This window comes from Balaenoptera ricei, chromosome 5, assembly GCF_028023285.1.
Source record: "Balaenoptera ricei isolate mBalRic1 chromosome 5, mBalRic1.hap2, whole genome shotgun sequence".
In the NCBI taxonomy this organism is placed as follows: Eukaryota; Metazoa; Chordata; class Mammalia; order Artiodactyla; family Balaenopteridae; genus Balaenoptera; species Balaenoptera ricei.
This window is the reverse complement of record NC_082643.1, coordinates 101,955,343-102,099,521: the sequence shown is the minus strand read 5'-3', so window position 1 is coordinate 102,099,521 and position 144,179 is coordinate 101,955,343. Positions and strand designations below refer to the sequence as shown.

Sequence of the window (144,179 nt, the reverse complement as noted above, 5' to 3'; positions counted from 1 at the left end):
CTTCTGGGAAAATGGCAATTGCTCTGTTCCCTAATCTCTAGTCAAACCAAATATCTGGCTTGTGTCTCTTTTATTGGACAGCTGCAAAAGGCACCATCATTGCTCTGGCATTCGGACAGCTGAGCAAAACCTGAGCCCAACTGTCACCTGTGCGTGGAGAGAACCGGCTTCCGCTCACTTAGTTCATCCAGAATGGGACTTGGTTGCTCCCGGTCTGGAGTCTGGAGAGTCTCTGTGAACAACAAAGTGTTCCTTTGTAGACAAGATCCCAGTAGAAACAAGCAACTTTTGCCAAATCTCCACAAGACAATAATAGTGCTCAACAAGAAAACTCAGGAGGGAATTTCATTTTAAACATGTGCTCCATAAAATGGAAGCCAAAAGCCCAGAGGATGCAGCTTTGGGGGAATTTCCCAAGTTCATATCTTCCTGCTTAAGAAGAGCCCTTTGACTTCAGCACTAGTGGGTCAAGCCACGTTTCCTGTCCTTCATCAGGCTGCTTCGAGGCCAGCTGTGGTGCCAGGTAGCACAGAGGAAAAATGCTGTCTTTGGGAACTAGAGTCCTGAACTCAAGGCCAAGTGCCCCATTTTAGCTGTGTGAGCAGCAAAGAGTGTCTCAGTTTACTCATGTGTAAAATAAGGATGAAAATACTGCTCGTGCAAAGTTGAATTAGATAAAATGAGACATAGTGAAACACCTAGAATGGTGTCTGGCTTAAAATGACACTTCAATCTGTTGTGCCGGTCTTCTTAGTTACGTGAATACCGTTAACCTTTGAAAGGAAAGTCAAAGACAGTGCTGATGAGGTGACATCAGAGGGTACCCAAAAAGTTGGTGGCCCTCAGTGGGGCATCCTTTGGGAATGCATCAGGTCCAGGGTCTGGTCCTTAGTCTCTGAGGTTGAGAAACTGGTTCAGCACATTCAGAGGATCAGTCTCTTACTGATGGGTGGATATAAGAAGTCTACCCTTTCCTGGGAACCCTTTCTAAATATCAAGTGTTAGTCATCAAAATCATCACAGGATGAGCAAAATGAAAGAAAAGGCACAGAAGGGCTGCATCCAGATGCCATCTAGACCGCTGTTCTCCAAAGTTTAATTTTCATTTAAATGTTTTGTTTTCTTTTAGATGGCAGTCTAAAAAGAGCACGTAACCACATTCTGGATCTGAACTACCATATGTGGTTACCAAAATTTTAAATTCAAATTAATAAAAATTAAATAAATTTTAAAATTCAGTTCTTCAGTCACACCGGCCACATTCCAAGTGCTCGTGGCTACATATTGGACAGCACAGAAAGTTCTATTAGACATTGCTGTTCTAGATCACTATTTCATCCATGAGTATTGCCGTAAGATTTAAGACCTCCAATTATGATTTGCCTTTACCACTGAATAAGAGCCAAACAATACCACTTTGTTGAAGGCTGATACTAAAAAGGACCAAGAACATAATTGGTATGACACAGTCCCAGTAGTAGCAGTAGCAGTACTCAAAGTTGTCATATTAACAGAGAGGAGAACAGGTGGGTGACAGCAGGAGGGGTCACTCTACTGGTACATGCAATCGCAGGAGTCCAAGCAGCAGAGGTTTAATCTGTGGCTTAAAGTCCACGGTCATAGTGAGAAAACAGAATTGTCAGGCTCTAAAGGAGCCCCTGCCTCCTAATTCCTCCCAACCCATTCAGAAAGTCTCCACGGGGTGTCCCCTGTGTGCCTGCGAACACACAGACTGTTGTTTGGAAACGCAGTCCTCTGGGCCATGGGACACAGCCTGCCATTTTGTCTTTTCCTGCCAGTCCTGGCCAGGTGATACGTCTGCCACTTCCTGCTCCAGAGACAGGAGACCCCTGTGGCCTCCTCCCAACCTGGGGAAGCTTCATGCAGAAGAAATATCTACCACCTGTATGCCTTTGTCTTACTAAGTGGCATCTTTCAGACATTTCAGTGATGTTGCAGCCTTGGTTAGTTTTTTATTGGTGCATCTTCCTCTTTTCAGGCACCGGCCTGAGTCCCAAGCAGGAGGCAGGGCCAGAAGGCTAGCCAAGTGCTACATACCATGCTTTACTCACCCATCCCTCCATACCTAAAGGTTTGGGGTTGGGGGGGGAAATGTGCATCTTCATTTTCTTTCCCATTGAAGCGCCCTCCTCCGGGCTAAGTGGAAATTTTTTTTAATTTAAAATTAAAATTTTTTCACACTGCTATATTTAAAATAAATAGCTAACCAGAACCTACTGTATAGCACAGGGAATGCTGCTCAATATTCTGTACTAACCTAAATGGGAAAAGAATTTGAAAAAGATTAGGTACATGTATAAGTGAATCACTTTGCTGTACACCTGAATCTAATACAACATCGTTAATCAACTATGCTCCAATATAAAATAATTTTTTTAATAAATAAATAAAATTCATGTACTATACATAGAGAATCCTAAAACTGCCACCAGAAAACTGCTAGAGCTAATTAATGAATATGGTAAAGTTGCAGGATACAAAATTAATGCACAGAAATCTCTTGCATTCCTATACACTAATGATGAAAAATCTGAAAGAGAAATTATGGAAACACTCCCATTTACCATTGCAACAAAAAGAATAAAATACCTAGGAATAAACCTACCTAGGGAGACAAAAGACCTGTATGCAGAAAACTATAAGACACTGATGAAAGAAATTAAAGATGATACCAACAGATGGAGAGATATACCATGTTCTTGGATTGGAAGAATCAACATTGTGAAAATGAGTATACTACCCAAAGCAATCTACAGATTCAATGCAATCCCTATCAAATTACCAATGGCATTTTTTACGGAGCTAGAACAAATCATCTTAAAATTTGTATGGAGACACAAAAGACCCCGAATAGCCAAAGCAGTCTTGAGGCAAAAAAATGGAGCTGGAGGAATCAGACTCCCTGACTTCAGACTATACTACAAAGCTACAGTAATCAAGACAATATGGTACTGGCACAAAAACAGAAACATAGATCAATGGAACAAGATAGAAAGCCCAGAGATTAACCCACGCACCTATGGTCAACTAATCTATGACAAAGGAGGCAAAGATATACAATGGAGAAAAGACAGTCTCTTCAATAAGTGGTGCTGGGAAAACTGGACAGCTACATGTAAAAGAATGAAATTAGAATACTCCCTAACACCATACACAAAAATAAACTCAAAATGGATTAGAGACCTAAATATAAGACTGGACACTATACAACTCTTAGAGGAAAACATAGGAAGAACACTCTTTGACATAAATCACAGCAAGATCTTTTTTGATCCACCTCCTAGAGTAATGGAAATAAAAACAAAAATAAACAAGTGGGACCTAATGAAACTTCAAAGCTTTTGCACAGCAAAGGAAACCATAAACAAGACGAAAAGACAACCCTCAGAATGGGAGAAAATATTTGCAAATGAATCAACGGACAAAGGATTAATCTCCAAAATATATAAACAGCTCATTCAGCTCAATATCAAAGAAACAAACACCCCAATCCAAAAATGGGCAGAAGACCTAAATAGACATTTCTCCAAAGAAGACATACAGACGGCCACGAAGCACATGAAAAGATGCTCAACATCACTAATTATTAGAGAAATGCAAATCAAAACTACAATGAGGTATCACCTCACTCCTGTTAGAATGGGCATCATCAGAAAATCTACAAACAACAAATGCTGGAGAGGGTGTGGTGAAAAGGGAAACCTCTTGCACTGTTGGTGGGAATGTAAATTGATACAGCCACTATGGAGAACAATATGGAGGTTCCTTAAAAAACTAAAAATAGAATTACCATATGACCCAGCAATCCCACTACTGGGCATATACCCAGAGAAAACCGTAATTCAAAAAGACACTTGCACCCGAATGTTCATTGCAGCACTATTTACAATAGCCAGGTCATGGAAGCAACCTAAATGCCCATCAACAGACGAACGGATAAAGAAGTTGTGGTACATATATACAATGGAATATTACTCAGCCATAAAAAGGAACGAAATTGAGTCATTTGTTGAGACGTGGATTGATCTAGAGACTGTCATACAGAGTGAAGTAAGTCAGAAAGAGAAAAACAAATATCGTATATTAATGCATGTATGCGGAACCTAGAAAAATGGTACAGATGAGCCAGTTTGCAGGGCAGAAGTTGAGACACAGATGTAGAGAATGGACATATGGACACCAAGGGGGGAAAACTGCGGTGGGGTGGGGATGGTGGTGTGCTGAATTGGGCGATTGGGATTGACATGTATACACTGATGTGTATAAAACTGATGCCTAATAAGAACCTGCAGTATAAAAAAACAAACAAAACAACTAATACTAAACTTTCATTGGGTTATTTGTATGGAAATATGTTAATATAAATGTTTCAGACATTACATGAAATTTCTAAAAATCTTATATTTGTATTTGTATGGAAATATGTATGGAAATATGGCAATATAAATGTTTCAGACATTACATGAAATTTCTAAAAATCTTATATGTTCTGGTATAATGTTATAAGTAATAATCCTAGTTATTAATTTAAAATGTATATCTCAGAAATAACTAATTTTCTTGTCAACTGCATTATCATGAACTTTCATCAAATCTTTAACCGTGGTCATTTTTAAGTCTTTTGTCATTTACAGACAGTTCTGGGTGTACTCTGATGATTTTGCAAATATGTTCCTATAAAAGGGTTTCATCTTCAAGAAATTCATGGAAAAGACTCTGACAAGTACAGGTTTCTGGTAACGGACTGTACTGCTGAACTGAATGAAGAAGCATTTTCAGAACTCTAATGAAAAACTGATGAACTCATAAAAGTGCTAACAAAAGATCAAGATGAAAAAAAAAAATTAATTACATGGGACTGAGTGAACTGATGAGGATGAGTATAATTTTTGTGACTTTCTGTCTGAATTTAAAAAAAAAAAATCCCACAAGGACTCAGAGGCAAAGAATATACAAATCAATTTTCACTGCAAAGTAAAGGAGCTGTTACAGTGGAGGATTACTGGACTGAATGTCAATATTATGACATAGTATGAGTGTGTTTCATGTTTGGTAATTGCAATCATTGTTGCTTTTGTTGTGGTCATCCATGTACAATGCTTGGTGTCAGTCTATTTATCTCTTGTAAAAATAAAATACAGTGTGTGTGTGTGTGAAAAAATAAATAAATAAATAAATAAATAAATAAATAAATAAAATTCATGATGACAAAAGTAAAAAAAATTAAAAATTTTTTAATTAAAAAATTTAAAGGTCCTCCATGTAGAACTATGTTAAATAAATTTGTAAAAAGAAGGAAAGAAAAAGTATTTCCTGTGGTCAGGTCTGGGTAGTGGGACTCACTTGTTCCACAACTACCTATTGGATGCCTTCTAGGTGCCAAGCACAGTTCAGGCACTAAGGATATAGCAGTGAACACAACAAATATCTACCTTCATGGACTCTAGTGGAGAGACAAACAGTAAAAGCAAAACAAGTGAGATATAGTCTATCAGATGGTGATGAGTGCCATGAAGAAAAGTGAAGCAGAGGTGAGAGACAGGTAAGGCTCGGAAGGTGGAGGTAAGTGCTGTTTGACAGTGTTCATTCAACAAGGGGTCCACAGACAAGGTACCATTTAAGCATAGAAAAAGGGAAGGAAGTAACCCAAGCCCAGTGCAGATTCTGAAATTCCTCCTTGTGGGGCCTCAGCCCTCTCTCCTTCAAATCCTCATGAATCACTTCTGTCTTCCAAGTACCACCAACCCAGTTTTGTTGAACTTCCAGGAATTTGCATTAACAAAACAATACCCTGGGTTGTTTGGGGTTTTTTTTAAGCACTCCAAATATAAAATTAGGTTCTAATATTAAATATGTTCTTTTAAATGAAACAGCCATTGCCCAGAAATTCTGATGGACGCTCTGTCCCCAGATAACTGCCTTATGGAAAGCAATACTTACAGCAGGTGGCGTTCTTCCAAAACCCACTTTGGGCTTTCGTCTTTCTGAAAAATCTGATTTTTCACATTTTCTCTTACTTGGAGACATTTGTGCATATTATACCTTATTAGTAGCAGTTAAGAATTAGTCAGAAAAATACACTGTAGGTATTTCAAACAGGAAGGGAAATAGGTTCTAACAAAATCATTGGAAGAGCTGAAGAATAGAGAGTTAGGGAAAGCTTCCACCAGATCTCAGATTCACCACTAGTTTTTAGAGGATTAGCAAGTTGCAGTCACAGAACAACCACTGATGACAACCACAGGCAGCAAAGAGACAGGTAATCCGAGGATAACATCTGGAGGCCATCGCAAAGCCTCCCATTTGCCAAAACTCATGCATCTGCCCACCACTGCCGGAGAAGGAATAATATTGATTTGGCCTCTGTTCACCTGGTGAATCACATCTTAGTGCCTGTGGTCATTGATGAAATCTAATCTGGAAACTTGCTGCAAGGAATTCTGGGAAATGTCATTCCCAGGCTCCAGCCTCTGTGATTTACGGGAGAGCATGATATCTTCACCCTAGATGGGTGAGAATGGTGCCTACGTTGACAGCAGACTCTCCTGCCCAGTCAACTCATTGTGATTTTCAACTGATAAATGTAACTTGTGCAACAGTGGTATCCCTCCCCCACTATCCCAGCTAAGCACTCCGAGAGGCTCACTTTAGCATCTCAAGTAGAGTGACAGAGCTTTTATCTCCTAGGTCTCCTGAGTCTTTCAGTTGTCCTGAGGGAAGACAACAGATAGAATTCTCCCAGTGGCAGAACTTAGCTCCCTGCGGGAGTGGTCAGCTGGTGGGCTATTGACCCAGCACTGTTCCCACTCAGACAGGAGAATTGACCAGCACCAGAAACAGGACACCCTACATTCAGGTTCTCTCCCTCTTTTTCCCCTCCTCCTTGTAGCTCCATCACCCCATCCCATCCCACTTGACATCCCACACAGAAAACCCTGGAGTTTAAGATACCTCTCCATGGACCCTGATGGGCCATCAGAAAGAGGTTCAATGGAGCATTAAAACAGATCCTCTAATTAGTAGAAATTAAAGCTCATTCCCTTCTCCTCAAGGGCCCCATCTACACAAAACATGGTCTATTTCCATTCTCCTGGGGAGGTGTTTTCTATCAATCCCGGGAGAGATTACCCGCCTCTGTAGAATGACCTAAAATATCACTTCTTTCAGTTCCAAAAAGGAAGACAAAACAAGTTGAGTGTCCATGTAATTTTGTAAAGGTGTTGAGCCCCTGGTATGTGCACTACAATAGGGTTCCCAGGCACTGAGAGTGAGGGATGCAACAATTGTGCATTTGAGAACTCCCCAGATTAGGACTCTCCTGGGTTCTGACTGTTGGAAATTATGGCGAATTTTCAGAGATGCACAGTCAAAGACAGTCAGACCGTGATAAAATCATATGGTGTGAAATTTACATTTTACAGAGCACAGAATTGTTTTTATTTGTTCCAAGTAACTTGGAATGATTCTATCAGTAGACTGTGCAGATAAAGTAAATCCAAACGCAATATGTCTCCTAAAAAGAAACTGAAATCGCAAACACACTTAGTTTGCAGAACAAGTACTCAAAGCACACTTGTGTGGCTGAAGCAAAAATGTATTCCTGTATAAAAACCAAATGTTCCATCTTCTTAAGTTAGGCCAGGAGAGTGTTTAATGTGACCTAGTACGAAGTCCATGATATGGCCTTTGGCCCTAAGAATACCTAAGTTTCTTAATCTTTTTGATCACAGACCCTTTTAAAGTCTGGTGAATGGTGGCCTATGTTTGCTATAGTTTTACCTGCTCCGTGTGCTTTCTCATCTCCCTTCTTCTGGGGCCTGTGCAGGACTCCTCCCCCACTCCACGTGGTTCTGTAAGACTGTCAGTGTCACTGTGGGGCCACAGGGCACAGATGTGACCCAGGTGGATCAACAAGAGTGGCTCAGTGCTCTAAACTCAGTGAATGGTGAAGGCATGTCTGAGTGGCCCAGGCAGGGGACTGAGGGTCATTCTCTTTCTACTCGGTAGTATTAATCTGGGAGGTGTGAGTGCAGGGTTGCTGGCAGCCTTTTTGTTCACCAAGTGCAAAGAACCTTGAATCAGAATGAAGTGAGAGGCAAGCTGAGTTGAGGGGTGGAGTAAGTGAGAAACAGAACAACCATATTCAGCCATTCTGGAAGCTATTATTGTCCTGGGTATGAGCCCATGGAAAATAAGCCAATAAATTACCTTGACGCTCAAAATTTCTCTCTTATCCAGCTAAGAGTTCAGGATAAACAAATCCTCTGCCTAAAGAAAACACACATACCTACAACCTGTGTGCATAAAATAATTCATATAATATCAGAGGCTGAAGTCCTTCCAAGGATCCTAGGTAAAGAGGCCTTGCCCATCCAGTTTTCTAGATGGTCTTAGAGTAGAGCTGATTTTACAGTCAAAACCATCTTCTTCCTACGCATCAATGTTCTGTTACACATTAAAATGTTAGCCCCTGGAAAGGTAAATACCACGAGCCATTACCAGTTGTAACAACCATTAGCAAACAGTCCAAGGGTCATAACTATAATTCAGAACTACCTGCATAGACTTATTTGGCCACAGATGACAGACAAGTGACATTTTACTCTTAGGATTTGAGTTCAAGCAACTCATTTTCCCCATTTGTACAGTTTTCCTATTTGTATAATGAAAAATTTGGACATGTTTCCAAAGGTCCTTTCACTACCGGATCTGTTAAATTAACCACCAGTGCTTCTTCCATTTTCAATTATAATATCATCTAAAGCCAAGTCAAAAAAGGAAATATTTCTTCAGTGAGCACAGCACTTTGCTTTCCCCCATCTGTGAGTCCTGATGTTATACAGACTAGCTTTGGTTTCCTCTCTACCAGAGTTGTTTATCAGAATAATATGCAGAGGAGGCTACAGATTAATAAAGACATCCCATTACCCTTTTATGTCTGTTCTTTTAGTTATTCCAGAAAGACTCCAAACTCAATTAAATTCTCTATGTTCGCAATCCCCTTGGGAAGGCTGGGAAATGAATGTGTTAATAGTTATATTTATTCATAATATTTTAAAACAGATATATATGTATAATTAATATATATTGTAATTATATACATATTATATATAAATATATATTTAAAAATAAGTTCATATATATATATACATACATATATGAACAGAGGAAAACATTTTAAGATACAATGCCCAAATACATGGGACTATTCTCATTGGAGGAATAAAATTTAGATCTTGCAAGTTGAAACATGGAAACACCTTTGTGCTAGAATCATCTCCAGAGGAGAATGTGTGAACGAATAACTATAGCCGAAATATAGTGTTTTTCTCTTTGAAATAATGTAATGGGGGTCCCAGTCTGAGCCTCATCTGTGCCCACCCTGAGGTTTATTCACAGCCTGCAATAATGGATGCACAGTGAGGCCCCAATGAGATTTATTTCAATAAGGGAGAGAGAGAAGAGTACCCTGGTAAGGAAAAGCTTATGAGTGCCTTTATACAGGTTTGACCAGAGAGCAATGTGTCTGCACCTGTGGGGTGAGTCTGGGTACAGCTCACACTGTCAGTTAGAGATCCCTGAGGTCCTCTACACAGGATCCGAGCCTGACTTGTGATAAGGGGACTGCCATACAAAAGCAAATACAGGTTAGAAGAATGGGACAAGTTACGTGTAAGGTACCCACAACCTTGAAGCCAGCAGCTGAGGCACCAGTTGGACAAGGTGTGTTTGAGGCCAGTTTCAGTGGCCTTGAGCAGGCACTGGTAGACACCAGCAATCCTGCTGAAAGCTTTGACAATCATTGTCCAGAAAACATATTGCGCTAGAAATCAAGACTGGGAGAGGAACGAAGCTAAAGCCACACAACTCGAAAAGGACAGGTTCCTAGAGGAGAGAAGATGGACCCACTTCTTGGGATTCTCAGAACCATATGGAAGGCTTTGGAGGATACTTGGAGGCTGGAGTTTCTCCTCATTCCACTCCCACCCTCCCCCCTGACCCCTGCAGTAAGGCAGAGTTTCTTTATTTTTTATGTTCTGCATTCTATGCAGAAAACCACCCTATCTCCCCTCAAGATGATATGGCCTGGGCAGCAGAAGTACCAATGAGGTAGGCCAAATGGAGCTTTGCCCTACAGTGGTCAGAAGATAATTAGAACATGGAAATTCTGGGCTGGGTTCTACCATTTCAGGCCCTCTGCCCAAGTCGACATTATAGGTTCAAACTGAGACCAGCTGCCAGATTTCCAGTTCTCCTTTCTCTGGATTCCCTATTTGTAAAACAATGCTACACCATTTGGATACCTTTGAACGGAAATATCCAGTGATTGTCAAGGTGATGAAATGAGATTGGAATATTCCAGAAACAAATCTGTATAAATGACACTTGGAAATCTAGGGCCTGAAATGAGGAAAGAGTGGGCAGACCTGTTTAATGGTGACTGACTCTAAAAGTCACAGTTCACTGTTCCCTGGTCTTTATCCAAGAATCTATACTGTATACAACTCAACAACAAAATCCAAACAACATGGTTTAAAAAGGGGCAAAGATATGAATTGATATTTCTCCAAAGAAGACACACAAATGGCCAAAAAGCACATGAAAAGATGTTTAACATCATTAATCATTATGGAAATGCAAATCAAAACTGCAATGAGATACCACTTTATAACAGATGGATGGATAAACAAAATAGGGTATATCAAGGGAATATCATTTGGCCAGAAAAAGGAATGAAATTCTGACACGTAACAGGATGAACCTTGAAGACATTATGCTTAGTGAAATAAATCAGATACAGAAGGACAAATATTGCATGATTCCACTTCTATGAGGTCCCTAGAGTAGTCAAATTCATAAAGAGCAAAGTAGAGAGGTGGTTGCCAGAGGCTAGGAGGGCAGGAAAATGGAGAACTATTGTTTAATGGGAACAGAGTTTGCATTTGGGAAGCTGGGAAAGCTCTGAAGATGGATGGTGGTGATGGCTGAACAACAATATGAATATACTCAATGCCAATGAACTGTACACTTAAAAAATGATTAAAATGGTCAATTTTATGTTATGTATGTTTTACCACAATTTTTAAAAAAGAATCTGTACTTGCCACCCTTTCCACGTGCCTTTGAGCAATGATCACGTGTTCAGGTTGAGTGTCTCTGGCTCTTGCTGGCACCACACCATTTGCTAAGTTGGATGCCCTGTCACCAAGAGGTGGCTTCAAGTACTCTGATGAACAAAGTTACACTCCGAACACTCCCATTTGCTGATGTGACTAAGTGATTTCACAAGATCCTGTGCAACCCAGGCTACCACCGTGTGGCAGAGAACAGGAAGGGACAAAGAAAAATTGGACATCAGTGTCAGAATGTCAAGCTCCTGCTGTCTCAAGTGTCTGGAGGAGCCCTTAGAGGCACCAAGCCCACTGCAGGGGGGCCGTGTGTCCTCAGTCCGCTCAGCCCCATCTCAGAGAGGCTGGCTTCATTTATGCAGCGCATGTGGTTTACAGAAAAGAGAAGCAGCAGCACCAAAACCACACCACTCCATATGCATATGAAGCCCTTGTTTAGAGAGGCTCAAAAGGGAAGTTCTTAGTCTATAATATCTCTTCCCTGAAAATTCCTTCCGGGCCTCCTCCGACCTCAGCACTATATAGAGATGTCAAGTGTTTATCCAAGTTGCCTCCTGCTTTCTGTGGCTCAGCCTATTCAGAAAGAATGTGGCTTCTCTGTTCCCTGCCCCTCTGAATATTCTGGCTCCCCTTGGATTCCCGTAGCTGATTTTCTAGCTTTCCTCTTGCTCACCCATTCTTCTGGTTTTCAAATTGATTTTTACTTCACTTGCTTGTGCAAAGGACTGGTGAAGCACATATATACATAAAGATTAGCAAAATGACACAATCAGGATTGAAGAAGAAAAGGAGAAAGAAAATACTTAAGCTGTAAAATTTAGCGTAGCTACTGTAGCTTCAGAGAGATGCATTGTTACACCAGCTCTCCATGCCAAAATGAAGACGCCTAGAAGTTTCTAAGGGAAACAGTGCTTTTGAGGATAGTAAATTCTGAAATTTCTTACTTTATAAAAGGGACATTGACAGGGAGACATTGTCAACACTTTCATGGGATATGAAAAATTTCATATGGCTTTGTCGTGTTCCCATTTTTACTGCTTCCGGATTGGTTAGACCGTTTTCTCTTGGGTTCTATTCTCTTTTCAGTGGCCAACTTGGAGATCAAGAGTTCTTCAAGTTACAAACTTTTCTATGCCATATTTCCTATTATGTGGGAAAACTCAGGTCCTATGGCAAAGCCAATGCGGAGCTATGGTGTCAGCCTGCACCAGGAAGTCCTTCCTCCCCTATAGCTTACTCTCTAAGTCAGCATATCTGACCATCAGATGCCTTTGACTACCTAACCCCTTACCCACCGCCCCGTCCCATTACTGTGTCTAAACAGTTGAAAAGTGGACAGAAGAGCTTTGTGGTGTAGATTTTCCAACATGATTAATGGTGGATCAGTGACAGCAACTGGTCACAATGCTGCATCTTATCCCCTCCTCCTTGATGTGAAGGGAATAGAGGTCAACCTCTCATCCACCCTGTGTAAGACAAAAAAGCAAGCATCCAAACTCATCTCCTTTACTTACTACAGGCCAGAAAACAGGCCAGGACACCTGAGATTAACCCACAGAGGAAAAGAGAGAGGATAGGAGAGGGCAAGCAAGAAGCATGCTTGAACAATGACCTTTAATATGATAAACGCACCAATTACTAATTTAGGACAGTAGTCTATTTTTAAAAAAGTAATTCCATTGAGTCAAGTGAGACTGTAAGGTGTATTACCCACTGGACAGACCTGCTTGGCAATTTGTTAATTATTTCCCAGTGTGGCAGACACTGTTGGTTGGCTGTCATGTCTCAGTGGCCATTTCCAGACCCTACTACATTATCCATATTTTTTATATTGTTCTAAAAGCTAAAATTGATCTCCTGGCCTGCCCTGAACTAGGGATGGCCTTGTGAGAGTCCAGTGGTGGCCAGTGAGAGACAGGAAATAGCCCCTTGGGGAAGGTGTCTGTGGTAGGCAAAATAATGGTCCCCAAAGTTGTTCGTGTCCTAAACACTGGAATGTTTCCTTCTCTGGCAAAAAAAAAAAAGACTTTGCAGATGGGATTAAGACAAGGATCTTGAGATGGGGAGATTATTCTGGATTATTCAGGTGGGCCTAATGTTACCCCAAGGGTCCTTATGAGTGAAAGAGGGAGACAGGAGAGTCAAAGGAGATGTGACACAGAGCAGAGTGAGAGTGATATGATGAGAGAGTCAACTGGCCACCTCTGGCTTTGAAGCTAGGAGGGGTTCACAAGCCAAGGAATGCGGGTAGCCTCTGGAAGCTGGAAAAATCCAGGAAACGGATTCTCTCCTGAGAGTTTCCAGAAACAAACAAACAAGCAAACAACAACAACAAAAAAACGCAGCCCTGCCCACACTTTAACCTCAGCCCACTTCGAATCCTTTTGGACTTTTGACCTCTAAACTTGTGTTGTTTTTAGCCACTGCTGCTTTGGTGTGAAGTTGGTGGCAGTTTGTTACAGCAGTAATTAGGAACTATACAGTGTCTCTTCCCAAATAAACGTGCTTCACTCTTTTTCTCCTTCCCCCTTCTTGCTGAGTGGGATGTAGATACAGGGTCTGGAGGGAGAGCAGCTTTCTTGCAATCTTGCAGCAATACCCATGAGGATGAAGGACTCATGCTCAGGATAGCAGAGCAGAGTCTGGGTCTCCAAAGCCTTCACCAAGCCACCAGCCCTGGGCTGCCCATCCCTGAACTTCATGTCACATGAGACAAATAAAATGTGATATATTTAAGTCACTATTGTAGGACTTTGTACAGTGGTGTGCTGGAGCTGACTCAACAAGCCTCTGAGAGGGAATTATTAAATTTTCAGGAATTTTGTGAGCCAGTTATTAAGTACAAACGTTATTAAAACTTGTTATATAGTCTTACAATCAAATAAATTATGTCAAAAATAAAGGTAATAGATACTCATACTCTTTGATTTCTAAAATATTTTACAGATTTTACTATTACCTATTCTCTTGAGACTATGTACCTCTATTGTATCTGAATGATGTTTTTTATTTCCCAATTCTATATTATGTACATAGTATATACTATACTAGATACTATATATCTTCACAATTCCATATCCAGTTCCATCACACTCATAGCTTAAAACCAGCCATGGTGGGAGTATTTCCACTATGGAAATCAGCAAACACTACAAGTCAGGGTTTTATTTTTTCCCAGCGTCAACTGTTAATCATTTACTTATCCGACATTGGTTTTGTATTTCTGTAGCCAAATACATTTGTAATTGATGCATCTCTAATAGTTTTTAATGCTACTTATAGTAAGAGAAGAGCCACAACTTGTCAGTTCAAATTATATTTGTAGGGAACTGGATTCTCCTTGTTTCTCTTAAATAAAGATTTAGGTACCAGGCACTGTGCTAGGCAGGCTCTTTCATATTCTACCTTATATAATCCTTCCCGTATCCCCAAAAGGTAGATATTATAACCCCATTTCACACACAAGGAGACCAAACCTCAAGGGAAGAAGGGATTTGCCAATGATCTGTGGCCCGTTAGAGGCCAAGAGAGGATTTGAACACCCTTTCGACTGAATCTGTGCTCATTCTTCCACAGCACAATGGGCTTTGAACATAGCAGGCACTGAATAGATATTTGTTGAGTTATTGAAACAAATATTAACTCTTCCTTCCAGATAGTTGGGGACCCAAGATGCTGGACTCATGTGCAAGGCGGCTTTCACACCATATGTGCAAAAGACATTGGCACCAAGCAACTTTTCCTGAACATCAAAGAGAGCCCTGAAACACTTATGGTTAGAAGATTGAGTTTCATGAAAGTATTAAATTTATGTTTTTTTGAAAAGCATCACTGGGGGAGGCACCGTGGTTACAACTCTCTCATCTTGAAATAGACACAGAGTAATTTCCTCCTTTGCTGGTTGTCAGCCTGGCTCCCAATCATTCCCCCCAGAGCTGGCAGAATTTCAATGACTCTAAAATTAATCTGTGGGGCAGAGAGTTTGTCCAGTGCCTTGAAACTCTGGGAGCTTTGCTGTGGTCTCAAAGTCAGTGCCTGGGATGGAAAGTCAGGAGGTCAAAGGTGAAATCCCAATTCTTGGCCCAACTGGGGACTTCGGACAATCCTGTGGACACACTTCTCCCCTGGTTTTATGACAGAAAACCCCACAAATTATTCTGAACTAGAGTGATCTAGCAACTAATAGAATTGCTAGGCACATACATGGAATTTTTAACTTAATTTTTTCAACATTTGTTTGCATTCCTAAGGAAGACAGGCGTGTGAACAGTTAACGTGATGTGTGTAGTGAAAAAGACATGGACAGGCTGCTATGATTGCACAGAACTTCAGGGTGACTAAGTCCAGTGAGGTGGGGAGGGAGAGATCAGGAAAGGCTTTTTGAGATGATGATGCCTGTGGTTAGGTTTAAAGAAAAAATGGAACTAGATAAGTGAGAAATTGGGGTGGGGATTACAAGCAAAGGGAGTCATGAACCTACGAAGCAATTAAGACGGCTAAAGCACAAGCAGCTCAGTGTTATAAAGTAACACACAGAATGGCAGAGAAATAGTTACAGGAGTAAGCAAAGGTACGGACACATAGGGAACATGGATGTCACAGTAGAGTACCTGCGGTTTATCTGTTATGCAATGAGAAGCCATCAGAAGTTTTAACCAGGGGTTGACACAGCCCTGTTTCTGTTTAGAAACTATCCTGAAGGCCCCGAGATCCATGAAAAAGTTCTTGCAAAAGAATAGGTAGGAGATGAGCATCAAGGATGGAACTGTGGTTAGAAGGTAGAAGGTCAACATACACATTCAGAAATATTCATTGGAAGAATCATAAGACGTAGAGATTGAGGTTAGAGCTAACCTAGGGTAATGCTGAGTTTCTGACTGGAGCAACTAGCCGGATGGTAATACCATGAACTAAGCATGGGCACTGGAACAGGTCTGGGTGAGAGAGAGCTATAGAATGAGTTCAATATGAGTGGTGCATGTGCCATCCAAGTGGGGATGTCCAACAGCAAATGGACATATGAGTCTTCAGAGAACAGCGTGCTTTATTCATGTCTGAATCCAATCTAGAGCAAATCCTGGCACACACAAAGCTCTTGACATGTATTTGTAAATTGGAAAGATGGAAGCCTGAATAAAACTTAGGAGAAGGGTTCAAGGTAGGAACAGAGGTTTGATGGAGTGAAGTTAGCAACTTACTGAGTGTGGTTTAAACTGAGAAAGAATGAAACTCCAGAGAAAGAGAGAGTCTCTAAAGTGAGAAGAGGGCCAAGAATGAGATCCTTGGGAGCACCAACAAGCAAGGGATGGGCAAGACAGACCATGCAAGGAGATGGAGACTGGGGGCACAGAGAGATTGGAGGGGGACAGAGACAGATATCCCAGAAGCCAAAGGAGTCATGTGGAGAAGCAAGATACACCCTGAGAAAGGTCCATGGGAGTTCTGTGGGAGCCTTTGCAAGAGCAATTCCAGTGGAATGGAGGAGGTGGAAGCCAGAATACCCTGAGATGTAACACAGGGGTGAGGAAAGGAATATTAGATAGGGTAATAGCAGGACTCAAGGTCAAGGGGGTGATGTTTTAGGACAGGAGAGCCTTACACATGCTGGAAGTGTTAAAGTGTTGAAAATATAAAAAAGAGATGGGATTTTCTACACTATAAGATCCTATAGGAAGTGCCCAGGTAGGAGACTGGCAATAAAAGTGGAGAGAAAGGGAGATGTGGATTTGTCTGAGACTGAGAAGATACAGGCTAGGCATGGAGATTCCTTTGAAAGAGCATCATTGACTTACATCATTTACAGAGGATGCAAAGTGCATCATTTACTGTAGCTAAAACGTTGGGGAAACCCTCTGTGCCCAAAAAAAGGGAAATGGTTGTATAATTATGATATACCTACCCAATGAAATATTTTACATTTATCAAAAGCGATAGTTATGAAACCATGTGGTCATATGAAAAAAGGAGTCATAAATGATGCTAAATGAAAAGGATGGAAGATTGCCAATTCAAGTTACAATTATTTTTAAAAGAAACTTCAGAAAAACTTCTGGAATATTAACACCAACTATGATCATGTTATAAAGATTTTGAGGGTGCTTCTTAGTACTTTGTGTTTGATTTTCTACAAATTTATTTAATATATTTTGAAAATTAAAAAAATAGAGTTAAAGTAGGACTTACTTGATGATAGCCAAGTTTTTCCATTAGCAATAATTCTCATTCTTCTGCATTAATCCAAGAATCAGAGCTCCAGATAGCATTTCCCTCTGCTAGAAATCTTTCCTCCATCTCAGCTGCCTCATAATTTATTCTTCATCTTTTCCTTCACAGCCCTTCCCCTGGAGAATCTGAAGAATACCACTGTCATGGGCATAGGTTTTCAGTTGGAATGTCCAAAGAGCTATGTCCAATCCACAGGACAGCATCTGTCCTCACCGTAGGGCAGGTGGCCAGGGTGCCAGCCAGCCCTGAAGTTAGCATATGTTTCATTTGACACTTTGCTTAAGGTCTCACCTAATTCTGAAAATGTAATTGAGACGGAATTTAGGGGGAGAACTCAGGGGTTGGAATGAGACAGAACTGGGTTAGAATCTCCATGCCTTCTTCCTATTAGGGCAAAACAATTATGGAAATGGAGTTTCAGTCTCTGCATTTGTAAAATGGGGGTAATGAAACCTACTTCACAGACTTTTGAGAATCATAAAAAAAGCATCACATATGTGTGTGTATGTATATGTCTTATTATATCTATATAGGACAATATCTATATCTATGTATCTATATTTAAATCTATATTAACTTTAGAATTTCTTAGCTTGGGTTTGTATTTCAGTGTGGTCACTTACAAACTATGTGAGCAGGTTACTTAATTACCAGTGATTGAGAATAAGACAGGATAATGGAGGACGAGGATGGTAGTAAAGGTCAAATGGATCAGCCTCTAAAAAGCTTACAGAATTTGCTCATGACCCTGGGGAACGATGGGACAGACCACTCAAGAGTAAATGGGACTTGAGACAAAAATCAAGTTCATTGTAGAAAAACAAAGGTATATTTCCTGCAGCCGTGAGTTTGTGCAGTGAACATTACTTGGTAATTTGGGTGAAAAGGTAGTAGTGGAGATAGCTGGCAAATGTGGAAGGAGATAACAAGACAAACCTTCTGTTCCATTCCTGGTCTAATAATCTCATTTTACAAACCAGTCAACGGAGGCCCAGAGAGATGAAACAAATTGTTCATAGCAAACTAGAACTCATGTCTTCTGGTTCTCAGACCCCATGCTGCCTCCCAAAATAGTTTTGTTATGGTTTTACCAAAAAAAAAAAAAAAAAAAACCAACACAGAATAGGAAGGCCATGAGACCATGCTCTGGGTTAGAATGAACCAAAGCACTGAAGCTGAGCCATTTTCCCAAAGTGCAATTGCTCGAGGGAAGAGTCTTCATGGAAAAGGCAAAACCAAGTCTCTACATTTCATCTGATTCCTGAGTTATGTCTGATGACACATAACCAGTGCATCCTAACTGGTTGGCTTGAGAGATTTTCATCTATAGAGTATACTTATATCAGGTTTGGCTCAAGCCGTGATGGCCCAGGCTGATGACTATCAACTAATTGCTTCAGCTCTGTGGCCACTCCAAAATCTTTCAACAGGGTACATTCTTAAGTTCAGATTGCCTGTGAGAATCTCTGTCAATGAGCCTATCTTGAACTGATCCAAGTGACATGGGGTCATTTTCTAATCTAAATTATTGTGTTGCATAAGACTCCTTTGGCTGCAGGTGACTGAAACCTGCTTTGAACTAACTTAGATAAGTGTGTAAGTTTCTTATAAGGATGCTGGGTCTCACTCAAGGACAGTATTTGGACTCCAGGACATATTGGAACCAGGGGTTTGAATGCCATCAAAAAATCTGTCTCCATCTTTCATTCCTGAGCCACTGTGTCCTTCCTAAATTGAGGAATCCTAAAGAAGGAACTCATTGGCCTGTTTGGGTCAGGAACTCACCACTGATCAGATCAACTTGGCTAGAGAAGGTGAATCACAATAGTGTCTCTGTCTCAGCTTCCATGTAAGAATGAGGTGGGAATAGATAGGCACCAAGTGTTAATTTTAGTATTTACTAAGTGTAGGGTTCTATACTAGGTTCTAGGAAACAGGAAGCAAGGGCAACCAAAAGTTGGAGAAGAATCAGATTCCCCCTCAAGGACCTTCCCACCCTGGAAGAGAAAATGATGTAATACAGCCTAGGCACTGCCCCCACCATGTTGGGTAGACAGAATGGAATTCCATCTTATACAGGACTTGGATTCTGAAATTAACAAGCAAAACAAAAGAGGTCTATAGTCAAACACATTTGCCCTAAATACTTGAATCACACCCCACACAAGATGTTCGTGGCACGAGAGACAAGCAGAACCAACACTGACTTAGACAACTCAGGTCCACATCTCCCACCTCTCACTCCAGGGTACGTGCTCACTGAATAGATGGGCAGGCAAAATCACCCACACTGTCAATAATCACCTCTCTTCTTATCATGCTCTTTTACCAAGCTTGCGGAGTTAAATCTATGGAAGTTAAACACACATAGGATGTGACTCATTAACTTACCAAAGCCACACAGCACCAAGTTTGAGAACCAGGATCCAAGTCCAGGGTTGCCTGACTTTTCAGTCCATGATCACACCCTTACACTGGGAAGGCTGCTAGAATTACTTCATGCCCCATTCTCTGAGCCTTTTAAAGATGGAGGTCCCCACCTTCTCCTCCTTGGAAATCCCTGGCCCCGAAGATGGAGCAGCACAGAGCTCTGCTTAGGTGGGTTCACATGTGTAGGATTGGGTTGGGCTAGGCTGGGCTGGGCTGGGCCAAGCTGAATTGGGAGGTCATCTGGACAAGCACAGGGGCACAGTGATTCTAGGGAGGCTGGTGGGAAGCCATTCATTTTCCTACATTGTATATGCTATAAAGAGCTTATCAAGGAGATGTTTACAAATGGGGAGCCTCACTGTTTTTAACAGATTAACTGTAACATATTGATTCAGTGACCTGACAACCCATTTCCATGAACTGCTGGTTTACATTTGACTTTTTTCCTGGCCGGTAGGCGGGATAAAGAGGCCACCAGGTTGACAGGGAAGAGGTTGGCCATGCCCAGAGCTTCCATTAAGCAATTAAGCATGGGCTCTGCAGGCTCTGATACACCCTAGGATCCAGCCAGAACTCACACCTCACTCTTTCCTACATGGTCACTGGAACCTTCCACCCAGCCCTGCCTAGGGCAACGTTCTGACCAACTCTGTGCCAAGTCTCTGCTCCGAACAACACAGAGGAACGTTGCTGTTGTTGTTTTAGTCAATTAATCAGGTTGTAACCACGTTGGACAGGCCAAAAGGCCTCCAGGACAGGTCCAATTATATTTTCTGGTCTGGAACAGGAAAATCTGACCTCTAGGGACATTAACTTGCATGTACTGAGCCCTAATCCGTGTCAGCTGTTGTCACTGCCTTGATCTCATTTAACCTCAACACTACTCCAAGAGGTAGGTAGTATTCTCTTCATTGTTTGGGTAAGAAAACTAAGACTCAGAGAGATTAGGTTAACCAAACTGATGCAATTTACAGGTGGTAGAACTGGAGTTCTCACTCAGCTCTGTCAGATTTTAACGTATTTTTTTTCATAATACCATGTGGCCTAATCCAGATACCCTTCCTGTACCTGTATTGGCAGATGCATTTGGATAACTACTACACTGCCCTTTCTAGAAGTTCAATTGACTCAGATGTCCTATGGCCATGTTTCGCACTGAAGACTAAGTTGCTCCCCACCCCAAGGAGGGAAACTTGGAGAGTCTAAGCCAATGATTCTCAACCTTAGAGGCTCATCAGAGCTCTTTGGAGTGTACACACACACACACACACACACACGTGTGTGTGTGTGTGCACAACAGGGCCCCAACTGAGCCCAGTTAAGTCAATCTCTAAGGGTAGAACCTAGACATCTGTATGTATTTTAAAGACTCCCCAGTTCAATCTCAGCCAGAGTTGAGAATCGCTGGGCCTAATCATTTCCCTTACCACTGGTCTGGGATGAGCATCTGATAAAAATTCGGGCCAACAAAAGGAGTGAGAAGTCTTCTGGAACCCTGGGCTTTGAGGAAATTATTCTTCTTTATTTAAAAGAGGCATGAGGATGGAATGGGCCCCCTTTTCTCTTTCTGACCTTTGGATTTCGTGCTGTAAAGATGTGACGCCTGGTGTTATTGCAGCCATCTTGAAACCACGAGAGAGCCAACCTAACAGCCAATAGGCTGAGGATGGCAAAGAAGAAAGGTAAGAATCTGGGAACTTGGTGGCATTTTTGAGCAGCTTAACCCCAGAATCACCTTACCCTGAGAATACCTGTTGTGAGAGGTGACCAATATTAATTTTTAAGACACTTTAAGTTGGATATTCTGTTGCTTGCAGCCAAAGAGATCTCAACAGATAACACCCACTAATGAGCTTCACCTGTCCACTGCCTGGGCTATTTCTAACAGGGGCAGAAGTACATCAGCAGCTAGGGCCCACCAGACAGTAAGTCCTAAACTCAGTCTTGCTGCCCAAAGGACTAATAACTAAAGTGAGCCCTGGGCGTGTCATTAAACAACTAGTTACCATGAGAGCCATTCCAATAATAACCATGACATTTATTATGCACTTACTTCATGCCAGGAACTGTGTGAAGCAAAGTGCTATAAGTATGTCATCTCATTCCATCCTTATAATTACCCAGTGAGATAAGTATTGTTATCTATGTTTTACACATTAGGAAACAAGAGACCCAGAGAAGCTAAGGAATTTGACCAAGTTTGCATAGCTAGAGAGTGGCAGAGACAGGATACTAACCCCAATCTGTCAAACTCTCAAGATTTTTCTTAGTTCCAGGAGACCATGTTGTTTCACTTCCCTGTGACTTATGATGTTCTGTGTGCTCACACATTCACTGAAGTGCTTAACGATGCGAATAAAAGGCATTCATCATTGTAATCCCTAATGGAGATAACAGAAATATTAGCAAAGGCTGAAGTGAAAACAGTTCAAGTGAGGCCTAATTTTTCCAAGGCCAAGTAATAATTTACTTTATCACAGAAAAGAATTTTATTTGACAAATGTACACTTTATCATCTCTGGTCTGCTGAAAACGTAAGTTTACATTTTTCCTAGCCATAAAATTAAAATAATTTTGGCTCTAAAAACGTAGAAGAAATCCCATTCTAGGTTCAAGCATTTGCCTGGAAATTTAAATGCTAAATATGGAGCGTGAATAAACACCATTCCCGTCAGGCAGGGCAGACTCCTGAGTCAATCAGAGGAGGGTTCAAATCCCAGTCCTGCCTCCTGCTGACCAGGTGACATTGCACAAGACGTTTCACTTCTCCGTCTCAGCGTCCTGATCTGGAAGATGAGAATCACAACTGCCACTGCAGGCAGGCCTGGGATGAGGGTTAAACTAGGTGCCCTACGTAAACTGCGTGGCAAAGGAGATGTGCTATAAAGCTTGGCTATTATGAAAAATATGTACAAAGTGCCTAGAATGGGACCTGGTGCAGAGTAGCTCCTCAAGAAATCTTTGATGCCTTCCGTCTCTCTTCCCTCTCTTGTTCCTCATCATCAACAGTCTTCAGGGGTGGGCCTTCAAAGAGAGCACCGAAAACAAACTAGACCAGGTCCCCTCTGTTCCTGGTTGTGGGAGGAGTCATGAGACAGCACCCACATCTTGGTTCACTCAGCTTCTTGTCAGCTTTTCCAGCATCATCCCTACACCTCACCCAAACACAGGGCAGCCAGCCAATCTGCGTGTGGGCCACCTGCCAACTTGGAAGACAAATTTGAGAAAGTGTCAGAGGATTGGGATAAGGGACAGAACAGGAGGTAGAGGTGGGGTGAGAGGGAATGGTTAAGTTGGCTCAAGAGCCAAGGGTTTTGGGGAAGCTGGAAAGAGACCGTCCCCCACTCTCAAGTTAGAAACAAATAAGGGGATTTCAAGAGAATCTGGACTGCTAGTGGGACAAGCAAAACATGCGGCCTCAGCAGGGCATTACCTAACATGGGGGGCTCTATTGCTGCTCTGTAAGGGTTGGTTAGCCAAAACTGGACTCCAAATCACACTGAGAAAAGCAGACAGAAAAGGCCAATAGTTCATGTACATGTTTAGAATTGTTATAAGTTTTTAAGGTCCTCCCCAATCGTGATTAGAGTCTCAGTTCAGCCCCATGGAGTTCTCAGGGCAGTCTCCATGGTTATCATCCCCATTTTACAGATTTGTAAACTGAAGCTTCAAAGCTGGCAATATGTTCTTTGTCATATAAGGGAGAAGTAGATACACAGAGAAATGAGCTTGTCCGGTGGTTCCCAAACAGAATCCAGGACCGTACATCTGGGGTGGAGCCCCAGAATCAGTATTTTTTTAAGCTTCCCAGGTGATTCTTATCATAACCAGGTTTGGGAACCACTGATAGCATCTAACAAACTCACTGCAGGTAAAGAAATGGAGCCTGACAGAAGTGGAGGGATTTGCCCACATTCACATAGCTGGTTAGTGGCTAAGACAAGGTCAGTCTCTTAGCCAGCAGGCTCCAGGACAGAGCTCCTCCCAGCTCACCCACTGGGCTGTTTAGTTGCTCATGACAACCTACAATACAGATAGGTTTCATTCATTCAATAAACCTTTATTGAGTGCTTCTTCAGTTCCAGGCGCCAGGGAGATACAAACAATAGGGTTGTTGGCCTTAGAACACTGGGTGGCCTGGTGGTGCCATAAGCTCAGGGCTAGTGCTTCTAGCTCAGGGCCTCTGGTGAGGCTGTGGTGAGATGAAAAGCTGGAGGATTCACTTCCTTGTACAAGCAAAGGGCACAAGAAAGCTTGGTAACTTCTGTTTGGGGTGGGGTGGAGGGTGGGCAGGGGAACTTATAGGGAGGACTGAGGCTTCAGAGGAAGGAAGAGAAAAATAAGGAAAACAAAGGCTCCTTATATGGAAGGTGGGTAACTTTTGTTTTAATAAGCCACTTGTGTGCTGTGACTTTCTACAATTCAAGTTAGAATAAACAATTCTGAACTAAAGCTTTCTAAGGATATTTACTGGGTATAAGAAACAATTTGACATTACTGAAATACGTTAAGACCAAAATAGAGGCACCAGGAAAACATCCCTGTAGGCACGAGTCTTCACTACCACAGAGAGATCGTATCTGCCTTTGCTCACGGTTGCTGGTGAAAGTCAGTCCACACCAGTGCCATGTAGAGGACTATACAGGTCAGGGAACCCCCTACATTTGCATGAGGAATTTATCATCTCTAATGCTGCCAAGGTCATGGGGAGGTGGACACTTTCATTTGCCATGAGCAGGATAAGCTGTACAACATTTCTGAAGTGCAGTTTGGCAAATTTTATAAAAATATAAAACATTTTCAAAATACCCTTTGAACCCAGCAATTCTACTTTTAGGAATTTATCTCAAGGATAAATATATAAAGGAAAACATAGAAAGAGATACATAGGATGTTCAACAAAGCATACTTTATAATAATAGTGAAAACTTGAGGGGAAAACAAATGTCCATAGATTGCAGAATGACTAAATTATCCTGTTACACACTTGAAAACCATGAAACCATTAAAAATGATGATGTGTATTTATGTTTATGGATTTGGAAAATGTCTATAACATCACTTTTATTGACAAAAGCAAATTTCAAAATGAGTTATTTAATATAATGCAATTTATTATAAGTATAGCTTCTGGAAATATGCATTTATGCATATGTGGAAGATGGTTTTTCACCAAAATGCCAACAATAATGAGCAGGGGAGGGGTGATTTTAATGTCTTTACTTTTCTCTGTATTAAGTATTTTACAGTACTTCTACAGTCAGAACAAATGATAGAGTTATTTTCATTTGGAGATTAAAATGTTTAAAGAAACTAGGCTAATTCCAACCTGATTTAATAGAGATTGCAAATATTCATTCATTCTTTATTTTTACAGGCTCCCCTTGTAAATATATATTCATGTAATTCATTTATATATTCAGTCATTAAAACAGTTGTTCATTCATTTGAAATTGTTTAATAAGCACCTACTGTGAATGAGTCACAGGAATGGTAATAAGTAAGTATAACATGATAGCTAAGAGGTCAGGCTTCTGAGCCAGGCAGACCTGGGTTTGGATCCCTGTTCCATCACTCTCCAATTATACAACCTCAGACAGGTTATCAAACTGCCCTGAGCCTCAGTTTCCCTATCAGAGATAATACAAGTACCCACTGTATTAGTCACCTATTGCTATGAAGCTAATTACCCCAAGATTTAGTGGCTTAAAACGATAATAATGATTTATTATCTCTCATCGTTTCTGTGGATCAGGAATTTGGGGGCACCTCGCCTGGGTTCTTCTACCTGGAGGTCTCTGGTGAAGTTGCAGTCAGATGAAAAGCCAGAGGGTTCGCTTCCAAGCTGGCTGCATCAGAGGGCTGGCAAATTGATGGCAAGGATCATAGGGGCCATCTTAAAGGCTAACACATATATCAAATGAGAAGAGGTTTATAAAGGGCTCAGTATATCTGCACTGCATCCATTGTAAGCCATGGTGATGATAAAGAGCACGTATAACCTTACTCACAAATGAGCCTCAGGAAACAGCCCAGAGACGTTAAGTAGTTTGACCAGTCATACAGTCAATTGATTTTTGAGCCAGGAGAAGAAGCACATTTTCTAACTTGTCTCTACAGGGTCCCTCTTTCCCTACGGGAAATCCCAGTGGAGACACAGAGGTGAGGGACCACTTGCTAGAACAAAGTAGTCACCAGAGTTGAAGATAAACAGATGTTTCAGAAGGAAGGATGGGGAAGCTGTCAGAGGATTCTGAATGTCAGGCTGAGGAAGTCATTTTCCTTTGAAGGAAAAGGGCATGAGGAGCCATGGGGGGTTTGGAACAAGAGTGACTTAATTCAAACCTGTGCGTCAAATTCAGCAGGCTGTTGGAGCAACCCAGGCATCAGGGGATGAGGGCAGCAGCAGTGGAAAAGGAGGAGGGGCCCGTGAGACACGGTGGCTAGGAGTCCTATCCGTGTGCCACCTGCGGATCTAGGTTAACTAAGGATTAAGGAGGCCGGGTCACAAGGCTTACATGAGAATGGCTAGCTGAGCTGGTACGTGTACAGCGCTGACGATACTTGCCTCCCTCGGCCCGAACACCAGCTCTGAGTCTCTTTCAATGTACAGTGTAAGAGACCTAAGAACATTCAATACGACTTGGAAGCAGGGCTTTAAAACAAATAGTCTGCCTTTCCTCTCACTTCCAGCTCTCCAGTGTGGAAAACTGATGAAATGAAGGGTGAGACAGAATGGAATGTATGTGGTCTGAGTTCAGCCCAAAGGCCCTGCTCTACTGAAAGGCTCACTTCCTGGGGATGAAGGTGCTGGGAGGGTTGTCTCACTCAAGGCTGTCAGGCCAAGCCTCACTTCCCCTGTCAAATCGGTTCTGACCACTCCTTCACCCCTGTCTGGAGGCACTGAGCTGCTCTCAGCACCCTGCCCACCATCTTACCAGGATGGATTCTCTCCTGATACCTAGGATGCCAGGATGCCCTGCTAACTTGAGGGCAGAGACTGTGTCCCTAGGCACAGCATGTCCCGAGGGCTTAGCCTGAACACTATGATTCCGCTCTCCAGAAGAGTTTGACAAATAATTTTCTCTCCTAATTTCATCAGCTTTACATCCAGACACTGAGATTGTGATCCAAAGGGCTGAATTCATCCCATCAATAGGGTTGCCATTCATATCACAGGTCTTGTAGATTTAATCACCCATTTTCCAGGATAATTAAGTGACCGGCTCTAACAAAACAGTGTGACAATTTTCTAGAAGAGGGAAATAAAGCAATGTGAGAAAGGAACTTTTTTCTTCTAATTGGCACAATGATTCTAATATATGGCTTAGCAGTAGCCTTATCCATACGGATTTTATTTGGCCAATATAACTTTAAAGATTGGATTGGAATGACTTTAGACAGGCACATGCTCTCCAAACCACTGCCCACTCCCTACTGTCTTATGCTCTTTAACTGCTTTGTATCCATTCATTTACCTACCTAGCCCCTGATGCCATAGGAGTTTGCAACCCTGCAACATGACCCAACACTTCATAAAGCATAAAGCAGGGATTTGCAAGGTTCTTTCTTGGGCTGGATCAAAATCTTCTTTCTATAGCTTCTATCCACTCCTCCTATTTCTGGAGTCCTATAGGTTCTATATTGGAAGTTTAACCTTTTTCTAAAGCGTGGTCTTTCACCTACTTGGAGATGACCATCAGAGTATCTCTCAGGCCTTCCCTTTTCCATATTAAGCATACTGTCTTCCTTCAACTATTTCTTATGACGCTGGATCCCCTCACCATAATCAGAACGTGCCCTCTTAAAGAGGGGCACCCATAAGAGGAAAAATAATGCAGGCATGGTCTAATCTCTTCTAATTCAAAGTGTAATCCAAAAGCCAGCAGCATTAGTATCACTTGGTAGCTTGTTATAAATGCAGAGCCTCAAACCCCATCCTAGATCTACTAAATCAAGATTCTCCAGGTGATTCGTATACACAAACCAACTCAGAGAACAGAGACTCTTTTGGTATTAACATAGCCTAAGATTACATGAGTCAGTCTTTTAAGAGGCAATTATATTGTTGACCCTGATTCCTGTTATCTGAAATCCCTGTTTTTTCACTCACTGCTAAGCCACATCTTCCTATACGATATTAGGGTTTTATTGAAGCATTTAACAGTCTGATTACAGAGTCTGGTAACTCTGTTTGATGAGTTATACATGTACCTAGACTAAGATTTTAAGGATAAAACACAGATCACGTTCATCTCTTTGATGCCAAGCAAAGGCCCTGATACATGACAGTTGCTTATGTAAGAAGTAACAAAAAAATAAACTAACAAACACTTGCCAAAATGATAAAGGAAACTGAGTCACGCTGTTAAACGATTCGTGGCATGGCGTGATCTGGGGCTCAGTGTCGGAGACTGGGATTCTCCCCACTTCTCACCTCTGCTCCCTCGGGGTCAGCTCTGTACTTGGGCAGGGCCGCCCTTTGTGTCCTCAAGACGGCTGCCGGTGCTGCTCAGAGCTACAGCTTTCTCATCCTAGTTCAGCGGGCAAAGAGTCATTTGGAAACTTGAGAGGGTGGGAGCTTTCTTCTTTCCTCTTTTCTTTTTCAGAAACCTCAGCAAATGTACCCTCCAGCTTCATTAGCTCGGATGGAATTAACCACTCATTTCTGAGCCAATCACTGAGGCCAAGAGGAATTAATATCCTAATAGGTTTAAGCCAATGAGAATCTACCCCTAGAGCTGTGAGTGGCTGAAAATGGAGGAGGGCTCCATCAGGAAATCAGGAAACTGTTGTTGGGAGAAGTGGTGACATGATGTTGGAGAGGAGGCCGACAGATGTCTGCCACAATGCTCAATAGGTCTGCATTTCCATTTCCTCTGAATCTTGCGACTGTTTTTCAGGATGTCCAACATTATAGCAATCACCAGAATGGGTTATGGCCAGAAAACTTTTCTATTTTTAAACGGCACACAAATTATTATGCCCCATCACATTGTTTCAGTGATCGACTTTAAAGCGCCCTGGCTTACCTCCTCCTGGAATAATAAAGCAGTCACAGGAGGAGTTCTTTGGGCCACTCCAAAAACCACTCCAGAGTGGTTTGCCACACATAATAGAGGGTGCATTTGAAAGGCAGCATCCAATGACCAGTTCTGGCTGAAAACTTTTGTGTTTTCAAAAGTTCAATAAGCAGAAGTGACCACAATGTGTTTGAAACTTTATAGCATGCGTCTTCAGGAGACAAAGTGCCTAAAACTAGATGGAAAGACTTGTAATTTTTTAAATTAAAAACTGTAGACAGGAGAGGTAACAGTCAAAGTAAAATAAGCATGAATCCTACGTTTTTGTTTCAAAAATAAAACCCGAGGTATGGGGAAAATTGTAATATGGAATTCAGAAATCTGCTTTGGCCATATGCTCTATTGCATGTTCACTGTGCTTGCTTTCCTTGAGCCAAAAGGCTCTCCATGACTGGTCAAGCTTAGAGGGGAGAGACATAAAACCAATGAGACCAAAGGCAGGGGAGGCATTTTTCTGTCCTTACCTCAGTGATCAGAGGGCAAATTTACAACCACTAGCCTCTCTGGACACCCAGCTTGCTGGTCTAGGTGGTCGGTGTGAGAAAGTGGTGATGGCCAGCGCTGGCCATCACCACTTCTCAAAAGAACAACATAACACCCAGGCCTGGTCAACCCCCAGGAAGGTCAATGGTGATCTTCACAAATGGAAGGTAACCTAATTCGGTACCCAGCCTAGTCCATCCCATCTCAGAAATGGTTTGTGTGGATCCTGGCTTTACCACTTACTCGAAGAGGGACTTGGTGTAATCACTCACTTCCCACTTCAGTGTCCTCATGTGCATGACAGGAACAGTGATAACCGTCTCATAGATCGGTGTGAAAATATAATAGCTCATGTGATAAGTGCCTGGAAATGTCCCGGACAGAGCAAGCCCACAAAGGCCATTCTCTTGCCTGCCCCGTTCAGGCCCATTCGGTGCTCTGACTTTATAAACACATAACTAAAGTATTTTGGCCTGATCATAGATCTTATATAATTTCTCTCAGCCTTCTCCAGATGCCTGTGCAATCATATATATGTGTTAAGTTATACCTTTTAGTACTGCAATAATTGGGACTGAAAAAAAAGAACTTTTGAAAACTCTTCAAATTTTCACATACATATATAAATGACATGAAATGATCAAAAGGGGCATGGCCTCACCCCTTACTGAATGTAAAGCCTTGGGTAAGTTTAGTTCAGTAGTAGACCTCAATCAGTCACAGCTTTAAAACAGCAGCAACAATAACAAACATCTCTCCCACTAGACTGTAGGGCCCTTGAGGGTTGAAATCTTTTACTCAACTTTATATTCTGCTAAAGGCCCTAGCAGACTAACCAGCATATATTAGAAAGATGTTGAAAGGAAGGATAAACTGAACTATCTTGAAGGGCATGCCACCTTGAAAGGCTTAAAAAGGCTGCTTAGTTGCTATAAAATGAAAATACAGAAATCAAAGTAATGAAAGACTGGACTCAATGTCTAACAAGTACAGCAGTCACAATTTTTAAATTTCTTAAATTTCAAACCACTCTTGAAAAAGTGTCACCCTGGCCGAGAGACAGAAGATCTCCTATGGGGTCTACCTCTGTGATTCCATGACCTCTTGCAAGTTCCTTTTTTTTTTTTTTTTTTTTTTAATATGATTATACCAGAGCAGCTCATGGCCCCGCCTGCCCCTGCCCAGGTCCTGGGACAGCAGGGAGCGCCAGAACCACCAGGGGCTTCCCCACCTCTGGCAAGTTCCTTTTTCTCTCCAGACTTCGGTTTCCTTAGCCGCACAAGATGTGAAATAACAAGTTTTCTAAAATCCCTTACAGCTGTAAAATTAAATGTCCAAAATTTCTACACACACCTCTGGCAAGTCTCCTATGAGGAACGCACTCTGACAGGCACTCCTGAAGGACGTGAGAAAAAAGAGACCCAGGACTGTCCTTCAATAAGCTCATGGTCTATGAACAATATAACACAAGGACACAAATAACTGTGATCCAAGGCTGGAAGGTGTAATGGCCATCCAAGAGGTGCTCACGTGGCATCTGCAGCTGTGGAGACAGGAGGGGTTTTGCAGAGGAGCAGCATTCATCCCGTCTCGATGTGGCCAATACACAACACCCATATGCCAGCCAGGAGCTGTGCCTGCGCACAAACAACGCAACACAACTGTTACCAAGACAGAGAGAGCCCTGCCCTCATGGTGTCTAAAGGCTGACTGACAGAAGGCAGACATTTGGAGAGGGGGAAGGAATTCCAGGCAGAGGGACCTGTGCAGCAAAGACAGGAAGGCAGAGCATCAGAAAGCATCAGTCACACAGGAGTGAGCCGTGGCTCCACCGGCACAGAGGCAGGCAGTACACAGAAGAGCAGCACGAGAAAAGGTAGGGGGTAGGATGCAGCTGATATGGAGCTCCTGAAATGCCAGGCTATGGGGTCTGGATTTTAACCAGTCCAACAAATACCCTAACAACTCTAAGTGACTGAATGTTTATTAAACTTCACACGATCGCTGATTTGTATCCAAAAACACCTTGTGTTTCTGTAACTAAAGGGAAGATGGCTGAAAGAAAATTCTCCCCCCAAAGTAATTTAAATAAATTTATTTGCAGGAGAAAAACATCTGAACATCAGGTACAGTCTGATCCACAATGATCCAACAATCGTCATAATTCATTCTGGAAGTACTCTTACACAGCTGGCAGGAGAAAGTCCACATGGAGCATCAGCTGAACGTTCATCAGAATTCACAAAGCCATCTAACCTGAGTATTACACAACACGTAATGATCATGATACAATAATAAAAATACAATATCCAATACTCACTACTTTGTGAGCTACAGCTAAAATATAAAGAATTTAGGCTCTTTTTTAAAAAATGAAAAAAATATTTCTATTATAGCTTTATTTAAAGCATTTTCAGTTAGATACAGCTTTATATATTTTCACTCACAATAGACAGCAGAAGAATGCCTTCTTAAGTATCTGTAGATAAAATATATTACTCGTTTAAATGTTTGCACTCTGAAGCATACTTTGCCAGGTATGAGTTCAGATAAGAGTATGAAACTGTGCTGTGGCAAAATCCTGGCTGATGACCAAGACTTAGATAGTTTTCATATTTGTTTAAAACAACTTACATCAGGGAAAAAAGAAGTGAGGACATAAAGAGAACCAACATTATTCTTTTTCAATGAAGCAGTCTCATTCCAGAGAACGGGCTTTCCATTTTGAATTCAAAGTGTGTGGTCCCAAAGTTGAATTCTTTCCAGTCCAAGGAGCTGCCTGCGGCTGAGGCAACACGCAATGATGAAGCGAGTTGAGAGGAAAGCGTTAACTGAACTACAGAGATGGTCACTGATAAAACAAGTTCCTAGAGGTCCTCGAGCCCACACAGAGGCGAAGGGCAGCCAGAACTATCAATACAGAAGAAAAATGCGCTCACTGAACTGCACACATAGAGCTTCTAGGAGGGTTAACAGTTCTTGACATAGGTTCCTGGTTGTAGTTTACAATATCTGCCTTCACCACCCTCTGTCATAAAAGAAAACAAAGTTATTATCAGGACATCAGAACATTTAGAAAGAGCTCCTTAAAGTATATTTTTATTTTCTGAACTTTGGTGAACTCCTGATGATAGACATCATAAATGAAGCAGGAGCTGATATTAAAAGAACCAGCCAGGACCAACTAAGGTCAAGATGGGATATACTTTGCTGGAGGGTGAGGGAGTAGCGGGGCAGGGGTAATTCTGTTAAGGATGTAATAGCATTTCTTTTACTGAGTCTTCTCTGGTTTTATGACAATAATAACTTGAGGTTACCACAAGTCTAATAAAAAATTGGCAAATCAATATGAAAAATTAAGCCCTGGTTATAATTTAAAGCAAAGGAATTAAAATTAATCATTTATATATCTTAATTCATAGATAAGACCTCACCATTTCAAAGAATATCATTATTTATTAATATTTCCATAAATCATTATATCCACTCATAACTTTTTAAAGAATGTTTATCAATTTGTGAGCTGGTAAAAAGAGATATAAATGTCAAAGAGAAGTTACATATAAAGAAGAAATGTTTTAAGCAACCCAATTTTTAAAACTGTTCTCCCAAATCCCTAACTTACTTCCAAATAGCTCACTATTGGTTATGAATAATGACTCTAACAAAATATAGAATAATGAGAAAGTTAGAAAATTACCTCATATTCATGTTTTTAAAATAATTTAAACCAAAAGACACTTTCAACTCTTCCTTCCTTCCCTCTAACACACACTTCAAGGAATATCTTAAACAATGAATTTAGCAATATGCCCTAGCATTCATCTCTAAGTAATTATTTAAAGTAAAACAAATCCTTTGCTGTTTTCAACTCTTTTACTAACTGCACACACAAGCAGACAAAGAAGGGTAACTCAAGGCAAATTTTAAAAATACTCTTTCAATTACCAGGCTAGTTCAGGAAAAAATGGTAAGGAATGAATAATAAAATAACTGCCTCAATTCTCCACTTCACTGCACATGTAATAAACACAACCATAAAGACAAATACGTTTGAAAGTAACTGAAATATTACTTTAATTTTTTCCCAATTCCTTGTGTAAGTCATAAGTCTCCCAGCAAAGGGTCAATTTTTCAAAGTTCTAAACCAGGACTTATGCAATATTAATTCCCAATAATGTACAATAATCATTTGAACTTCTCTATTCATAAAGAATAAAGAACAAGACAGCATTCACTAGTTCGCCCCACCCTCCTCCCCCAAATTGCAACAGTTTATCAATTAATACCTGCACTACTGTACTGAACAGATTCTACTCTGAGCAGAGTTGGTATGTTGATTATCTTCTTCCGGGTACTTCACTATTTCTGCCCTGACAATATGCTGTCAATTCCGTACAACATAAACAAGATGCAGAAGAAAGAGGAAAAAAAGAAACAAAAAATAGAAAGTTTGTTCAATGACTGAAAATAGAAGGGAACAAACACCAAAGTAGAAAAAGAAATACACACATAAATTTAAACATGTCGCAAAAGAAATAGCAAAATATATGCATATAAAAGTAAAGAAAATGAACAAAGATCCAAGAAACATTATTCTCTACAATTCTATTTAATTACTGAAACAGACATGTCTACTGAACCTCTCAGAGAAGCTGTGGGTTCTATTTTTGATATCACAATTACACATAATATATATAATGCCCAATATTTCAGAGGGCAACAAAGCATTTGGGGGCTTTTCTATGCTAAAGTGCAGCCAAGGTCCCAATTCAATTTCTTTTTACAAACATTACTGAGGATCTACTATGTGCCAGTTGCCCTATACTAGGAACAAATGATGAATTACACAGGATTTGTTCATAAGTTGCTATGGACCTAATGGAAAGAGAACATGTACACAGCTAATTGTCATACCAGATAAGTGCTTTACTAGTGGACTTAAAAATATGTTGTGGGAACAAAGAAGAAGGAGTGATTCATTTTCTTTGAAGGTGGGAGAGGATGCATAAATCAGAGGAAGCTATATGTTATTTACAATTTTTACATTTAATAATATTTATTACTTTTCAAAGACTTTCTTTTGAAGCTCATTCCCCCACCCCTCACACAACCCTAACCTACATGTTTCCAAATTCCATACAGAAATAAGTTCAAAACACACTTTTCTATCATTAAAAAAAAAATTCTGACATACAATATTTAAGCACAACAGCTGTTGTTTTCAAATATCTAAGAGTTTTGCTAAATAAAGAATCAAAACTAGTTAGGTTTTTTGATTGCTATAACCCTTAAGATGAAAAGACCAGGGGCTTCCCTGGTGGCGCAGTGGTTGAGAATCTGCCTGCCAATGCAGGGGACACGGGTTCGAGCCCTGGTCTGGGAAGATCCCACATGCCGCGGAGCAACTGGGCCCGTGAGCCACAACTACTGAGCCTGAGAGTCTGGAGCCTGTGCTGCGCAACAAGAGAGGCCGCGATAGTGAGAGGCCCGCGCACCGCGATGAAGAGTGGCCCCCACTCGCCGCAACTGGAGAAAGCCCTCACACAGAAACGAAGACCCAACACAGCCAAAAATAAAAATAATAAATAAATAATAAATAAAAAATTAAAAAAAAAAAAAGATGAAAAGACCACATATGACAAATATGATAGAGAAAACACCCTCCCCCAATTTTTTGGACTTGAAACTATCCTCACTTTTAATGAGTTCAAATATTTTATTTCAGAAATATCTTCCTTCATAATAGCATCTATTAATTAGCACATACAGAAAAAAACATGTTAATCAGGTTGCTGCTTGTGATAATGTTTATAAAGGTAGGATAAACAACTGAGAGTGAATGAACAGGACACTACGGTATATTAGCCTTGGATGGGCTCTGCTTCAGTTCTCTAGCAGGCAGTATTAACTTCTGGATAAGACTCATGATTTACTAGGCACTCAGCCTGATGCTATCAACAGAAGCATTACCAACTGCCACATGACGTATGAGGGGGGTACATCAGTGAACGTTGAACACCATCATCTGGCCTCCCTAAAACTAATTGTTTCACACCAAACTATGGGTTACAATAAAGAGAAGGGATTTTCATAATCAGTAAGCAACTCATTAATCCTCCAAAATGATGGTTTAAACCCTATCCTATAAACACAACCAGGTTACTGACCTGTGGTCAAGACATTCTGGTCAAAGTTATTGACTAACATAAATGACTTGGATTTTCACCATTAATTCTCATCAAATTAATACAGAACTAACAAGGCAACATCTTTCTTGGGGGCCTTGGCTGTTTGACATAAAGCTTTGCACAAAGTTCCTGAACTGGAAGCCAGAACCAAAGCTCTGCATATTCAGAGCTTTGCTTTCTATGAGTAAAAAAAGCATAATTTCCATGTCATAAACTTCATGATAGGTGATTTCACAGTAGTCGGCTTGTTTACAAGTCATTCATTCATTGACATTTTCAAAGAAAATGTTTCCTACAAAACACCCACCTTTATTTTTGGAGCCACAAAGTACACTCAATTACTCTCTGCTATTAGTCAGTTGAGTGAAAATAATGCAGTGGCCCTAAGAGGAAGGGAGCTGTGTGGTTGAACACCAGCTTGACCCTTGTTTTGTCAAAGAGTTGTGAGCAGATACTGGAAATGGTAGCTCTCCATAAGGGTAAGAAAGAAAGCAACCTAGGAGTTGAGGTAAGGTATAAGCAGTAGAGACTGACTCTTTGGAAGACACTAAAGATAAATTTGGTCAATTCTACAACTGTGTTTTAGTCCAGATAGTAGTAACAAATTTACCTTTGCAAAAGTCATAGTTTATCATGCTCAGGATATGGAGTAAACATACTTTGACAGCTGAAACACCTGTCACTATCACTCATTCAAAGCAAACCACTATTCTAGGTATTGGAAACATTCATATAAATAATACATGATCTCTGTTTTTTGAGACGCATAAGAGTCTAGCATGGACTATACTACAAAGCTACAGTAATCAAGACAGTATGGTACTGGCACAAAAACAGATATGTAGATCAATGGAACAGGATAGAAAGCCCAGAGATAAACCAATGCACACATGGTCACCTTATCTTTGATAAAGGAGGCAAAAATATACAATGGAGAAAAGACAGCCTCTTCAATAAGTGGTGCTGGGAAAACTGGACAGGTACATGTAAAAGTATGAAATTAGAACACTCCCTAACACCATACACAAAAATAAACTCAAAATGATTTAAAGACCTAAATGTAAGGCCAGACACTATCAAACTCTTAGAGGAAAACATAGGCAGAACACTCTATGACATAAATCACAGTAAGATCCTTTTTGACCCAGCTCCTAGAGAAATGGAAATAAAAACAAAAATAAACAAATGGGACCTAATGAAACTGAAAAGCTTTTGCACAGCAAAGGAAACCATAAACAAGACCAAAAGACAACCCTCAGAATGGGAGAAAATATTTGCACATGAAGCAACTGACAAAGGATTAATCTCCAAAATTTACAAGCAGCTCATGCAGCTCAATAACAAAAAAACAAACAACCTAATCCAAAAATGGGCAGAAGACCTAAATAGACATTTCTCCAAAGAAGATATACAGATTGCCAACAGACACATGAAAGAATGCTCAACATCATTAATCATTAGAGAAATGCAAATCAAAACTACACTGAGATATCATCTCATACCGGTCAGAATGGCCATCATCAAAAAATCTAGAAACAATAAATGCTGGAGAGGGTGTGGAGAAAAGGGAACACTCTTGCACTGTTGGTGGGAATGTAAATTGATACAGTCACTATGGAGAACAGTATGGAGGTTCCTTAAAAAACTAAAAATAGAACTACCATACGACCCAGCAATCCCACTACTGGGCATATACCCTGAGAAAACCATAATTCAAAAAGAGTCATGTACCAAAATGTCCATTGCAGCTCTATTTACAATAGCCAGGACATGGAAGCAACCTAAGTGTCCATCATCGGATGAATGGAAAAAGAAGATGTGGCACATATATACAATGGAATATTACTCAGCCATAAAAAGAAACGAAATTGGGTTATTTGTAGTGAAGTGGATGGAGTTAGAGTCTGTCATACAGAGTGAAGTAAGGCAGAAAGAGAAAAACAAATACAGTATGCTAACACATATATATGGAATCTAAGGGAAAAAAAAGTGTCATGAAGAACCTAGGGGCAAGACGGGAATAAAGACACAGACCTACTAGAGAATGGACTTGAGGATATGGGGAGGGGGAAGGGTAAGCTGTGACAAAGTGAAAGAGTGGCATGGACATATATACACTACCAAACGTAAAAGAGATAGCTAGTGCGAAGCAGCTGCATAGAACAGGGAGATCAGCTCGGTGCTTTGTGACCACCTCGAGGGGTGATATAGTGAGGGTGGGAGGGAGGGAGATGCAAGAGGGAAGAGATATGGGAACATATGTATATGTATAACTAATTCACTTTGTTATAAAGCAGAAACTAACACACCATTGTAAAGCAATTATACTCCAATAAAGATGTTAAAAAAAAGAAAAAAAAAGAGTCTAGCATGGAAAACAGATGTGTTAACTATTAAAGAATATTAAATAAATTAAAGAATACTATGCTTGATACAAATTCAAAGTGCAAAGATTATAGGTTACCATTTAAAGCATGGATATAACATTTTGAAAAGCATGACACTTTACACACAGTGGGAGCCTTTTCTTCTGTATAATGTGCCATTATAGGCTGCCAGTAACATTCACAACTTTGGGCAAGTTACTTCACCTCTTTGGTCTTCACCATCTCCTAATCTATAAAACGCAAGGTTTATCTACATGGTTTTATCCCATCTGGTTTTGAAACTATATGAAAGAAATAAATTTTAAAATGAATAGAAAAAGAAAAAAATGGAATATGATCTGTAGGTCTTAGCAATATTTTTTTGGAACTGTCTCCTCAGGCAAGGGAAGTAAAAGCAAAATAAATAAATGGAACCTAATCAAACTTAAAAGCTTATGCAGAGAAGCACAGGGAGATCAGCTCGGTGCTTTGTGACCACCTAGAGGGGTGGGATAGGGAGGATGGGAGGGAGACGCAAGAGGGAGGGGATATGCAGATATATGTATACATATAGCTGATTCACTTTGTTGTACAGCAGAAACTAACACTACATTGTAAAGCAATTATACTCCAATAAAGATGTTAAAAAAAGAAAAAAAAAAGCTTATGCAGAGAGAAGGAAAGCATCAACAAAAGGCCACATTAAATAAGCGTTAAATAATGAAAAGGCCCCCTAATGAATGGGAGAAAATATTTGCAAATGATATATCTGATAAAGAGTTGATATCCAAAATACAGAAAAAAACTCATACAACTCAATATAAAAAAACAAAAAAACAAAAACAAAACAAAACAAAAAACAGATTTAAAAATGTTAAGAGGACCTGAATAGGCATTCTTCTACACAAAACATACAGATGGCCAAGACACATGAAAATATGCTCAACAATGCTAATCATCAAGAAAATGCAAATCAGAACCTCAATGAGATTATCATCTCACACCTGTCAGAATGACTACTGTCAAAAGGACAAGAAATAACAAGTTGGCAAGAATGTGTAAAAAAGAGAACCCTAGTATACTGTTGGTGGGAATGTAAATTGGTGCAGCCACGATGGAAAACACTATGGAGGTTCCCCAAAAAACTAAAAATAGAAATACCATATGATCCAGTAATTCCATTCTTGGGTATATATCTGTAGAAAATGAAGACACTATTTGAAAAGATATATGCACCCCAATGTTCATAGCAGCATTATTTACAATAAGCAAGATATGGATGTCATGTAAGTGCCCATCAACACATGAATGGATAAAGAAGATGTGCCATACACAAACACACACACATACAGACACACAATGGAATATTACTCAGCCATAAAAAGAATGAAATTTTGCCATCTGCAACAACATGGATGGACTTGGAGGTTATTATGTTTGGTGAAATAAGTCAGATAGAGAAAAACAAACATTATGTGCTTTCACTTATTTGTGGAATCTAAAAAATAAAACAAACAAACTAATATAACAAAATGGAAATAGACTCACAGATATGGAGAACAAACTAGTGGTTACCAGTGGGGAGAGAGAAGAGGGAAGGGGCAGGATAGGGGAAGGGGACTAAGAGGTACAAACTCCTAGGTATAAAATAAATAAAATACAAGGATGTAATGTACAGCACAGGGAATATAGCCAATATTTTTAAATAACTTTATATGGAGTGTAATCTGTAAAAATATCAAATCACTATGTTGTACACCTGAAATCAATATAATATTTTAAGTCAACTATAATTCAATAAAAAAGAAAAGAAACTAATGCATACCTAGTTCAAACCAAACAAAGTCATAGTTTATTAACTGGCCAGTGAAAATGTCACTAATTGGGAATTGTAAAAAATGTATCTAGAGCATACTTAACATATTTGTCTGCCTTCATGTATTCTGGGAGTCCTTGAGGACAAGAACTTTAACTTATTCATCTTTGTATCCCAGATTCTAGTGTTCTGGCACAAAGTAGACTCTCAAAAAATGTTTGCTGTATTAATAAGCTGCATTCCCTTTCTTTTCTCCCTCTTCCCTTCCTTGAAAAGCTTGTAAAGTGTGTTGATAACTCATTTTATATGACTCCCAAACAGGAATAATCTCAGTTAGAATTAAAATAGCAGAATCTCTTTAAATAATCAGTGAATAGAACTAAGACTAAAACCTTATTATAAATATTTGTCACAAATGAAATTACTATAGCGTTAACTTGCGTGTAACTGGTGAGTCTATAGTCTAGCTCCTTCTGTATAAAATAATACAAAACACTTTATCACTTTGTGACACCGAATTCCCTCAGGAATCTTTCAAATGACATAAAAACTACAGAAAACAGGTGCATAAGCTCTCTCTCTCTCCCCCTCCCTTTCCTCCCTACTCCCCCACTCTCTATAGATATAAAATCTGAACTTCTTTGGTTTTAAATGAACTTTCAGAAGACATCAAATGGCCAACAGGTACATGAAAAGATGCTCAATATCACTAATCATCAAATTAAAACTACAATGAGATAGCACCTCACACCTGTTAGAATGGCTGTCATCAAGAATATAAGAGAGAAGTGCTAGTGAGGATGTGGAGAAAAGGAAACCCTTATGCACTGTGGGTGGGAATGTAAATTGGTGCAGCCACTGGAAAACAATATGGAGCTTCCTCAAAAAGTTAAGAATAGAACTACCATACCATCCAGCAGTTCCACCTCTGGGTATTTATCCGAAGAAAATGAAACAATAACTCAAAAAGGTATATGCACCCCCATGTTCATTATAGTGTTATTTATAATAAGCAAAATATGGAAACAACCTAAGTGTCCATTGATAGGTGAATAAAGAAAATGTGGTATATATATATATATATATATATATATATACATACACACACAATGTAATATTATTCAGCCAGGAGAAAGGAGGACATCCTCTCATTTGTGAAAACATGAAGAGACTTTGAGCATACTGTGCAAAATGAGGTAAGTCAGACAGAGAAAGACAAGTACTGTATGATATTACTCATATGTGGAATTTTAAAAAGCCAAACTTGTAAAAACAAAGAATAAAATGGTGGTTTCCAGGAGATGGGGGGGACAAGAAAGATGTTGTCCTGTCAAATGTTGTGTCAAATACATTTCAATAAAAAAAAACACTGTGCTTAACACAGCTTGCAAGTATGCTCTTAGAAACATCTTTTAAAAATAATGAACTTTCAAAAATGTTTCCACTGTGAAATAAGTAATTTAACTGGCAAAGGCACCAAATTCATTGATCTCAGGAATGGAGAATGAGGTTTCCCTATACAAAGGATTCTGACAAACACAATAATGGAGGGCTCTAGCAGCTTGAATGCATCTTCAAATGAATGAATTCAAGGTCAACACCAACAAACTAAAGATAGAATTAAACTTCATAGCATAATAAAGAAGATGGGGTACAGTAACAAACAAGGTGGGGTGTATAGGGAGGCTGGGGAACTATGTAGTTAACACATCTGATGCTGCTTTAGTTAAAATATGCCTAGATGTTAAGTCCATCTCTAAAGTCCAAACAGTAACTCTTTGGCTCTTGTGACTAAGAGTGAGCTACAAATATTAATAAAGCTTCCCTAGAACGCTGTCTTTCAAAAGTATCCCAGTTACTCCATCTCCCTGGAGTTGTCACTGAACCTGAGCACTGCTCTGGGGCTCAAGCGATGTACACTCCCTTCTCAGTGCAGCCTCCTGTGCCACACCAGTACACCTTCTCCTCTTGGGGGGGGCTCATCACTGGGTCTCCCCTTTTCTCCATTCCTCAGGTGAGAAACCTCAACGTGATCTTGGACTTCTTCTCCCTTTTATCCAGTCATTCCACAAGTCCTATTGATTCTTCTGTGAAATGTCTCTTACATCCATTCTTTCCCTTCCACCCCGATTCTGGTCCTTATCACATGAGGACAGTAACCCAGTCTCCTTGCTTTCAATCACTTTCACATCCATACACACACACACAAATCCCATTAGATTAATCCTATCTAAAAACTGCTTTCATTTATTTCCCTGCTTAAAATTATTTTCCACTGTCAATACATGAGATAAAATTTATCAACTTGGCATTCATAAATCTCCATAATCTCTTTCTCAAATTCCCTTCACACTCCAACACAAATGGTCATTTATTTTAACCAAACTAATCTTCTGTTTCCAAAATACAACCTAAGCTTTTCAACTTGTTCATGCCAGCTTCTTTTTCAACTCCCTACTCCAAACTACCCAGTAAATCTTCCCCCAATATGGCAGAATGGAAACATTAGGGGCACTGCTATCAGACAGGCCTGAGTTCAAATCCTGGCTCCACCACTGCCTAGCTGTAGATTAGTAGATCAAGTTACTTAACCTCTCCACAGTCTCAGTTTTCTACCCATAAAATGATGAAGTGCCACCTGTCCCACAGAGTTATTATAAGGGTAAAATGAGATAACACAGTGCCTAGCACATAATATATTAATTTTCTTCACTGAAAGCAAGGACTGCATCTTAAACTCCTTTAAATCTCCTCTGAATCCACCACTAAACCACACTTATAATATATGACCAATAAATCATTTATGATTGGTTGATAATCATTCATAGACTATCTAACCAGGGAGAAACATCATTTAGGAAGTGAAGCTAAAAAGCAGAGGAATCACTTGACCTCTGGGGTCTGCCAAGGTCAGTACTATCAAGCAAATCATAGTAATTTCTCTTTCTTGTATCCATCCTCCTAGGCCAAAACGAAGTAGCTATTTTTGTGTCTGGGAGCAATTTATATGGCACAAATATCGGAACACTGTGCCTGGCCACAGTAAGTGCTGAAATGTCTTTTGAATAATGAGAAATAAAAGTAGCAGATTTCCAGAGTTCCAAATATTTTAATGAAATTCTAGAAACAGCCATATCAGCATAACAATTTTCAACTGATATCTGCTCAAATTGTTTAAACACACACACACATGCACACACAAAGAGTGACCATGACAGAACTAACTCTAAAAGAATTAAAGAAAAATTTAACGATGGGGAAAGACTGTTATACCTTTTTAGCTTCACAGAGCAGGGACACAGTGGAGCGGATTGAGGGAAAATGCAATTTATATGTTGCTTCTAAGCAAATCACTTCCGAAGCCTGACTTTAAACTACAGACTGTTGCTCTGATTTTTCATTCAATCAAACATGTGAATTGGTATGCTATTGTAGTGGTATTTTTAAATGCTTGACTATTGGTATTCATGTTTATTTCTTAGTCTAAGAGAACAGTCTACGAACAGTGAAAGAATTCAGAAATCCTCAATAATTAATACCATTATTAAATTAACAATAAAATAACATGAAGAATTAATATCATTACAAGGCAGGACCTTTTAGAGAAGAACAGAGAGCAAGACTTTAGAAAAAATAATGTTTTACCAAAGCAAACATGGAAGATGCCAAATGGGGTAAACTCTTACTAGTTAAGACTAAACTTTGATAAATATTATAGTTGGAATTTTGTATAAAATATAAGAAGGATATTGTACAGTAATCATGGAAGAAGGACTTGAATAAAGAAGTACAAAATAATACAGTTCCTTAACCCATTATTTAACCACTGATGAAATTTTTATTGTATTAATCTCATTTTTCCAACAAAAAGGACAAAATGAGGTTTCAATGAGGTTCCATCATTTGGCAAAAAGTTAACAACCTCCACCTTCTGCAATAAACACTGATTCATACACACAATCTATTTTTAAGGCTTTTAGGGATATGTACATAGAATGCATGAATGTAAAAGGATTCAGGGTGAAAATTAATGTCTTTTAAGAAATAAATTATTTTTTAAAATATACAGTTCAATATAATCACCTGTGACTGTTCTATTTCTGCTTTGTTTAACTTGATTCCAAGGATTTCAGCAGCAACTTTCTGAAAACACAGGAAGACCTACATAACAAAAACAGGTTTAAATGATTTAAAACAGGCGTGCTTAAGTTACCTTCAAATAAATTGAACTTTCTAAAAAGTGATAAACAGCAAAAACTGCAAAAACTATGATGAACCAGGTTATCCCAAAAATAGCTTTATTTGTCAAATACACAACATTTTAAGTATAATAATTTTTTAAATGATTAAACCATAATTTGAAAAGCCATACACTTCACTGAACTGGTCTAAATATGCGTTTATCCTTAAAAACTTATGCTTTTAAAGATTTAACATAAGACAATTAATTACAGCTACCAAATTAAAAAAAAAAAAAAAACTACTAGCGTAATAACAAACTCCTGTAAGTCCTGAAGAAAATGAAAATAAATTAGTCTATACTTTACTACCTGGGTAAAGTTTCTCGCTGCCAGTTCTACAATGGTCTTTTGATCTGGCGTTAGCCTATCTTCAAAGGTCTTACTTTACAACTCTTTAATAATCTTTGTGGTTCTCATCAATTTTAATAAATTCTCTATATCTCTTGAGCAAAAAACTTATAATCTTTACTGTGTTTTATCAAACAGAAAATGAGCTGTATACTCCATTATCATTAAACAAAAATCTACAGACACGAATCCAGTCACTGACTTTAATGCATAACTTGTCTTTGTTCTGTAAGTGTCCTATCATATTCTTATCCCTACTTATCTCATGATTACTTACTGAATATTTATCACAACTTTACTAATTTAACTTCGATCCCTAATCAAAAAGAGATACATATCCCCAAAAGGTTTATGTCATTTGTACCCCAAAGATCATTATATATTATAGTTCACTGATGGTCAATGTTCAAGGAGAAATAAGAAAGCTAGTGTGGTGGAATGGAGAGAAAAAGGGGATTGTAAAAGAAAACTAGCAGAGAGATTAAGAGTGTACAAATCATGTAAAATCTGGTAAACTATGGGAAGAACTTTGGCTTTCACTCTGAGTGAAATGGAGGGTGGACTGATGTGACTTCTATTTAACAAGGTCAACCTGGTTGTTGTATTGAGTATTCACTATAGAAGAAGATCAAGGGTAAAAAAGAGAAATCATCAAGGACACTAACGTAAGAGATGATGGAGGCTTGAAACTAAGTGGTAGCAGTGGAGATGGTAAGAAGCAGTCACCAGATTATGGATATATTTTGAAAGTAGAACCAACAAGACTTGGTGATAGATGTGGTATGTCAAAGAAAGACAGGAGTCAAAGATGACTCCAAAATTTTCTTGGTTTTAGCAACTGGTAGAAGATCTGCCATTTATTTAAGTGGGGTAGACTGTGAGAGATCTGAAGAGTGAATATCAAGAGCTCAGTTCTGGACCTGAATTAAATTGGGACTGGCTGTTAGACACCTAAGCAGGAGTGCTGGGGTATATGAGTCTGGAGTTCAGGGAAGAGGTCTGGCCAAAGCCATGAGACTAGATGAGGTCACTAAGAGAATAAGTTTAAAAAAGAGAGATATCCAAGGATTGAGCCTAGGGCACTTCAATATTTAGAAGTTGGAGAGAAAAGAAATTAGCAAAGGCAACTAAGAGAGTAGTTAGCAAGGTAGGAGGGAAACCAGGAGGTGTAGTACTCTAGAAGCTAAGTGAAGAAGGTATTTCAAAGAGCAGAGAGTGATCAACTATTTTATATGCTGCAACTAAATCAAGTAAGATAAGGACTAAGAACTGACCACTGAATTTAGCAAAAAGGAGGTCACTGGTAGACTTTAATAAGAGCATTTTGGGGTGAAATATTGGGGGCAAAAGTCTGACTGGAACTGCTCAAGACAAACTGGGAGGAGAGAACTGGAGACAACTCTTTCAAAACATTCCACTGGTAACTGGGGGGAAGTAAGCAATAGCTAAAGATGTGGGATCAAGAGTTTTCTTGTATTTAAGATAAGTCATAATATTCTGTGTGCTGATAGAATAATCCAGTAGATAGAAAAAAAAATGATGCAGGAGTGAGAACTGCTAAGCAATGTTTGTTACTAGGCAAAGAGAAATGGGAATAATGCACAGTGGAGGAGTTGACCCTAGCTAGGAGCATAGATTATTCATCCATAGTAACCTTGGAGGAGACAGAAGATATGGGAAGGGATACGGGGTGGGAAGGAGAGTTGGGGTAGATGTGGTGGCAGGAGTTATGTGAAAGTTGTCTTCTGTTTGTTTCAAATATTTTATAAAATAAGGAACAAGGGCATCAGCTGAGAGAATGGACAAGGAAGTTTTGAAGATTTGAGGAGAGAAGAGAAGCTATGAAACAGTGGTATAGGTGAGGGGGAGAGATAATGGCCTAAGGACATGCATAATTACTGAGCAGCATTAAGGGCCCACTTGAGGTTAGCTATTGTGAAATGTAAGTGAAACCTCCAGCATGCCTCTGGGTTTTTTTCTCTGACCACGTTCAAATACAAGAGTGTAACCATATAAAGGCAGGGGCTTGGTTAAGGTTTATCCAAATGAGTCAGATAAAGTGAATGAGCAGAAAGGGACTTGACAGTATATGCATGGTAATGATTTGATTGGCCATGAGATTAAGTTACAAAGAAAGGAAAATGAGGACATGAAAGGAGGACGTTGAAACAGTGTTAGGATCAATGTCTTGTAGGTCCTGCTGGGGTTGCAGACTGATTGGGTTAGGGCATTCAAGGGTGTTGAGCCAGAAAGACAAGATGGTCAGTGATTAGGATGCCTGATATTGCAATATGAGATAACAGAAGGGCTGCAGTAATTTGTAATGACAATGCATGGGAGTTTGTGGCTGAGGTGGGGTGGAAAACAAAGATACTGAAATCACTAAGAATTATGACAAAGGTAGTATTAGAGAAAGTACAGTAAGCCAGGAGCTCAACTCCCTAAGCAATGAAGGGAAGTAACCTGGGATTGGAGATGACTGCAAGTCTTAAAGTGACTTCACAAGAACAAACTATTTCAAAGTTGCATTTAAAAAGAAAACAATGAGGATTTTTACAGGTGGTTCAACATAAGTACACAAAAGATACTAAGTGGTTAAACACAAGCTAAAATACTGGAAGTTAAAATAATTCTAAAATGACAAAAGACCCCCAGGAAGATACATGAGGGTAAAAGCCTAATCCTTGGATGGATTTATCAAGGAATATTGATATTATATATTTTTTAAATGACACATGTGGGTATGTGCCCATGTTTGCGTTATCCTGGGGAAAGGGTTCCAAAAGGTCACATTTTTAGATGAGTCTGACCCCCCCAAAAGATTAAATACCCTTTATAATATTTAATATTTACCCTAAGCATAAAAACCATCAGTGAAATCATACAGGAAGAACATCAAAAAGATTAAACCACAGAAAAAAATTCAAACTTCCTTTGGTTGAAAATGTCAAGAAAATTAACGGTCAAACAAAAATCTGGGCAGTGGAAAATATTTGCAAAAATTATGACAAATGGCTGTTATCCCTAACATAAAAGTGGTCATAGGAAATTTTAAAAAGCAATAGAAAATTATAAACAGTTAATAAGCAGAAAGTTAATAAGTAATGAAATTTTTAAAATTTCAACCTCAACAGCAAAGAAATTCAAATTTAAATAGCAAAATACCTTTTTTTCCTTGTCTACCAAATTGACAAAGATTTAAAAATAAATAAATAAATTCTGAATGTTAAAAAAGAGTACAGTGATATGGCACTCATACAATGCTGGTGGTAGTATAAATTAACGTAGTCTTCCCGGTGGTAATTTGGCACTAGGTCTCAATTCCCTTCCAAGGAAATAATCAAAACATCACACTTTATGGACAAAATTTTACATTAGAAATTTTGCAAAATTTTACAATGTACTGAACTTAGAAATAATCTATATGCCCAACAATAGGGACGTGGTTGGATAAATTTTTGAACATTTATTTAATGGATTATTAACTCTAATGGATTATTAAATCTATTTAGTAATATTAAGTGACATAAAATTTTCTACAGATAAATATATTAAATTAAAAAAAACAAAATTATTTCTATATAATGATCTCAATTTTCTTTTTAATAAACATTTAGCATGATTAATATGGTGAACCCTGGAATGTCAATCCTTAGGTTTGCAAATCCTATCTCCACCACTTATTCTGTGTACCCTGGACCCCCACTACATAACCTCTCTAAGACTACTCTATAAAATAGAGATAATCACTTAGGATTGCTGGAAAATAAATCTGAATTATATGTGAAGATATTTTGGACTATTTCAAAAATATTTTAACATCATTCTAAGTTTCTTGTTTAAATGCTTATGGTGATTTACACAATAAACATCCAGTCAAATATGAAAAAATAAATTAATTTAATTAAATAGAGATAATCAGAGTAGTACAGTGCCCATCACAAAGTAGGCACTCAGTAAATGCAATCCACTAGCACTAGTGGCAGAAGCACTAATATTTGTGAGCATCAGAAAAATAAGACTAGAAGGAATCATATGAGGTTATGAATGGTCATCTCTGGATGCTGAGATTATGAGTGATTTATATTCTTTTTAACTTTTGTATTCTTTAATTCCCTAAAATAACCATGAAATTATGTTAAATGAATTATAAGAGGAACATAAATAGAATAAACATGTTATATCTAACCTGATATTTTATGTCTTCAACAGGAATTAATTTGTTCCAAAAGTTAAGTAATGGAAGTATACTTCCTATGAAAATAAAAGTAAAACATCACTTGTAATGTTCAGTATTCATTATTTTACTTACAGAGTCTCCTGTCTTTGCTGAGACAAAGTGGCTACTAAAACCATTTTCCTGGCAAAACCTTAAGTGTTTTTCAGGTTTTACTGTTCGCATATGCTCCAAATCAACTAGAAAAGTGAACAAAAACAGAGAACAAAATTCAATATTAGTTAATCAATACATTTTTAACACGTTTAAATTTGACTTATTTTCCAGTACTGTACCCCAGCTTAGATATGAGCTGTGTAATTTGGGGCAACTTATTCAACCTCTTTACACCTCAGTCTCTAAATCTAAAAGCTGGGAATAACAAATGTATCTATCATATATAGAGTTCTCTGAGAGTTAATCCATGTTTACTGCATAAGGACCAGCACATGATAAGTGCTCAAAAAACTGAAGGCTATCATTCCTATTATCTATGTAGCTTCAGGCACATTGATGATACTCAAAAAAGATCTACTTAGTATAATGTGTTTAAACATAGTGATTAATTGCAACATGCACTTACTCAAGCATATCTGGTTTGATGGTTTAATTACTTTAATAATTACAATAGTTCTGTAATCTCTACAAACGTTAATGTTAACACAAATGCATTACTAATTTTCTGCTAAAAGATACCAATATTTCATTGTATATTTACTTTATTTACAGCCATGGTTTAATTTCACAAAGATACAGCTCATTTGCTTTCCAAAACGAAAAGTATCCATTTTGAAAGTAGTAATGGGCCAGGATATATTTTCTTGAATAGTTGTAGGTGCTTTAAAGCAAAGCACAGTACTCATATCCAATACTGGTTTTATCCAGCACAGTCTAATTTTTTCAAATGTGATCTTTTATTGAACAGTTTCTCTTTTTACAACACTACAGACCCTATAAGGGTGTTCACTCAATGCTGTCAAATTATAAGGCAAATATATTCACAGGATTTAAGGACAACTAGGCTCTTTGAGTCAATATAGGAAAAAAAAACTTAAACTGATTTCCTGAGGAAGGGACCCAACCAACTTGTAAAAACTTGTAAATTTGCAAATCTAGTAAGCCTACATAATAGTGGCAATTGATTATCAACTAAAAAATGCTCTCATACTACGTAAAAGGCTTTATTTAAAATTATATTGAAGGTCTTTAGTTCGTAAGCTCAAGAGATCTTTCTCTAGGAAATTTTTGATCTAGTGGGGGATTCCTTAGCCCCATTTATATTGCTTAGCTTGGATAATACGCAGCTTTTTTCTTTTCTGGCCACAAGTTGCTATTCCTTAAACATCACTGAGACTTTATTTACAAGAAGAGGCCAAAAAATGTCCAGATACCGCAGGCATCAATTTGTAGAAGACTAAAATACTAAGCTATTAGCTCTGACATTTATACATCTAGTTTATCATAATATTGAAGTTAAAATACTTTCCTAATTCAACAAGAGTAAGAACAAATCATGTCACTAGGAAAATTCCCCAATGAAATTACTGTCCAGTTAAAAAAAATAAAGTCTGTCATTCAACATGTATGTGCATTTGTCTTTTCTAATGGAAGAGTCTATCATTGTGTCTTTTCTTCCTTTTTTCTTCTCTCCCCCCCCCCAACCCCGCCCCACAAACTCCTCAACTACTTATATAGATAAACTACCATAAGCATTGGGGGATTTACTAGCCAAGCAAAAGTTTTTCTCCTAACAAAGATAACCATGAGAGACTAATACGATCACTGATCAACTGATAAAAAATTATTCAATAAACATTTACTGAGTGCCTATTATATACCAAGCACTGTGGTAGGCAGTGAGAACCCAAAGATGAAAAAGATACAATCCAGGTCCTAAAAAAATCACCACCAGTATTATGAACATAAAAGACCATTAAGGATCATAAAAGTTATTTTAAATAACCAAGACTCTGAGAATTAGACAGCAGATATAGAAAAAGCCCTCACAGAGCTTGAGTATAAAGCTTTCCTCTATTGTGTTAGAATTTAGTGAGCAACATTTAAGAGGACTTAGTTACTAGAGTACTTCACTCTAAATAATCCAGAAATGTAAATTCTGAAGATGAAATTACAGTGAGATACTGGTAAATTCTTTCATTTCTTCTATTTTTAAAAGCATCCTTAAAATTATTATCCAGTATTCATCTAACATACATGTGATAACGATCTTACTGCTATGATTTAATTTCCCTTATGTCCTTCAGTGAACATCATTTTGCTAGTTCTTGTATTTTACTTTTGAAAATGGAATTAAAATCTCCTAATAGCATTAATACGTGAACATTTCCCAAATATTCTGAAAGACAATTATGAAAACGATATAAAAAATGCCACTAACTAGAGACAACTACTGTTAACATTTTGGTGTATATACTTCCAATATCTAAGCAACTGAAGGACAAAGGCATTAACATTGTAACATGCAACTTCTTTTAGCTCAACCATACTACACCCTGCTTAAAGTATGCTTAACAATTTCAATGGATAACCACTTTATTGATCATTCATTCATTCATTCAACAAATATTTGAGGGCCTACTATGGCCAGGCACTGTCCTAGGGGCTGCAGATACAATGAACTGACATTTTAATGCAGAGAAAAGAGACGAACAAGTAAATTACTGTGTATGGTAAATGCTGATATATCTTATGAAAAAAATAAATAAAGGGTACATGAGAGGAATTACTATTTCAAACAGGTAGGTCAAAGACCTTAAGAAAGCTAAGAACAAGGAAATCCGGGGAAAAGCCTTCCAAGCAGAGGGAACTGCAGTGAAAAAGGCCCTAAAGGAAGGTTACATTTAGTAGATTCAAAGAAAAGCCAGGAGGCCAGAGTGGCTGAAAAGAGTTAGCAAGAGAGGGAAACAGCAGGAAATGAAGTTTAAAAAGCCAGGAACCATACAGGTCACTGTGAGAGAGATGGGAAGCTATTGGGGGGTTGTAAGGAAAAAGAAAAAAAAGACATAATCTGACTTACATTTTAAAAGGTTCGGGTTGCTGTGCTGAGAATAAACTGTAGTAAAATGTAAAGCAGAGAAGCCATCGAGAAGGCCATAATAAAAATCTAGGAAAGAGAAGATGGTAGTTTGGACAAGAGTAGGAGCAAGAGAGATGGTAAAAAGTGGGGCAAATTCTCAATATATTTTTGGAATAAAAAGTGAATAAGAAATGCTAATGGATTTGGGACTTCCCTGGTGGCACAGTGGTTGAGACTCCACGCTCCCAATGCAGGGGGCCCGGGTTTGATCCCTGGTCAGGGAACTAGATCCCACATGCATGCCGCAACTACGAGTTCACATGCCGCAACTGGGGAGCCTACATGCCACAATTAAGGAGCCCGCCTGCCACAGCCAAGACCTGCGCAACCAAATAATAAATAAATTAATTAAATATTTAAAAAAAAAAAAAAAGAAATGCTAATGGATTTGACATGGGATGAACAAGATAAAGAGAAATCACTTGAAGACAGTCAACTTGAATTTTAAATGAGACAGTATATTGTAGGTTTTGTTCCAGGTACACTCAGCTGCAATGGATGGAGATACTAAGCAGATGAAGATTTGCATTTAAGTAGAGCTGGGGTTTTCTCAATCATGTACAATTACTGAAAAGAAGGGCAAATAATTGAAGATAATAAATGTAAGGGAGTGATTATATTGATAGACCATGGAATTTAAGTTGGTAGGAGGGGGGTTCAGGAAAACGAAAAATTGGTAAGATCAACTGATGTCAAGGTCGTATGTGGGTTTAAAAATTACTGGAATTGGGTTACCAAAGGATGTGAGGTGGAAAGACAGGAAATAATAGACTGGGATACATGAAACTGATAATTGATATTATGGAGAGGGTATGGAAACTAATATTGACTAGGTCTTCAGAACAACTATGTTAGTGTAGGTGGGTGACAAGATTATGGCAGACGAAGAATTCAAGGAACTGAGAGACCAAAGTATTATAAGGATAATCTGTATGTGTACTAAAATTACCAAGAATCATGATAGCAATAGTAGTGGAGTGACTGTGACCCAAAGCCAAAATCTTCAAGAAATTCAAGGCAGTGATTCAGGGGTTGGCTGATAACTCCAACAAATATAAGTAGCAGGAGGTATAATCATATGGCTTGATATTAAAATCTAAGGGTTTTTAGGGAAGATGAAGGAGAATGTTCTGGAAAGAGCAATATGTAACAAGAAGGTAACTACCAGTTACCACTACTCCAGTACTAGTGATAAAGTAGATATAGAAGGGGACGTCAACATTTGAAAGAGCTTCAAGGGACAGCAGCACTGTCGTTATGGGAGAGCTAAGTGACAGAAGTAGTTTTAAAACTTTTGTCAAGAAAGATGTTGAGAATACGTACAAGAATTTTATTGATACCTTATTTGTAAGTTCCTGAAGGCCCAATGGAAGGATCTCAGAAGTTAAGAAAGAACAGAAACTGGGGTCTGAAAAGTGAAGGACAGAACTGTATAGGATAAGAATGCAGGGGGTAAATCAACTACATCAATGTCAAAGGCTTTCTTGTGTAGCTGACATAAATGGGGATAAAAAACCATGAAGATGAAAAAATTCTAAGACTGTGTTAGACAGACAAGAAAATCCAAATATTTCACTGTCAAAATCAACTGTGCAAAAAAAAAAAAAAAAAAAAAAAAAATCACTTAGCTCACTTACCCTGACCTGGAAATTAAAATGGAAAGAAAGAAAATAAGTTCTCAAGATACTAAGTCTATCTGCCATGTTCTTAAAATCACATGGTACGTGAAATAGAAGTCTTAAGAGAATCCAGTTAACTTTGGCTAACGAGAATAATTTTGATAACAACTTGGAAAGCTGTTTGAAAGAGTAATATGTACAATTTTTAGTTTAATAAATTTAAAAAATACAAATTACAGCATTTCATATTTTATAATTTAGGTTTACAGCAAGAAAGAGATACTAACAAAAGCGCATTTCAGGGACTCATGGAATATTAACAATCCACTAAGAAGTAACATTTTCTCAGAAATGTAACTAATAATGATATTTTACAGAATGTTAGACCACCTTAAAAGGCCTTTTATAATGTTTCACATAAACCTGTGAAAACATTATTCAATCTCAGTATGTAAAGAAATGCAACTGAAAAAAAATAAAGTACTGAGTTCACCTTTCAAAATGAAAAAAGAGAGAGAGAGAAAGAGAAAGAGAGAGAGAGAGAATACACCCGGTACTGATGAGAGCTGGTACTACTGGCTTTCTGAAAAGCGACTCAAAAATGTGTGTTGAGCCTTACAAACATTTCTACTCTATGACCAAGTAATACAATTTGGAAGAGTTTATCTTGAGGAACACATTAGGGATGTATAATAAGAATGATAAATTAAGATCTTCACCACAGTCATTTGTAATATAAAAAATATTGGAAGCAATGTAAATGTCCCAGAATAGAAATACAGTTAAATTATGATATAACCCCACAATACAATACTCTTTGGCCATTAAAAATTATGAACTTAAAGGGAATTCCCTGGCGGTCCAGTGGTTAGGACTCAGCACTTTCACTGCCATGGACCGGGTTCAATCCCTGGTTGTAGAACTAAGATCCTGCAAGCCACGCGGTCTGGCCAAAAAACAAACAAACAAACAAACAAATCATGACTAGTAAGTGAGGTCTTGGGGATGATTTTTTTGTATTTGATACCAAAGACAAAGGCAAATAATCAAAAATAAACAGTGGGACCACACCAAATTAAAAAGCTTTCAACGAAGAAAACCATCAACAAAATGAAAAGGCAACCTATGGAATGGGAGAAAATATTTGCAAATCATATACCTGATAAGAGATTAATATCCAAAATATATAAAGAATTCATACAACTCAACAGTTGTATGAAACAAACAACCCGATTAAACATGGGCAGAGGAACTGAATAGATATTTTTCAAAAGAAGACATACAAATGGCCTACACGTACATGAAGAGATGCTCAACATCACTAATCATCAGGGAAATGCAAATCAAAACCACAGTGAACTACCACCTCACACCTGTTAGAATGACTATCATGAAAAATACAAGAGATACCAAATGTTGGTAAGGATGTGGAGAAAAGGGAACTCTTTTGCACTGTGGGTGGGAATGTAAATTGGTATAGCCACTATGGAAATCAGTATGAAGGTTCCTCAAAAAATTAAAAACAGAACTACCATATAATCTAGCACTCTTACTTCTAGGTATATAACCAAAGGAAATAAAAACAGAATCTCAATGAGATATCTGCACTCCCATGTTTATTGCATCATTATTCACAATAGCCAAGACATGGAAGCAACCTAAGTGTCCGTCAACAGATGAATGAATAAAGAAGATGTGATACGTACACATATGTAACAATGGAATATTATTCAGCCATGAGAAAGAAGGAAATCCTTCCATTTGTGACAACATGCATGAAACCTAAGGGCATTATGTTAAGTCAGACAGAGAAAGACAAGTACTGTATGATATCACTTACATGTGGAATCTAAAACAGCCAAACTCACAGAAACAGAGAGTAGAATAGTGGTTACCAGGGGCTGAGGGTTAGGGGAAATGAGATGTGAGTCAAAGGGTACAAACTTCCAATTACAGGATGAATAAGTTCTATGATTCTAATGTACACATAGTGATTATAGTTAACAATACTGTATTATATACTTGAAAGTTGCTAAGAGAGTAAATCTTAAATGTTCTCACCACAAAAATGTTAATTATATGAGGTGATGATGGTAGTAATCATTATGCAATATATGTGTATCAAATCAATGCACTGTATACCTTAAACTTACATCATGTTATATGCAAGTTATATCTCAGTAAAGCTCGGAAAAAGGCTATCAAGTGAAATACACAATAGTACAGGATGTTAAATTAGAGAGTATAAAATTGCATATAATAAAACTCCTACTCTGTAAACATACTATATATGTATATATGTGCATTAATAGATGGCAAGAAAAATACACTCAAATTTTTAATAAATTTGTAAAAATTAAAGTTGAGAAAAATAAAATTTTTGAATGACAGCTTTTGTTTTGGACTATTCTTTCAAGGATGTTTGTATGGCAACTTACAAAGAGAGAGTGTCTCCCTCAGGAATAAAGTGTAAGTTTGTTCCTCATCTGGTATAATAAAGATAATCTCTCTCTCCAGAGCAAAGTTCAGAGATTTACTTGGAGACCATTATAAAAGAGATAGGTTTCCTAAGTTCAGGATTCCTCAGCTGTGAGACAAACCACTAGATATAGATCATCTGTGTGGGTCCCCTCACACTATCCTAGCGGAACCGACACAAACATGGGGCTCATCCTACTTGCTATGCTGGGAGTAATAAATTCCCTTATCTCTGATCCAGGAGCCTCATGCCTTCTGCCAGTAACCATGGCAGTAGCAGGCTAACTTGTTAGCTTCTAAGTAGGGTAAAATCTAAGATCCTTCACTGTTTTTGACAAAAAGAAGAGTAGAACAGACACATAATTATAAGATGAGCAGACTGGATAGCTGTTCATAACCTATACTACATTTTCCAGCATGACTTGCAGTTAGCTGTGGCCATAAGACTAACTTCTGACCAAAGTAATGAATAAATGATATGCAACACTACTAGGCTTGACCCATAAAAACCTTCCATGTGTGGTAGTCCTTACTCTCCTTTTTCATGGTAACCCATGAAGCCAACTGTTGAAAATGGCAGTTCCAGAAAATGGAAGGAGTTTGGGTTCCTGAGAGGGAGATGAGCCACTGATAAGCAGTACCTGGTTTTGGCCTTTCTGTAAATAAGAAATAAATTTCTATTGTGCTAAGATATTGAAACTTTAGGGACTGTCTGTTTATAGCATCTAGCATTACCTTAACTAATATAGATTGCCTTAACTAATATAAAATAATATAGATTTTCATCTTTCTTGTTAACAATAAACCTCTCCCTGAGTATATACTGGGTCTTGAGTTACTAAAAATGACAACATGAAGTTGTAACTAGCAAGATAATAAAATCTAAGCATTACAATTGTCTCTGAGATTTTGGTTATGTCATATTCAATTAAGCAGTTAAAAATTACATTAAACAATTATAAATTGAGAGGCATTTGCGTTTTTAGTTACCAGGGAGACAAAAACAAACAAAACACAAACCACTGGAGAAATTTTCTTTCTTCTGCCATTAAATGGCTCAAGTAATACATGGAAAACAGTATGAAAACAAAAATGCATTCTCCTTTGTTAATACATTTTGCTGGAAAATATAAAATGCCTGAACAATAATCAAGTCATGACTTGAAAATGACTGAGTGCAATTGAGGAAAACAAAGAAACATAATAAGCAAGAGTGGGGATGTGCAGAATAACATGAGGATATCACTGATACACAGCAATGCAAAGCCACTGGAGGCTTGTAAGCAAGGGCACAATGTGATCTTTGCATTTTGAAAAAATTACTCTGGCTACTACGAGGAGAAAGAATCCAGAAGGGTAAAACAGATGCAAAGAAACCACTTTAGGAGACTTCTGAAGCAACTTAAAGTCTGTTTCAAAATTTACATAACACTTTGGGTCCTCATAACAATCTTGACAAATAGGTAAGGCATTAATCTAACTTCACACACAAAAAACCTGAGGCTCAGAGTGACTTAACCAAAGTCCCATTGCTAGTCACCTGTAGCACCGGAATTAGAACCAAGCCATCTGGTTCCAAATCCAGTTAGTGTCTCACAAAGAAGGAACATCAGCTTTGGGGATGACCACTTAACAGTCTTTTATTTAGAGTTTTAATTAAAAGAATAAAGACATACAAACTTTAAATGCTCATTATTATAAAAGAGTGAACTATTATATACCTGGTTATTGCTTACTGGTACTTTAAAAGTATTTATTAATAACAGTAAATCATAAAACTGAGCCCATCAGCATTATAAAATATGATACTCTGCCTTAGCACTTGATTACATAGTCCTTTACAAAGCACTTGCAGCTGTACATACAAATTGTGAAATTACATAATGTTTAAAAATGATCCATCATGATTAGCCGACACATGACAAGTAAAATACCCTTAATAATTTATTAAATTTGATTTACATGTGCTTAAAATTATGTATATATTTTGACTTCTAAAATACACACACTAATGCTAATAAGCCAAGTACATGACAACATCTCTTTTTAAGTACTATTTTTTTATAAGTCCTATTTGTTTACTGGCATCCAGGCATCCATATTCAGGATCTCCACTCTATCTACTTATAGGATTACTGGTATAATGAACAGAATAGTCTTCCAATATACAGTATCAAATGTAATAAATAGCTTAAAAACTATATATCAAATGTATAATAATCAGAGCTACTGATCAAACTAAATAGAAAATTTTAAGTTAAGTAAAATTTTTAAATTCTGAAAAACATTATGATGATAGTTTCTATATTATTTTTATATTGGCCTAAGAGTTTACAATATTCCTGTTTTCCTAAATATTCACTTTTCAACATGCTATAAGAACATATTCTATAATGAATATGACTTTTTCATTCAAACTAGAATGTATTACTTCATGTTTTTTAAAAAAAGGAAAGTATTCTATGATGCTAACTTATTATATTATTGTCTATGCCCTGTCAATGGAAAGCATTAAAAGTATAAACTATTTAGGCTTCTTAGTCCATATATATGGCAAAAACAGAATATTCTCTGTGAAATTACTGTAAAATACGTTGCTGCCTAACTTAAAGAAGCAAAATACAAATAGAGCACTTGTACAGATTTTCACAGTAATTTTTAGGTTATCAAGGAAACATCTAGAGTGTTGATCTGGTTATACTCAATTCAAACAAACTACTTGTCACATTAACTACCTCCAGGAAGTTACTCCAAACACAAAATAAACTGTTTATGCCCCTACTCAGATAGATAACATGACAGATTGTTATTAGTTGAAGACAGATGAAATACATTAATTTGATTGTGAGCATATGTTTAATTTTACCCTGCCATGTACACTCTCTAATGCTGTCTTTCTATGATGACATAGTAAATCATACTGTATTAGAAGAATTGCTAATGCAAGAAAATAAAAAATTACCAGAACTTGACTTCGACTTTGTAGATTCTTAAACCAAACTTCTTAAAAAAATACAACTGCCTGAAAATCACTGGGTTCCACAAACACATAAAGAAAAAGGTGTCATCAAAGAAACTAATTTCTATTATAAATCTAAAAACCTCAATGCAGTTTAACATTTTTCCTATATACTACTTTTTATATTTCTTTGTGAAATGCTTCTTCCCTCCTTTTCCCATTTTCTGTTTTTAGTGTTTATCTTGTTAATGTGTTTAAGTGTTTTCTATAAGAAGGACATTTGCCATATTTATTCCAACATTTGTTTCCCTCAGGTTAGGATTTTCCTTTTCATGATGCTTTAGATAGAAATTAAGATTTTATGAAATCAAACACACTGAGAAAATAAGCTAATTATTATTTAAACTGCACTTACTTGGTTCTTCTGTTATAGGCAGCTAAAAACAAAAACAAATGAACGAAAAAGCACATAACACAATAGCCACTCGAAAGTACTTGTTGAATAAAGAAAAACAGTTTTAGGCTCTTAAAAGAAATACAAAATATCAAAGGTGTCTAAAATAATATACATCCTTCATTTTACAGGAACACTATACAGGACTGAAAAATTAATGAGTTAGAGTCTCACACCACAATAAGAATGAATATCACAAATGTTTTGAGCAAACGAAGAAAGACATTAAGGAATACACATAAATGATAGCATTAATAGGAAATTTTTGTTTGTTTATTTTTAATTTTTGGCTGCATTGGGTCTTCGTTGCTGCACACAGGGTTTCTCTAGTTGTGGCACATGGGCTTCTCATTGTGGTGGCTTCTCTTGTTGCAGAGCACGGGCTCTATGTGTACAGGCTTCAGTAGTTGCAGCATGTGGGCTCAGTAGTTGCAGTGCGTGGGCTCAGCAGCTGTGGCTCACGGGCTCTAGGGCATGCAGGCTTCAGTAGCTGTGGTACACAGGCTCAGTAGTTGTGGCTCATGGGCTCTAGAGCACAGGCTCAGTAGTTGTGGTGCACGGGCTTAGTTGTTCTGTGGCATGTGGGATCTTCCCGGACTAGGGATCGAACCCATGTCCCCTGCATTGGCAGGCAGATTCTAAACCACTGTGCCACCAGGGAAGTCCCCATAGGAAATTTAAAAATGACAAAATTTACTATTACTCAGTAAAGCATACACAGATGATAAACTAAAAAGAACAGCAAGGAAAAGATCAGGACAAAGGATAGTAGTTAACTCTAAAGGTAGAGAGAGGGTTGATAAAGGTGCCTGGTTGGCCTCTGGCATGCTTGCCAATGCTCTATTTCCTGACCTAGAAATAGCTATTCTTTATACATAAATTTGACATACTTTTCTGTGTGTATATCTCACTATATTAAAAATTACTAATAAAATAATAATAATATGACAATCTTCTCTTTAAACCAAATTTTTCATATAATCATAAAGAAGGGTCACTGTTACAAAAATATTCATGGTTTTCATAATCTTTCCCAAGGACCTCTAATAACCCCTTATTATCAAATCATACTCCTTCAACCTACCTATATATGTCATGAATCTTGTGGATTGTCTCTTTAATTATTTATCACCTGACTCTAACAGATCCTCATTTGTTAATTACTTTTGCTTCTAGTAATTCTCCAACACTTTTATATTCTCTATATTGCTATAAGATTTACCTAATCACTTTTCATTGTATTTCTATTGTATAGTTATATACATATCTACAAACAGACCTATAAGGATTCTTAGGGGATAATGATGAGTACCATTAACTCTGTAGAGTCACCAGAACAACACCAACAGCAGCCAGTGTCAAAAGGGCAAGAAGAAGAGTATGTAAAAATTCATATTATTTCAACTTACTTAGTACCATTAATTACCTAAATTCCCTCTGGTGGTAGAAAATGACTAACTACCTCTCCTCGAACTTCAGGATAAAATGTAATAATAGATCGAAATGAGGACATAACACCATGGGGTAGGTAAACCTTTCTATATTTGTGACTATCTGTAACTTTTATTGCTTACTGACGTTTCTTATTTTGATTCATGTTTTGGGCAGTCTCCACAGGAATTCTTACTAGAGAATTTCATACTGGCTCAGTACAACATAGGTTTATTTGCAAAGTCTGCACGATAGATGAGTAAATAGTAAAATAAGGTCCCAGTTCACTTACGCCTTTCATACAAAGATTTGTATGAAAAAAAGAAGTGTATTTGTCTTCCCTAGACACCAGTATACCCTGGGATTGTAGAAGGAACGGAAGCTATAGTAAGAACGGCTTCAATTGGCAATTATATTATGGTTATTTATTATTTTTTATATTTTCCTCTCTTTTCTAATTGCCCTCAATGACCATACACTAGATCCATTGGGAGAGGCGGAATGATAAAACATGATTTTAAATAACAACAAAAAGTAAATAATATTAAAGACAAAACTGCCCAATAACAATAGAATTCAGAGTAACAAGAATAGCTAACATTTATACAGCACCACACTGTTTTATAGGCACTTTACACATATTAAATCGTTTAATCCTCACAACAACCATCATTTGACAGATGAAAAAACTAAAGCGTAGAGAGGATAAATGACTTTTGTAAGGATACACATCTAGCAAGGGGTGGAGCCAGAACTCAAACCCCAGGCAGTCCAGCTCCAGAGTCTGCATTCTCAACTCTGACACACATGACATTGTTTCATTCATGTCATCCCAAATGGAAAATATCATTCACTTTCACTGCCATATAAAATATCTTTGTATGAACACAGCACAATTCATACAACTTTTCTCCAACTGACAGACGCTCAAATTGTTTCCAATTGTTATTATCAACAATGAAGCACCATGACTACTCTTAGTATATGCCACCTGATACATATGTATAGCAATCTGTTTAAGATATAAAACCGTTGAATTGTAGGGTCTACGAATGTTCAACCTTACAGAATGCCAAATTATTTTCAAAGTAGTTTATCAATTTATAATCCATCCAGCAGTGAATATAAATTCCTGTAGATTCACATTATGTCTCTGTAACTTCTTAGCTTTTCTGATTTATACCTTATTACTTACCTGTGGTCTATTATTTTTTAAACGTCTTTATTGGAGTATAATTGCTTTACAATGGTGTGTTAGTTTCTGCTGTATAAAAAAGTGAATCAGCTATACGTATACATATATCCACATATCCCCTCCCTCTTATGCCTCCCTCCCATCCTCCCTACCCCACCTCTCTAGGTGGTCACAAAGCACAGAGCTGATCCCCCTGTGCTACGCGGCTGCTTCCCACTAGCTATGCATTTTACATTTGGTAGTATATATATGTCAATGCTACTCTCTCACTTCGTCCCAGCTTCCTGTTCTCCCTCCCTGCTTCCTGTTCTCCCTCCCCATGTCCTCAAGTCCATTCTCTACGTGTGCATCTTTATCCCTGTCCTGCCCCTAGGTTCATCAGAACCATTTTTTTTTCTAGATTCCATATATATGTGTTAGCAAACAGTATTTGGGTTTTTTTAAAATTTATTTCTTTTATTTATTTATTTTTGGCTGCGTTGGGTCTCCGTTACTGTGCACAGGCTTTTCTAGTTGCAGCAAGCGGGGGCTACTCTTCGTTGCGGTGTGCGGGCTTCTCATTGCGGTGGCTTCTCTTGTTGCAGAGCATGGGCTCTAGGCGCGCAGGCTTCAGTAGTTGTGGCATGCGGGCTCAGTAGTTGTGGCTTGCAGGCGCAGGCTCAGTAGCTGTGGCGCGTGGGCTTAGTTGCTCTGCAGCATGTGGGATCTTCCCGGGCCAGGGCTCAAACCCATGTCCTGTGTTGGCAGGCAGATTCTCAACCACTGTACCACCAGGGAAGCGCATGTTTTTCTCTTTCTGACTTAACTTCACGCTGTATGACAGACTCTAGGTCCATCCACCTCACTATAAATAACAATTTCGTTTCTTTTTATGGCTGAGTAATAGTCCATTGTATATATGTGCCACATCTTCCTTATCCATTCATCTGTTGATGGACACTTAGGTTGCTTCCATGTACTGGCTAATTGTAAACAGTGCTGCAATGAACACTGTGGTACATGTCTCTTTTTGAAGTATAGTTTTCTCAGGGTATATGCCCAGTAGTGGGATTGCTGGTCGTATGGTAGTTCTATTTTTAGTTTTTTAAGGAACCTCCATACTGTTCTCCATAGTGGTTGTATTAATTTACATTCCCACCAAAAGTACAAGAGGGTTCCCTTTTCTCCACACTCTCTCCAGCAATTATTGTTTGTAGATTTTTTGATGATGGCCACTCTGACCTGTGTGAGGTGATACCTCACTGTGGTTTTGATTTTCATTTCTCTAATGATTAGTGATGTTGAGCATCCTTTCATATGTCTGTTGGTGACTGTATATCTTCTTTGAAGAAATGTGTAATTAGTTCTTCTGCCCATTTCTGCATTGGGGTTTTTTTTTGTTTGTTTTTTTTTTCTGATATTGAGCTGCATGAGCTGCTTGTGTATTCTGCAGATTAATCCTTTGTCAGTTGCTTCCTTTGCAAATCTTTTCTCCCATTCTGAGGGTTGTCTTTTCGTCTTGGTTATGGTTTCCTTTGCAGTGCAAAAGCTTTTAAGTTTCATTGGGTCCCATTTGTTTATTTTTGTTTTTATTTCCATTTCTCTAAGAGATGGGTCAGAAAGGATCTTGCTGTGATTTATGCCACAGAGTGTTCTGCCCATGTTTTCCTCTAAGAGTTCTATAGTGTCTGGCCTTACAATTTAGGCCTTTAATCCATTTTGAGTTTATTTTTGTGTATGGTGTTAGGGAGTGTTCTAGTTTCATTATTTTACATGTAGCTGTCCAGTTTTCCCAGCACCACTTATTGAAGAGGCTGTCTTTTCTCCATTGTATATTCTCCCCTCCTTTATCAAAGATAAGGTGACCTTAGGTGCGTGGGTTTATCTCTGGGCTTTCTATCCTGCTCCACTGACCTATATTTCTGTTTTTGTGCCAGTACCATATTGTCTTGATTACTGTAGCTTTGTAGTATAGCAGGAAGTACGGGAGCCTGATTCCTCCAGCTCCGTTTTTCTTTCTCAAGATTGCTTTGGCTATTTGGGGTCCTTTGTGTTTCCATACAAATTGTAAAATTTTTTGTTCTAGTTCTGTGAAAAATGCCATTGGTAATTTGATAGGGATTGCACTGAATCTGCAGATTGCTTTGGGTAGAATAGTCATTTTCACAATATTGATTCTTCCAATCCAAGAACATGGTGTATCTCTCCATCTGTTTTTGTCATCTTTGTTTTCTTTCATCAGTGTCTTATAGTTTTCTGCATACAGGTCTTTTCTCTCCTTGGATAGGTTTATTCCTAGGTATTTTATTCTTTTGTTGCAATGGTAAATGGGAGTGTTTCCTTAATTTCTCTTTCAGATTTTTTGTCGTTAGTGTATAGGAATGCAAGATATTTCTGTGCATTAATTTTGTATCCTGCTACTTACCTGTGGCCTTATTTTGCATTTCCTTGATTAGTGATGAGACTGCACTTACTTTCATACGTCTTTGGGAAGTCTGTCCTTCTTCTGTGAAATTTCTGTTCATGTTTTATGTCCCTTTTTCTACTAAGTTGTCTTTCTTGTAGATTTGTAAAAGTATACTAATCTTTTGTCAGTTATTTGGGTTACACACACCTTCTCCCAGTTTGTGGTTTATCTTTTTGAATTATTTAATGTGTCACTTGATAGAAACAAATGTGCTTATCTTACGTGGTTGATATATTCAACATTTAAATTTAGCAATTACATCTTGTTTAAAAAATCCTTCCATATCCCAAGGTAGGAAAGATATTCTTTCATTTTTTTTCTTCTAAAAAAGTTGTGCCATTTACATTTCAGTCTTTAATCCGTTTGGAACTGATTTCTGTGTTTGGGAGTATTATCGGCACCATTTTCTTTTTCTCCATAAAAATAAACAACTATTCCAGGACTACTTATTAAACATTCTCTTCTTTCTTGAAGATCTTCAATACCACTGCCATTATAACAACAGAGCTCCCTTTATGTGAGGGTTTGTTTCTAGCATCTCTATTCTACTTCCTTGAGTGAATTCCTCATTGTCTTTATTACAAGCTATTTATAAAAATTTTTGATCCCTGGCATAGCAAATGCTCCTGACCTTGTAATTCAGGAACATATTAACTATCCTTGGCCCTTTTATCTATCCATATACATATTAGACTCAGTTTGCTTAAATACCACACACAGATAGCACTGTGTTTTGAAATTATGCTGAAACAATAAATCAATTTGAGATGAACTGCTCTTTATAATATTGACTCTGCATCCTTGAACATGGGAGTTGTCTTCTTTTATTTGGGTCTTGTATTTATAGCTTATATTAGAATTGTATACTTTTCTCAACATGGGGATTTTTGATATAGCTATTCATATCATCTGAGAATTTGGTAGTTTTATCTCTTCCTTTTTAATCTGTATGTCTTATATATCTTTTTTCTTACTGTTTTACAACAGCTAGGACTTCAAGAATGATGTTGAATAGGAGTGGTTAGAGTGGACATCCTTGCCTTGTACCTGATCTCAGGAGGAAAGCATTCACTCATTTGCTATCAAGTATGATGTTAACTGTAGGTTTTTCATAGATGCCATTTATCAGGTTGAAGAAGTTACTTCTCATTCCTAGTTTGTATGGAGTTTGTTTTTTTAATACCATGAATGGATGTTAAATTTTATCAAATGCTTTTTATGCATTTATTGAGATCATATGGCTTTTCTTCTTTAGCCTATTTATATACTAAATTATATTAACTGATTTTGAATACTTGAACCAGCCTTGCATTTCTAGGATAAACCTCACTCGGTCATGACATAGTATCCTTTTTACATATTGCTAAATTCAATTTGTTAATATTTTGTTAAGGATTTTTTTGTGTCTATGTTCATGAGGGATATTAGTCTGTAGTTTTCTTACATTGTCTTTTCCTGGGTTTAGTATCAGATTAATGTTGATGTTATAAAATGAATTAAGAAGTGTTCCATCCTCTTTGGTATTCTGAAAGAGTTTACATACAATTGGTATTATTTCTTCCATATGTGTTTGGTAGAATTCACCAATAAAACCATCTGGGCCTGTAGTTTTCTTTGTGGGAACATTTTAAATTATGGATTTAGGGGGTCTTTTTCATAAATACAGCAATATTTAGGTTATCTATTTCTTCTTGAGTAAACTCTGGTAGTTTGTATTTTTAAAGGAATTTGTTCATTTAATCTAAATTGTCAAACTTATGGAAGTAAAACTTTTCATTATATTCCCCATTCTCCTTTTAACTACCCACAGGATTTGTGGTAAATTCCCCTCTTTTATTCCTGATATTGTAATTTGTATCTTCTCTCTTTTTTCATGGTCAGCTTGGCTAGAAGTTTATCAATTTGATTGATCTTTTCAAAGAACCAGCTTCTGATTTCATTGATTTCTCTATTACCTTTTATTTCTACTTTTAGCTTTACTTTTTCCTTTCTTCTGCTTGCATTAGGTTTAATTTGCTCTTCATCTTCTATTTTCTTGAGGTGAAGACTTAGGTCACTGAGTTTGGGAATTTTTTTCTTTTCACATATAAGCATTTAGTAACGCTAAACATTTCTCTCTAAACAACTATTTTAGCTGCATCCCATAAACTTTGATATGCAGTGCTTTCATTTTTATTCAATTCAAAATATTTAATTTTTTGTGACTTCCTCATTGATTTGTAGGTTATTTAAAAGTGGGTTGTTTAATTTCCAAATAATAGGGATATTACAAATATCTTTATGCTATTGATTTCTAGTTTAATTCCACTACTGTCAGAGAACATATTCAATTCTTTTAAATTTGTTTTTATAGGCCAGAATATGGTCTCTCTTGTTCCATGTGCACCTGAAAGCAATGTGTATTCTGCCCTTGTCAGATTAAATGTACTGTAAATGTCAGTTAGGTCCAGCTGGTTGATGCTGTTCATGTCTCTATATCCTTACTAATTATTTTCTACCTGTCCTATCAGTATTGAGAGGAGTGTTGAAATCTCAGCTGCAATGGTGGATTTGTCTATTTCTCTCCTCTGTTCTGTCAGTTTCTGCTTTAAGTATTTTGAAGTTCTGTTGGCAGATTTATATACATTTAGGATTGTGATGTCTTTTTTGTAAATTGACCCTTTGATCATTATGTAATGTCCTTCTTTATCCCTGCTAAATTCCTTGTTCCTGGTATTAATGTAGCTACTTCAACTTTCTTTTGATTAGTGTTTACAGAATTTATCTTTTCCCATCCTTTTACTTTTAACCTAACTGTATCTTCATATTTAAAGTGGATTTCTTATAGACAGTATATAGCTGGGTCTTGCTTTTCTATCCATTCTATCTCTGTATTTTAATTGGTGTATTTAGACCAGGTGTTAGCAAACATTCTCTGTAAAGGGCCAGACAGTAAATATTTCAGGCTTTACAGGTCCTATGTTCTTCATAGCAGCTACTCAACTCTGCTGTTGTAGTGAAAAAGCAGGCATAGACAAGATGTAAACAGATGAGTGTGGCTCTGTTCCAATAAAACTATTTATAGACACTAAAATTTGAGTTTCATGTAATTTTCAGGTGTCAAAAAATGTTATCCTTCTTTTGATTTTCTTCCAACCATTTAAAAATGTAAAAACCATTCTCAGGTAGTTGGACATACAAAAAAGTAGCATGGGCTGTAGTTTGCTGACCCTTGCTCTACACCACTGCTCAAATCATTCTTCAGCTTACAATCCCTTAGTGACTTTCTATAGCTCTTAGGGGAAAATTCAAACTCCTTAAAATATTGTCTCTGCTTCTCAACTCTTCCTGCCTTGCACCCTATGCTCTAGCATGACAAAATGCTGTAAATTTCCCTTACACTTCAGACTATTTCCTAGCTCCTGAGGCTCTTTATTCATTCTTCTACTTCTTCCTGAACTGTTATTTCTTGTCCTTCTCTGTATGGCACATTCCTGCATATCCCTTAAGATTCCTGTTAAGTATGTACTTCTGCTGTAAAGTCCTCCAGTACACCAAGTACTTTACTCTAGGACAACACTATCATACCATCTCCCCTACCATTGTGCTTAGTACATCAAAGGCACTCATGAAGGAATGACTGAATGAATGAATACTTTAAAATATAAGAGGAAACTGAATGTGTGCAAATGTTTGCAATAGTAAGAACAAAGTCAAATTCTAAGAGGTAGCTATGTTTTTATGGTCATCAAAACATTTTAACTAAATTGATTATAGAAAAATTTTTCTTAAATTCTCATAATAACTGAAAGCATTTTCTTAATTATAAAATATCTATTAGATTTTAATATTAAATGTAATGTAACAAACTCTCAGAAGATGGTGCTAGCCCAATATGTCAATAAGCCAAGAAATAAATAAATAAGACAACTGACCAAAAAAAAAGCTTCATCTAAAAAAAATAATGGAACTACTTAAGGAAAAGCCACGAGTACAGATAATTCCTAACAAAAACCTTTTTCTGAAAGAGGAAAACTTCATTCCTGAACCTAAGACTAAACATAAAATTTAATCAATTTTCACCAATTCTTATTAAAGTATAGAATACCAATCAGTAATCTTTAATGGTTCAAAAAGAGATCCTAAGGAAAGAGTGAGCTTAATTGTGAGCTTAACTGCAAACCTGAAAACATTCATCTCCACTGATAAAGAATTCAATTCATAGTTTCAATATATTAGCATATCAAATTAAAACTCTATATATAAATGGCAGGGGTAGGGAAGAAGATGGAATAAAGAAGGAAACAAAATTATACACCCATCTTTGGTCTTCAGTTTTAAACCAATGTCTTACACTGCATTACACAAGTGATATATTTTAAATAACTCACTATGCTAATACTTCAATATGTGATATAAATACATGGAAATAAAAGTGGTTTTTAAAAACCGTATCAATGGTAATTTTACTTTAAAAAGTTATAAAATTATTTTACCAATATTTAATAATATATTTTATTAAAATGTAATAATACTTTTGGACCTCTCCATTTGGCATAACTCATTCAACAATTATTTATTTCATTGTCTTTTATATATAAGTGTCTTGGAAGAAAATAAAGCATTATAATAAAACCTCATTTGGGGCCAAAAGTGGGTCAATTAACCTGAATGGTTAAATAATTCTGTCTATTGCCAACAAAAAAAGTCAACCTCAAAAATCAAAAATATACTATCTCTGATATTAAATAAACATGTTGAAAACAAAAGATCCACAATCCAATTCCAATGAAGAATCACATGTCACTGAAACAGGTGATCAAACTTTAAAGCTGACAAAAAGAAATGTTTAAGACCTTACTTCTTAATTGATCACGTCATATTACATTACACATCTAGAGCATAATATGAAAATGAAAGAGGAGGGAAGGGGGTAGGGCACAACCTTTAAAAGAATGATATAGCCATAAGACATGACAAAGACTGGTTAGAACCAACTGGGTCCACGATGGCAGAATATTCAACTTCCAGTGGACCTTGAGCCTCATTATATGCTCATTGTAATACATTAGCTTGCTAAATGACACACACACCAGCACCAGGACAGCTCTGAGGCTAACTATAAAAGGCCAAAAAGTGGGCGGTGGCCCAATTCATGGAAATTCCCGCCCTTTGCCCCTGAAATAGTTGGAATAATCCTCCCGCTCATTAGCCTATGAAATTACCCAGCCCATAAAAACTAACCACACCATATTTCAAAGCTCTCTTGCCTTCTGAGACGGCCCACACTCTGTCTGTGGAGTGTGTTTCTCTCTAAATAAATCCACTTCTTACCTATCACTTTGTCTCTCACTGAATTTTTTTTGCGATGAGACATCAAGAGTATCAAATTCACCGAGAACAAAAATATGTCTCAACGTTGGTTGTCAAACACCTCTCACTATGCCTTTGCCATAGTGTTGATTTAAAACGACACTTCTGTCTCAATCTAGGCCATTTAAATGTAAAAACTAAGTGGGTCTTTATGGTGAAAAGACTTCAACTGTTGTTTTCTTTTTAATCTATTTATTTTTATTTTTATTTATTTTTGGTTGCATTGGGTCTTTGTTGCTGCGCGCAGGCTTTCTCTAGTTGCGGTGAGTGGGGGCTACTCTTCATTGCAGTGCGCAGGCTTCTCATTGCGGTGGCTTCTCTTGTTGTGGAGCACGGGCTCTAGGCACGCGGGCTTCAGCAGTTGTGGCACGCAGGCTCAGTAGTTGTGGCTCACGGGCCCTAGAGCACAGGCTCAGTAGTTGTTGCACACGGGCTTAGTTGCTTCGCGGCATGTGGGATCTTCCCAGACCACGGCTCAAACCCGTGTCTCCTGCATTGGCAGGCAGATCCTTAACCACTGCGCCACCAGGGATGCCCGACTTCAACTGTTTTTAAAAGATTGTAACATTTGTTTAAATGTTTTTAAAACTAATATTTAAGCACAATAAGGATTTTTAATCCAAACTATTAAAGGTTTAAAATACCATTGATATGCTGAAGAAATATTAAAAATGAGAATACACAGCAGCACTAGGAAAAAAAAAAAAAAAAAAACCTAAGGAAAAGGTGCCAAGAGTAGAAAAGAAAGAAAAATTTCTGGAAGATAAAATGAGCTGGTAGAAATAACTCTCTAAATACGAGATCTAATATTAAAATTTCTACTATGAACCCTGGAATAGGTAGGGTGTCTCAATTAGGGTTCAATCAATGAGGCAGAACCAGTATGGGTGATAAAGAAGAAAGATTTATTCCAATGGTTAGACTTTACATAACTGTGGGAGTTACTGAAGCAGTAGATGTAGGCTACCTACATTAGATGCCACTGCATCTAATCTTGAGCCTGAAGTCACTATAGGTTAGCCAGACCAACAGTCAGGAAGGGAACTGGATAAGAAGAGCAAGGACAAATTGGAACCTGTAAGGATAAGCTGGAACTGATAAAGACAAATGAAATCTGCAAGAACAAACTGGAACCTGAGGGGATGACAGGAACCGGCAATGACAAACTGAAACTCGCATCTGTCTCTCACCAACCCAACCCTGACGCCAAGGGTGACTATAGGAGAAGCATGCACCCTTCACTAGAGAGCTGTACATGCAGGGCAAGTATTCAGAGATGCTGGAGGGGGAAATCTGACAGGAGCTGAAGGAACTGCAGGTCCACATGCTATCCCACACATACAAGGTGAGCCAGCAAATCAGTGATACAGTGTGAGAGCTGCCGCAGTGCCTAGTACTTGGCACTGACCCTCAGAGAGTCAAAAAGCATGCCTGCCGCTTCGCTTCCCTCTTACAAATCTTCCACAAAATGTCTTTTGTAACCAATGCTAACTGACCAATACAGGGAGGGAAATTTTGGGAAACGTATTTCCAGTTTAGCCAAGCTAACCTAGTACACTGTCACCACACAGAGAAACAGCAGTGCACCCACATAACCTCAAGCTGTCACAAAGGTATAAAGAGAGAAAGGAACGACAGCTGTACAGAGTGGTAAACTCTAAATCAGTCCAAAGTAATTCCTTTCTAACTTCTACAATGGACAGGGGTCTCAGTTATTGCCTGTCTATATACCCATGTTAGAAGCCTGACTGTCAATATATATACTCTATAGTAAGGGTGAAATATATTGCAAACCCTGAAGGTTGTCCTCACATTCCAGGTAAGAACTACTAAGAAAATCCAATAATGACCTGCATCATAAATTTTAAAACCCAGATCAGCTACTAATACTACTCAATTATATCTTCATATTTAAATAGGAATAAGCAAGAGTCTACAGAGCTTAAGAAATCAAAAACATGAATGGGAGGACACAGAGCTATTAATAACCCTCAAGAAAACAGTCAATAAAGAAAATGAAGGACAATGAAAAAAACAAGGCAAACATCCCATTCTTGTCATCTCCAATCTCTTCCCACTCTGGCAGTGGAGGCTACAGCAGTGGCAACAGATGCTGCTGATTCTGTTTCTTTCATTTCAGCTTTGTGGTTGTAGCAATGGCTTCAGCAGGAATTGGAGGGCAATGAGGAAGGCTGGGGCACATCTGGGATGGTAATGTTCAATATTTTGACGAGGATAAAGGTTATATAGGTGCATAATTTGTCAAAATCAACAAATGGTACACTTAAAATTTTTTCATTTCACTGTAAGTAAATTTTACCACACCGAAAAAAAAAAAAAAGATCTCTAAGTAATGTACAATGAAGTGTTTAGGTGTAAAGTGTACTGCCTACAACTAATTTTGAAATATATCAAAATATAGATGAACTGCTTAGACTGATAGAGGGATGGATAGATATGCCATAAAGCAAACAGAACAGAATGTTCATTGTAAATTCTAGATCAGGGGTCAGCAAATTATATAGCATGTAGGCCAACCTGGTCTGCCACCTGTTCTTATGGCTCATGAGCTAAGAACAGTTTTTACATTGTTACAAAGTTGAAAATAAATGAAAAGAATAATTCATGACATAAGAAATATGAAATTCAAATTTTAGTGTCTATAAATAACATTTTATTGGAACACAGCCACACCCATTCATTTACATATTGTCCATTCCTGGATTGGTACTACAACGGGATAGTTGAATAGTTACAACAGATGCTGTATGTCTTGCCAAGCCTAAAATATTTACTATCTGGCTCCTTTCAGAAAAAGTTTGCCAAACTTCTGCTCTAGACAGTGAGTATACAGGTATTTACTGTAAAATTCTTTCAACTTTCCTGAATGTTAAAATTTTTATAAGAATGTTAAAAAAAAAAAAAAAACAGAACAATAATCATAAACTGACTCTACAGTGGCTCATGAGGAGGGGAAGAGAGGGTCCAACAGTCCTGAGTGCTGCAACCAGCTTTTCTAAATCCTACCTGCAAGAAGCCATGTGCTTGGAATTGCAAAAAGATGAGAAAACTACACAACCAAGTTTGTAGTCTTGAAGAGATGCTCTGTCCCTTAAAAATCGGCCTAGTAACATTCTACCCACCAGCCAATGAAAGTGTCAAGGAAGCTTGATGTTATATGAAGTCTTAGGTCAAAGAAAGAAAAATTTTAAAAACATCCATGAGAAATCAAAACATCAAGCCTTCCCCCATTCTCACTCTCAGTTGAAGACTGGTATCAGTTTCCAAGGGTTCTGAAACAAAGTACCATAAAATAGGTGGCTTAAAACAGTAGTAATGTATTCTCTCAGAGTTCTGGAAGCTAGAAGTCAGAAATCAAATTGTTGGCAGAGCCATGCTCCCTCTGAAGGCTTTTGGGAAGAATCCTTTCTTGCCTCTCCTTAGCTTCTTGTGGTTACTAGCAAACCTTGGCATTCCTTGGCTTGTAGCTCCATCACTACAATCTCTGCCTCCATCTTTACATGGCTTTCCTCCTTAAATGTCTGTATCTCTGTCCAAATTTCTCTGCCCTTAAAAGGAAACCAGTCACTGGATTTACAGATAACCCTAATCAAGTATGACTCATCTTAACTTGCTTACATCCACGAAGACCATATTTCCAAATAAGGTCACATTCACAGGTACCGGAGGTCAGGATTTCAACATATCTTTTAGGGCAGGGGTCCCCAATCTGCCGGACCGTGGACCACTACTGGTCCATGGCCTGTTAGGAACTGGGCCACACAGCAGCTGGTGAGCGGCGGGCAGGCGAGCGAGCGAAGCTTCATCTGCCGCTCCCCAGCACTCACATTACTGCCTGAACCATCCCCCCCCATTGCTCGCATTACTGCCTGAACCATCTCCCCCCACAGCCCCCGTCCGTGGAAGAATTGTCTTCCAAGAAACCGGTCCCTGGTGCGAAAAAGGTTGGGGACCGCTGTTTTAGGGGAAAACAATTTAACCCACAGCAAGGACTGTGCTTCCCATTTCACTGAGAAACTAGAAACAGTCAAGAGTCCTCCTACATGTCTTCAGATCTACACATCAAATATAGTATAGGCAGTCGTCTATACTCCTGTTAGCATGAATCAATAAATGATCCATGCTCCTACCCAAAGTCAAACCATTTATTTGTACACTAAATCCTACCCCCCTCAACTACATAATGACATCACTCCAGCAATTCTAACATCCCTCTCCTATATCATCAATTTTACTCACTCTATTTCATTTCTATCAGCATACAAACATATTTTTCCCATCCTAAAAAACGAAAGCAAAAACAATTCTAAAACTCCTGACCCCACTCCCCCCTTCCATTTCTCTGCTTTCTTTACAGCATACTCCTCAGAAGAATCATCTATACTTATTAATTCTAATCTCACTTTTGTCCTCACCACTTCACCAAAATTGATCTTATAAAAATAAACAATGAATGGTTGCTAAAGCCAATAGTCAATTATTGATCCTCTTCTTACTTACCTATCAGCAGCATCTGACATAGTTGATTCCTCCTTCCTTGGAACATTCTCTTCAACTAGCTTCCAGAATATCATACTCAATACTAAACACAGACAAGTAACATTCCATGAAATGTCCTATAGGTACATTGAGATATAGGACTTTTAACGCATTCTTTGAAATTATATCAATTTCATCAAGAATATCAGCAAGACCGCAGGATACAAGATTAATATATAAAAGGCAACCACATTCCTATATACCAGCAATGAACAAGTAAAATGTGAAATTAAAAACATTATGCCATTTACGTTAATACCCCCCCAAAATAGAATACCTTGGTGTAAATCTAACAAAATATGTACAAGATCTATATCTTGTAAAGGAAATGTACATATAGAGAAAAACTACAAAACTCTGATAAACAAAAGCAAAGAAGAACTAAATAAATGGAGAGAACTAAAGAAATGGTGATATATTCCATGTTCATGGGTAGGAAGACTCAATATTGTTAGGATTTCAGTTCTATCCAACCTGATCTATAGATTCAATGCAATCCCAATCAAAATCCCAACAAGTTATTTTATGGATACTGACAAACTCATTCTAAACTTTATATGGAGAGGCAAGAGACCCGAGTAGCCAAAACAGTATTGAAAGAGAAAAACAGAGTACTGACACTACCCAACCTCAAGACTTACTAAAAAGCTTCAATAATCAAGACCATGTGGTACTGCAAAAGAACAGACAAATAGATCAATGGAACAAAACAGAGAGACCAGAAATAGACCCAAATACATATAGTCAACTGATCTTTGACAAAGAAGTAAAGATAATACAATGGAGCAAAGATAAGTTTTTCAATTGGTGCTAGAAAAACTGGACACACATGTGCAAAAAAAAAGAAAAAAAAATTAATCTAAACACAGACCTTACACCTTTCACAAAAATTAACCCAAAACGGATCACGGAACTATTTGTAAAATGTAAAACTATAAAACTCCTAGAAGATAACATAGCAGAAAACCTAGATGACTTTGGATATGGCAATACCTTTTTAGATATAACAGCAAAGGCACAATCCATGAGAGAAAAAATTGATAAGCTGGACTTTGTTATTAAAATTAAGAACTACTCTGGGAAAGACAACGTCAAGAGAATGAGAAGACAAGCCAGACCTCACCAAAGAAGACATACAAATGGCAAATAACATATGAAAAGATGTTTCACATCATACTGTCAATCAGGGAAATGGAAATGAAAATGCCAATAACATAGCACTATAACCTACTGGAATGGCCAAAATCCAGAACACTGACAACACCAAATGCTGGTGAGGATGAAGAGTACGAGGAACTCTCATACAATGCTGGTGAGAGTGCAATCTGGTACAGCCCTTTTAGAAGACAGTTTGGCAGTCTCTTACAAAACTAAATATACGCTTACCATTCGATCCAGCAATCGCACTCCTTGGTAATTACCTAAATGATTTGAAAACATGACCACATAAAAACCTGCACACCGATGTTTACAGCACCTTTATTTATAACTGCCAAAACTTAGAAGCAACCAAGATGTCCTTCAGTAGGTGAATGGACAAATAAACTGCACTAAAAAGAAATGAGCTATCAAACCATGAAAAGCCATGGAGGAGCTTTAAGTGCACATACTAAGTGGAAGAAGACAATCTGAAAAGGCTACGTACTACATGATTCAAACTATACGACACTATGGAAAAGGCAAACTATGGAGACAGTAAAAAGACCAGTGGTTGCCAGGAGTCAGGAGGAGGGGATAGGTGGGGAGCACACAGGGTTTCTAGGACAGTAAAAATACTCTGTATGATATCATAATGATGGATACATTCCATCACATATTTGCTCAAACCTTCAGAATGTATAACAACAAGAATGAATCATAATGTAAACTATAGACTCTGGGTGATTACGATGTACCACTCTAAGTTCATCAATTGTAACAAAAGTACCACTCCCGGGGGTTATTAATAATGGGGGTAGGGCTATGCATATGTGGGGGCAGGCGGAATATGGGAAATCTCTGTACCCTCCCCTCAATTTTGTTGTGAACCTTCAACTGCTCTAAAAAATAAAAGTCCTAATAAAAAAAATCTTTTTAAAGAATATCAGTAAGCAGGCTGATTGGTTCTGGAATTAAGCTCCCTTGGCTATTACTAAAATTAAGGACTGAATCCCGTATAAAACTATGTCAAGAAATGTTGTTTTCCTCAAATCCTTCAATCCTTCACAGTAATTTAGCAAAGAGTTTTCTACTTCAGAAACTCTAAGATTAGCAAATCTCTAGCATCATGAAAAGCACTCAAGATCCTACTTCAGAGCGCTCTGTGTGTGTGTGTGTGTGTGTGTGTGTGTATACAAATGAGCAGGAGGAATTCTTAGAGAAAGCCAAATTTGGTCCATATACATTTTTTTAAGATCTTGATGAATTTGGCATCATAGGAGAATTAATAGAAACTTTTTTTTTTTTTTAGAAACTTTTAACATCTGACAAAGTTCTTGGCTTTTATAGGTTGTGGCAGTTTGGGGGATTTTGTTTAATTTTTTTTAAATTTAATACATGTGCACAAAGTTCTGTGGTAAGAAAAATTTGACAGTATAGTAGTCATACTTTGGAGCAGCATCAATTCTAAACAACACAAAAGTGATTATCCTAGTAGGATTATCACTTTGAGGTACTACTCTCCCTTTCCATTCCCTCTCAACACCTGCTTGTATTATAGCAGTGAAATAAAAAAAAAAAAAAAAAAAAAGCTTAGGTTAAAGGCAAGATGTGATTTAAAATGTCACATTGACAACTTTAAGTTTTATGACTATCATATTATCAAATTTATTATCTCTGGTGTTTTAAACTTGAGATAATGTTCAAACTGAAGAGTACAAAAAGTGTACCTGATTGCTTAGTTCAACCTAAAGAATCCCTTTTGACGTTCTCATCTTTTGGGAAAAAAAATTCCAGTGAGACTTTCATAAAGATTCAATGAAAAAAGCCTTATTGGGAAAGAGAGTGCAGAAAAGAAATCATCCTCTTCTTAACCTCAGGTTATCACCTAGCTTCATCCAACCTGATAAGATTTGTGCACAAAAGAGGATGAAACTTTGAAAAAGAATCTCTGAGGAGAAGAACAAGAATTGAGACCTTGATACAATGAGAACCATGAGGAAGAAAATGAAATGCTTTTATAAGATCCTAAATGATGCTTCATCCACATCTATGACTTTGACTTTTATTCCACAATCTGCACATGGTACTGATCCTTTACCTTGAGCTCCATTTAATATCCCACCTTCCCATGACTGTGCATAAACTGGTCACTATCCATTTTTAATCTTATAGTCCAACCTTCCTCATAATTTTACGGCTATATCTTGAAAACTATCAGGTCTTTAAGGGTAAGGACCATATCTTATTCTTTTTGTATTCCCAGTATTTAGCATGATTCCTGGGCAAAACAGGCCCTTAACAGATGTTCACTAAATACACATATTACCTTACTTGTATTGATGAGATTATTCTCCTGCTACTCAACAGCATTAATCAAAATATTTGGCTGACTTTTAAAATATTTTAGTATTAGTTTTAGTCTTGCTAACCTTTACTCTCAAGATTATGACTAAGGAGAATATTTTCACCCTATGGGCACAACACGTACTTTAGACATTTGGATTTTCAAGACCAATCCCTAAAAAGAAAATTTCAGTTTATGTGTTTTTTAATCATCAACATTGTCCTTTTCCTCCTTGCTTTGCATGAATCAAGATATGTACGGTGTAAGAAAATGGTTCAGTCTCATGATCCAAACAATCAGAATTCCCCATAGATCTGATATTCTGAAATGAACTGATCCACTACTGAGTTTTTCGGATTATTTCTAAATTTTAAAACTCTCTTCATAAAAACAGCTAACCTAAAACACTGGTAAGTATAATCTTTATCTTATTTAGTATACAAATATGAAGATACAAAACACTTTGGAGATATAAAATATCTGAAGACTAAAAACCTTCTTAAACTACTACTGCTTCAAGCTCTGTCAGAACAGCTGGAACAGGATTTTCCTCCTGCCATAAATAACTAGAAAACCAAACAAAATATATAAAGCAGACACTGAATATCAGGGAGGATGATCCCTGAGAGATGAGAAACAAATAAAATGAGCTTTATAATCACTGTGACTTTCTACCTGGAAGAACTTTCTAAACTATATAAAGGAGAAGAAGAACACAAGGAAAGTATTGAAAACAATCAGCCTGTAGACTAGAGGAAACTGAGATTGCAGTTCAAATAAACTGAAGCATTTGGGATTTTGTGAAGCGGAGTATCACAAAGAAGACAGCTACAAAGAGGAAAAGGTCCAGAAATCTTTATGAGTATTCTTGAGTCTGTTCTTGACTACTAAACTACACATGTACAGGCAAAACTCCATGAGACTGGGCAAAGAAAAATGAGAAAGCTGCAACTAGAAAAATTCCCAGAATGCAAACAGAACTGGGAGATACTCAACTTCCAACCACTAAAGAGGAAAGAACTCATTAAATACCAGGGCATTCAGTGGAAGAACACAAAAGGGTAACACCTTAGGAATAGGGCTAAACTAGCCCTAGAGTATGGTCACTCTAACAAAGCTTATAAACTATCAAGTTACAAATAATTTAAGTGCCTACCAAAGTACAAAATAAGATAACAAAATCCAGGACTCAAGAATGTAAAATATCCAAAGCCCAATAAAAGAGTGTTAGATATATGAAGAAACTAAAATACAAGTAATAACCAGGATAAAAAATCAATCAGAGAAACAGATCTAGAAATAACAAAAATCATGGAATTTATCAAGCACTTTTTAAATGAAAAATTCACTAGAGGGGCTCAGTAGCAGATCCAAGCAGACAAAAGAAATAATCAGTGAACCTGAAGGTAGGTCAATTGAGATTATTCCCAATCAAACTGGACTAGAGGGAAAAAAGCAAATGATTATCTCAATAGATAATGAAAAAGCATTTGACAAAATCCAACACTCTTCACGATAAAAACATGACAAAGATATCTGTTCTCATCACTTCTGTTCAATGTAAGTTCAAGCTGGGGCAATTAGGCAAGAAAATGAATTAAAAAGTATCCATACTGAAAAGGAAAAAGTCATCTCTACTTGCAGATGGCATAATCTTGTATGTTGAAAGTCTTAAGGAATCTACACATGCAAAAAAAAAAGAAACTATTAGAGCTAATAAACTTTTTCAGCAAGGTTGTAGAATATATATACAGAAACACATGCATTTCTATACACTAGCAATGAACAATATGAAAATGAAATCAGAAAAACATTTCTATTTATAATAGTACAACAGCATGAAAAGTACAAAATACTTTATAGACGGGTGAATTTTATACCCTGAAAGCTACAACGTTGTTAAATTAAAGAAAAAGTAAATAAATGAACAGACTTCCCATGTTCCTGGATTGGAAGACCTAATATTGTTAAGATGGCAATACTCCCCAAATTGATCTAGAGATTCAATACAAATTCCCAGCTGATGTCTATGCAGAAATGACAAGCTAATCTTAAAATTCATACGGAAATGCAAGGGACACAGAATAGTCAAAACAATCTGGAAAAAGAAGAATAAAGCAGGAGTATTAGACACTTCCTGATTTCAAAACTTGCCACAAAGCTACAGTAATAAGACAGTGTGGTAATGGCATAAGGATAGAAATACATATCAATGAAATACAAGCGAGAATCCAGAAATAAATCCATATATCTATAGTCAATTGATTTTTGACAAGAGTGCCAAAACCATTCAATGGGAAAAGAACAGTCTTTTCAACAAATTATGCTGAGACAACAGGATATCCACATGCAAAATGAATTTGGACTCCTACTCACACCATTTAAAAATTTACTCAAGGGACTTCCCTAGTGGTCCAGTGGCTAAGATGCTGCACTCCCAATACAGGGGGCCCAGGTTCCAACCCTGGTCAGGGAACTAGATCCTACATGCCGCAACTAAGAGTTCACATGCCGCAGCAAAGATCCCACATGCGGCAACAAAGATTCTGTGTGTCACAACTGAGACCCGGCGCAGCCAAATGAATAAATAAATATATTAAAAAAAAATTTACTCAAAATGAATTGAAGACCTAAACTTAAGAGCTAAAACCATAAAACTCTTAAAAAAATACATTAGTATAAATCTTCATGACCTTGGGACCTGGTGACCTGGTGGTGCAGTGGTTAAGAATCCGCCTGCCAATGCAGGGGACATGGGTTCAATCCCTGGTCTGGGAATATCCCACATGCCACAGAGCAACTAAGCCCGTGCACCACAACTACTGAGCCCACGTGCCACAACTACTGAAGCCCGCACACCTAGAGCCCGTGCTCTGCAACGAGAAGCCACCGCAATGAGAAGCACGCACACCACAACGAAGAGAAGGGTAAGCTGGGACAAAGTGAGAGAGTGGCATGGACATATATACACTACCAAATGTAAAATAGATAGCTAGTGGGAAGCAGCCGCACAGCACAGGGAGATCAGCTCCGTGCTTTGTGACCACCTAGAGGGGTGGGATAGGGAGAGTGCGAGGGAGGGAGACGCAAGAGGGAAGAGATATGGGGATATATGTATATGTATAACTGATTCACTTTGTTATAAAGCAGAAACTAACACACCGTTGTAAAGCAATTATACTCCAATAAAGATGTTAAAAAAAAAAAAGGGTAGCCCCTGCTCTCCGCAACTAGAGAAAGCCCGCATGTAACAATGAAGACCCAGAGGGGATTAACCAAGATGGCGGAGTAGAAGGACGTGCTCTCACTCCCTCTTGCGAGAGCACCAGAATCACAACTGGCTGCTGGACAATCATTGACAGGAAGACACTGGACTTCACCAAGGAGGATACCAAACGTCCAAGGACAGAGGAGAAGCCACAGTGAGACAGTAGGAGGGGCGCAATCAGAGTAAAATCAAATCCCATAACTGCTAGGTGGGTGGCTCACAGACTGGCGAACACTTATACCACAGAAGTCCACCCACTGGAGTGAAGGTTCTGAGCCCCACGTCAGGCTTCCCAACCTGGGGGTCCGGCAACGGGAGGAGGAATTCCTAGAGAATCAGACTTTGAAGCCTAGTGGGAATTGATTGCAGGACTTTGACAGGACTGGGGGAAACAGAGACCCCACTCTTGGAGGGCACACACAAAGTAATGTGTGCATCGGGACCCAGGGGAAGGAGCAGTGACCCTGGGGGAGACTGAACCAGACCTACCTGCTGGTGTTGGGGGGTCCCCTGCAGAGGCGAGTGGTGGCTCTGTTTCACCGTGGGGATAAGGACACTGGCAGCAGAGGTTCTGGGAAGTTCTCCTTGGCGTGAGCCCTCCCAGAGTCTGCCATTAACCCCACCAAAGAGCACGGGTAGGCTCCAGTGTTGGGTTGTCTCAGGCAAAACAACCAACAGGGAGGGAACCCAGCCCCACTCATCAACAGTCAAGTGGATTAAGGTTTTACTGAGCTCTGACCACCACAGCAACAGGGAGGGAACCCAGCCCCACCCATCAACAGTCAAGTGGATTAAGGTTTTACTGAGCTCTGACCGCCACAGCAACAGTCAGCTCTACCCACCACCAGAGCCTCCCATCAAGCCTCTTAGATAGCCTCAACCACCAGAGGGCAGAAAACAGAAGCAAGAAAAACTACAATCCTGCAGCCTGTGGACCAAAAACCACAGTTACAGAAAGATAGAAAAGATGAAAAGGCAGAGGGCTATGTACCAGATGAAGGAACAAGGAAAAACCCCAGAAAAACAACTAAATGAAGTGGAGATAGGCAACCTTCCAGAAAAAGAATTCAGAATAATGATAGTGAAGATGATCCAGGACCTCGGAATAAGAATGGAGGCAAAGATTGAGAAGATGCAAGAAATGATTAACAAAGACCTAGAAGAATTAAAGAACAAACAGAGATGACCAATACAATAACTGAAATGAAAACTACACTAGAAGGAATCAATAGCAGAATAACTGAGGCAGAAGAACGGATAAGTGACCTGGAAGACAGAATGGTGGCATTCACTGCTGCGGAACAGAATAAAGAAAAAAGAATGAAAAGAAATGAAGACAGCCTAAGAGACCTCTGGGACAACATTAAACGCAACAACATTCGCATTATAGGGGTCCCAGAAGGAGAAGAGAGAGAGAAAGGACCAGAGAAAATATTTGAAGAGATTATAGTCGAAAACTTCCCTAACACGGGAAAGGAAATAGCCACCCAAGTCCAGGAAGCGCAGAGAGTCCCATACAGGATAAACCCAAGGAGAAACACGCCGAGACACATAGTAATCAAAGTGGCAAAAATTAAAGACAAAGAAAAATTATTGAAAGCAGCAAGGGAAAAACGACAAATAACATACAAGGGAACTCCCATAAGGTTAACAGCTGATTTCTCAGCAGAAACTCTGCAAGCCAGAAGGGACTGGCATGATATACTTAAAGTGATGAAAGGGAAGAACCTACAACCAAGATTACTCTACCCGGCAAGGATCTCATTTAGATTTGATGGAGAAATCAAAAGCTTTACAGACAAGCAAAAGCTAAGAGAATTCAGCACCACCAAACCAGCTCTACAACAAATGCTAAAGGAACTTCTCTAAGTGGGAAACACAAGAGAAGAAAAGGACCTACAAAAACAAACCCAAAACAATTAAGAAAATGGTCATAGGAACATACATATCAATAATTACCTTAAACGTGAATGGATTAAATGCCCCAAACAAAAGACACAGGCTTGCTGAATGGATACAAAAACAAGACCCATATATATGCTGTCTACAAGAGACCCACTTTAGGCCTAGGGACACATACAGACTGAAAGTGAGGGGATGGAAAAAGATATTCCATGCAAATGGAAATCAAAAGAAAGCTGGAGTAGCTATACTCATATCAGATAAAATAGACTTTAAAATAAAGAATGTTACAAGAGACAAGGAAGGACACTACATAATGATCCAGGGATCAATCCAAGAAGAAGATATAACAATTATAAATATATATGCACCCAACATAGAGGCACCTCAATACATAAGGCAACTGCTAACAGCTATAAAAGAGGAAATCGACAGTAACACAATAATAGTGGGGGACTTTAACACTTCACTTACACCAATGGAAAGATCATCCAAAATGAAAATAAATAAGGAAACAGAAGCTTTAAATGACACAATAGACCAGATAGATTTAATTGATATATATAGGACATTCCATCCAAAAAAAGCAGATTACACGTTCTTCTCAAGTGCGCACGGAACATTCTCCAGGATAGATCACATCTTGGGTCACAAATCAAGCCTCAGTAAATTTAAGAAAATTGAAATCATATCAAGCATCTTTTCTGACCACAACGCTATGAAATTAGAAATGAATTACAGGGAAAAAAACGTAAAAAAGACAAACACATGGAGGCTAAACAATACGTTACTAAATAACCAAGAGATCACTGAAGAAATCAAACAGGAAATAAAAAAATACCTAGAGACAAATGACAATGAAAACACGACGACCCAAAACCTATGGGATGCAGCAAAAGCGGTTCTAAGAGGGAAGTTTATAGCTATACAAGCCTACCTAAAGAAACAAGAAAAAGCTCAAGTAAACAATCTAACCTTACACCTAAAGAAACTAGAGAAAGAAGAACAAACAAAACCCAAAGTTAGCAGAAGGAAAGAAATCATAAAGATCAGAGCAGAAATAAATGAAATAGAAACAAAGAAAACAATAGCAAACATCAATAAAACTAAAAGTTGGTTCTTTGAGAAGATAAACAAAATTGATAAGCCATTAGCCAGACTCATCAAGTAAAAGAGGGAGAGGACTCAAATCAATAAAATCAGAAATGAAAAAGGAGAAGTTACAACAGACACCGCAGAAATACAAAGCACCCTAAGAGATTACTACAAGCAACGTTATGCCAATAAAATGGACAACCTGGAAGAAATGGACAAATTCTTAGAAAGGTATAACCTTCCAAGACTGAATCAGGAAGAAACAGAAAATATGAACAGACCAATCACAAGTAATGAAATTGAAACTGTGATTAAAAATCTTCCAACAAACAAAAGTCCAGGACCAGATGGCTTCACAGGTGAATTCTATCAAACATTTAGAGAAGAGCTAACACCCATCCTTCTCAAACTCTTCCAAAAAATTGCAGAGGAAGGAACACTCCCAAACTCATTCTATGAGGCCACCATCACCCTGATACCAAAACCAGACAAAGACACTACAAAAAAAGAAAATTACAAACCAATATCACTGATGAATACAGATGCAAAAATCCTCAACAAAATACTAGCAAACAGAATCCAACAACACATTAAAAGGATCATACACCATGATCAAGTGGGATTTATCCCAGGGATGCAAGGATTCTTCAATATACGCAAATCAATCAATGTGATACACCATATTAACAAATTGAAGAATAAAAACCATATGATCATCTCAATAGATGCAGAAAAAGCTTTTGACAAAATTCAACACCCATTTCTGATAAAAACTCTCCAGAAAGTGGGCATAGAGGGAACCTACCTCAACATAATAAAGGCCATATATGACAAACCCACAGCAATCATCATTCTCAATGGTGAAAAACTGAAAGCATTTCCTCTAAGATCAGGAACAAGACAAGGATGTCCACTCTCACCACTATTATTCAACATAGTTTTGGAAGTCCTAGCCACGGCAATCAGAGAAGAAAAAGAAATAAAAGGAATACAAATTGGAAAAGAAGAAGTAAAACTGTCACTGTTTGCAGATGACATGATACTATACATAGAGAATCCTAAAACTGCCACCAGAAAACTGCTAGAGCTAATTAATGAATATGGTAAAGTTGCAGGATACAAAATTAATGCACAGAAATCTCTTGCATTCCTATACACTAATGATGAAAAATCTGAAAGAGAAATTATGGAAACACTCCCATTTACCATTGCAACAAAAAGAATAAAATACCTAGGAATAAACCTACCTAGGGAGACAAAAGACCTGTATGCAGAAAACTATAAGACACTGATGAAAGAAATTAAAGATGATACCAACAGATGGAGAGATATACCATGTTCTTGGATTGGAAGAATCAACATTGTGAAAATGAGTATACTACCCAAAGCAATCTACAGATTCAATGCAATCCCTATCAAATTACCAATGGCATTTTTTACGGAGCTAGAACAAATCATCTTAAAATTTGTATGGAGACACAAAAGACCCCGAATAGCCAAAGCAGTCTTGAGGCAAAAAAATGGAGCTGGAGGAATCAGACTCCCTGACTTCAGACTATACTACAAAGCTACAGTAATCAAGACAATATGGTACTGGCACAAAAACAGAAACATAGATCAATGGAACAAGATAGAAAGCCCAGAGATTAACCCACGCACCTATGGTCAACTAATCTATGACAAAGGAGGCAAAGATATACAATGGAGAAAAGACAGTCTCTTCAATAAGTGGTGCTGGGAAAACTGGACAGCTACATGTAAAAGAATGAAATTAGAATACTCCCTAACACCATACACAAAAATAAACTCAAAATGGATTAGAGACCTAAATATAAGACTGGACACTATACAACTCTTAGAGGAAAACATAGGAAGAACACTCTTTGACATAAATCACAGCAAGATCTTTTTTGATCCACCTCCTAGAGTAATGGAAATAAAAACAAAAATAAACAAGTGGGACCTAATGAAACTTCAAAGCTTTTGCACAGCAAAGGAAACCATAAACAAGACGAAAAGACAAACCTCAGAATGGGAGAAAATATTTGCAAATGAATCAACGGACAAAGGATTAATCTCCAAAATATATAAACAGCTCATTCAGCTCAATATCAAAGAAACAAACACCCCAATCCAAAAATGGGCAGAAGACCTAAATAGACATTTCTCCAAAGAAGACATACAGACGGCCACGAAGCACATGAAAAGATGCTCAACATCACTAATTATTAGAGAAATGCAAATCAAAACTACAATGAGGTACCACCTCACTCCTGTTAGAATGGGCATCATCAGAAAATCTACAAACAACAAATGCTGGAGAGGGTGTGGAGAAAAGGGAACCCTCTTGCACTGTTGGTGGGAATGTAAATTGATACAGCCACTATGGAGAACAATATGGAGGTTCCTTAAAAAACTAAAAATAGAATTACCATATGACCCAGCAATCCCACTACTGGGCATATACCCAGAGAAAACCGTAATTCAAAAAGACACATGCACCCGAATGTTCATTGCAGCACTATTTACAATAGCCAGGTCATGGAAGCAACCTAAATGCCCATCAACAGATGAATGGATAAAGAAGTTGTGGTACATATATACAATGGAATATTACTCAGCCATAAAAAGGAACGAAATTGAGTCATTTGTTCAGACGTGGATGGATCTAGAGACTGTCATACAGAGTGAAGTAAGTCAGAAAGAGAGAAACAAATATCGTATATTAATGCATGTATGTGGAACCTAAAAAAATGGTACAGATGAGCCAGTTTGCAGGGCAGAAGTTGAGACACAGATGTAGAGAATGGACATATGGACACCAAGGGGGGAAAACTGCGGTGAGGTGGGGATGGTGGTGTGCTGAATTGGGCGATTGGGATTGACATGTATAACTGATGTGTATAAAATTGATGCCTAATAAGAACCTGCAGTATAAAAAGCAAACAAAACAACTAATACTAAACTTTCATTGGGTTATTTGTATGGAAATATGTTAATATAAATGTTTCAGACATTACATGAAATTTCTAAAACTCTTATATTTGTATTTGTATGGAAATATGTATGGAAATATGTTAATATAAATGTTTCAGACATTACATGAAATTTCTAAAAATCTTATATTTGTATTTGTATGGAAATATGTATGGAAATATGTTAATATAAATGTTTCAGACATTACATGAAATTTCTAAAAATCTTATATTTGTATTTGTATGGAAATATGTATGGAAATATGGCAATATAAATGTTTCAGACATTACATGAAATTTCTAAAAATCTTATATGTTCTGGTATAATGTTATAAGTAATAATCCTAGTTATTAATTTAAAATGTATATCTCAGAAATAACTAATTTTCTTGTCAACTGCATTATTATGAACTTTCATCAAATCTTTAACCGTGGTCATTTTTAAGTCTTTTGTCATTTACAGACAGTTCTGGGTGTACTCTGATGATTTTGCAAATATGTTCCTATAAAAGGGTTTCATCTTCAAGAAATTCATGGAAAAGACTCTGACAAGTACAGGTTTCTGGTAACGGACTGTACTGCTGAACTGAATGAAGAAGCATTTTCAGAACTCTAATGAAAAACTGATGAACTCATAAAAGTGCTAACAAAAGATCAAGATGAAAAAAAAAAATTAATTACATGGGACTGAGTGAACTGATGAGGATGAGTATAATTTTTGTGACTTTCTGTCTGAATTAAAAAAAAAAAAAATCCCACAAGGACTCAGAGGCAAAGAATATACAAATCAATTTTCACTGCAAAGTAAAGGAGCTGTTACAGTGGAGGATTACTGGACTGAATGTCAATATTATGACATAGTATGAGTGTGTTTCATGTTTGGTAATTGCAATCATTGTTGCTTTTGTTGTGGTCATCCATGTACAATGCTTGGTGTCAGTCTATTTATCTCTTGTAAAAATAAAATACAGTGTGTGTGTGTGAAAAAAAAAAAAACAATGAAGACCCAACGCAGCCAAAAATAAAATAAAATTACATTAAATTAAATTACATTACATTAAATTAATTTAAAACGTCATGACCTTGGATAAGGCAATAGTTTCTTAGATATAACACCTAAAGCATAAGCAACCAAAGAAAAAAAATAAATTGGATTTCATCAAAGTCAAAAACTTTTGTGTATCAAATGACCTAACTAAGAAAATGAAAAGCCAACCTGCAGAATCAAATAAAATATTTATAAATTGTATATCTGATAAGGGTATAATATCCTCTAAAGAACACAACACAACAATTAAAGACAACAAAACTTAAAAACGGGCAAATGATTTGAATATGTATTTCTCCAAAGAAGATATACAAATAGACATTAAGAACCTGCAAAGATACTCAACATGATTGTTAGGGAAATGAAGATCAAAATCACAATGAGATATCACTTCACACACACTAGGATGGCTATAATTTTTTTTAAAAAAAGTAAAATAACAAGTGCTGGTGAGGATCTAGAGAAACTGCAGCCCTCATACATCACTGGTAGGAATGTGAAATGGTGCAACTGCTGTGGAAAACAGCTTGGTAGTTCCTCAAAAAGTAAGTTACCATATGACACAGCAATTCCATTCCTAGGTATCTTCCCAAGAGAAATAAAAACCTATGTCCATGCAAAAACGTATACATAAATGTTCGTAAAAGCATTATTCATAATAGCCAAAAACTGGAAAACAACCCAAATGGCCATCAACTGATGAATGGATAAACAAAATGTGGTAAGTTATATCCATACAATGGAATATTATTTAGCCATAAAAAGAAATGAAGTACTGATACATGTTATAACATAAATGAACCTTGAAGACATTATTATAAGTGAAAGAATCCAAACACAAAAGGTCACATATTTCATGATTCCATTTATATGAAATGTCTAGAATAAGCAAACCCATAGGAACAGAAAGTAGTTTAGTACCTCGCCAGAAGTTATGGAGGGGAAATGGAGGGAAGAAGGAGAAAGGGCAACAGTGACTGCTAATGGGTACAAGGTTTCTTTTTGGGGTAAAGAAAACATTCTAGAATTAGATAGTGGTTATGGCTGCACAACCCAGTGAATATACTAAAAACGGTATACTTCAAAATGGTGAATTTTATGGTAGGTGAATTATATCTAAATTTTCTTTAAAAATCCCATAACTATAGCATCCCGTAACTATGACAAAATTTTCTTAGTACGGTCAATAGTCTCTTGAGGTGATAAAAGTGTTTTGTTCCTATTTCACCACTCCGAATTAATAAAGCCAATAAAACTTTAGATCATGCATACAAAACTCCTAAACTCTCTCTTAATCCCTAAATTTTGCTCCAATATGATACACAATGAATAATGCCCTCAAACACAATTACATATATACAATTCCCAAAGCACTAACTATATCTCCACCCATTCCTCGCTCTTTAGAAAGCATATCAGAATATAAGCTGTAATCATATATATTTATCACATTATTATATATATTTATAGTATTTATAATACAGAGCCCAACTGATCACATCAAGTGTGTCATGACTGCCTTGTTGCACCTGAAAATTTTCTGCAATGATCCACTTGAAAAACTATCAATAACAAATCTTTGATTATATGGAGACTATATGATAGATTATAACAATACTAGGTAGAGCTTCTTATTAAAACTCAGTTACTTTTTATATGTGTCCAAGAGATTCTTTTTTTTTTAATCTTTTTATTTATTATATTTTAAATATTTATTTATTTATTTGGCTGCATCAGGTCTTAGGTCTTTGTCGCGGCATGCAGGATCCTTTTTTTGTTGTGGCGCGCGGGCTCTAGAGCTCGCGGGCTCAGTAGTTGTGGCGCGCGGGCTTAGTTGCCCCGTGGCATGTGGGATCTTAGTTCCCCTACCAGGGATCGAACCCACGTCCCTGCATTGGAAGGTGGATTCTTAACCACTGGACCACCAGGGAAGTCCCATGTCCAACAGATTCTTGGATGGTTCATTTGCTCAACATCTTCCAAAAATTTTTAAATTTATATTTCCATATGCATCATATTTTTTAAATTTGAAAAAAGTCAACAGAAAACCATCAGTTCAAAAAGAGATAAAAAAGACCATCTTCTGGAATTAAGCCTAGCATATTCAGTAAAAAAAGAGAGTTCATTTGAATGTTAGATACAGGCATACCTCATTTCATTGCATTTCACTTTATTGTGCTTTGCAGGTATTGCATTTTCTAAAAATTTAAGGTTTGTGGCGACACTGCATTGAGCAAGTCTATTGGTACCATTTTTCCAACAGCATTTGCTCACTCTGTGTTTTTGTGTCACATTTTGGCAATTTTCATGATGTTTCAAACTTTTCCATTATTATTATATTTGTTAAGATGATTTATCATCAGCGACCTTTGATGTTACTGTTGTAATTGTTTGGGGGCGTCACAAACTGAACCCATATAAGACTGCAAACTTAATCGATAAATATTGTGTGTGTTCTAACTGCTCCATCGACAGGCCATTCCACCATCTCTCTTTCTCTCTTCATGCCTCCCTATTCCCTGAGACACAACAATATTCAAATTAGGCCAATTAGTAACCCTACAATGACCTCTAAGTGTTCAAGTGAAAGAGTCACACATCTCTCACTTTAAATGCAAATCTAGAATGATTAAGCTTAGTGAGGAAGGCATGTCAATAGCTGAGACAGGCCAAAAGCTAGGCCTCTTGTGCCAAACAGTTAGCCAAGTTGTGAACGCAAAGGAAAAGTTCTTAAAGGAAATTAAAAGTGCTACTCCAGTGAACCCACAAATGATAAGAAAGCAAAACAGCCTTACTGCTGATATGGAGAAAAGTTTTTATTATAGTTGATTTACAATGTTGTGTTTCATTTCTGCTGTACAGCAAAGTGACTCAGTTATATATATATATATATATAAAAATATATTCTCTTTCATATTCTTTTCCATTATGGTTTAGCATAGGATATTGAATATAGTTCCCTGTGCTATACAGTAGGAGCTTGTTGTTTATCTACCCTATATATAATAGTTTGCATCTGTTAATCCAAAACTCCACGTCCTTCCCTCCCCCACCCCCTCTCCCCCTTGGCAACCACAAGTCTGTTCTCCATATCTGTAAGTCTGTTTTTGTTTCACAGATATGTTCATCTGTGCCATATTTTAGATTCCACATATAAGTGATATCATATGGTATTTGTCTTTCTCTTTCTGATTTACTTCAGTTAGTATGATAATCTCTAGGTCCATCCATGTTGCTGCAAACAGCGTTATTTCATTCTTTTTAATGGCTGAGTAATATTCCATTGTATATATGTACCACATCTTCTTTATCCATTCATCTGTCAATGGACATTTAGACTGTTTCCATGTCTTGGCTACTGTAAACAGTGCTGCTATGAACATAGCGGTGCATGTATCTTTTCAAACTATAGTTTTGTCTAGGTATATGCCCGGTAGTGGGATTGCTGGGTCATATGGTAGTTCTATATTTAGTTTTTTAAGGACGCTCCATACTGTTCTCCATAGTGGCTGTATCAATTTACATTCCCACCAACAGTGTAAGAGGGTTCCCTTTTCTCCACATCCTCTCCAGCATTTATTATTTGTAGAATTTTCAATGATGGTCATTCTAACTGGTGAGAGGTGGTAACTCATTGTAGTTTTTTTTTTAATAACTTTTCTACTACTTTCTAAAATTTTTATTTTATATTGGAGTACAGTTGACTTACAATGTTGTGTTAGCCTCCGGTGTACAGCAAAGTGATTCAGTTATACATATACATGTATCTATTCTTTTTCAGATTCTTTTCCCATTTAGGTTATTACAGAATACTGAGCAGAGTTCCCTGTGCTATATAGTATGTCCTTGTTGTTTACCTATTTTATATATAGTAGTATGTATATGTTAACCCCAAACTCCTAATTTATCACGCCCCCCCACCTTTCTTCTTTGGTAATCATAAGTTTGTTTCCTAAGTCTGTGAGTCTATTTCTGTTTTCTAAATAAGTTCATTTGTATCATTTTTTTAGATTCCATATATAAGTGATATCATATGATATTTGTCTTTCTCTGTCTTACTTCACTTAGTATAATCTCTAGGTCCATCCATGTTGCTGCAAATGGCATTATTTCATTCTTTTTTTATGGCTGAGTAATATTCCATTGTACATATGTACCTCATTGTAGTTTTGATTTGCATTTCTCTAGTAATTAGCAATGATGAGCATCTTCTCATGTGCCTATTGGCCATCTGTATGCCTTCTTTGGAAAAATGTCTATTTAGGTCTTCTGCCCATTTTTTGATTGGGTTGTTTGTTTTATTGTTATTGAATTGTAGGAGTTGTTTGTGTATTTTGGAAATTAAGCCCTTGTTGGTTGCATCATTTGCAAACTTTTTCTTGATATGGAGAAAGTTTTAGTGGTCTGGATAGAAGATGATCCAGTCAAAACATTCCCATAAGTCAAAGCCTAATCCAAAGCAAAGCACTGTCTTTAACTAACGAAGGCTTAGAGAGGTAAGGAAGCTGCAGAAGAAAACTTTGCAGCCAACAGAAGTTGATTAATGAGGTCTAGGGAAAGAAGCCATCTCCATAACATAAATGTGCAAGGTGAAGCAGCAAGTGCTCATAGAGAAGCTGCAGCAAGTTATCCAGAAGATCTAGCTAAGTTAACTGATGAAGGTGGCTACACTAAACAACAGATTTTCAATGTAGATAAAACAGCCTTATATTGGAAGAAGATGCCATCTAGGACTTTCACAACTGGAGAGGAGAAGTCAATGCCTGCCTTCAAAGGACAGGTTGACTCTCTTGTTAGGGGCTAATGCAGCTCATGACTTTAAGTTGAAGCCAACGGTCATTTACCACTCTGAAAATCCTAGGGCCCTTAAGAATTATGCTATATCTTCTGTGCCTGCGCTCCTAGATGGAACAACAAAGTCTAGATGACAGTACATCTATTTATAACATGGTTTCCTGAATATTTTAAGCCCACAGTTGAGAGCTACTGCTCAGAAAAAAAGGATTCCTTTCAAAATATTATTGCTCACTGACAATGCACCTGGTCACTGAAGAGCTCTGATGGAGATGCACACAATGAGATTAATGTTTTCATGCCTACTAATACAACATCCTTTCCATAGCCCATAGATCAAGGAGTAATTTTAAGTTTCAAGTCTTATTATCTAAGAAATAAATTTTGTAAGGCTATAATTGCCAAAGATAGTGATTCCTCTGATGGATCAGGGCAAAGTAATTGAAAACATTCTGGAAAGATTCACCATTCTAGACACCATTAAATAACATTAGTGATTCTTGGGAAGAAGTCAAAATATCAACATTAACAGAAGTATGGAAGTTAATTCCAACCCTCTTGGATGACTTTGAAGGGTTTAAAACTTCATTAGAGGAAGTAACTGCAGATGTAGCAGAAACAGCAACAGAACTAGAATTAGAAGTGGAGCCTGAAGATGTGACTGAATTGCTGCAATCTTATGAAAAAACTTTAATGAATGAGGAGTCGCTTTTTACAGATAACTAAAAAAAGTGGTTGCTTGAGAGGTAATCAACTTCCAGTAAAGATGATGTGAAGACTGTTGAAATGACAACAAAGGATTTAGAATATTACATAAACTGAGTTGATAAAGCAGCGGCAGGGTTTAAGGGGATTGACTCCAATTTTTTTTTCTTTGTCAGGTGACTTTTTTGTTGTTGATTTTTTATTGAAGTATAGTTGATTTATAATATTGTGTTAGTTTTAGGTTTACAGCATAGTAATTCAGTATTTTTGCAGATTATATCCCATTATAGGTTATTACAAGATAACTGGTATAATTCCCTGTGCTATACAGTAAATCCTTATTGTTTATCTATTTTATATATAGTATTTTGTATCTGTTGATTCCATACTTCTAATTTGTCCCTCCTCCCTTCCCTCTCCTCTTTGGTAACCACAAGTTTTCTGTATCTGTGATTCTGTTTCATGTATACATATACATTCCTTTGTTAACACAAAAATACTTGTTAACAAATACTTGTTAACAAAAAATAACTTTTTACATTCCATATATAAGTGATATCACATAGTATTTATCTTTCTCTGTCAGGCTTATTTCACTAAACATAATATTATCTAGGTCCATCCACATTGCTGCAAATAACAGTATTTCATTCTTCTTTATGTCTGAGGAAAGTTCTACTGTGGGTAAAATGCTATCAAACAGCATTGCATGCAGAAGAGAAAGCGTTTGTGAAGGGAAGAATCAATCAATGAGGCAAACTTCATTGTCTTATTTTAAGAAATTGCCACAGCCAGCCCAACCTTCGGCAACTACCACCCTGATCATTTAGCAGCCATCATCAATGAGGCAAGACCCTACACCAGCAAAAAGACGACAACTTGCTAAAGGCTCAGATGATGATTAGTATTTTTTTAGCAATAAAGTATTTTTAATTAAGGTATGTACTTTTTTTTTTAGACATAATGCTACTTAACAGACTACAGTATAGTGTAAATATAACATTTATATGCCCTGGGAAACCAAAAAATTTGTGTGACTCACTTTGTTGTGATATTCGCTTTACTACGGTAGTCTGGACCTGAACCCACAGTATCTTCAACGTATGCCTACGTGGTTCTAAAAGTCATATGTGATATTCTATTTCTGTAAATCAACTCACTTTCCCTTCCTTTGGCTTCCATTATAATTTTAGAAGTACCGGAACAGAACAAAAAGGAGGAGGGCACCATTTGCTTTTAGAAGCATTCTTCCAATAATTTGCATAGTATGTGCATTTGATTCTGATAACAAACAAAAAGTTATTCAAATAATCTGACTAAGCCACAGTTTCATATATTAAATATTCAAAGGTGGTCTACAAATTTAACGTCCATTGATTTCCGTAACGTTTTCAAAAGAGCTCTTATTTTGGTTTCCTCATTAGTAAATAAAATAATAACATCAGAAGACTTCTGTATTATTCTAGCTTCAACTTCTATGATTCTTTGAGATTTACTTCTAACATATTAAACCATAATGGCTCTGCTTTGGGCTGAACTATGTCAACCCTGCCCTCCCTCAAATTCATATGTTGAAGTTCTAACCCCCAGACCCTTAGAATGTGACTTTATTTCAATATAGGGCCTTTAAAGAAGTAATTAAGGTAAAATTGAGGTCATATGGATGGGCCCTAATCCAGCATGACTGCGGTCCTTAAAAGAGGAGATTTGTACACAGACACGCATGAAGGAAAGACCATGTGAAGATAAAGGGAGAAGACAGCCATCTACAAACCAACCCTGCAGACACCTTGATCTCAGACTTCTAGCCACTAGAATTGTTAGAAAATAAATTTCTGTTGTTTAAACCACCCAGTCTGAGGTACTTTGTTATGGCAGCCCTGGCAAACTAATACAGGCTCTAATATTTTTTGTTATTTAGATCCTCCTAGCATGGAAACAAACACCAAAATATGGAAGTGGAACTCATATTTTAAGAAACTCTAAAATGAGTTCTTAGGATTTTTTTTTTTTTTTTTGTAAAAAAGCCAACATTTAGATCTTCTGCCCATTTTCTTTTTTTCTTTTTTTTCTTTTTTACATCTTTATTGGAGTATAATTGCATTACAATGTTGTGTTAGTTTCCACTGTACAACAAAGTGAATCAGCTACATGCATACATACATCCCCATATCCCCTCCCTCTTGAGCCTCCCTCCCACCCTCCGTATCCCACCCCTCTAGGTGGTCACAAAGCATCGAGCTGATCTCCCTGTGCTATGCAGCAGCTTCCCACTAGCCATCCATTTTACATTTGGTAGTGTATATATGTCAATGCTCCTCTCTCATTTCGTCCCAGCTTCCCCTTTCCCCCATGTCCTCAAATCTGTTCTCTATGTCTGTGTCTCTATTCCTACCCTGCCACCAGGTTCATCAGTACCATTTTTTTAGATTCCATATACATATGCATTAACATACGGTATTTGTTTTTCTCTTTCTGACTTACTTCACTCTGTATGACAGACTCTAGGTTCATCCACCTCATTACAAATAACTCAATTTCGTTCCTTTTTATGTTTGAGTAATATTCCATTGTATATATGTGCCACATCTTCTTTATCCATTCATCTGTCGATGGACATTTAGGTTGCTTCCATGTTCTGGCTATTGTAAACAGAGCTGCAATGAACATTGTGGTACATGTATCTTTTTGAGTTATGGTTTTCTCAGGTTATATGCTCAGTAGTGGGATTGCTCCTTCCGCCTATTTTCTGATTGGGTTGTTTGCTTTTTGATACTGAACTGTGTGAGCTCTTTTTGGAGATTAATCCCTTGTTGGTCAGTTCATTTGCAAATATTTCCTCCCATTCTGTGGGTTGTCTTTTTGTTTTCTTTATGATTTCCTTTGCTGTGCAAACGCTTTTAAGTTTAATTAGGTCCCGTTTATTTTTGTTTTTATCTTCATTACTCTAGGAGGTCTCCAAAAAAGACACACAGTTGGCCTAAAAGCACATGAAAAGATGCTCAACATCACTAATTATTAGAGCAATGCATCATCAAAAAATCTAAACAACAAATGCTGGAGATGGTGTGGAGAAAAGGGAACCCTCCTATACTGTTGGTGGGAATGTAAATTGGTACAGCCATAACGAAGAAGAGTATGGAAGTTCCTTAAAAACTAAAAATAGAACTACCATATGATCTAGCAATCCCACTCCTGGGCATATATCTGATGAAAACCATAATTTGAAAAGATACATGCACCCCAATTTTCATTGCAGCACTATTTACAATAGCCGAGACATGGAAGCAACCTACATGTCCATCGACAGAGGAATGGATAAATATGTGGTACATATATACTATGGAATATTACTCAGCCATAAAAAAAGAGCAAAATAATGCCATTTGCAGCAACACAGATGGACCTAGAGATTGCCATACTGAGTGAAGTCAGACAGAGAAAGACAGATATCATATGATATCACTTATATGTGGAATCCAAAAAAAATGGGACAAATGAACTTATTTACAAAACAGAAATGGAGTCACAGATGTAAAAAACAAACCTACGGTTACCAGGGGGGGAAAGGAGGGTAGGGATAAATTAGGAGATTGGGATTGACATATACACACTACTGTATATAAAATAGATAACTAATAAGGACCTACTGTGTAGCACAGGGAACTCTACTCAATCCCTGTAATGACCTATATGGGAAAAGAATCTTAAAAAAAGTGCATATATATAAAACTGATTCACTTTGCTATACACCTGAAACTAACACAACAATGTACATCAACTATATTCCAATAAAAAATAAATTAAAAAAAATTTTTTAAAGCCAACATTAAATTCCAAATGCAGAGATACCCTTGAACTGGCTCAAGACTTACTTATAACATGATGTATCCAAACCCTACCAGTTTTGCAAAAACTCAGTTTGAGGTCTACATTCCTCTTAATCCTTTCCCTCTCATTGATACAGTAGTGCTAAACTATACGTTGTTTTTCTTTTGTACTTTTTGTCCATTATGTTAATCTTACTTCCACAAAAAGACAAGTTTCCTGAAGGCTGGATTCATGATATATGTGCCTAGGAAGCAGCCACATGCTCACAGAAAGAACTTATTACTTTATGGATTGACTGTCTTAAATATAATAGTTATATTAAGTTTGCTATTATCTTTCTATGCTGCTTAATTTTAAGGTATTTCAAATGAGAAAGAACTGAGAACATGCCTTTAACACATGTATAGAATCACACATAGATTTGAAAACATCCTACAAGAATTACCTAATTTAGCCTAATTAATCATCTAATTAATTCTTTAATTATTAGAAAAATACAGACCACAATATTTATTCTTATTTTTTCCACTGTTAGCAATATATATCTTTTACAGTATACAGTGGTTAATCTTTACCATTCCCTGAATGATAATGAGAATATATTTTCACAGTAGCGATTGGTGACATTTCAATAAATCAAATGTGCTGCAGTGATACCTAAATAAAAGCTTATTTCACTATAATGATGCTTCCAGGCTTCCCTCAAGTCAGGTGGTTACTTGCAGTTAATGACCTGTGACATGCCACACAAGTAGTCCTAAAAAGACTTATTATCCACCGCATGTGCAACAATATTTGCTTTATGGATGGCTAAATGAATGAAGACATTCAATGTAACTGTAAAAGTAAAATCAAAAGAAAACTTACAAGTAACATGTTTTCTTTAAGTAAAAGGGCTGTGACCATTTTCCATTAATACTTAACCTTTTGCTGGAGCAGTGCAACCACATATAATGCTCAAATCCATAAAGCCCAAGAGCTGTTCTGGGTTAATGCTAATTAACTGCCTCCAATCAAAAGAGCAGTAACTTTCCAAAAATGTGATATCATCAGCCTTTATTATTGATGTCAAAGTCACATCACAAAGCTTAATGAACAATAAAAAAAAAGACAAATATGCTTTATACATAAGTTGAGAGTATGTATCTTTCAGTATCTTTCAGTCGAATTTACATATAAATATACAACAAAAACACACCAAGAAAAGAACTATTACTATCATGCTTCAGAGAAAATTTGCTAATCTCAAACAATACACTATCTTTTATAGCTGCCAGACTTTGTAAGCATTCAAATCTTTACCATTTATAATTTTATTTCACTTACTAGACTCGGCTTTTGTCCACCATATGTCCACTGTGGATTAACTATTCCCTTAGGTACAATTAAGGCCTTTCCATTTGTTGTAAGAAGAGCTAAGTATGAAGGACACAGCCAGAAATAACATTTATACCTCAACCAAAAACAGAAGTACATTCAAACTCCAACGATGGTTTATGCAGCATCTTTTTTTTTATTAGACACATGTCTACAAAGCAAAATAAACTTGAGATAAAAATTCATGGCAACTGTACACCAGCTTTCACCATTCAGATTGAATATCAAAATTATATCACCGCGTTGGGCTTCCCTGGTGGCGCAGTGGTTGAGAATCTGCCTGCCAATGCAGGGGACACGGGTTCGAGCCCTGGTCTGGGAAGATCCCACATGCCGCAGAGCAACTAGGCCCGTGAGCCACAACTACTGAGCCTGCGCGTCTGGAGCCTGTGCTCCGCAACGAGAGAGGCCGCGACAGTGAGAGGCCCGCGCACCGCAATGAAGAGTGGCCCCCGCTCGCCGCAACTAGAGAAAGCCCTCGCACAGAAACGAAGACCCAACACAACCATAAATAAATAAATAAATAAAATAAATTAAAAAAAAAAAAAAAAAAAAATTATATCACCGCCATTAACTGAATTTAAGTATTTTTTTCAGAAAAATATACTTCTAAACTACAAGTTAAGTGAAGGGTGGCTTCCAAACAATAATTATAACCAAAATTTTAATCATTTTTTATGTATTTCAAAGACATTTCACAAAATTTTTAATGTTTTTGATTTTTAAATCCTTAAATTAAAAAAGTACGAGACTTAGCAATACCTCCTCCCATTACCCATAACTAGAAGAGAGGATTTGGAGAAAGAGTGGGAAATACAGTAATAACAACTAACATATATAGCACCTATATATACCAGGCATGGTTTTAGGAGCTTTATATATATTTAATTTTTATTACGACCTCCTTATAAGGTAGGTGCTATTGTTATTTCCATTTTACAGATGACAAAACTAAGGTACAAAGAGGGTGAGTACCTTACCATGGTCACACATTTAAATAAGTGAGCCCATATCTGAACCTAAGTGGTCTTACTTAGAAGTCTGTGTCCTTGACCACTACTCTATACTGTCTCTATATTAAAGATATTAAGGTGCTAGAACACACTATAAAATAAATATCCATAAAGGAAAATAACACTTCTCATCTTTTTAAAATTAAAATTTTGAATGAAAATTAAGTGATGAGAGCTAAGAGTTTAGTTTTCAAATGAACTATGTGTGTAATGTAAGAGGCATTTTGCATGATCTTATGTAGTAGTAACTCATAAGCACCAAGTGAGGCTGTTATTATATGCCTCTTCCAGATGAAAAACCTAGCCTCAGAGTTTTACAAAAGCTAGGAAAAAAAACAGTATTATTTTCTCTTTATCATCTCAAAATTTCCATAGTTCCATCTTTTACTAAGGTAGAGAATTAATAATTTTCTAGTCATTCATAACAAGTATTTATTGAGCATTTTCTGTGTGCCAAGGACTGAGCTTGATACTAGAGACACAGCAGTGAACAAGGTAGACACTCTCTGCCTTCATGGAGCTTTAGTTACAGAACACCTACATAATTCCAAACGGTAAAAAAATAAAATAAAAAACTCTGCTCTAAAAAAGGTGACTTTTTCAGAACATTATAGAGACCAAACTAGTCATTACCAGTAGAGAGAAGGAAGGGAAGAGGGGCAAGATAGGGTAGGGGCTTAAGAGGTACAAACTACTATGTATAAAAGAAATAAGCTACACGGATATATTGTACAGCACAGGGAATATAGCCAATACTTTATAACCTTAAATGGAGTATAATCTATAAAAATATTGAATCATGATGTTGTTTACCCTAAACTAACATAATATTGTAAATCAACTATACTTCAAAGAAAAAAAAGAAATGCTATTTTTAGAGCCCCAAAAAGCACTTGAAAGTTGGTCACATTTCCAGGGTGTGCCTGGCAAATACTAAGAATTCAATAAATCTTGGTTATATTTATTGTTATTAGGTATATGCACCTATTCATGTATATAGAAAATGGATACTTAATAATCTAATAACTGAATGATAAAATGAGCCTAAGAAATCATCTCTGCAAAGATAAGAAGACAGGATTTCAATCACATGAAAAGTTAAACTCTCTTAAAATTGTATGGCAACAAATATGTTCAATTAATCAGACTTACAACTAAACAGAGTTTGGGTCATCATATTTTAGGAATAGAAGGTGCTCATGATTGCCTAGTACAATCCCCTCATTTTATACATGAGGATCATCTTAAGTGATTAAATAAATCGCTAAGGTAATGTAGCTAGATAAAATGACAGTAGCAGGACAAAGTTTTTTGATCCCTACTCTAGTGTTCTTTTAATCTATATTGGATTTATTAAACAATCACAGCAAATATAAAGTAAAATAAATCATTAAAGGGGCTTAAATTACATTAATAAAAATCTCAAATCTTTTCACAAAAAGTTTTTATAGCTGTATTCTTTAATTTTATTTAGTATTAATTTAATATTTAATAATTTCTTCTAAAATTTAAAATCAGAGAGTCATCATAAAAGAAACAACAGGTGGATTATGCTTTCTTTAGCATTTAATAAACTTTCTCTATCATGACAATGAAAGACAGACAGAAATCATATGAACAGATTGCTATGACCGAAATGCTTACACAATTCCCCCAAAACAAACAAAACAAAACCACAAAATCCTTAAACTTCTCAAGCTAAATAAACTGTAATACTGTCAAAATGGTTTAAAGTAGGCCAACTAAAAAAAAGTTAACTATGAAATGACATAATAACATCACTGCAACAACTGTCAGGTGAAAAATGGTTTCTGATTAGTATTATGAAAAAGCACTTATTTGACATTTTCTTACCCAATATATCAGTCACAACACCAGTGTGAACGCAAGCTTATGCATTTAATTTGATAAAACTACTCAACCAATTAAACTTGAAATACTATCAAAGTGTTCTTAAAGTACAGTAGGAGTGTGAAATACCATATAAGAGAACAGCTGTAAGTGTATGTATTAAAATACTCTCTCACTCAGTATACAGAACACTGATGCTATCAGTATCAGAATAAGATGCTGCCAGCATCCTCCAGTATGTAAATAATCATAGCTCTATTTGACAAATTTACATGTAAAGAGAGGAAAAAGAAAAAAGAAAAAAAAAATGAAGCAACAGAAACATTAGGTCCATCTGAAAAAGACACTTGGATCTGATACTTTTGGGATAACTATCACCAGAACAAAAAGAACCATATTAAAGTAAATGGGTAAGGGGCAGAATGTTATAATTTAGACTGTATAAACAGAATGAACTTTTCAAATCCTCAAAAGAGTTTTTGTTTATGCCTTATAAATTGTAAACTCTTTTAAACAAACTGGTAATAATGACTCACTTGTTCACTTTGCTAAAATATTGTAGATGATAAATTTTATAGAAGTTGATATGAATCCTTCAAAACAGGAATCAAAGTAAATGTTACTTACTTCATAGTTTCACATTTCCACTCTCCAGATACAATAAGAATTTTTGAAAACTCAAGAGTCGCAGTATAGGCAAGTACTTTCATGTAAAATCCCATGAAGTTCTTAAAGCTGGACATAAAGCCATCTCTTATACTCATCTATTACTAAGAATAAAGAATAGTCTTTAAAAGCCTTGTGATAACTTTACTGAGAGCATCAGTAAAATTTTCAACTTAAAATTTACTTGTTTTACTAATACATTTCCATGGAGTTCAGGGAACACAACTTACAGGGTACATTAAAATGTAACCTTTGAACCTCACAGTGTAAAACATCACTTCCTGGGCAGAGATAGTACTCCAAGAAGAATCAATCACTGTTAAGAAGAATATACACTCAACATTGTTAATTAGTGTTGATGCACTCTTCTCTATGCCCTCATCTGTCATGAAGATTGTTTAAAAATCTGAGTTATTAGTCTTTATTTGGGAAAGGATCTGTTTAATATCTTTAAGAGTAGAAATCATTCATCCATCCACTCTATACTGGAGCATGATAATTCCTACTCCCAATACAAGTTACTGATAACCACCACCCCTCCACTAACTAAGAAGCTATAAATCAGGAAGGGGGCAGCTCCTATGCAACCCTGTTAATTTCTGTTTACAATCTATCCAACTGAGAATGTTAGCTAGTCAGGGGAGAAACTAGGTGATGGATCAGATAGTAGGAAAACATAACAGCTTAAAGATAGAAAATAACAAAATGACAAATTAAAATGCCATGTGGTTATAAAACATGGATTGAATATAAAATTAATCTTTAAAAAATTAATATTCCTGAGTGTTCATTTCATTTTAATTTGAACTTTCCCTGAAACACTAAAAGAAAAACTAAAAGTGTATTTGAGTGAAGACTCTGATTTTTAAATTAAACACAAAAATTTAAAATTTGTAAATAAAAAGTTGAAAGTGTAAGTTTCTACCAGTATGTAAAAGTCACAAGAAAATGAAGCAAAATTCTTAATTTTTTTTAGATTTATTTAACCTAAAATCATGATATAAAATCTATGACATTTTATCTCTAACATGATCCAGCATAATATAACTTCAATGTGTTTCTTAAGAAACTCTGACATTATTCACCAGAGTGGAATTCACTAGGCCAGTTGGGCCTGAAGGCCATCTAATAAGTTCCCTGTTACCTACTATGTATTTTTCCTTATTAAGAAAACAATTTTCCCTGAATAACGTATCCCAGGCCATATACACTCAATTTCAACAGAGTCTTCCTGAAAAGGCTTTTATTCATTCATTTGGTATTCATTCATTCAGACATTGTTCTAAGTGATGAGGTCCCTAGCTTTCACAGAGCTTAGACAGACAAGAAACAAACAAGAAATGATATCAGATGACAATGAGACTATGCAAATAACTGAAACAGAACGTCCTGACAAAAAGGGACTTGATGACTCGCTTAGATTTGAGTGGTCAAAGAAGGCAGCTCTGAGGAGATGACATTTAAGATGAGATCCAAATGACAAAATGGAGCCAGCCAAGACAAATGTGCCTTACACATATAGTGGACAAGGGAGCATTTAGTAGAAAATTAGGTCTGAGATGTAGGTAGGAGCCAGATAACCCTGTGCTTGATGAAATTGGATAAGGAGTTTGGATTTCATTCTATTGTGATGAGAAAGCACTAGAGGGTTTTAAGGAGAGAAGTCATACAGTATGATTTGCCATTTGGGAACTGGATTTAGGAGATCAAAGCTAAGAGCAGGAGGAAGAGTTAGGAAGCTAGTGCCATAGTTCACATGAGAGTTGATGATTGTGTGTTGGGACATGGTCAGATCCACCTGTAATAAGCCTGTAATAAGTGGTCATATATCGAAAATCCCTAAGTTCTGCAGTGCAGGCTCTGATCAAGTGAGAGTGCCCCGATGCTTGGAGAGCAAGACCTTCAAGGCCAGGAAATCAGGTATTAAGCCTGGTGCAGAAGCTGCCTTAGATGGTAATATAATTGTTTCCAGGTGCTTATGTGGCTATATTCATAGCCGATCAGACAACGCACTGTACTTGGAGCCACAGACATCATCAAACTCCAATGGAACTTCCACAAAACACACAGAATAAGTAGATGACTTACCCCTTTCCCATTTTTTTTTTAAATAAATTTATTTATTTATTTATTTATTTTTAATTTTTTGGCTGCATTGGGTCTTTGTTGCTGCGCACAGGCTTTCTCTAGTTGCGGTGAGCAGGGGCTACTCTTCGTTGTGGTGCGCAGGCTTCTCATTGCGGTGGCTTCTCTTTGTTGTGGAGCGTGGGCTCTAGGTGCACGGGCTTCAGTAGCTGTGGCACACGGGCTCAGTAGCTGTGGCTCACAGGCTCTAGAGCGCAGGCTCAGTAGTTGTGGCACATGGGCTTAGTTGCTCCGCGGCATGTGGGATCTTCCCGGACCAGGGCTCGAACCCGTGTCCCCTGCATTGGCAGGCAGATTCTTAACCACTGCACCACCAGGGAAGTCCTCCCTCTTTCCCATTTTGAAAGTTACTACCAGGAATATTTTTTTACCTCACTAGGGAAAAGTAGGGCCTTCCATGGAAATTTGAACATAATTTTATTTATTAATCCCAACAACCAGACAAAGCAAACGAAAGTCAAATTTCTAGAAAACTTGAAGATGGTAGAGAAAAAGAATAAAATTAAGACCCAGATTAGCAGTTCCCAATCACTCCTTAAGCACTCTCTGTGGTTCAACCTTTGCACAAATTAACAATGGCTAGCTGAATACACATAGCTGGCACTCGAGAATGTTTGCTGAATTAATTGCCCTACCCAACACACAGCATGAGAACTATCATGGTAAAAAACAAGGAATAAGATGGTGATAAAGGAATTCTCTAGGAACCATTTTCTTCAGGCTACTTTTGTAAAATATCTATGTCAGCTGTACTAATTTGTAACTTGTGATCTTTCTAACTGAAGCTATAGTCCATGCTTTTAAAAGGCTATTATGATTAATAATAATAACTAATAGTTATTGGGCACTTACAGTGTACAGGAAATGTGTTCTAAGTGTTTTTATGTAATAGCTCATTTAATCCTTAAACCGACTTTATCAGACAGAAACCATTATCCTTATTTCCAGATGAAGAAATTGAGACTTAAAGACATAAAGTAACTTGTCTGATGTTACACTGCTGATAAGTGAAGAAACTGGGCTTGTAAGCAAAGTCTGTCTAAACTTAAAACCCTCTGATCTTAACCACGACTCAATACTTCACTTAAAATCTTAAACAGTACAAAGAAATAACACTACTGTTTTATATCCTTTTAGAATTGAATATAAAATAAAATTAATTAATTTGTTTTAAGTACAGTTGACCCTTGAACAACGCTGGTTTGAACTGCGCAGGTCCACTTACATGCAGATTTTTTTTTCAATAGTAAATACTACAGTACTACATGATCCAAAGTTGGTTCAATCCATGGATGCAGAACCGTGAATAAGGAGGAACAGAGTTTACAGAGGGCTGACTATAAGTTAAACGTGGATTTTTGACTGCAGGGAGGAACTATGCCCCTAACCCCTGTGTTGTTCAAGGGTCAAATATATTATATACTTTTAAGTATTATATACTGAAATAATTAACTTACTAATTATCAATTCTACTTCATTAAAGCAAGTCCCTTCCTCTGCTGGCTATATCATTAACCTATACTAGTTAAACCATAATAAAATGCAATTTTTACAAAACTAAACCTGTAATTCATCTTTACCTAAAACTATTCTCAATCCTCAGCCCAAATTTCTGAGAGTTTACCATATTTTAATAAAAAGCACATGATTTTATAACTTACTAATTATAAGCTCTTACTATGGAACAAATTCACACACACACACTCTTTGTATGGAAATTTTCTCTGTATCCCATCTTTTTGCTAAACTTTGGCTAAAAGTTGGCTACTGCTGCCAATATTTTCATAGCCTACACATACTTCTTTTCAACATATGCTTTCTATTCAAGCAAATAATAGGACAGAATAACGAATTTTTAAAAGCACATTTAGGCAGACGATGACTGTGTAGATAATGATCATAATAATTCAAACGTCTTCCCATCATGCTTCTTTTGCTTTGCCTTTAACTAGTATCTAAAGTCTTTGCTTTTAATTGAGGAAATTCATTGTCAATAGATCTATTCTAAAAGAAATGTTAAAGGAAGTTCTTCAAACAGAATCTGCTATCAAACAGACTCTTGGATCTAAACAGATAAATAAAGAGTGCTGGCAATGTAATAAGTAAATGTAAAATAAAATGTACCTTTTTTCTTATTTTTAATTGCTCTTAAAAGCTAAATGACTGTTTAAAGCAAAAATTATTTATAGAATATGTAAAAATATATCTGACAATAATAACACAAAGGATTGGGGTGGGAGGGAATTAAACACTAATGTTTAAGCTCCTTATACTACACATGAAGAGACATACTATCATTTGAAGGTAGACTAATTAAGGATGTATAGTGAACATCTTAAGGAAACAACTAAAAATATAACATATAAACATATAATATGTGTAAGTTAATAGGTGAAATAAAATGTAATAATAAATGATCAATTAACTCAAGAGAAAGCAGAAAAAGAGGAAAAAAAAGAAAACAACAGATTGAACAAATATAACACTCATCTGATGAATGAAAAAAGTCAGATGAAACAACTGTGAAAGCCTTGCCATCTGGAACATTCTCTGAATCTGGGAGCTGCTTCCTTGACTTGGAAAACGTTCCAATGTTTCATGAGGCCCTTGATATAGAAACTCTTAATAAAATCTCTTTAATTAGTTTGGTGTTGCTCAAAAAAAAAAAAGTCTTTGCTTTTTAATATAATTATATCCCCAAAAAAGAAAATGAGTGCATACTACTATAATGTAACATCAACTTGTAAACACAAATTGTAAAATCATTCACTACATGATAATATTGATCATATGAAACTGGGCCGGTGACAGATAGCAGTAAATAATATCCAGGAAAATGTTTGTCTCTAATCACTTAATTTTACACATGTAACATTCTGTGTGACTGCATACTCTATTATATGATCGCATTCTGAAAGAGAGTATTATAAATACAAGAAAGGGGTTAGAGCTAAACCAAAAGTGAAAAAATTCTTTTGACTTTCATGCAATTAAATCTCAAACATAACACTGTAACAGTTTTTTGCATAAATTCATATAATTATATAAATGTTTGTTTTTGAAACCCAGGAATGGCATCACCAGCACAGTCCAATAGCCCATCTAGTCTGACATCCTGTCTTAGACAGTGACCAATGGCGGAGGCCTCACAGGATAGCATAAACACATAACATAATGTATATAATTGTGCACCACTACACCATTACTCCAGATGTAGTTAGATTATATCCTGAAAGAAATGAAAACAAACCCCAACCCCCATCACTCCCTTACTCTATAATTTCCCAAAAGGTGACGGGGAAACCTCCAATAAAGCACAAATTTAACTATAACATAAACCAATGCTTTGGTGACATGACGAATGACTAACAAATGATCTCCTAAAATGAAAAGCTGCACTCAGAAACAGAACCTAAGCTCATCAAAACTTATGATTTATAAAGGGGGATTTCAATGAATTGAAAAGCATCTGATTCACTCAATTAGATCTAAAAAATAGATGAGCAAAATTTAACTAAAGCTTTAAAAAAAAAAATGTTTCTTTTACCCAAGCCATCCATTTTGTGATATGTGATACTGTTTTCTAGAAAGTATTATAAAATTTATATTTTTAACTCTTCAGAGAAATGATATTCACACCTGTTTTGTAATGGTTTTAAAGTAAGGCTTGGATTTATTAAATGTTCATCTAAGTGTGCAAAACCACATAATGAAGAAATTGTGGTTTGGTCCTTCAGGAAGTACTATTTCCTAAACAATTATAGACAAAAAAAAATGCACTGTATTTTTAAAGACTTTTGGAGAAGATAATTCTCTTGGTAGTATACTTGGGTATTGATTTAACAAAGCTTATAGTCAGGAAACAGTTCCTGACCTGAATCCTCCATGGTATAATTTAAATTCATTTTCTCTTTTTCTGACCTCAAATAAGTTGTAGAAGATTAGGTAATATCATATCTTATATATTTGAAAACTCTTATTAAGGTCCCCTTTACCAGGATAAATGCATTGCAGGACTATGAACCAAATAATAATCCTGTACTGAATTCAGTCTTATAATTTTTATATGCTGTATATCATAGCCCAAGAGACAGATCTCAAAAATTACTTATCCATCATTTTTACCAAGCACCACTCCTCTCCCAATATACTCTTTCTCAAAAAAAAAAATCTATATTTAAGAACAAACCTCAAAAATTTAGAAAAGGAAGTTTATGAGCGATGAGAGCAAGGAACAATGCACACAAAATTCCATGCAGACACTGCTTCCTTCCCTAGAACAGGGTATCATTTAATGAAATGTATCTCTCAAAATCTCTGGGGCAGAGCTGAAGCTGCAGTGTAATATCATAAAATCTGCAGCTGTGTTGCTGTTCTTAATAGTCCACGCTGCTTCCTTAGACAACAGGAAGCCAAAACACACACACACTGCAGAACAGAACTTACCTTAACAAGGAATTGGCCAAAGCGGCAGAGCAGTTACGATAGATCAAGCATCAAACTGTTATTGTAAAGACTGTACACATCTTTAGGAATTTTCTCCTCAACTTGCTCACTCCAGGAAAACAGTATCTATTTATGTTTCCAAACATCAATTTTTTTTAGTAATAAAAACTACAGGATAGACAAATAAAGTTTACTATATATAAATAAACATTAATAACTTACTTTTATTGCCCACCAAGGCAACCAGTGGCTGAGTTTCAGACTCCTCACTCACTTTCTTCACCACAGAATACCAATCTTCTAAATTCTCAAAGCTTTGATAATTTGTAATATCATATACCAAGAGGATTCCCTGTCGCAAAAGAGTTACAGAATATTTATAATATGCTACTTTAAAAAATATTAATACTGAACACTGTTAAGTAATAGATATGTTGAATAGAGTATAAAAAGTACAAATGTGGACTGTTTGTATCTGACTTCAATTTAGGTATTAGCAGACAGATAATACTGAATGTCTTCATTCAAGATAAATCCAGCAATTAAGATACAATGCAAGCTAAAGAATAATTTTATCAAACTGTAAGTGGTTTTCCAATGAGATATCTGGGATATGCTTGGTAAGTTTCAATAAAATATAAGAAAATCATATCATAGAGGTGAAAAAAGCTTCAAGGTCTACAATTCTGCCTGTCACTTTCATGAGGTCAAACATTTAAACCTTTCAATAAATAACCATCTGCTGCTGCTCTTTTTAAATATTTTCAAAAATTGAGATTCCATGACATCCCCTGACAGTCAATTTCAGCGTTTAACACAATTTTCTTTAAATGAAATAAGTCGATTTCCTCTTTCGGTCCTGTGTGCATTTGGAGAACAACATGAGAGTGTCCTCCTTATAATAACCCTTCATGTACTTGAAGATAGTTAAGTAACTCCTTCACCATCTCCTTTCCAGAATAAACAAACTCAATTCCTTAAACTTGCCTCAAAGGACCTATTTTCTATCCCTTTAATCATAGTTGTTGGTTCTTCCCAGGACATGCTACATATAGTTTTTTGACATCCTCTTTAAAATGAGCAATGTAAAACTGGACATGATACTGTAATAAGAGCCTGAACAAAGCCAAATACAACAGAGCGATTGCTTCCTGCCTCTTATATATCATATTCCTTTTAATATATCCCATTATTTTGTGTGGGAAGGAGAAGAAGTATGTACACTCACAAAAATAACACTGCCACATTCTTGATTCTCATCCAATTTGTGGTCAAATACTTAATACAAAGCTCTCTGCATATTTAAGTCTGGACCCTAATGGCATTTATGTCTCCTTCTTCTTAAGTTATAATCATAAATGTTGACTACTTTTTTACACCTACTATGTACCAGACAGATATCTGGATCTTTTCATTAATCCTCACAAAAATCATGCAAGACTGGTATTATTATCCTCATTTTACTAATAAACACAAAGTCACATGGAGCCAGGATTTGAATCGAGGACTGAATGAATATAAAGTCCACCCATTCAGTCTACAAAAATTTGTCTGCCAACTATATATGCTAAGCATTGTGCTGGGTACCAGGGATATAAATTCCAACCTCAAGGAACTCACAGTCTTGCAGCAAAGCCAGGCACATAAGCAGACAAGTATATAACACACAGGTCATGGCCAATGATATGCTGGTAAATATTAATTAACCAGCTTGAGGCATGGCAGCCGTGGGGAAGGGATGAGAGAGTGTTATTTATAGCATCTGCCAATTTCTGTAGTGTAAATACTCCCCTGTGGTCATTTTAAAGCTATCAATGTCACTTCACTGAACAGAGTTGGGTAGGACACCACTACACAGCACTTCCATCATACAGATACACTAGATATAAATAACCTCAAGAGCGTAGACAACAGAAATATATAGTAAAATAATCAGTAAGTGATGCATTTTGATCATATAAATCTTTGTTTTTAATATAATTTATGAGTTTTTATATATTTTTTAATCATGAATATACTCAATAACCGGCTCACAAAAATTCCTGAAAATTTAACAATTAACTCTCCCAATGTGGCTCTAGCTTACTACTATTATGAACTTCCAGTACGATGCTCTTTTTTTCCAGTTTTATTAAGAAATAGTTGACATGCATCACTGTACAAGTTTAAGGCATACAGCATGATGGCTTAATTTACATATATTGCATGCTCTTTTATTAAACTACACTGGCCCCCAAGTCGCTTAGCTTCTCTGGGTCTCAAGTTATTTGCCTCTAAAGTTAGATCATTGAATTAGACACTCTATATCCCTTTCAACTTAATTATTCCATAATTTTTATGCAAAATTGTTTGTCTGATTTATTTTAGTAACTTATAAATCTATTTCTGCCCTCCCAAATGCTTTGAAATAATGCCCAGCACAGAATTATTTGAAATAATGAACATCCTACTTTTCTTATTAAGAATAATGCCCCAGAATTAGCCTCTGGACAAAGCTAATATTCAATCTATTGACTCCACCTCCAGTTGACATGCGTGATACAATATATTATGTTGAAAGAGCTCTGCCCTAGAAGTCAGATTGCCTTTGGATTGTAGTCCTAGACCTACCATCTATTGATCTTGGGCAATGCTTCTGTCATCTACCTTCATAATACCTGTCATGCCTAACTGATTATGTAAAGTAATAAAAATAGACAATTTAAAAACAACAAACTACACACTTACTGGGAATTTTTTTATTATTATTCTGAATGAATATGAATCACATTTTCAGGGCAAATGTGAGATTGTTTTCACTCTCATAAACTGAGCCTTGACCTATGGTGCCTCTTAAACCTTAAAATTTTTAGAACCCTTCTAATTAATATATTAAAATATTCATCGCAACATGGCTCAATATCTGAACATAATAGAATATATGCAAATAAAACATGGCCAGCATCTCTTGATAATCAGTACTAGACCAGAGCTATAGAATAAAAATTAACTATCATTGATCTAGACCAGGAGTTGGTAAACTATGGCCCCCAGGTCAAATCCAGCTCATAGCCTATATTTGTAAATAAATTTATTGAAACATAGTCACACTCACTTAAGTATTATTAATGGCTGCTTTTGCACTATAATGGCAGAGTTGAGTAGCTGCAGCAGAGACAGTCTGACCTGCAAAACCTAAAATATTTTCTATCTGGCTTTTCAAGGAAGTTTGCCAATTTCTCATCTAAACCAATATATCCCAATATTCTTCAGTCAGCAATACCTATGAATTATCCAGGACTCATAAGAAAGACAGAAGGATAAACACCTTTTCATTAATCTAGCTATCTACCAACCCAAACATCTATCGGCTCATATATCCATTTCTCAATACCATTTAATGCAAAAATTATGATTTTTATCTTTGCTCCTAATATGACAATTTTGTACCAGTTTTGACCAACACCCATGTGGTTAAAAACTGAGAAGGAGAAATGAGAAAACCAAAGACATTAACATAGAAAAGAAGTTCTAGGACTTTCAGTTTCAGCTCAGACATGTAAAGAGCTTGGAAGTCATCACTGTTCTTACAATAAGAAAAAAGCTGGACAAACTGAAAATCCATGACTTTTCTTGGACACAACAGAGAGCTGAGTTTGCAGGGCAAATTGCCACCCTGAAATCGGAGTGATGTGTGAATCCAGAGAGTCACAGCCAAAATCTGCTTACCTGGAACAAAAGCCACTAGAGCCAGTAAATAGTAGAAACATTTAAATGGTAATTTTGATGAATTGTTGGAGGCTGAGTGTGGGCTAGCTTGAGGATGAGAAACTCCTGGGGGACACAGTCTTTGGGATACCCCCATACTTTCATGTGTTTTACCTCTAGGAACCCCACAAGATCCTCATGGTGAAGAGTCAAGAAAAATCCCCTCATGGTTCTGGCATGAGAGGAGAGAAAGTAACCATTGTAAAATATGCCCAGAGCATTATCTGTAAAATGGCATCCTCCCAGGAAAAAAGCTCAGAACTACCACATGAGAGAATGGCATTTTCCAACTCCCGCCCCTTCTAGTCATCCTGTCTCACCTAAATGAGAAAAGCTAAGAAATATCTATGAAGGTCACAGCCCAGGGACACAGATGCTTAAGTCACACAAGGCTGTGCTTAATCATAAGAGTATAGAATGTTTCCCCTCTTCCATACTTTAACACACACCAATAGGGCTCCAGTATAATAGTAGATTACATTTGAAAGAGCTGCAAGACACAAACTCCAACAAAGGAAGAGTTCTTTTGAGATGCCCAAAAAGACAGGGGAGGAAAAACACAAGGACATTAGAGGAATTTGATGGCTCTGCCATCTAAAGATTCAGCAAACATTAAACACAGACCAACTCCTGGCCAAATTAACATAAAACCTCACACTAAAAGCCTATTTATTTGAGTTCTTATTACTCAATACATCATGTCTAGTTTTCAACACAAAATTAAAAGGCACACTAGAAGGAAGTTTGAAGAGAAAAAGCAAACATTAGAATCAGATTCAAAATTGAGACAGATTTTGGAATGATCAGAACAGGAATTTAAAATAAATGTAATTAACATTTTAAAGATTCTAATGGAAAAGGTAGAAAACATGAAAGAACGGTGGGTAATATACACAAAGAGATGGAAACATTAATGAATAATAACAAGGAAATGCTAGATATCAAAAATACTATAACAGAAATAAGGCCATTGATGAGCTCATCAGTAGACTGGACACAACCTAAGAAAGAAACAGCCAGCTTTAGGATAAGATAATAGAAACTTTCAAAACTGAAATGTAAAGAGAAAAAAGAATGAATAAAATACAATATCAAAGAACTATGGGACAATTCTGAATGTATATGACACATGGAACTGGAATACCAGAAGGAGAAGAGAAAATGGAACTTAAGAAATATTTGAAGTAATAATGGCCAAGAAATTGCCAAAATTAATTAAAGACACCATCCACAGATCCAGGAATCTCAGAGAACATCAAGTAGGATAAATACCAAAACATCTACACCTAGGCATCATATACTTAAACTCCATAAAACAAAACACAAAGAGAAAATCTTGAGAAAAGGTAGGGGGTGGAAGCCAAGGGGAGGGAGGGAATACTCTATCTATAGACCAACAAGGAGAAGAATTATAGAGAATTTCTCTTCAGAAACCAAGCAATTAAGAAAAGAATGGAGTGAAATTTTTAAGGTGTTGAAGAAAAGGACCAATCTAAAATTCTAGACATAAAAAATCCTTTTCTAAGTAAGGAGGAATAAAGACTTTCTCAGATAAACAAAAACTGAGGGATTTCATAGCCAGAAGACCTTCTCTGGAAGAAACGTTAAAAGAAGTTCTTCAAGAAGAAGGAAATGATACAGGTCAGAAACTCAGTTCTACATAAAGAAAGGAAGCATATCAGAGAAGGAACAAGAAAAGGTAAAAGAAAGTCATTAATTTTTCTTATTCTTAATTAATCTAAAATATAAATATTTAATACCAGTAACAAGGTATTGAGTGATTATAGCATATGGAAAAGAGAAATGAATGACAGTGATGCCATCAGGGACAGGAGGGATGAACTGAGAATATTCTTTTATGCAATATTTTATGAACTACACAGGAAGCAATGTAGTATCATATGATGGTGGACTTTGATTAGTATAAGATGCAAACTCTAGGGCAATTGCTTAAAAAACAAAGTTTTAGTATAATTGACAGACTAAGAGATAAAATGCTCAAATAAAACCAGAAAAGAAAGAAAGAGAAAAGGAGGGGGAGGGAGGGAAGCAAGCACAAGGATCAGAAAACAAACATGAAAGATATGAATCCAACTATATCAATAATCACTTTAAATGTGAATGGTCCAAATACACCAATTAAAAAACATTGTCAGAGTAGATGAAAAACCAAGACTCAACTATATGTTGCCTACAGGAAACACGCTTTAAATATAAAGACACAGGTTAAAAGTTAAGGGATAAAGAAATACCATGCTAAAAGAAGTGAAAAGAAAGCTGGAGCAGCTATATTAATTTCAGACAAAGCAGACTTCAGAATAAGGGAAATCATGAGGTATAAAGATTGGCATAATGGTAAAGGGGTTAATTCTCCAAGAAAACATAACAATCCTTTGTGTATATACACTTAATAACAGAGTATCAAAATATGGAGCCCAAAACTGATAGAACTGTAAGGAATTCAAAATCCACAGATCCACTAATATAGCTGGAGATTTCAACACCCCTTTTCCATTAATTGATATATCAAGCAAGCAGAAAATCAGTAAGTTGACCTGAACAGCAGTAACAATCAGCTTCATCTAATTGACATTTATAAAACAGTCCATCCAACAACATTAAAAGGTACCCTCTTCTCAATCTCATATGAAACATTCACCAGATAGACTACATTCTGGACCATAAAACACACCTTGACAAATTTGTAAGAATAGAAATCATACCAAGCATGTTCTTAGATTACAATGGAATCATTAGAATAATAGAAAGAGCTGGAAAAACTCAAAATATGTTGAAATTAAACAACATACTTCTAAATAACACCTGGGTCGAAAAAGAAGCCTCAAGAGAAGTTTAAAATATCTTAAATAAAATACAACCTATCAAAACTTGGAGATACAGCAAAAACAGTACTTCGAGGAAAATGTAGAGCACTGAATGTATATATCAGAAGAGAAGAAACATCAAAAATCTAAGCTTCCACTTTAGAAAACTGAAGAAGAGCAATTTAAACTTAGTGCAAGCAGAAAAAATAGTAATAATAAAAATTAGAGCAGGGCTTCCCTGGTGGCGCAGTGGTTGGGAATCTGCCTGCCAATGCAGGGGACACGGGTTCGAGCCCTGGTCTGGGAAGATCCCACATGCCGCGGAGCAACTAAGCCCGTGAGCCACAACTACTGAGCTTGCGCGTCTGGAGCTTGTGCTCCGCAACGGGAGAGGCCGCGACAGTGAGAGGCCCGCGCACCGCGATGAAGAGAGGCCCCCGCTCTCCGCAACTGGAGAAAGCCCTCGCACAGAAACGAAGACCCAACACAGCCAAATATAAATAAATAAATAAATAAATAAATAAATTTATTAAAAAATAAATAAATAAATAAAGTCACATCTTAAAAAAAAAATTAGAGCAGAGATCAATGAAACTGGAAAGAGGAAAACAACAGAGAAAATTAATAAAAACCAAAAGTTGGTAACCTCTAGCCAGACTAACCAAAAAGAAAGACAGAGACAGAGTCAGAGAGACAGAAAGATAAAGAAAGATAAGGCACAAATTAACGAGGGGTCATGACTACGGGTTCCCACAGACATTAAAAAAATAATGAAGGAATAATATGAACAACTCCATAGCCCAAAATTTGAAAACATAGGTGAAATGAACCACTTCCTTGAAACACACAAACTACCAAAACTCATACAAGCTGCCACAGACTCCCAGGGCCTCTACCCACCAGCTTCAGCACACCAAAGCCAGACCTCTAAGTACTCATCTCTTTGGGAGCCTATAATATAAGTACCCTCAAAGCCCTGAGTCTCTCACCCCATCAATCAATCTAGTTCTCTTCTGATTCCTTTCAAAAAACTATCAGAAAGTACAACTCCCTTGGAAATGCAACACATCTTGGCAACAACTCAAGTCTAAGAAGAATCTACGGGGAACTGCTGGAAATAACTGTTTCTTGGCAATCTTGTGGCCATCTAAACCCACCACCATATCTCATGTCCCTGATACCCTCTTTTATCACCTATCCACCATTTATCCTTCTACTATGTCTTCATCCCCATACTTTCCTGTGCTTCCTCTTCCTAATTTACCCTCCACCTGCTCCTCTTTCTAAATTTTTCTGCCATGACTTTTGGAAATGAGACTTCAAGTTTAATAAATCCTTCTACATCTTCAAATTCTTCACAAAAATTTCCTCCATCTTCTATGCCTTAACTTCACTTTCCTCACCCGCCCCCCCCGCAATTGCCAAAAGATATTACCACCCCTTCTCTTTATAAACCTTAAGACTTTTAGTAAATATTGCATAATATTATATAGTACTTTGTTTTCATCTATTTCACTTATCACCATATCTAGTAAGCATGATGAGTCAGTAAACCAAATGGATACCATTTTCAAAGGAATAACTGACAGCAGTCTTGAAGGAACAAACACTGTGGCAACACTTAACAGTATTATAAGGAATTTCAAAATTTAGTTCTAAAATTTAACAGATACAGTACATACAATTTAGTGAAAGTTACCCATTTCCAAAATACAGGTATTTTTTTCTCCCTGATTTGTACAACAAATAATCTACTTTAGTTTTTAATTAAATATAGAAATGAATTAAATCATATAGATTATACAATAGTCATAACCACATATACTGCACTTTGCTGTATAAGTACTACCTGTAAGAAGGAACACTAATGCAAGAGACGTCTGTAAATATTATAAGTTGACAAATATCCAACTAAAAAATTCATGGTAAAAGACAGCAGAGGGTCTCAGGGAGTCCAACTTTGAGATATGCTCTCTCCCCAGTTGTCATACTGGCACCATATCCTTTTGTTGGTGGTTAACAGGGTGGCTCATCTGTGTGGGGCACTGGTACACAATAGTAGTTATGTTCTACCTCACAAATGAGTACACTTCATTGAGTTTATACTCAGTAGGGCAGTGTTTGCAAACCACTTAGATTCCAGGACGGAAAGAGCTACAAAAATGAAACATCCAGTCCTTCTCTGAGGTTTGTTATTAGCCTCTGTTAGCCACAGGTTACAGGGCACTAAACACTATGTACTGTGTGTTTGCTTGTAACCACTATGAAAAATAGCCTATAACATCTTTCTGAAGACTCCTAGAAAATTTTAAGTTAATTTAAAATCTGGGAATTTAACTGGGACATACTTCAATTCTTAGAACTAGTTTTTGACAAAATACCTCACTAATTCTTTCTTCGGTGTCTATTCAATTTTGTTTCAACCAACACTATTCAATACACTATCACTAAAATTTAATGCTACTGGTGGGGAAAAAGTGAAGAGGGTAAAATCATCAGTTTTATCTGAATCTAAGTTAATTCCAGCCTACAAATAAGCTTCTTCCTGGATAAGAAATGCTTTAGAAAAATGGATTCACAGAGCTTAACAGCCCAGATACGTGTAAGATAATTCTTTCCATACACATTACATAAGTTAGAGAACCTAAAACAAAATCCTAAATAAGACATTATACTGATGTCCTCAAAACAGCTTGTCAAAGCATTTCTGAAAGACTTCTATCATGTAGCATGTGCACAAAAGTCCAAAGTATTCGTGAGATGGGCAACGTACAGCATCTACAACAACTCTAGAAGCCGTATAGATCTACTTTGAAGAAAAGTTATGTAATTATTATAAAACTATTAAATGCTATTAAAATGTTTATGAAAACACTGTTTTTTTAAAAGTAACGTTTCTCCCAATTTATGGTAGTGAACTGTAGTCTGAGCTTCTCTGGCCTGGGTAAAAAATTTACATGTATTTTAACAAAAGAAACTACTGGCAAATTTACTTAATTATATTTTACATAGCATTTAATTTAGAATCTCTGGAAAGCAGAGAAAATTTATGACAACTCATTTTATCATCTCAAAATTCCTACTTTCCTGGGACGATTTCATGAAAATGTTCATGAAATTCCTACAAACACTTTATTACATTGCTTTTTAATAAAACAGGGTATATGATTTACAGAGATGGTAAAGTATAAACAATGTAAGACACTGTCAAAAGAGAAAAAAATCAACATGTACCTTCGAAATAGAAATCTCATGTGACATTCTCTTTCTCCCAAGATGTGAAGTACATTAGAAAAGAACAGACATTTCACTAAACTCAAGTATCCTCAGAAATGATGGAAATTTTTTAAATTTGCCCACTAATGTCTGCTGACTTTAAGCAGCTATGTAATAGCATAAAACATATAAAGAACTGATTTGAGGGGATGGTCACACAACACTGTGAATGTACTATATACGACTGGTTATATACTTTAAAAATTGTTAATTTTATATTATGTGAATGTCATATCAACATTAATTTTCATATAATAATTTTATAATATTAATAAATTTAAATTTTCTATAAATCAAATAAAATTTTTTAATGATTTGAAGTAAGGTAAAATTAAGAGTCTAACCCATAAACATTACATTCCCCTAATTTTTAAGTGAAAAAAATGTATTAATTGAATGTTATATTATTATTTACTCTGAAATGCATAAAAACTTCCCATTCTCCACTAACTTTAGGTATATCTATAAACCATAAAAAGCTATTCTATTTGACATTCAGAGTCAAATATCATTAGAAGCTTGACTAATCTAGTTTTCATTTTTTTTAAATCCAATATGTGTCCATGAAGATAGATTTCAATGGAGCAAAGAGGAAAGAGATTGTTATTTTCAAATCCCATTTTACCAACTAGGTGAATGAAACAAGGACTGTGGCTTCCCACAAATCTCTGTCCAGCAATTTCTCTTTAGCTTAATATCTACTTTAAACATAATCAGTTTAAAACAGAAACACACAACAATGAAAAAGCCAGACACAAAAATCTGAGACATATTTTTTAAGAGAAAAACGAACAGTCATAAAATATTAAGTCATATGGTCACAAGTGAAAATGTTAAGTGAGCAGAAATATTTTCCAGGAGACAAAGAACAACGTAGAAGAAGAGGCAAAGAAGGGTCTCAGAGCCAAATCTATATATCGATAACGCAAAAAACAAAACCCTAGGGCCTTTATATGTGATTAAGAACCATATGAGCCTCATCCTTCTCTGAATATTTTATAATTCAGAATCTATTTTCCATTCAAAATTAAGGCAATGGTATTTGTTAAGTATCAAACTTCATACAGCAGAGTGCTTAATATTCTGTCATCATCTTCTAGATTCATTTCTTATGAGCAACCCAGCTCCACATAACCAAGTTATGATTCTCGACTTAAAATATCGAATTCCAATAAAAAACTAAATGAGGATTATGAATATTATCCCCCCCAATACCTCATGATCATATGAAAGATACACACTAACTCAAAGTAGAAGAAAAAGCAAAAATAAACAGCATGTCAATAATTAATTTGTTAAGTATATTAATTACTACTATGCAAATTTTCTATTTGTATAATTTAATTTTAAAACTTATAAATTATGTCTATATAAGCTAATGTACCAAAGAATTTTTGTTATATAATCATTCAAGTGGTTTTTCTTACTCTACACAGATTTTCTTCTGAAAAGATACCACACATGACTATCATGTTAAAATGCTGTATGTGCTTCATATATATAATTAGTCATATTTAGTTTGCTGATACAATATATTGATATATTTGTTAAATCTGAAGAACTATAAATATTTACTAGACTAATTCACGGCACAAAAATATATAGGCATATATGTATGTTTTTTGTCCTTGCAACTTAAAATGAAATTAAATTTTCCTCTCTAATATTTATCATTCAATTTACGTATTCTGTAAGTAGTCCACAGAACCAAATCAGTTACTAAATATCAAAATATCATTTATCACTGCATGTATTCAACTGCTGACAATAGTATTAGTAATATAAGTAGCATATGAAAGCTATTAGAGTCATCCAGTTCCCTGACCCAAATCATTCCAAACATGATTTTGGTGGAGGATGAAATCAAAGGATTAGCACAAATGTAAAATCAGTCTCCCTACATACCAGATAAAAATCAAGGTAGAAAGAGCATGTATGTGTGTGTGTACCTGCTTGTGTGTTTGTAAGGAGAGTATCTTCAGCACTGGAATAATCAGACAATTCGTTTCATACCTGTGCTCCATAGATATATTTATCCAACATCTTGCCTCCTATTGTCTGCCCTCCTATGTCCCAAACTTGAAGAGTAACATTCAAGTTTCCTAGAATATAAAACAATGAATATAAAAATAAGAATACAAAAAAAGTTAAGGAACAATATAACAATTGAATACAGTTTCACAGAACATTAAGTCACAGTGATAAACTCTGAACCTAATTTGTCTTTTATTCTGCATGTTCACATGGTCACATATTTGGAATTGTGAAATAATGTTGTCAAAAGAGATAACAGTGGGAAATTTAGATTTACACTTTACCCCATTTCCATGAAACCACATTTATAATCACCTTCAAAACAAAAGAAAATAAAGAAAGCTTTAATTCACAAACTTCTTTAACCTTAAAGAATTTTTTTTCTTAAACAGAGCATAAAACAATAAAGCACTTATATGTGGAGTAAGATACATAATTTAAAAATTAAAAGTGAACTTTATATACTAATGTACCTTATTGCACATAATGAATTTTCCTGTAAGTTCTAAACTCCATAGGTTCTAAAACTCACAGATTACTAATAGACTACAAAAATGGTCCCACAGGGCTTCCCTGGTGGCGCAGTGGTTGGGAGTCCGCCTTCCGGTGCGGGGGACGCGGGTTCGGGCCCTGGTCTGGGGGGATCCCGCATGCCGCGGAGCAACTGGGCCCGTGGGCCGCAGCTGCTGGGCCTGCGCGTCTGGAGCCCGTGCTCCGCAGCGGGAGAGGCCGCGGTGGTGGGAGGCCCGCGCACCGCGATGGGGAGTGGCCCCCGCTCGCCGCAACTGGAGGGGGCCCTCGCGCAGAGACGAGGATCTTTAAAATTCTTTTGTCCATTTTGCCAAATATTTACTTGTTAAAAAATTATAAGTTATTCTCTATTATCAATGCAATTACAAAATTTAAAGATCAAGTTCAATATGCTTTGCAGTTTAACATTTCAAACTATTTCTCCTAATAAAATTATGCAGTTTTCTCCAAAGGTAGACAAAATCTCAACTAGTACCTTCAAAATGAGCTCCCACACCAAAAATGTATCTTTCTGAATGATTTGCAAATCAGGAAAACTCAAAAACTTAGACACTAAGAAACTAGTCTCACTTCAAATACAAACCAGAAAAGGATTATATAGATATGAATTTTTATGCCAATGCAAAACACTAAAACTGGAGAATGTTAGTCACACCATTCAGTGTTGCAGCTGAAAAGAAAGTATGACACTGGATTAACCAGCCAAGTTTTACCCTGAACTCTAAGTCTTGTTGGGTCTGTATTACAATCTTTCCATTATTTGGATGTAGGTCTGTTCCATCTGCCAACCTGCAGAGGATTTACATGAGCAACTTTCATTAGCATTAATGAGAGCTACTAAAGTTCATCACCCATCATCATTCCCAAATATACACACTCTCAACGCTCACAGAGTAATGACAGAAATGTTCTTAAAGGTCTATGAATAAAAAAACCAAAATGTCACACACTAAGACTTCCCCAACAACTTGTGTAAACCCAATATCTTAAAAAATCTAAATTTTTCGATACTCAAAATTCATTCTCCTACAATGCTGTCTCAAATTAAGCAGGTGAGAAAGGGCTAGTCGACACTGTAAGTTTATCAAAAAGTTTCAGAAGCCCCTAGATAAACAGGCAGTACTCTGTTCATTTTACTCTCAAAATTCTTTAGTTACTTGTTTACTTCAAAAAACAGTACTCAACAATATTAACTTTTTTAAGTAAGATTTTAGGCAACTTTTAATAAAGGGCATTTAATCCCATTTTCTTCAAGTTCAATAAATCCTATCACTTAACTTCATATCAAGAAATATGAAGCTTTTTTCCTTTAAGTTCTGATACTTAGTTATGATATTTAGATCTTATCCTATCTGTAACTTTAGAAACATGATCTTCATTACATGTTTTCAAATTCTGACTACATCATTTCAAGACTGACTCTAAATCGTTTATAACTATCTCCCACCTGAGAGGTTTATATTTGTGTGTTGAGGATATTTTTTAAATCCATACTTTTCCAAATAAACACTGTTTGTTGTTCTTGGCTTGTTTTTCTTTAATACACATATTCTAGTGCCTCAGATAAAAATAGCTATGCAATACTAATAACCCACTAATACACAATGCTAGCCAAAAAATAAACAAACTTTTGCTATCGTTATAGCTTCAACAAATGATATTAACTTCATAGTTATTTCATGTATCTAGAAAAGTATTTTTAACTTCCACATTTGAATTTTAGGCTTATTAACACATAAAAATAAAAATAAATGGGAGTTCCCTATTTGGGAAACAAAATAATATAGAATTCAAATTAATATTCCTTTTAGTTTTTGCAAGCAAAAACATATGAAGGCTTCCAGTATATTTTCAAAATGACATGCCTATAAAGCTACATAAGAATTTTCAAATAATCAACATTGAAAATTTTTTTAAAACCAAGAATCCATCTAATATAAATTTCTAACTAATAAAGAATGTTAAGGAGGAAACTGTCAGTAATCTAATCCCAAATGCAAAATACTAGAAAATTCCTGCTCTTCTGTAAGCAATGACATTTAACTAGGGAAAAAAATAAATAAATGAGGTGACAAAATACAGGTAAGTTGCTTTTGGTATGAATCAAAGCCACCAAGAGGATTCAACAGTGACCTTGTAAAAGTACACTTGGTGCCTTGGTTAACCTTACTTAAAGTGCTGCATAGTCAAGATGGAACTAAAAACACAAGTCTGCCCACTTCTTGTACTAAAGACTTAGAAATCCTTTTCACAGTAGAACGCTGTTTACTGACTGTACCCACAAGCTTCCTGAAAGTATTTTGACTAAGGCTCTTAAGAAGCTCTATCAGCAGAATCTCTAACAGATACACTATTTTAAGCAGTAAAATCTGCACAGTGGTTGCATCCAGACTATACAGCATACCAGATCATGAAATATACTAACATGGATGAGTATTTGCAGAGTAATGACCTTGAAAACTTGCATGAAGAGAATGTCAATAGATGAACAGGAGGTATTACACCTCTAACAATCTGAATGGACAGAAGACTTACTAGAATACTAACAAATATTAGATTTGCCTCCTATGCTGCTGTACCATAAATTCAATTAATGCTGCCTGTAATGTTTTAGCAAATGATACAAATATTAATCCTTGGACACAGTGAATTAAAATTAAAGTTAAAGTATATAAAGGGTATACTATAAACCTTTTAATTTATTAACCTCATTTCTTAATGTACCTATTAATATAAAATCAAGTTACATTAAAACAATTTTTTCTTACTGAAACTTCTACCACAATTTTGAGTCCATTAAATAGAATAAAACCAACTGCCGTTTTATAAAAAAAGATTTTTTTCTGGAACTCTGCCCATCAAAATAAAACCTTAATCAGGAAAATTAAAATATATATTCATTAAGAGTATATATTTCCTAATGTCATTTTTAACCTAAGTACTTTCTAACTCTAAAATATCATATTATAAATTTGGATTTCAAAAATACCAAATATTTTTTACAAAGTCATCAAAATTTAAAAATCGGTAGTATTGTGCAAAAAATCAGAAATCATCATATATTTTACATATATAAAATGTCTAAAACCAGTCTTAAAATGTTTTTAATGTTTGAGTAGGTGCTTGCTCCTTTATTTAAGTCTTTGAACTGAAAAATCAGAAAAATTAAACAATATTAATAATATAGAAAGTTAGTGCTTTTGCTAATTAGCATCGAAAACAAAACAGTCAGTAATTAAATACACTTTGAGGCTCTCTGTGTACAACTGGCATCTCTGAAAAAACTGTTGCAAAATAAGTTTTCAGTATGTATATTATGTGATTTGTACATGTATTCTACTAGTGACTGTTGTAAATATTCTGAAAGCAGTATTAACCTATCCATAAGAGTGAGAATAATAAAAATGAGATTTTCAGTTTTGAATACATTAAAAGAAAATACAAATGAAACAAAATACACGTTTCTCATTAAATCTCTTTCTGAATAATAACTCAGTAATGGCAAAATGGAATTCTTCTCTTAAGCTATATCTTCTAATTTATTTTTCATTGGTAGCCGAATACCAACCATCACAAAATATAAGAGAGTATATTACTAGTTAAGTATACAGAATACCTTCAATTACCAAGAGTTTTTATTAGCTGTTCTAAAACATTCATAGAGAGTTGTCTGATAGATGTAGTATTTGAGAGGTTAATGTATTTCAAAAATATTATAATTTATTAAACCGCTTCCCACTGTATCACTCACGTTCCAGTACATGAATCTGACACTACACTTGCAACTGTTTTTATTCAAATGTGTTTCCTCAGAGAGGAGAAAGATGGACTAGTTTATGAAGTCAATCAAGATAAACTGCTTTTAATAAAATACTTTAAACATATAATTTAAGCACAAGTGAATAGACAGAGCATTTTAAAGCCCCAATTGTTCAGAAACTAACTTAAAACAGAAACCACTCTTTTTTTGTTATTATTTCCCTGTATTTCCCACAAAATGTGCTGCAACTGGCATCTAAATAGTTTCTTTGCATGGTGAACTGAAACATCTTGAATGCTCAAACTGTATTTTTATGAGTGCCTAGGGACCCTAAATTTTAGTGGTCTATTAAATACCAGCAATTTCATGCTGCCTTGCATAAAACAGCATTCACATATTAGAGCACAGAAGTTCCATAGCTACATTATACTTCTGTTCCAACTTTCTCTCAAACAAAAAACTGAAGCAGAGGTTAATCAAAATAATATTTAAAAAAATAATCCTTTCCAGTCTTCTCACATTTAGTTCATACAATACCTGTTGATAATTATATGGCATTTGATTTTGTTTTTAACTTTAGAATTTTATAAGCAACTATTGTTTATCCTCAAAAAATGTGCAGTGGTCAAAAACAGTGGGAGAGTGGGGAGGATATAAACTTTTTCCTTACACACATGGACAGTATGTCTTCATGGTAGATGCTGATGAAAGTTAACCTCCCTAAGATAGATTTACTGATTACATATATTTTCACATACAAACAGCCCCAAAATTTATTTTACACATTTCTGCTTATGTCTCTTATTGTCAGATATGGACAATTTTCTATGTTAAGACGTTTTAGTCTCTTACCTGGCAACATTATTCTTCTCAAAAAGAAATCCAGTCCTATAGTTTGTTTGTACTGTTTCCCAAAAGTTTCTTGAGCAAAACACGTAGCTAAGGAGGTCTAAAAAATTGATGCACAGAATATCAAAATTAATGTCTTTGTTTTAGAAATGTAAACATAAAATCACTACTAAATCTTATTAAGTAATCTTAATATTTATACTCCCATTAATCCATCAAGCAACTTTAAGCAGTACTAATCAGTTACAAGGGGAAGAGGAACTTAACATTCCACTAGGTAAATTTCACTTGCCAACCAGCTATCAGTGGCAACAACAGACTAATCGGCTAAATCTCTTTAAATCCCCTGATTGTCAAGCTCCCTACTCCTTGCTGGAAATTAGAATATGAGAATTATCAACAGAGAAAACTAAAACAACATGATCAAAGATCTGAATCTTATATGTCCCTATATATCAGTTCAATACAACTTTCAGAGATGTTTCATTTCTGAGGCTAAACATCTGAGTAGTTTGTGCCCTCAGCCAATAAGAAGTAGAACTAATTAAGGAGAGGAAAGCCTGTTTATAGAATTTCCTTTCTTTTTCCCCCCCAAGAAACATGTTTAATTTTTCTCTACATTAAAAATGTTGTACTTCCCTGGTGGCGCAGTGGTTGGGAATCCGCCTGCCAGTGCAGGGGACACGGGTTCGAGCCCTGGTCCGGGAAGATCCCACATGCCATGAAGCAACTAAGCCCGTACGCCACAACTACTGAGCCTGCGCTCTAGAGCCTGCGTGCCACAACTACTGAGCCCACGCACCTAGAGTCCGTGCTCCACAACAAGAGAAGCCACCGTACCACAACAAAGACCCAACACAACCAAAAATAAAATATAAATAAATAAATAAATTTATTTTTTTTAAATGTTAAATGAAAATGATTCTATAAAATGACTGATAATATTTATCTTTTAAATTAAGAAGTTGGTATTTTTAAGATTAATATTAAGCAGACAAAAATAAATATATTCCATCCAAGAACCATAAAGCTTAAAAGTCAAAAGAATACTATAACCAGAACAAATATATATCTACATTTTTTAAATAACAACTCTAAGTTACATTCAAAACTCTAGAGTTTCCTTAGGGTACCATTTCTTACCAAAGCAAAAGAATAATCTAGTAACAACTGAAATAACTCAATAACTCAAAAGCTTCTTAAACATTTTAAATGCATTATTTATTTATTTGTAAACTTCCCCAAAAAGAAGAGAAAGGGAGTTTCATGAAGCTTTTATGCTCTTCAAGACAGATTCCTAAAGTTAAGGAAAAATAGCTCTTTCTTATTTTAAAAGTTAAAATTAGATGTCAACTCCTAAATAATGAAAACTAAGATAAAATTTCCAAGATAGCTTACTATAATTAATTACAACATAAGTACAGTAGTGCAAAAGAAAACTTGGCCAAACTTCAATTCCTTTAAACAAAAAGACCTAAAATTCCTTTGACATAAGAACCATATTTTTCATATAAATGGCAATTTGCACACACTAACTCCAATTCTTTTAATATTTAAATACTCAGCATTTGTAAGAAACCACTAAAATATTTGGTCAAATATTTATTGAGCACCATAAGAAAGATGTTCTGCTAGACTCCGAGAAATAAACTCACTACACCAAAATGAAAATTCATTTGGCTTGCTTGATAATATAAAAACTAAGACATTAGAAAAAAAAAAAAGTAAGCATTCCTTTTTAAATCTTTTTTCATTTAGCCTTGTTTATGCCATTGAGCTTATTTAACTTAGAGCACAAAATCATCTGTGAAGAGGCTCAGAGTTCTAGAGAAAAATAATTAACACTACTTATACTATTACAGATATTTCAAAATGTTTAATATATGGATGGCTGAAACACTTTTATAAGTCTAAGAGAAACTCAAGGCACATGTAACTTCAGCTTAGTGTTTCTTTTCCTAAAAATCGGACTTCTAGAATTTGAAAGCCTCACACTTTTGAGGCAAACATAAAGCTAGAATTTTCAATTGGAATAGAGTACAATCTGTCAAAAGTATAGGTCATTGCGAACAAAGAATATTAAAATGGGTTCTTATACCATCTCCAGACATCTCACTATAAAAATTAAACAGAGAATCAACTGAATCAGTGGGAAGGAGGCACATCCTCTTCAATTATCTAGATATTACGCTATCTTTCTCATTCAATAATTTCTCAGAAGTCATTGTATAAATACCCTTTTTAAACAATTATGAAGAGAACAACCATCTTTCATATCTGTAACTTTTTTTTCTGATTCTTTATAGTTTTTTTGTTTGGTGAACTTCTGCTAACAATTTTTAACCATACTACATTTACTAATACTGAAAAGACACCATAAAAGAATATTTTGCCTCAAAAAAAATCTTAAGTATATAATAAAATCCTAAGTATGACTCAAAACAGGAAAGAAATAGAAACACGTGTTAATAGCAGGAGGAGCTAAATTTCTCTTGAATAAACTGTTAGTGGTTATCTCAATATTCTCTTGCTTTTGTAAGGGTGTATAAACATGCCCTGAGTTAGAACTAGCAAGAAAAACTGATACTAGAAAAAATGGCCAGGTGTTAAATCAGGCTACAAGCAAGAATGAAAGAGAGGCTGAATTCATAATAGAAAAGGACAATAAAAGAAATAGAATGGGAATGTTGGTAGCTGCCAATAATATGGCAATAATCTGAAAACTGAATAGGGTATGGAAAAAAACAAAAGCTGATGTATGAATAATGAAAAAAGGTTAGATTTCTGATGCTGGTATCCAGAAATTTCTGGCAGAAAAAAATCTTTACAATTTTAAAATAGATTAGTCAAGATGACAAAGACTAAATCAGAACGCCATAAACAGTATCACTGTTATCCTCTGAAGCAGAATGATAATCCTAATTCAATAATATAGAAGGAAAAACATATGCTTTGTTGTACACTAGATAAAATTTTTGACAGAGATGAAAAATCATAATTATTCACACTAAATTAGTAACAAGAGGAAAATGTATGACAGCCTAGATGAAAAACCTAGATAGGAATTATGAACAAATTTCAACAGAGAAATACATGTATGATAATGGATGAATACTGGGAAATAAATTAACAAAAATTTAAAGAATTACGATAGAATGTAGGATAATGGACAATTTTTGTGTCTTTTTATAAGTGTATTAGTGTTATAGACAGTCACTATAGTTTTAAACAGGAAATAAATTCAGTTATGAGTTGACCATAAAAAGATTTAGGAAATGAAAAATTAGAAGACATTCAAAAGAAAATACGAATGATGAAAAAACTATAAAAATGAACTTAAAATTTTTACTGAATAAGGGTGTTAGAAACAATGCTGATTCATTTAAAACAACTCATCCATTCAAAAAGTTGTTACAAGTGTACAAAAAGTCATAATTAATACTTTATAAAGAAAAGTGATCCCAAGTTCTTTTCTTCCTCAAAATGTTTAAAAGTAATCAAAGCATATTGTTGTTTTTCCTCAATAATAACAATCAATAACAAAATATCAGGGATGGCAAGAAAGAAATTAACAAGAATCCTCCAAATCCTGCATATGAATGACACCTTTCCCTAGGGCCCTAGGAACTCAAATCTCAGAACGAAAGACAGGAGCAGCTGTGCAGTGCCAACTGCCAGGGAAGATGTATCGAGCAGTCGTCACCATAGGAACCAGGGTCCAAACTACACCAGGAACACGAAAACGTGAAGCCGAAAACGGTAAACTGGTAACAATAATAACCAGCGTTTCTGAAGCCTCTAGTTGGGAAAGCGGATGGAAGAAAGGAGACAAACGCTAACAATATTCCCAGAAACAGTGTTGGCGCCATTGATAGGAGCGACAGGTGTGAAGGTTGGCCGGGCAGAGGCTCTTCACCTTATTTGGGGCGTGGATCAAGAACCCTTTAAGTCTTAAGGACCATCTCCAAAGAGCAAGCACCGGGCAACGTTTATTCCATCTCAGGAGCTCCACAACCCTGGGTTAAAGACCTCTGCCTACGAGGTAAGGGGACTGGCTGCCAGATATTCTCACGCACTCACTCTCATTCATTCAACCAACTGTCACTGAAAGACAGACTTTAAGGCCATGATCCCCTCTGTCATGCTAGCAGCTCTGCCCTCAGCATCCAGCCCAGAATAGGAGTTCAATAGATATTTGTTGAATGAATGTTTGTGTTGACAGGTGCTGTGCTGGGAACAGAGATGAACAGATATGATGCTCTAAAACAGCAACTAACGTTTACTGAGTGCACACCATGTTATGAAAGCTTTATGTAGATTTTCATATTTAATGTGGATTTGCACACTTCACCCTTCGAGGAGATCCCTATCAATATACCCATCTTACAGATGAAGTACAAACAGGATAGCAATTTGCCCTCCAATGATCCGACCAGTAAGTGATGGAGCCCCAATTCTCTCACCCAGGGAATCTGATTCCAGCGTCAAGTTCTTGGGAGCTCCCAGTACAGTGGAGCCATCAGAAACGGTAAACGGGGGGAAAGGAGCAAAGTGCGACCTGGACTAAAGTAAAAAGAGGTAAGATGCCTTGGCAGATCCTTGCCAGTCCTCAGAGGCGAGAAGCTGGAAAGCTTCCCAGGGAGGCGATACTGGCTCGTGTCTTGAAGAAGTAGGAGTTCGCGATCCAGGCAGGGGTTAGGCAAGGACTTTTTTTTTTTTTTTTTTTTTTTAATTTAAGAGGAGCTGGACAGCTCTCGACGGACCTCACCAAGCGCCTATTAGTGTCGAACCCCAGGCCACGACCTCGCGGGCCCAAGCCCAGACGCCCCGGGGCTCGGGGACATAAGGCGACGCCGAGGGGCGGGGAGGAGGCTGGGGGGCGCCAGGGCCGCGCCGGGGTTCCTGCAGGCCTGGCACGGCGGGCCCGCTCGAGGACTGACCTTCCCGGAGGTGCCGTCCCCCAGCACGACGATTTTCAGTTGCCGGTCCTGGCTCTCCTCCTCAGAGTCCGACATGCTGTCCCAGGAACCAGGCCCACCTCCCCTCCCTCCCCACCGAGGTAGAAGGAGGAAGGGAAGGAGGGGGTCTCTGGGGGCGGGGGAGAAGAAGAAGGGCGGCAGTGGGGGCAGCACCCCCCGTCCCGGTGTCTCAGCGGCAGCCGGAGGTATCCGGTCAGAATCACTCGGCGGGAGCCATCTTGCCCACCTCCCCACCCCCTCCGCGCAGCCCCGCCCCCTGAGCGCGACGTCGGGCGCGCTTCCCCGCATCTGTGCCAACCCGCGCCGACCGCCAGCCTTCCTGGCGGGCCGACCCATCCGCAGGCCTGGGAAGAGGAGGCGTTCGAACCGAGCAGGCGAGACACGGCGCCACACTCGCAGGGACAGTTGGCAAGAGAAAAAAAGTATGTGTATAACTTAAGCTAGGTAGAAAAACGGGGACAGAGTAGGGCGCAGACGTTCTATTAAATTCCCTTGTTTCCATCTCCCCCTGTGAAGGTTCCTGAAGCGAATGGTTTAACCCGACGAGGAGGGGGAAGGGGGGGTGGGGTGACGCCATGGCCGCGCGCCGCGGTTGCCATGGAAGCGAGGACACAGAGGAGAGGCGGCGGGGCAGGGCCTGCCTCAGGGCGCCGGGGACGCCGGTTGCCAGGCGGAGCGCGCAGGGGAAGGGCCTGTGGAGCAGTGTGAGCGCCGGGGTTCGCGCCCCGGGAAGAGCGGCGGCGTGGTGGAGGAGGGGGCGGTTGCTAAGGACGTAGCTGCTGTGCAGCGAGGCTGCCGGGCGGCGCGAGGCGTGGAACGTAGCTCTGGTGCTGCCTTGTTTCCTCCTCAGACCTTGGGTTTCCTCGTCCAAACAGTGGAATCTGATCATTCACGAAGCAGTTAAGCTAGAGCAGCAGTTCTCAAAGTGTGATCCAGGGAACCCTGAGGGTCCCGACAAAGTCAAAAGTATTTTCCTAATAATTCATTTATTTTTTCCTTTCTCACGTTCATGCGCTCACAAGTATACGTAGAAGTTTTCCAGAGGATGCATGATGTGTATATCACTCTGACAGCTAAGGGAGCAAACATTTCTCAGTATTCATTTCAATGCAGTGATGAGAGCTACAACTTACATAAACAAAAACTATTTGGGGTACACAATAATTCTTAAGAGTGTAGAGGGGGCCTTGAGCCCCAAAAGTTTGGGAAATACTGTCCTGGATGGATGATCTCAGTCTAGTAGCATAGGTAAAAGACATAATTGGAAATTTCAATATAATGAGATAAATTCCACAATATTAATGCCGGCCTACTATATTTGTCTCCTTGTTAATTACTTTTCGTGGATTCACGTTCACTCCTCATGGGAACCCTATAAAGTAGGCAGAACTATCTCATTTTACAGATGAGGAAGCTTAAGTCACAAAAAGCTTAGCTCAGAGGCAGTAGTCCTGGAAAGAATATGGGAATTCAAACGGGAAAGCAGTACAGTTTAAAGAAGTACCCATCCCTGGCAGCAGCACTGAAGTTCTAATCACAGACCTGCGCTTATTAGATGTGCGACCTTGAGCCACAATTTCCTCATCTATCAAATAGAGGCACTACCTCCTTCATAGCGTTGAGAATTAAATGAAGTAATCACTGTAAAGTAACATAGCACAATGCCTGGCATATAATAAGCACCCTCATCGTCACCATTAGACATGGTCCATATTGGAGCATCACTGCTTTCTACCCAGGTTATCTTAAACAGGGTTCCTATGCAGAGCTTCAGTCCCTTCATCTGTAGACAAGGTTATCCACAATAGTTGACACCCAGTTGTTTCCAGTTCTTCCAGTTCCCAGTTCTTTCCCTACTCCCCACCACCACCACCACCAACAACAACTTTCTACATCACTGGATGTGTTAATGAGAATTAGAAGAAAAAGTTAAGTGAAAGAGCTTTGCAAAGTCCATTGTAAATGTTAGGTTGAGGAATCTGTTTCTAATGAGGACAGATTTAACCCCTTCTTGTCCACGAGGTCAGTTAATGTGGCAGCAATTGGCTTTTCCACTCTTAATGGAAATGGTTATGTGACCCAGTTTGACCAATGAGACAGAAGAGGATGTCCTTTGGGAGACATCTGGGAAAGATTTTCCTCTCTGATTTAAAAAAAGAAGAAAAGAAAGAAAAAAAGAGACTCAGAAGGAAGGCTCTCCCCCTTCCTTCCTTTGCTGTGATTATTTGGGTGAGGACATAATTCTTAGAGCAGCTACAGCCTTCAACACCCTACCTCCAGGCTTCTTGTTATGGGGAATAAATCTAAGGTACTTTAGTGATGTATTCCGTTACTTGCAGACAAAAACATCCCAACTGGCACAAATATTTGGCTAAAAACTAGGTTTAGTTAAGGTCATTTAAGTGACTTTCATGTGTGGTTTCAAACTTTGCATTTTGTAATCACCAATTTCCTGGACAACGGCTTTGATGGAGAGACATCATTTATTTGGATATGGATTCATCCCTGAGACAGTATTGCTACATGAAACAAAAAGCCAATTGCATTCTTTTGCACAAGATTCCAGGTTGAAAATTAGATTTGAAGACTAGGAGCCATATATATATGTATGTATATATATATATATATATATATATATATATATATATATATATAAAAATTAAAGAGAAATGGGAAACTTTTTCAGTGGTCTTAAAACTAATACCTTAACAAAGTGCTTAGAAGGAATTCTCTGGCAGTCCAGTGGTTAGGACTTCGCATTCTCACTGCCGAGAGTCTGGGTTCAATCCCTGGTCGGGGAATTAAGATCCCAGAAGCTGCGAGATGCGGGGGAAAAAAAAAAACCTTAGATAAGAATTCTGGAGATTTCCCAAAAAATTGGGGTTCTTTAGATAGAAAGAAGTAAGATTAGTTACACCCGTCTGATAAACCTGTCTGCTATCTGTAAAACCGCCTTCCCACCTAACTTTAAAATATCTTTTCTAGTATCCCTAACAGGTGACAAAACAAACCTTGTTGGAATATATCCTGATTCAAGGAGTTTATTCCCTCATGAAGTAACTTGGACTATGGACAGATAGGCCTCATTATTAGAATATTCTTTCTGAAATGAGCTGGAGTCTTTCACTAAAAATTCCAACTAATGGTATTGGATGTGACTTCTGGAATAAAACAGAAATTCCCGACTCTAAAGGAAGGTCTTCAAATTGATTCCCTATAATTAATGATTGATTTGACAAATACTAAGCGAATGCCTACTGTGTGCCAGGCGTTCTTGCTCCCAACTCTTCTGAGCAATGAGCACACACATACAAGGGCTCTGCTCCCATGGAACTTGCAATTTGGTGGGGAGGTATAGTAGACTAAAGATATCAGGTCCCAGTCCCTGTTTTCTGTTTGACCCAGACAGGAAAAGAGAAGGCAGTGTGACCACAGAAGCAGAGACTTGAGTGATGGAGCCACATGCCAAGGAATGCTGGCAACCACCAGCAGCTGGAAGAGGCTGGGAATTAATTCTCTCCCTGGAGCTTCCAGAGAGAGTGCAGGCCTGACAACACCTTGACTTCAGTCCAGTGAACACTGATATAGGGCTTCCAGCCTCCAAAACTGTGAGAGAATAAATTTATGTTGTCTTAAGCACCAAGGTTATGGTCATTTATTACAATGACCACAGGAAAGTAACACAAGGAGGAACATAAAAATTTAATAAATCAACAGGAAAATGTCAGATTGAGGTAAAAAAGGTACTAAAACAGCCAATGGTTGGGATAAAGAGTAAAAATATCCAAACATTTTTATTCATCACTAATGAATATGAGAAAATACTAAGTGGATCAGCAAGTAAACTGATTTAAAAAACCATGGATCTCTGCTATCATCTCAACAAATCCAACAGTCATCCGTCAGTTTTCTTTCACTTTTTTCCAATATTTCATAATTTTGAAGATTCAGAGCTTAGGACTAAAATTCTAAGTAAATATGGATTTGGAAATAAAGATAAAATATGATTAAGATCACTAATTATTAGGGAAATGCAAATCAAAACCACAATGAGATATCACCTCACACCTGTTAGAATGGCTATTATCAAAAAAGGCAAGAAATAACAAGTGTTGTTAAGGATGTGGAGAAAAGAAAACCCTCATACTTTTTTTGGTAACAGTTTTGTTGTTAACTTTTTGGTTTTTTTGCCTGCATTGGGTCTTCGTTGTTGGGTGTTCGTTGCTGTGCATGGGCTTTCTCTAGTTGCAGTGAGTGGGGGCTACTCTTCGTTGCAGTGCGTGGGCCTCTCACTGTGGTGGCTTCTCCTGCTGCAGAGCCGGGGCTCTAGGCGCACGGGCTTCAGCAGTTGTGGCATGTGGGCTCTAGAGCGCAGGCTCAGTAGTTGTGGCTCACGGGCCTAGTTGCTCCGCGGCACACGGGATCCTCCCAGACCAGGGCTCGAACCCGTGTCCCCTGCATTTGCAGGCAGACTCTCAACCACTGCGCCACCAGGGAAGTCCCCCTCATACATTTCTGATGGAAATGTAAATTGGTGTGGCCACTATGAAAAACAGTTTGGAGATTCCTCAAAAAATTAAGACTAGAAGTACCCAGTTCTGGGTATTTTTTTTTAATCTTTTTTTTAAATTTAATTTAATTTTTTTATACAGCAGGTTCTTATTAGTTATCTATTTTATACATATAAGTGTATATATGCCAATCCCAATCTCCCAATTCATCCCACCACCACCACCACCCCCCGTGCAGCAATTCTGGCTATTATCCAAAAAAAACAAAAACACTAAGAAAAGATATATGCACTCCTGTGTTCATCACATCAATGGATGAACCGATAAAGAAGATGTGAGATAAATGTCACAAGTGGAATATTACTCAGTCATTAAAAAAGATGAAATCTCTCCATTTCTGACAACATGAATGGACCTTAAGGGTATTACACTAAGTGAAATAAGTCAGATGGAAAAAGACAAATACCATATGATTTCACTCATATGTGGAATATGAGAAACAAACAAAACAAAATAAATGAACAAACCAAACAAAAGCAAACACGTAAATACAGAGAACAGAGTGGTGATTACCAGATGGGAAGGGGCAGGGCGAGGGGGGTGGTGGGGAGGGGGAGGGTGAAATGGTTAAAGGGGATCAAGTGTATGGTAAGGGATGGAAACTAAATTTTTAGTGGTGAACATGCTGTAGTATACATAGAAGTCAAAATATAATGTACACATGTAACTTGTATAATGTTATAAACCAATGTCACCTCAATGAAAAAGAAAAAAACAAAAAAGAAAAAAAATATTGAGTAAGGGAAAATAATGGTCATGTTCCCAGCTTGTACACTTGATATTGCTGTATTTCTGCTGAAAACCTAAGAAGAATATAGAAATCAGCCCCAAAATTTATTGATTTATTAAACTCCTGGAGGACAAAAATAAGCCTCGCTTCCTGAAATTCTCTTCTCCCTTGATTATATATATATATATATATATATATATATATATATATATATATACACACACACACATATATACCTGTGTGTGTGCGTGTAACCATGACCTAGATCAAGATATAGAACAATTCAGAATCCAGCAAGCTCCCTTGTGCCACCTCTCAAGTCATTACCTCCTCAAAGGTAACTACAATTGTGACCTCTAGCACTATAAATTAGTTTTACCTGTTTTTGAACTTTATAGAAATAGACTCCATACAATATGTACTCTTTGGTATGTGGCTCTTTTCACTAAATATTATGTCTGTGAGAGTCATCCATGTTATTATATATAGCAGTAGTTTGTACTTTTTCATTGCTGTACACTATTCCATCATATGAATTAACCACAACTTAGTTATCTACTCTGCTGCTGATGGACATTGAGATTGTTTCAGGTTTGGGGATGTTATGAATAATGCCCTTTAGCACCCCTCCTCCAAAGGAAATCACAGTTCACAAATAGCACTCTCCTCACACACACAAATTCTTCTGTCTACATTTTATAGTCTTGAGATGATTGGAGCATTTAATAATCATGAAGCTGACTATTGGATATACCTTTTTAACATCTACATTTGTTGATTTGCTCATGGAGTGTTTCACCTATTGTATCTAGTGGTCTCTACTGAAACTTCAGTTTTCACGTAGTGTTCTGTTCAGCATTATAAAGATGTCAGTTCCACACAAACAGATTAAACTCACTTTCAATCAAAACCTCCCTAACTTTTTTTCATTGACAGACAATGTTAAATTTCATCTGAAAGAATAAACACGTGAGGAAAATTAAGGGAAGGGGCAAGAAATGAAAAGCTCATCAACAAACAATATAATTTTTCTAAAAGTTACTAATTACAATTGCAACTGTATCATGCAGTACCTAGGAATTCATCTTAAAATATTGTATGGAAAGAAATTACAAAACATTGAAAGAAATTAAATAAATACTAAATACATGAAGAGCTATCGCATGTCTATGCATAGAAATACAATATTGTAATTATATCAGTTCTACCAAATGATCTACAGAGACAATGCAATTCCAATAAAATTTTTCATGGAATTTGAAATGATGCATCTGGAAGGCAAAGATCCAAGATTGCAAAGATATTCTAGAAAAAGAACAAAAAAACTTGCTTTACCAGATATTAAGACATCACATAAAGTTATAATAATTAAGATATAGTGTATTTATTCTTTCAGGAATAGACAAACTGACCATTATAACAAAATGGAGAGCCATGAAATAGGCTCTCACATACTTGGAACTTTGATCTATGACAGATTATATATGACAGTAGATAAAAGGGGGAGATAGTTGGAAAGCATATATGAAAAGAATTGAAATTGGAATTCCTACATTTCATCACACACACACACACACACACACACACACACAATTCCAGTGGAATTAAGAATCTAAATGTGAAAAACAGAAGTTAAATAATTTGAGGTGACTATCTTTCTTATCTTGGGAGAGAGGATTTCTTGAACAAGACCCAAATAATTAACAATAAAGAATAATATAAAGGAATTCACATTAAAATAAAAAACTCCCCCATCAAAAGATACCATAAAGAAAGTGAAAGTGTAAGTCACAAACTAGGAGATTTTTTCAATACATAAAATGTACAACCAATTGATATTCTGAATATACAGAGAAGTACAAATCAATACGAAAAAATCCAATAGAAAAATGAACAAACAACATGAAAGGCATTTCACAGAAAAAGAAACATGTATGTTCAATAAACTTGTCCAAAAAAAGTTCAACCTTCTTAATATAACTGGAGAAACACACACAGAAAAAGAGCTTAATGAGGTATCATTTTATATCCAGTACATTAGCAAAAATTAAGAAGTCCAACAATATCTTTATCAGCCAAGAAAATAGAAACCACATAGTTATGTCATCAGAGAGAATTTAACATAGGGAATTGGTTCTGTGGTATTAAAAGACTGAAAAAAATAAAAATAAAAATAAAAAACAGAAAGGGAACACTGCAGTAACACAAAGTTAGTTACTATAGGAAGCAGTTACTACCCCTAACACTGAAGAACCAAGGGAAGAAGTTAGGGGCTACCCTAACATTAAAACTTGAAGGAGAAGGCCTGAGGAGGTGGGATTCAGACTTTTGCCTCACTGCTGTTGTCCTTCAGGAATGTAGAGGAAGGACTCAAGGAACTAAGAGTCAAAATTCTGAGGAAGGAGCTCCACTAGCTGCTACTGGCTGTGCTTCTGAAGATCAGTAGAGGGGCTACACAGAGCTGGGACTCACTTCTGAGGAGAGAAAACTGTCCCACTGCTTTTGGTGCCTCTAAGTGAGTACAATGAGGCTGATTCTAGGAGTGTAGAAAAAAGCTGGAAACTGGAAATAACCACCCTTATAACCAGCTTCTGCTACTGAGGTGAAATGCCATTGTTGGAAGAACATCGATTGGAAAATATCACACAAACAGAAAAGGAAGCCCCTTCTGTCTCTTCCTACTTTCCAAACTCCCTCTAGTGCCCCCTTGCCATTAGCAAAAACTAAAAGGAAGCAAGCTAGAAAAAAAGCAATGTCGTTTTCAGAGTACTAGTTAAGTCAGTACAGAAGGTGGGTTTGGAGCTTAAAGACAAAACCTTTACAACCAACACAACACCAATTGTTGAGGAGGATGTGGACCAACAGGAACTCATACATTTCTTGTGGAGAGTGCATGGAACCACTTTAGAAAACAATTTGTCATTATTTTGTAAAGTTAAAGATCTCCCTAAACTGGGGTCTAGCAATTCTACTCCTAGATATATTCCCTGAAAAATCCCATACATAAATGCACCAGAAGAAATGTACAAGAATTTTCATAAGCTCATTTCATTTGAGAAATCATCCAAAGGTCCTTCAGCAGCAAAATGAATAGATTTTGGAATATTCACATATGGAGATATTATGCAGCAGGGAAAAATGAATTACAGCTACCTGGATTAACCTTAGAAATATAATATGGAGTAAAAAAGGCTAATCGTAAAAGATTACATAGAGCATGATACCATATTTATAAAGCTCTAAAACAAGAGCTCAAAACTAAATGTATATACATCCATGTATGAACATATATGGCAAAAATTATCCAAAAAGGTAATAGTAAACCTAAAATTCTAGTTAATGGTAACCTCAAGATGGGAATAAGAATGTGGATGGAATAGGAGAAGAACGTCACATTGGGGATTAAGTCTTCAACATATGAATTGTATCTCCTTCCCCCAAATTCATATGTTGAAGCCTTTACCCGCAATGTGACTGTATCTGGAGACAGGGCTTTCAGGAGATAATTAAGGTTAAATGAGATCATAAGGGTGAGTCCTAATCCTACAGAACTGGTGGCCTTACAAGAAGAGAGAGAGAGAAAGCGATCTCTCTTTACACCCACACATACTGTGAAAAGGCCATGTGAGAACATAGCAAGAAGCCAGTCATCTGCAAGGCAGAAAAAGAGCCCTCACCAGAAACTGACCCTGCTAAATCTTGATCTAGGACTTCTAGCCTCCAAAATGGTGAGAAAATAAATTTCTGTTGTTTAAGCTGCCCAGTCCACAGTATTTTGTTATGGCAGTGCAAGCTGACTAAAACAGACTTTGTACACAATTCAGTCCAAAGCTAAATCTAGAAGAAAAATAAGTGGTAACTGCCTAATTTTTAAGTATTGGAAAGAGGTTAGAACTTCCAGATTTTTAAAATATTATTAAACTATCATAATTAAAATTATGTAGAATAGGTACTGGAATAAATAGCTGGGTTCCTTCAACAGAAAAGTTTAGAAATACTCCAATATATCAAGAAATTAAGCGGATAGTAAGGGGGGAAGTTTATTTCTAATCAGTGGGGAAAACACGGTGATGCTCATGGTGTTAATTTTTAAAACTAAAGTCTACCTCATCCCTTACTCCAAAGTGAATTCCACATGAAATTAAAACATTTTTGAAGCCATAACAAACTAGAAAAAAAAATAGGTAAATATTTATAGCCTGGAGTGGAAATGACTCATGTAAGCACGGCATGAAGCTCAGTCAAAAAATTAAATACTTGTAATATGTGTACATAAAATTTTAAACATTCATGTGGCAAAAAGCACCATTAGGATCATATAAGCTTCCACAAAAGATAGATTAGATGAGGAAAACTAGAAAAGCTACACATAGTATTTTTTAATCTATTTGAAATTATCAGAGAATTACCACATTATGACATGAGTAATTATAGGGCTAAGAGGAAGGAAGCCCAAAGATCAGAAGCCAGCATTGAGGACCAGTCTCCCCAGGAGGTATCTGCTGGTTCAAGAGCAGAGTTGAGAGACAGGATAAGTAGCACTTTTCACAGTCTCATACAGCTGGGAGAAGAAAGGGCAAACAATGAAGGTCAAGGCACATTACAAAGGAGGAACCTTTATAAACCAACCCCCATTCTTTGGGTTAAGAAGTTCCTGAAAAGCTACATCTTAGGACTTAGGGCGGGTGAACTGGAAATACATCACCTCCACAGAAATTGAAGCCAATTTTTGTGCTACTTCAATTCCTCATTGAACTAAGATGATCTGGGTTGCTAGTGCTCCTGGGTGAACAACTGGAAACAAATCTCTATTCTCTCTGCAGGAGTATCAAATTATCTCTACAGTTTTTCATCATCAATATCTAGCACTCAATCAGAAACTTGGTATATGAGCAGCAAGACTTGGTGACTGAAAATCAAGAGAAATTGTGAACAATAGAAGTAACCCACAGAGATCCAGATAATGGAGATATAAAACATGGTCGTTAAATAGCTGGTATATGTAAGGGTTTATACGACAAGACTGAGAATTTGGTCAAGAAGTTGAAAATGTAAAAGAGAACCAAGTGGAAATTAGCAACATAATAACGGAAATTATCCCAATGAGTAAGTTTAATAGCAGGTTAGACACAGTTGAAGAGAGAAATAATAAGGCAGAAAATGAATCAGAAGATAATATCTGGACGGAAGGGCACAAAGACAGTGGGAAAGAAATAATAATCAGGTAAATGCCAAGGAAAACCACGAGCTACCACTACACCCTCACCAGAATGGCTATAAAATTACAAAGACTGACATTGCCCAGGTGTTGAAGATGTGGAGTCATTAACATTCCATGCACTGCTGGTCGGAGTATAAATTTCTGTAACCCCTTCAGCAACCTGTTTGTTATCATCTACTAAAGTTGGATATATGTATGTCCTATAGTCCAATAATTTCATTTCTTAGTGTCTATCCAAGCAAGAGGCATACAAAGACATGCACAAGAATGTTCATAGCATCATTATTTATAATACTCTAAAACTGGAACATATCCAAATATTCATCAACCATTGAACTGTGGTATATTCCCACAATGGGGTATCATGCAACAATGAAAATGAATAAATTGCTACATGTTACAATATGGAAGAAGTCTAATCAATACAATGTAGAATGAAAGAATCCAGACATGAATGAGTACATCCTCCATGATTCCATTTATATAAAGTTGAAAAAAAAAAAAAAAAACCTATGGTATTAGAAGTCAAAACAATGTTTACCTCTGGGGAGGAAGAAGTGGGTAATGATGAAGACCAGGGCACAAGGGAAGCTTTCAGAGTACTGGAATCACTCTATTTTTTTTTTTACTTGGCTGGTGGAAATATGACTTTGTCCACTTTCTTATCTGGTGGAGATATGAGTTTGTCCACTTTCTTATACTTCATTAAGATATAACCTTAAAATTAGTGCAATTTTCTATATGTTATTCTTAAATTAAAATTATAAATATACACATATGTGGTTGATAGTAAATGCATAGTAAAATTAAATCTAGAAGAATATAAGCCAAGTTATTTATAGCCATTAATAGTAGCAAGATTATAGAGAACTATCACTTTGCATGTTATATATTTCTGTATTTTATGAATTTTTAAAATGAATTTATTTATTCATTCATTTATTTTTGGCTGCATTGGGTCTTCATTGCTGCGTGCAGTCTTTCTCTAGTTGCGGTGAGCGGGGGCTACTCTTTGTTGCGGTGCACGGGCTCTAGGCACGTGGGCTTCAGTAGTTGTGACAGGCAGGCTCAGTAGTTATGGCTTGCAGGCTCTAAAGCGCAAGCTCAGTAGTTGTGGCACACGGGCTTAGTTGCTCTGCAGCATGTGGGATCTTCCCGGACCAGGGCTTGAACCCGTGCCCTGCATTGGCAGGCAGATTCTTAACCACTGCACCACCAGGGAAGTCCCTGTATTTTTTTTTTTTTTTTAACAATAAGTTTAGGCATTGCATAGGTAGTATTTTTATTTATTTATTTATTTATTTATTTATTTATGGCTGTGTTGGGTCTTCGTTTCCGTGCAAGGGCTTTCTCTAGTTGCGGCGAGCGGGGGCCACTCCTCATCGCGGTGCACGGGCCTCTCACTGTCGCGGCCTCTCTTGTTGCGGAGCACAAGCTCCAGACGCGCAGGCTCAGTAGTTGTGGCTCACAGGCCTAGTTGCTCCGCAGCATGTGGGATCTTCCCAGACCAGGGCTCGAACCCGTGTCCCCTGCATCAGCAGGCAGATTCTCAACCACTGCGCCACCAGGGAAGCCCAGTCCCTGTATTTTGAGAATTTTTTACAGTGCACATGAATGTGTGTTGTAATCAGAGAAAAAAAAAACCATGAAAAAATACATGAATAACAGCAAAAGACTAGATAGTTACCTACAGTCCTTTTCACAGTGAGCAGATGAGAACTTTATTGTGTAATAGGAAGATTCCACTAATTTAGAAAACCTGTTAGTTTCATAATCATCTAAGAGCCTTTGTTTGAAAAGAAAAGAAAAATTCTTGTTTGTAAAAGAACCCCAGGCTGGTGTGTGAGCTTCAATTTCCCAGCTGTCCACAGTTCTGCCTCATTGCTTGGGGATGTGCTTCATTGATTCCTAAAGCATAGCTCCAGACAAAACCCAAAATTTGTAAAGCAGGAGAGTTCTCAAATCACCTCCACAGCTGTGAAAACCAGACCTATCACAACTTACCAGTGAGTCTGGCATGGTCAAATAAGGTAATACATGTGGAAATGTTTTGAAAAATTAGAAGTTATGGTATAAATGCAAAATATTATTTGAAACTTGATTGTGGAAGCTTTGGGGATGTGAATTTCCCTGACCATCAAGAACTAGCATAGAGAACTCAGTGAGTTTTAAGGAAACTCTGCATTTCCAGATTCCATGGACTGGCGGTGGTACAAATGTTCTCCAAGACATACTATCCTTTACTTTGACCCCTTCAGAAACCTTGTTTTACACAGCTCTCCTCTATAGCATAACTGCTTTACCTGTGATGGCCCCTTAGCTGTATCATCTGGGTTTCCGGTTTATCTATGTTTTGAAAATTAGGTTTCAGACATTCAGACAAGTAAGATGATATTATAAAATATTATCTTAACTTTGGGATAGCATTTCCCAAAAGCAAGTTCTTTGGGACACTAGTCCCATGAATTGCTGTTCAAATAAAGTTTGGAAACAGCTACAGCTACCCCAGTTTTGGAAAGTGACAATGCACTTGAGCATAACATACTCTGAGAAATATTGCAATAAGCACTCTCTTTGGACTTTTTTAACTCAAAATTTCCCAAACTTATTTGACCAAAGTAATATTTTACTGATATCATATAGAACTAATGTTGTATAAAACATTATTTCAGAAACTGTACTTTAAAAAATTCCAGGAGAGAACGAAATCTGAAAAGCAGTTAAGAAGCTGACTTTCAACACTTAAATCTTCATTATACAAAGTTCATATGAAAAAGACTTAAATTTCTCCTTACGTATATGGAGAATCCAATCTATCGGTACACAAATATTTTGATTCAGAATGTATTTAAAGTTTTCTCAGTGCTTTTGTCATTATAACTAAAATAAATTAGTATCATAAGAACATTAAGAGCT

General features: G+C 36.9%; 1 protein-coding gene and 1 long non-coding RNA gene across 3 annotated transcripts; one reads left to right on the top strand and one right to left on the bottom strand.

Annotated features, from left to right (window-relative positions):
• Positions 1-31,451: 31,451 nt before the first annotated feature.
• RAB28 (RAB28, member RAS oncogene family) lies at positions 31,452-130,984 on the bottom strand. 2 transcript variants are annotated; one of them, XM_059924176.1, is made up of 8 exons: positions 130,703-130,984; positions 125,766-125,862; positions 120,602-120,690; positions 108,963-109,092; positions 48,646-48,749; positions 43,828-43,905; positions 33,661-33,755; positions 32,312-32,399 (listed from the first exon to the last, which is right to left on the bottom strand). In XM_059924176.1, the coding sequence occupies exons 1-7, from the start codon at positions 130,775-130,777 to the stop codon at positions 33,666-33,668; spliced, it is 663 nt and encodes a 220-aa protein (XP_059780159.1). In that variant the 5' UTR covers positions 130,778-130,984; the 3' UTR covers positions 32,312-32,399; positions 33,661-33,665. The 2 variants fall into 2 exon arrangements, with proteins under 2 accessions (XP_059780158.1, XP_059780159.1); XM_059924175.1 differs by lacking the exon at positions 33,661-33,755 and having other exon boundaries at positions 31,452-32,399.
• Positions 130,985-131,078: 94 nt separating this feature from the next.
• LOC132366583 (uncharacterized) lies at positions 131,079-134,377 on the top strand. The gene is made up of 2 exons (XR_009503471.1): positions 131,079-131,163; positions 134,147-134,377. It is a non-coding gene; the product is annotated as an uncharacterized LOC132366583 (long non-coding RNA).
• The last annotated feature ends 9,802 nt before the right edge of the window (positions 134,378-144,179 follow it).

What these genes read in the sequence shown, in the direction of transcription:
- RAB28 (XM_059924175.1), bottom strand. Translation starts at nt 130,777, where the DNA reads ATGTCGGACTCTGAGGAGGAGAGCCAGGACCGGCAACTGAAAATCGTC. An exon ending in GGGACGGCACCTCCGGGAAG is followed by an intron (nt 125,863 to 130,702) that starts GTCAGTCCTCGA and finishes TCAATTTTTTAG; the next exon opens with ACCTCCTTAGCTACGTGTTT. An exon ending in GAGAAGAATAATGTTGCCAG is followed by an intron (nt 120,691 to 125,765) that starts GTAAGAGACTAA and finishes TTTATATTCTAG; the next exon opens with GAAACTTGAATGTTACTCTT.